The sequence below is a fragment of the Mustelus asterias genome, chromosome 11 (genome assembly GCF_964213995.1).
Source record: "Mustelus asterias chromosome 11, sMusAst1.hap1.1, whole genome shotgun sequence".
Taxonomy (NCBI): domain Eukaryota; kingdom Metazoa; phylum Chordata; class Chondrichthyes; order Carcharhiniformes; family Triakidae; genus Mustelus; species Mustelus asterias.
Genome location: NC_135811.1, coordinates 95767269 through 95889164, shown reverse-complemented (window position 1 = coordinate 95889164; position 121896 = coordinate 95767269). Strand labels below are relative to the sequence as shown.

Below are 121896 nucleotides of genomic sequence, written 5' to 3'. Positions count from 1 at the left end.
AGTGAACCAGATGGCTTTTTCCGACAGTCGACAATGATTTCATGGTCAGCAGTAGATTCTTAATTCCCAGATATTTTTGATTGAATTCAAATATCACCATCTGCCATGGCAAGATTCGAGCCCGGATCCACAGAATATTAGCTGAGTTTCTAGATTAATAGTCTAGTGATAATACCACTAGGCCATTGCCATCTTCTTGAGGTGCTGTGGTGTAGGTACACCCCTGGTGGTGTTATGAAAAGAATTCAAGGATTTTAACTCAGTAACAGTGATGGAGTGGTGATATAGTTCCAAGTCAGGATGATGTGTAACTTGGAGTCTTGATGATTTGTTGCAGTACATCTTGTAGATGGCACACATTGCTGGTGGAGGGATGAAATGTTTAAGGTACTGGATAGGATGCTGATTAAACGAGCTGTTTTATCCTGGATGGAATTGAGCTTATCATCGAATCATAGAATCCCTCCAGTGCAGAAGGAGGCCATTCAGCCCATCGCGTCTGCACCTACTCTCCAAAGGTACATCTTACAAAAGACCACTCCCCTGTCCCATCCCTGTAACCCCACGCATTTACCATGGCTGATCCACTTGACCTGCATATCTTTGGACACTAAGGGGCAATTTAGCATGGCCAATCCACCAAACCTGCACATCTTTGGACTGTGGGAAGAAACACACACACACACACATACAGGGAGAATGTGCAAACTCCCCACAGACAGTGACCCAAGGCCAGAATCAAACTCAGGTCACCGCACTGTGAAGCAGCAGTGCTAGCTTCTTGAACATTGTTGGAGCCATGGTTATCCAGGCAAGTGGAGAGTATGCATCACACTCTGACTTGTGCCTTGTAGGTGGTCGACAGTCTTTAGAGCGTCAGGAGCTAAGTTACTTACCACAAACTTCCCACCCTCTGACCTGCTGTTACAGCTACAAAATTTACATGGCTCGTCTATATAAGTTTCTGTAAACTCCAGGATATTGTCAGTGAGGGATTCAATGATGGTAGCTGAATGTCAAGGGGAAATGGTTAGATTCTCTTTTTCAAGATGGCCATGGTTTGGTACTTATGGTGTGAATGTTACTTCCCACTTACCAGTCCACCAGGAATATGTCCAGGTCTTGCTGCCTGCTGACATGGATGGCTTCAGTACATGAGGAGTTGCAAATGGTACTGAACACTGTTGAATCATCAGTGAACATTCCCACTTCTGACCTTATGTTGAAGAGAAAACGATTGATGAATAGTCCTTCAAATTCCTGTCTTCTGCCTTGTAGACATTGGAGAGGGGATGACATGTGCTAAAGATGCTGTCCAGGCAGATTCTTTCAGTGATGTTCAGGGGCTTTGACAATTGGGTGGGGGTTGTCTGGTCTCACATGCCCTGCTACTGCTGCCAGCAAGAGTGGAGAATTTAACACTCAGTCAAATCTCCATTCACAGAAGAGGGACTGGAGAATCCCAGCCGCAGGCGAGGTCAGAGAATTCTGGCCATGGTGTTGAAGTATCAGGGCATGTGTCTGTGTGTAAGGTATAATTGCAGCCAATGGAAAAACTTTCCAATTGGTCTCAGCTTTGCTGGGGATCCTTAATGCCTCTTTCTGAGAGGCTGATGCAGGGTAATGAGTGAATTCAGGGATGGGAAGGACTAAAACTATGGAACAAGAATATTGGAACAGCACAAAATGCAAAGCTTTCATGTTTGATGATAATGATGATTTTACAGACAAATGCTGCCAGGGGAAGTAAGTCTCATTTCTTCTCATGAGGGCGACATGGTGGCACAATGATTGCCTCACAGCTCCAGGGGCCCAGGTTCAATTCCAGCCTTGGGTGACTGTCTGTGTGGAGTTTGCATGTTCTCCCCGTGTCTGCTCTGGTTTCCTCCCACAGTCCAAAAGATGTGCAGGTTACATGGATTGGCCATGCTAAATTGCCTCTCGTGAGGTAAATGCATGGGGTTATGAGGAAGGGCGCTGTGTGTAAGATGTTCTATCGGAGAGTCGGTGCAGAATAAGTGGGACAAAGGGCCTCCTTCTGCACTGTAGGGATTCTATGATTCTCTGGCATTAGCATGAGAACCAACAGTACCAAGTAGTGAATCTGAATGGAAAAAAAAGTATTGCTTAATTAAACATAATGTGAATCCTCTAAATTAACTCCAAGAAAAGTTTGCATCTGGATCCACTCTTTGCAAATATTCCATGCATTTTGGACTTGATGTGCCTCTGTGCTCCAATTATGTTTGCTTCTGTGCATGGAGAGATTGCAGTAAGAGTTTTAACAACGCCAGGTTAAAGTCCAACAGGTTTATTTGGTAGCAAATACCATTAGCTTTTGGAGTGCTGCTCCTTCGTCAGATGGAGTGGAAATGTGCTCTCAAACAGGGCACAGAGACACTTGGAGAGATTCACAGTAACTCATCTCGCTGAAGGAATAAAAAGCACCTCTGTGCATTGAATGTATGACAGCTTACCGCAAGTATTTTTGCAATGGATACAGTTCTGTAACCGAATAATTTTTTTTTGTGTGGTTTAGTAATTTTAAGCCATGATGTGGAGATGCCGGCGTTGGACTGGGGTAAACACAGTAAGAAGTCTCACAACACCAGGTTAAAGTCCAACAGGTTTATTTGGTAGCAAACAAAGTTTGTGGCTTTTGCTACCAAATAAAACTGTTGGACTTTAACCTGGTGTTGTGAGACTTCTTACTTAGTAATTTTATACAGTCCCAAAATGAAAAAAAGACATGGGACTTTGGCCGATGACAAAGTCTCTCTTGACAATTTTTTCAGGAAGGCAAAAACATAAGGAAATATTCTAAGTGTGGAAAAATTGCTCCATTCCCAATAATGTGTAAAGTTAACCAATTGGCAGCGACCATTGAGCTGCATATTTGAAAGATGCATGAATAGGATTATCTAAACACCGGAAAATAAATAATTTAAAAATGCACAGGAAATATTGGCGGTCAAATGATAACAGCTGTCTGCCTTCTCGGTTTGAGTTACATGGCTGTCTGTCTCTCATGCTTCTCTGCTATTGTTTTGCCGTCTGTTGGTTGAAGATTAAATAAAGGGCTATTGCAGCAGATAGCTCCATTTTACATCACAGATGGCAAAATACTGACATTGTGCCTTAAACATGGATGGGACTGAAGGTAATTTCTGTAAACCAGGATGAACAATTGCCTCTCCAAAAGGTTGTTGCTTTTTAGTTTGTTACTGTGTAGATCTTGTAGAAAAGTATAGGAAAGAGATAAAGAATCTGGTGAAATGGTGCAATGACAATAATCTCTCCCTCGATGCCAGTAAAGCAAAGGAGATAGTCATCAACTTCAGGAAGCATAGTGGAGGACATGCCCCTGTCTACATCAACGATGATGAAGTGAAAATGGTCGAGAGCTTCAAGTTTCTAGGTGCCCAGATCACCAACAACCTGTCCTGGTCCCTCCACGCTGACGCTTTAGTTAACAAAGCTCACCAATGCCTCTACTTCCTCAGAAGGCTATGGAAATTCGGCATGTCCATTACGACTCTCACAGATTTTTACAGATGCACCATAGAAAGCATCCTTTCCAGATGTATCACAGCTTGGTATGGCTCCTGCTCTGATAAGACTGTAAGAAACTGCAAAGTGTCGTTAATGTAGCCCAGACCATCACACAAACCAGCCTCCCATCCATTGACTCCGTCTACACTTCCCACTGCCTTGGAAAAGCAGCCAGCATAATCAAGGACTCCACGCATACTCTCCTCCACCTTTTTTCATTGGGAAAGTCTGAGGTCACACACCATATTCCCCACTTAATCAGTCCATCAAGCCAGAAGATCAACCCTGGTTCAAGGGAGAGTGCAGGAGGGCATGCCAGGAGCAACACCAGGCATATCTAAAAATGAGGTGTCAAGCTAGTGAAGCTACCAAATAGGACTACTTGCATGCTAAATGGCAAAAACAGCAAGTGATAGATAGAGCTAAGCGATCCCACAACCAACGGATCAGATCGAAGTTCTGCAATCCTTCCACATCCAGTCAAGAATGGTGGTGAACAATTAAACAACTCTCTGGAGGAGGAGACTCCACTAATATCCCCATCCTCAATGATGGAGGAGCCCAGCACATCAGTGCAAAAGATAAGGCTGAAGTATTCGCAGCAATCTTCAGCAGAAGTGCTGAGTGGATGATCCATCTTGGCCTCTTCCATCTCAGATGCCAGTCTCCAGCCAATTCGATTCACTCCACGTGATATCAAGAAACGGTTGGAGGCACTGGATACTGCAATGGCAATGGGCCCTGATAACATTCTGGCAATAGTACTGAAGATTTGTGCTCCAGAACTTGCCGCTCCCCTAGCCAAGCTCTTCCAGGACGGTTACAACACTGGCATCTACTCAACAAAATGTGGAAAATTGCCCAGGTATGTCCTGTACACAAAAAGCAGGACAAATCCAATCCGGCCAATTACCGCCCAATCAGTCAACTCTCGATTATCAGTAAAGTGATGGAAGGGGTCATCAACAGTGCTATCACGCAGCACCTGTTCAGCAATAACCTGTTCAGTGATGCCCAGTTTGGGTTTTGCCAGGGTCACTCAGCTCCTGACCTCATTATAGCCTTGGTTCAAACATGGACAAAAGAGCTGAATTCCAGAGGTGAGGTGAGAGTGACAGCCCTTGACGTCAAGGGCCGAGTGTGGCATCAAGGAGCCCTAGCGAAACTGAAATCAATGGGTATCAGGGGGCAAATCCTTCGCTGGTTAGAGTCATACCTGGTACATGGGAAGATGGTTGTGGTTGTGGACGATCAGTCATCTCAGCTCCAGGACATCTCTGCAGGAGTCCCTCATGGTAGTGTCCTAGGCCCAACAATCTTCAGCTACTTCATCAATGACCTTCCCTCCGTCATAAGGTCAGAAGTGGGGATGTTCGCCGATGATTGCACACCATTCGCGACTCCTCAGATATTGAAGTGGTCCATGTTCAAATGCACAAGATCTGGACAATATCCAGGCTTGGGCTGACAAGTGGCGAGTAACATTCACGCCACACAAATGCCAGGCAATGACCATCACCAATAAGTGACACTCTAACCACCGCCCCATGACATTCAATGGTGTTACCATCACTGAATCCCCCACTGTCAACATCCTTGGGGTTACCATTGACCAGAAACTCAACTGGACTCACCACATAAAAACACAGTGGCTACAAGAGCAGGTCAGAGGCTAGGAATACTGTGGCAAGTAACTCACCTCCTGACTCCTCAAAGCCTGTCCACCATCTACAAGGCACAAGTCAGGAGTGTGATGGAATACTCCTCACTTGCCTGGATGGGTGCAGCTCCAACAACACTCAAGAAGCTTGACACCATCCAGGTCAAAGAAGCCTGCTTCATTGGCACCACATCTACAAACATCCACTCCCTCCATCACCGACGCTCAGTAACAGCAGTGTGTACAATCTACAAGATGCACTGCAGAAATTTACCAAAGATCCTTAGATAGCACCTTCCAAGCTCACAACCACTAGAAGGACAATGGCAGCAGATAAATGGGAACACCACCACTTGCAAGTTCCCCTCCAAGCCACTCACCATCCTGACTTGGAAATATATCGCCATTCCTTCGCAGTCGCTGGGTCAAAATCCTGGAATTTCCTCCCTAATGGCATTGTGGGTCAGGTCAACCCACAGAATATGGACTGCAGCGATTCAAGAAGGCAGCTCACCACCATCTTCTCAAGGGCAACTAGGGATGGGCAATAAATGCTGGCCAGCCAGCGATGCCCATGTCCCACAAATTAATTTTTAAAAAGGTACAAAGTCAGAATCCAGAGTGGCAGTAGCCCTGACACTCCGCATAATATATACAGGTAAGACAGGCAATCATTGCGTCAATTAGGGATTTTTTTGTTTGCTCATACTCCAAGAGGCCAACCTCAATGGCCTCGTTGAGGTAGTTACAACATCAAGAAGGCATGTAGAAGATATGTAGGGATCGGGGGCCTCTGTACAGTTTTTCCTTGTTAATAAATACCTTTACTGTTCCTGATGAAGTCTGAAATGTGCACCATTAACCGTGGCCTCATTAAAATTACGACCAGTGGCTACTGAGATGGTGCAATCGTTTCTGTAAAAGCTCCACCCAGGATTTTGCAGCAGGCGGAACGAGATAAGGCTGCACAGGCCATACATGCACATCTTGTGAAGTTACACAATTCAGAGAACAGCTTCACGTCCTGCAATTACTTCAACCTCTTCACCATTGACTTAGCAAGGGGGAGGTTTCGTTTCTGCCCCCAATTTTTATGGAGAAGATTGGATTCCAGATGGACATGAATCTCTTTGAATTTGAATAATTTCAGATCAGGAAAACAGTAGAATATCACATTGCAAATTACATTCGATTAACTTAGAACTTCCCCACAATAAAAGCCACAGCAAGCCTCGTGAGAACATTTGCAAAGAATGTGTTTGCGACAAAAGCAGAGCATTTCCTGGTTTATAAGTTAAGAAATGAAAAGGATCAAATTTCTACACATCCAAAAATGTATCAAGTTTGTTGATAATTAATGTAGATGTAATTTTTTTTTTTGCAAGTTTGGCCCATGTACAGAACTGAGTCAAGGTATCCATTTTTTTTCACACTTTTAATGGATAATTTAATGAAATGTTTTGGTGGATGTGCATTTAGTTGTAGTTTGGGCCAATGCAGAGATGAAAAATGATTGGGTTATTGAGGTGTACCTTTGCCTGTGTTTTTTTATTCTTTCATCGTTGCAGACAGACACTAGCAAGGTCAGCATTTGTTACCCTGCACTAATTGCCTTTGAAATGAGTGGCTATCTAGGACATTTCAGAAGGGAGTTAAGAGCTAACCATGTTACTGTGGATTTGGAGTCACACAAAGGCTAGACCATGCAGGTAAGGAGGCATGGATCCAAAACAGTAAATCCAATAAAATGTTTACTTATTCACTTGTCCTGAGGAAATGTCCTTGTCACCTTGATTATAGATCTATAGGTTGCACAGTGGCATAGTGGTTAGCACTGCTGCCTCAATTCCAGCCTTGGGTGATATCTGTGTGGAGCTTGCACATTCTCCCCGTGTCTGCTTGGGTTTCCTCTGGGTGCTCCAGTTTCCTCCCACACTCCAAAGATGTGTGTTTTAGGTTGATTGGCCATGCTAAATTGCTCCTTAGTGTCAGGGAGATGAAATACGTGGGGTTACGGGGATAGGGCCTGGGTGGGATTGTTGTCCATGCAGGCTCGATGGGCTGAATGGCCTCCTCCTGTGCTGTAGAGATTCTATGAATTTACGATTCTATGTTAAGGCTGTGTTTCAACTGCAGGCTGTTTATTAAACTAACTTTTTCTGGGAGGGTGCGGGCTTTCCTTAATTTTCTTTAGTTCCTTCCTGAATTTTGTGTAAGTTAGCTTGTGAGAAAAGCTTTTACATGCGACGTGTCTGGAAAGCTCTGCCTGGAAGTGTGGTGGAAGCAGGTTGAATCGAGGCGTTTAAGAGGGAATTGGATGATTACCTGAATGGGAACAATGTGCAGGGGGATGGGAAAAAGACAGGAGAATGGCACTAAGTCACAATGCTTGTTTGGAGAGCCGGTGCCGACATGATGGGCCAAATGTTTATTTATTCTTTATTTTATTTATTATTAGTCACAAATAGGCTTACATTAACACTGTGATCAAGTTACTGTGAAAATCCCCTAGTGGCCACACTCCGACGCCTGTTCAGGTACACTGAGGGAGAATTTAGCATGGCCAATGCACCTAACCAGCACGTCTTTCAGACTGTGGGAGGAAACTGCAGCACTCGGAGGAAACCCACGCAGACACGGGGAGAATGTGCAGACTCCGCACAGACAGTGACCCAAGGCTGGAATTGAACCCCGATCCCTGGCGCTGTGAGGCAGCAGTGCTAACCACTGTGTCACCGTGCCGCCCGACGACCTCCTTCTGCACCGTAACAGCTGTGATTCAGTTGAAATTTCTAACTGCTTGCTTGACCATTTTATTTCATTTCAACTGTTTTTGCAAAAATAACAAAAAGAAAAAAACATCAATGAATAAAATCCCAATGCATAATGATAAATCACTCCCCCAGTCATTGAGGGTGGGTTGGAGTGGGTGCAGGAAGAGGGGGGGGGGGTGGATTCCATTCTACAATGCCAGTGTGCCCTGGAGAGGAAGAATTGCAGGCGCACCACTCCCGAAGACCCATGGGGGGGGGGGGGGGGGGGGCGGCGGGGTGGTGAGGAAAGGGCACGCAGGCGCACCATTCTCACAGACCCAGTGTAGGGTGAGGGAAGGGCGCGCGGGCGTGAGTAAAGGACGCGCAGGCGCGCCACTCTCGCAGGCCCAGCCTGGGGTGAGGGGGGGGGGAAGGGCGCGCAGGCGCACCGCTGTGGAAGTCGGATTCAGGCTTGGGGGAGTGCGCACGCGCGCGTACCTCTCTCTCTCTCCCCGCAGGTGGGGGGGAACGAGAAGGTGTCACGTGACGGCGGCTCGGCGACGTCATCAGTCGGTCCCGGGGATCAGGTGATGCAGCAAAGACGGTGGTGAGCGGCAGAAACCGGCGGCAGAGGCGGTGAAGGATCTTTGTTTGTTTTAAAATGTCCGTCTCCTCGTCGGTCGAAGGAGACGCCGGGTGTTAAGAGATTGCGGCTGTTTGTGTCCTGCGACGGGATTTAAATTACCCCGGGGAGGGGGGCGCTCTACTGCAGTGGTGGGGGTGGGGGAGGGGAGTGACCATTTACCTGGACACTCTGTCCCCCCACCTCCCCACACTCGGGCTCTTGCTCGTTCCCTCTCCCCCTCCCTTGCAGATTGATGACAGTTAAAAAAAATGTTGTCTTTAGATCCTTCTTTCCTTTCATTAGGGTCGAGTTGTTTAAATGGACCGAGTGGCAGGGTCACCTGTTTAAATGGACCGAGTGGCAGGGTCACCTGTTTAAATGGACCGAAGGGGGAAGGTTTTATTTTTTTTGAAAATAGGCTTTTAAACCGAGAAGGGCCAAGGGTTCTATTTGAATCAAGACCTTCGTGTGTCATATGTGAATTATCTAGGTGTGCCGCTGATCTGGCTATTGTCATCATGGTTGATGTTAGACTGGTTCCATGTTCCTGTGGGTTTTTTTAAAATTAAAATTTCCACTGAGATGCGGATACACACCTGAAAGGAGCCACTTCTTAAATCTGCTACCTTTGTAAATGTTTTCTAAAGAAGTGTCAGATGTTGTTTGTAAATTAAATGGATAGGTTTTAGCTGAGCAATTAATAGTTAATCGTCTTGCAGCATTGCTGATGTATGTGGTGTTGGCTTCAGGATACTATAGTCATGTAATATGTTTAATGTATTGATTTAGAACATTTTAGTCTTTTGTTTTTGCAACTTTCTCATATAACCTCCCAGATGAGCTGTGACTGGCTATCTGCTCCATCATTAAGTCTGTCCACTTCCAGCTCTGTAACATAGCTCCAGTCTGTCCTGCCTCAGTTGAAAACCCTTATCCGTGCCTTTATTCTCCTTAGACTTGACTTCACCTGGCCTGCTTCCTGCTTTTCACCTGATAGAAACTTGAACTCGTCCAGAGCTCTACCGCTTGTCCCACAACTCTCTCCAAGTTCAATTTCACTCATCACCCCTGACCTCTGATTTGATTTATTGTTGTCACATGTATACAGTGAAAAGCACTGTTTCTTGTGCGCCATACTGACAAAGCATACCGTTCATAGGGAAGGAAAGGAGAGAGTGCAGAATGTGGTGTTATTGTCATAGCTAGGGTATAGAGAAAGATCAACTTAATGCAGGGTAGGTCCATTCAAAAGTCTGATGGCAGCAGGGAAGAAGCTGTTTTTGAGTCAGTTGGTATGTGTCCTCAGGCTTTTATATCTTTTTCCCGACGGTAGGAGGTGCAAGAGAGTATGTCCGGGGTGTGTGGTGTCCTTGATTATACTGGCTGCTTTTCCGAGGCAGTGGAAAATGTAGACAGCGTCACTGGATGGTTTGAGTGATGAACTGGGCTTCCTTTGCGGCCCTTTGTAGTTTCTTGCAGTCTTGGACAGAGCAGGAGCCATACCAAGCTGTGATACAACTGGAAAGAATGCTTTCTGTGGTGCATCTGTAGACATGGATGAGGGTTGGAGCAAACATGCCAAATTTCCTTAGTCTCCTGAGAAAGTAGAGGCGTTGGTGGGCTTTCTTAACTATAGTGTCCACATGGAGGGACCAGGACAAGTTGTTGGTGATCTGGACACCTAAAAACTTGAAGCTCTCGACCATTTCTACTTGCCCCCATTGATGTAGATCGTGGCATGCCCTCCACTACGCTTCCTGCAGACGATAACTATCATCTTTGTTTTGTTGACCGAGGGAGAGATTGTCATCGCACCAGTTCACCAGATTCTCTCTCTCTTTCCTCTACTGTGTCTCATCATTGTTTGAGATCCGACCCACAATGGTGGTGTCATCAGCAAACTTGAAAATAAAGTTGGAGGGAATTTGGCCACACAGCCAGAGGTGTATAAGGAGTATTGTATGGGCTGAGGACACAGCCTTGCAGAGCACAAGTGTTGAGGTTGATCGTGGAGGAGGTGTTGCCTATCTTTTCTAACTGTGGTCTGTGGGCTACGAAGTCTCGGATCAGTTGCAGAGGGAGGAGCCGAGCCCCAGACCATGAAGTCTACGAGACTCATCTCCAAAAATAATGGTGTTAAAAGCTGAGCTGTAGTCTATGCATAGGAGTCTGACATAGTTGTCTTTGTTATTTCGGTGTTCCAGGGTTGAATGTAGGGCCAGGAATGCTGTGGAGCTGTTGTGGCGATAGGTGAACTGTAGTGGATCTGGGCAGTCTGGGAGGCAGGAATTGATTTGTGCCATGACTAACCTTTTGATGCACTTTATAATGATGGATGTCAGAGCCACCAGACAATAGTCATTAAGGCACGCTGCCTGACTTTTCTTTGGTACTGGGATGATGGTCGTCGTCTTGAAGCAGGTAGGGACCTCCAGGTTGGTGTAAAGAGATGTTGAAGACGCTTGTGAATACCCCCGCCAGCTGGTCCATGCAGAACCTAAGTGCTTGTCTGGGTACCCCATCTGGGTCAGTCGCTGAGATCTTTTGCGCTCCTCCAGTTCTGACCCTTGATTTTAACTGCTCAACCATTAGAAGCTGTGTTTTCAACTGCCTGAGCTCCAGAATCACTCCCTTTTTCTTCCTTTAAGACACTCAAAGGGCACTCCTTAACTGATCCTTTTGACGAAGTTATTGGTCATCTGATATCTTTATGGCTCGGTGCTTTCTTAATAATGCTGTTCTGAGGTGCCTTGGAATGCTTTGCTCTGTTAAATATACTAATTATTGTAATGTATGAATGTGGTTGTGGTGGGGATGGTTTTAATTCATGTGAAACAGTTTCAGATTTAGATAATAGAACCATCTAATTGTTTTCATATCTGCAGTACAGATGTCACATATATTAATGGTTCTTTAGTTTGGAAGCATGGTTATTAATGAATAAGCTGTTCTGACGTCGGCAATGGTGACCTCGGATACAGGTTGGTCTGAGGCTTCTGAGATGGAGGGCATGCTCTCGCTGACCTCTTGCCCAAAACGGGCATAGAATGTGTTGAGCTCATCGAGGAGGGATGCATTGAAGCAGGCGATTTTACCTTCATTTTGTAGCCTGTTATATCTTGCCGACCTTGCCATAGTTGGCGGGGGTCAGGTGTGGCTAGCCTGGATTCTAGCTTGGTCCAGTACTGTCTTTTGGCATCTTTGATGGATCTCCTTAGATCATATCTGGCTTTCTTGTATAGGTCAGCGTCGTCTGACTTGAACACCTCAAACCTGGACTTCAGACAGTGGATATCCCTGTTCATGATGTGGAGATGCCGGCAAATGGTATTTGCTACCAAATAAACCTGTTGGACTTTAACCTGGTGTTGTGAGACTTCTTACTGTGCTTATCCCTGTTCATCCATGGTTTCCGGTTGGAAACGCATGGATTTGCTTTATTGGCACACAGTCTTCCACATACTTTCGAATGAAATCAATTACTGTAGTGGTATACATTGACCTACATTGACTTCTGGTCCATCAATGCCTTGATTTTTTAAAAAAATCTTCTCAATCCCTCCCTGTCCTTGCTCTTCCCTATCTCTATAGCCTCTTGAAAGTCTCTGAGATCTTTTGCGCTCCTCCAGTTCTGACCCTTGATTTTAACTGCTCAACCATTAGAAGCTGTGTTTTCAACTGCCTGAGCTCCAGAATCACTCCCTTTTTCTTCCTTTAAGACACTCAAAGGGCACTCCTTAACTGATCCTTTTGACGAAGTTATTGGTCATCTGATATCTTTATGGCTCGGTGCTTTCTTAATAATGCTGTTCTGAGGTGCCTTGGAATGCTTTGCTCTGTTAAATATACTAATTATTGTAATGTATGAACGTGGTTGTGGTGGGGATGGTTTTAATTCATGTGAAACAGTTTCAGATTTAGATAATAGAACCATCTAATTGTTTTCATATCTGCAGTACAGATGTCACATATATTAATGGTTCTTTAGTTTGGAAGCATGGTTATTAATGATTAATACTGTCGTCTTCGATGCTGTGGAGATGCCGGTGTTGGACTGGGGTAAAAACAGTAAGAGTTTTAACAACACCACTCCACTCACATTGTCTGTATCTTTAAGACCTAGTGATATTTTTATGTTCTGTAAACCGCAACTATGGAAATATTCATGTGCTACTGAACAGAATGACACGGTGACATTTTGAAGTCTGTTTCAGTTTGCTGTTTCACGATTTCAAAGCATTAAAAAAAAACTTGACACTAGGTCTAATCAGTATTCTGTAACTTGATTGTGTGTCTCTGTGTGCCCTGTTTGAGAGCAGATATCCACTCCATCTGATGAAGGAGTAGCGCTCCGAAAGCTAATGGCATTTGCTACCAAATAAACCTGTTGGACTTTAACCTGGTGTTGTTAAAATTCTTACTGTCTTAGATGCTTGTCAGAGCATGTTGATTGGAGCTGGGGAGGCTCCACCATTGTCACGCTTGAGAAAATAGTGATACTTTTATGTTCTATAAACCGCAACTATGGAAATATTCATTTGTTACTGAACAGAATGACACGGTGACATTTTGAAGTCTGTTTCAGTTTGCTGTTTCACTATTTCAAAGCATTAAAAAAAAACTTGACACTAGGTCTATGCACCTTGAAAATAATTGTGAACTTTACGAATAAATTAAACTTCTGAACGTTAGTGTTCTGAGTTGAGAAGAAGGTATTAAGTGATGTGAAGAAAAGGTGTAGAATTTTGTATTAAAATTATTACAACTATTGTGGCTAGCAAAATTGTGTGGAGGGCTCCACTCCAGGACAGCTAACTAACTTCTGTTTCCGTGCAAATAAGACAGCAAATACATATTTGTATCATATTTGTTCATCCATAGCGAGGCAAAAAGGAGTGATTTGTTGCAGGAGTCTGGGGTAAGAGATCGATTTTTAACATTACTTTTTTTTGCGGGCTTTATTTTTTAAAACTTTAAAGTACAAATGGGAAGTAGCTGTGGGGTCTTGTGGGAAGGGTGTAGGTTTTTTTTTTCAGCGCGGGAGGGTTAAGAGCAGGCCGCACTACCCAGCGGGCAGCGGAGTGAGCAGGTAGCAGAGTGAGGGCTGAAGGGCTTTGGCTCAACGGGCTTAGTCGGAAACGGGCGAGGCATGTTAGGTTCATCTCGTAGTTTTACCAGTGTACTTGAAGAAAGGGGAATTATGAGTGAAAATCCAGTTTGTTGTTCTCGGTGTCGAATGTGGGCGTTCCTGGAGTCAACTAGCCTCCCGGACATCCATATCTGCACCGGTTGCATTGAACTGCAGCTCCTAAGGGACCGCGTTACGGTACTGGAGCTGCGGCTCGATGACCTTCGTCTGGTCAGGGAAAATGAGGAGCTGATAAATAGGAGTTACAGGCAGGTGGTCACACCGGGGCCACAGGAGGAAGACACGTGGGTCACAGGAAGGGGAAAGGTCAAGTACTAGAGTGGCTGTGCCCCTTAAAAATAAGTACTCCTGTTTGAGTGCTGTTGGGGGGAGCAGCCTACCTGGGGGCAGCAACAGTGGCTGTGCCTCCGGCACAGAGTCCGACCCGGCAGCTCAAAAGGGTAGGGAAAGGGAGGATGAGCAAACTGACCACAGCACCATGGTACAGGGAGCCGTTCAAGTGGGGGGAGAAAAAATAAATGTAGTAGAAATTGGGGACAGTACACTTTTGGATGCTGTTTGGGGGGGGGGGGGGGGGGGGGGGACGACGACTTAGCAGGGGTAAGCCATGGTGTACAGGTCACTGGCTCAGAGTCTGTCCTTGTTGCTCAGAAGGGAAGGGGGGAGAGGAGTAGAGGATTAGTCATTGGGGACCCCGTAGTTAAAGGGACGGATAGGAGATTCTGCGGGAACGAGAGAGACTCGCGGTTGGTGTGTTGCCTCCCAGGAGCCAGAGTCCACGATGTCTCGGATCGTGTTTTCAAAATCCTTAAGGGGGAGGGGCGACCAGCTCCAAGTTGTGGTTCACATAGGCACTCAAGACATAGGTAGGAAAAGGGATGGGGATGTAAGGCAGAAATTCGGGGAGTTAGGGTGGAAGTTTAGGGCTAGAACAAACAAAGTTGTTATCTCTGGTTTGTTACCCGTGCCACGTGATAGTGAGGAGAGGAATAGGGAGAGAGAGCAGTTGAACACGTGGTTACAGGGATGGTGCAGGAGGGAGGGATTCAGATACCTGGACAATTGGGGCTCTTTCTGGGGTAGGTGGGACCTCTACAAACAGGATGATCTGCACCTGAACCAGAGGGGTACCAATATCTTTTGGGGGGGGGGGGGGGTGGAATTTGCTAATGCTCTTCGGGAGGGTTTAAACTAATTCAGCAGGGGGGTGGGTACCTGAATTGTAGCTCCGGTGTACTGGAGGTTGAGAGAACAGCCGTGTACTGGCAGGCAGGAAGGCAGTTTGAAGTGTGTATACTTCAACGCCAGGAGCATCCGGAATAAGGTGGGTGAGCTTGCAGCATGGGTTGGTACCTGGGATTTCGATGTTGTGGCCATCTCGGAGACATGGATAGAACAGGGACAGGAATGGTTGTTGCAGGTTCCAGGGTTTAGATGTTTCAGTAAGTGCAGGGAAGGTGGTAAAAGACGGGGAGGCGTGGCATTGTTAGTCAAGGACAGAATTACGGTGGCAGAAAGGACATTTGATGAGGACTCGTCTACTGAGGTAGTTTGGGCTGAGGTTAGAAACAGGAAAGGAGAGGTCACCCTGTAGGGAGTTTTTTATAGATCTCCGAAAAGTTCCAGAGATGTAGAGGAAAGGATTGCAAAGATGATTCTGGATAGGAGCGAAAGTAACAGGGTAGTTGTTATGGGGGACTTTAACTTTACAAATATTGACTGGAAAAGCTATAGTTCGAGTACTTTAGAGGGGTCAGTTTTTGTCCAATGTGTGCAGGAAGGCTTCCTGACTCACTATGTAGATTGAGCAACAAGAGGCGAGGCCACATTGGATTTGGTACTGGGTAATGAACCAGGCCAGGTGTTAGATTTGGAGGTAGGTGAGCACTTTGGTGATAGTGACCACAATTCGATTACGTTTACCTTAGCAATGGAAAGGAATAGGTATATACAGAAGGGCAAGAGTTATAGCTGGGGGAAAGGAAATTATGATGCAATTAGGCGAGATTTAGGTGGCATAGGTTGGGGAAGGAAACTGCAGGGGATGGGCACAATTGTAATGTGGAGCTTGTTCAAGGAACAGCTACTACGCGTCCTCGATAAATATGTACCTGTCAGGCAGGGAGGAAGCAGTCGTGTGAGGGAACCGTGGTTTACTAAAGAGGTTGAATCTCTTGTGAAGAGGAAGAAGGAGACTTGCGTTAAGATGAGACGTGAAGGCTCAGTTAGGGCGCTTGAGAGTTACAAGTTAGCCAGGAAGGACCTAAAGAAAGAGTTGAGAAGAGCCCGGAGGGGACATGAGAAGTCTTTGGCAGGTAGGATCAAGGTAAACCCTAAAGCATTCTATAGGTATGTCAGGAGTAAAAGAACGACGAGGGTAAGATTAGGGCCAGTCAAGGACAGTAGTGGGAAGTTGTGCGTGGAGTCTGAAGAGATAGGAGAGGCACTAAATGAATATTTTTCGTCGGTATTCACACTGGAGAGGGACAGTGTTGTCGAGGGGAGTACTGAGAGGCAGGCTGTTGGACTGGACGGGATTGAGGTTCATAAGGAGGAGGTGTTAGCAATTCTGGAAAGGGTAAAAATAGATAAGTTCCCTGGGCCAAATGGGATTTATCCTAGGATTCTCTGGGAGGCGAGAGAGGAGATTGCAGAGCCTTTGGCTTTGATCTTTGTGTCGTCATTGTCTACAGGAACAGTGCCAGAAGACTGGAGGATAGCAAATGTTGTCCCCTTGTTCAAGAAGGGGAGTAGGGACAACCCTGGTAATTATAGACCGGTGAGCCTTACTTCTGTTGTGGGAAAGGATTATAAGAGATAGGATTTATAATCATCTAGAAAAGAATAATTTGATTAGGGATAGTCAGCATGGTTTTGTGAAGGGTAGGTCGTGCCTCAAACCTTATTGAGTTCTTTTGAGAAGGTGACAAAAGAGGTGGATGAGGGTAAAGCGGTTGATGTGGTGTATATGGATTTCAGCAAAGCGTTTGATAAGGTTCCCCATGGTAAGCTATTGCAGAAAATACGGACATATGGGATTGAGGGTGATTTAGTGGTTTGGATCAGGAATTGGCTAGCTGTAAGAAAACAGAGGGTGGTGGTTGATGGGAAATATTCATCCTGGAGTTCAGTTACTAGTGGTGTACCGCAAGGATCTGTTTTGGGGCCACTGCTGTTTGTCATTTTTATAAATGACCTGGATGAGGGCACAGAAGGATGGATTAGTAAATTTGCGGATGACACTAAAGTCGGTGGAGTTGTAGACAGTGCGGAGGGAAGTGGCAGGCTACAAAGGGACATAGATAAGCTGCAGAGCTGGGCTGAGAGGTGGAAAATGGAGTTTAATGCGGAAAAGTGTGAGGTGATTCACTTTGGAAGGAGTAACAGGAATACAGAGTACTGGGCTAATGGTAAGATACTTGGTAGTGTGGATGAACAGAGGGATCTGGGTGTCCATGTGCATAGATCCCTGAAAGTTGGCACCCAGGTTGATACGGTTGTTAAGAAGGCGTACGGTGTGTTAGCTTTTATTGGTAGAGGTATTGAGTTTCGGAGCCATGAGGTCATGCTGCAACTGTACAAAACTCTGGTGTGGCCGCATTTGGAGTATTGCGTACAGTTCTGGTCGCTGCATTATAGGAAAGATGTGGAAGTGTTGGAAAGGGTGCAGAGGAGATTTACCAGGATGTTGCCTGGTATGGTGGGAAGATCGTATGAGGAAAGGCTGAGGGACTTGAGGTTGTTTTCGTTAGAGAGAAGAAGGTTAAGAGGTGACTTAATAGAGGCATACAAGATGATCAGAGGATTAGATAGGGTGGATAGTGAGAGCCTTTTTCCTCGGATGGTGATGGCTAACACGAGGGGACATAGCTTTAAATTGAGGGGTGATAGATATAGGACAGATGTTAGAGGTAGGTTCTTTACTCAGAGAGGAGTAAGGGCGTGGAATGCCCTGCCTGCAGCAGTAGTGGACTCGTCAACATTAAGAGCATTCAAATGGTTATTGGATAAACATATGGATGATATTGGAATAGTGTAGATTAGAGGGGCTTTAGATTGATTTCACTGGTCGGAGCAACATTGAGGGCTGAAGGGCCTGTACTGCGCTGTAATGTTCTATGTTCTATATTGTTGCTAATTATTTGTACGACTGAGTTTTGTATGAAAATTGAGTGTGATAATGGAGTCGATTGAAATGTACAAGTATCATAACTTTTAGTGTTTGACTGATTCTGAAAGTAAAATCACAGTACATGCATTGTACGGAAAACTTTAATCAATATATTGCATAAATTCTCATGTATCTGTACTGGACCTTGAAACCTTCAGTACAATTGACTTTTGCATCAGTTATGTCATAGCAGGATAGGTAAGTGGTACGGATTGGTGAAGATCTACTTATTTTGGTACTTGTTTCCAACTCAAGTCCATTATTTCCTCAGAATATGCTGCACGGTAGTATTTGCATTACTTAACACAAAAATAAAACCAAGTCAGGGACAGTCCTTTTCAAACATCTTTTGGTTGAAGGACCCCCTTTCAAATGGAATAGTAATTGAAGTCCCTCCATCTAAACTCCAATACTGTAAAATACCCATAATGTGAAGGTGCTGCAGGTTTAATGCTTTTAAGTTGAAACCCTCATTCCTGCCTTTGTTACCTCTAGATTGACTATTTTAATGTACTCTTGACTGTTCTCCCACATTCTACTCTCTAAGTGTGAGAAACCTTAATGCACACCCAGGTTCCAGTCACCTATTGAACCTGTTCTCACTGGCTTGCATTGGATCCTGATTAGGTGAAGTTTAGGTTTTAAAATGTTCATTCTTGTTTCCAAATGCCTCCATGGCCTCATCTCCTCTTCTCCTCCATTCTGGCCTCATCCCTTCTCCATTCTGGCCACTTCATTCCTGGTTTTAATCGCTTCATTATTGATAAGCTGCACCTTCACCTGCCAAGATTCCAAAACTCTGGAATGTCCTCCTTCTTTACCCCTCTTTCTTCCTTGAAGACCTTTTTAAAAACCTACATCTTGACCAAACCTTTGGTCATCTGGTCTAATATCTCCATACATCGCTTATTTTATACTGTTCCTGTGAAGCTCATTGGGATATTGTTACATCAAAGGTGCTATCTAAATATAAAGTGTTACAAAGACAGGCATTTACTTCCGGATATTAGTGAGACAAATGTGTTTGTTTCTTGGGTTAATTTCATCAATCTTGGGAGGGTGTCCAGAAAGGGCAGATGCCTGGAGAGAGAAAGTAAAAAAACAGGAACATTGGAGAAACAGAGCACGCTTTCAGCTGCTGCTCTCACACTTGCTGCTAACCATGATGCCCAGCTGTAAGCTGCTCCAGATCCTTCGGAAGTTCGCTGTGGTTTTCTGGTGGTCCGCAAATTTCAGTTTGAGTAATGCTGATCAAAGAAAGCTTGAAGTCCCATCTCTGCTGGGGTAAAGGGCAATTTTCTAATGCAACTAGTATGGTGTTGACAGTGCATCTGTATTTAATCTTGTTAGAGTTTTGGTGTTGACCTTATTAAGATGTGTAATAGGCATAAGCTAGACTGTCATAACATTTTGTTTTAAATACCAATGGGGGGAAATGTTCATTTTAATGCAATGTTGCATCCGTGATGCTATATGTTTGTTCATAGAGGTTGTGATACCTCCCCATTGTTCCTCCTGGCTTTTCACCTGCCTTTCCCAACTTCCTTCACCTTCAGTGCATACCAAATTTAAGAAGATCTTATTCCATTACAATTATGTAGACATCTAGTCAGTAAATGCATTAGTTTGTAATGGTCCCCATCTTTGTAAACAAATGTGTTTTGGAATTGAACATTTTCTTTTCTAACATTGAAACAACATACATTGTCATTCAATACTATATAGGTGGGTAACATTTCCTCCATTGTTTTTTTAGATCAATAGAGACATCATTTATTGAAAACAGTTTGGACTACTCCAGTGCTTCATCATGGGGGAGCTCTTCCGGAGTGAGGAGATGACACTGGCGCAGCTTTTCTTACAGTCAGAAGCTGCTTACTGTTGTGTCAGTGAGTTGGGAGAGCTTGGAATGGTCCAATTTCGAGATGTAAGTTGATGCATTTTACTGACTTGCCTAATTGTACAAAATTAATGTGTGACCTCCCTGTTTGTCTACAAGAAACTGTGTTTGCTTTCCTGCTAATTCATGGGGCTGTCCAGTTTGCTATGGGGCTGTGTATATGGGGAATGGGGGCCATGGTTTCATGAACCAAGCATGTTTTATGTTTTGGCAGGGGTGGGGGAGAGGAGGAGGGAAGTGGGAGAGAGTCTTATAATTCAGGTCAGAAACTCCAAAGTGTTTTATGAAGCCTGCCTAGATCTTAAGTTTTGCACTTTGAATTTGGCTAGGATAAGCATGATGCGTTTCAATTCAGGTATGATTCAAATGACCCACAAGGGAGTTTTTAACAGACCAAGTTCATTTTAAGAATATAGTTGACATGTACGGAAAGAAAATTAGCAGCTTTTATCAATTATAAACAAAACAAAACCACAATAATGCATAATCCTTTTTAAGTTTATTTATTCATGTCACAAGTAGGCTTACATTAACACTGCAATGAAGTTACTGTGAAAATCCCCCCGTCGCCACACTCCGGCGCCTGTTCAGGCACACTGAGGGAGAATTTAGCATGGCCAACGCATCTAACCAGCACATCTTTCGGACTGCAGGAGGAAACCGGAGCACCCGGAAGAAACCCATGCAGACATGGGGAGAACGTGTAGACTCCACACAGACAGTGACCCAAGCCGGGAATCGAACCCGGGTCCCTGGCGCTGTGAGGCAGCAGTGCTAACCACTGTTCCATCGTGCATTGTTATCTGTATTACAATTATACACTTTTCAAAACTCAATTGCCCGCCTCTTTGGCTCACGCCTGGCTAGGATGAGCAAATCATTTTAGTACCTTGACATTCTACGCTCTGGCAGCATGAGAATGCATGGGTCTGAAAAGTCAAAGTTCTTTCCTACTGTCTCGTGGCAACCGCAATACCCAAGTCCGTAGAGTTCAAAAGTTCTTTTCCCACTGTCTACTTAGCAACCCCTTATCGGGAAAATTGTATTGCTGTTCATTCTACCGTCTGGGAAGCCCCCCCGATAAGAGTTCTTTTTGCTTCACTCAATAGCTGTATTGTTTTCAAGGAATGTGTTCTTCTCGCTCAGCTGTATCCAATCATGTCCTCGAGTGACATTAGCCAATGTGTATGCTTTTAATACAAAATATAATATCCTTAAAAAAGATGCATGTTTAAATTCTATTTTTCTATGCAAACTGTACCCTTAACTCCAGATACTTTGTATTTTTTCTATTCTATATTTACTCTAAATTAGTCTAACTTGATCTATTAGTCTTTTTAGTTCCAGATTATCCAAAACCCCTCTAACAGATAACAAAGCCAAACTCACTTTTCCCATCACGATGATAACTTAGCTCTGATAATGTCCTCAAAGAACTACAGTAAGAAGTCTCACAACACCAGGTTAAAGTCCAACAGGTTTATTTGGTAGCAAATACCATAAGCTTTCGGAGCACAGCTCCTTCGTCAGATGGAGTGGAAATCTGACTCAAAGAACTAGGCAGGATCAGCAGGGTGACACATTACATGTGTGTAGTCAGGGCCATTCAGAAAAGTCAGTTTATCTCTGTTCATTGGCCTTACTCCTTTGTTTGCTCTTGATCTGCACCTTCACTTAGTACATTGGCATCTGTGGCTGTCGGGCTTAATTGCAAACTTGCATGGCTTTCCATAGTGCAGGCAAAGCTGAATTGTCTGATTTTTGTTGGGGCTCTTTCTAGCTTGTCCTTTGCCCCAAGGATTCAATGTCACTACTTGAAATTGCTCCCCAGGTAGTTTCCCCTGTACACTTTTTTTTTGTTGCTAGCCCATGGTTGACATATCACTTTTCCAGCGATTTTCCTTTGGCAAATCCTTGAACCTTAAATCTCAGTCTACCTCATAGGCAGTATCCAAATTTAAAACACACAGACATGACTGCTTTTGCAATTTTTATCATTTCTCATTTCCATTTCGATATTGAAGCATCAAAAAGCATGTATGCCTTCAACATCTAAATAGCACATTTCTTAAAGCATTTCTCAGCTGAGAGATTCTGGGTTCAGCAGTCGGTTGACTACAGGTCCGTTCCAACTGAGCAACAGTGGAGTTTGCACATTCTCCCCCATGTCTGCATGGGTTTCCTCAGTGCTCCGGTTGTGTGGATTAGGTTGATTGACCATGCTAAAATTGACCCTAGTGTCAGGAGATTAACAGGGTAAATATGTGGGATTACGGAATTAAGACCTGGGTGGGGTTGTGGTCGGCGTAGATTTGGTGGGCCGAATGGCCTCCTGCACTGTAGGGGTTCTATTATTTCTTGTATATTCATTTAGATGTTGAAGCGTCACAAAGCATTTCTCAGCTGTGAGGTTCTGGGTTCAGCGGTTGATTGCTGCCAGTTGCCTTTGCTAAGTATCTTGAGAGAAATTTGCAATCACAAACTTCATTTTTACCTTTGTGCAACTTTCTTTGAGAGTATGTGGAACCTTTGGTGTATTCGCCCTCATGACTGAATTTGGTAACTGGTGCCGTGGAGATAGAAGGACATGTTATTGAACTAATACACATTGTGTCAGTAAATGTGCCCCATTGTATTTCTCCAAGATGTACATCAATATGACAGAATTTCAAAATGTCAGTGCTTCAAGCTTTTGTCAGTCAGAAAAGCTGTAAATAACATTTTATTGTAACTCATGTTTTATTTAAGCATCACAAATTCTACTGCTTTTAGTTACATTTGTTCTTTCTCCCTCTGTACAGTTAAATCCAGATGTGAATGTATTTCAGCGCAAATTTGTAAATGAGGTTCGTCGTTGTGAAGAAATGGATCGTAAACTCCGTGAGTATCCGCATGTTTGTAGAAGGCGCTTGTCACAAAGTTAGAATACTGAGGAAGCTGCAGGATGCTTCCACTGTGTCAAGCAATTCCATCTGTTTGTTTTTCCTAATTGAAACGATAGCCTTTGGAAACAATAGTGAGAACAAAAACCGCACTGTCCTTTTTTTTAATGCTGTTAAAATTTTAGTTATCCAGCATGCTCCTTGAATGGGTGGTCCTGATTAATCATAAATGGGGTGTTAAAACAGTAAAGTCGCCAATGTCCCAGATGACCATAGGCTGCTCTCTCTTTTGAGGGGGAGAGCTGATTGGTGGTGATTTAACCTGAGGGTCGCCACACCTCGGGCGAGACGCAAGTTTGAGAAGTCAGGCCCTCGTGAATAACCTCAGCCAGTGCGGGAATTGAATTTGCGTTGTTGGCACCGCTCAGCATCGCAAAACCAGCTAACCAGCTGTCCAGCTCACTGAGCTAAACGTCTCTCTCCCATAAACCCCTCTCTCTCTCTCTCTCTCCTCCTCTCCCTCCCCCCCCCCCCCACACACACACACACACACACACACACACTGTAAAATGCACATTGTGCAATTGCTCAAATTTTAGGAGTATAGTGTTCTTCAACTTTGTGATTCAGAACTAGCTATTCTTTGGCAGTTGATCCTTTTGAACTGTGATAGTGTATATCATGAATGAGCCAACATTATATTCTTCCATCAAAACTTTCTGATTCACGCCTATTCAATACATCTACAAATGTCCATTTTCTGTTTTAATGCCAACGCTACCCTTGCTCTTTTCTTCTTTGCTTTTCTCTGGTTTATTGGATGCCATAATAGCAGGGTGGGGTTTATAATTAATGATGATGCACAGCGCAATGCCAAACACACACATTACAATGGTGGTTACCAATAAGAGAAGCTGTCAGCTTGGCTAGGTGACTCGACAGCACTGGGAAATCTTTGCTTTCCGGGTAACTTTTGAATTGTTTTAAGTTGAAGTGCATTGGGGATGTCAGGTCAGTTCTGGTTAATAGAGCTTTCCGGTTGCAGCAGTGCTGGATAACAGTTTACTATACTTCATAGAAACCCTACAGTGCAGAAAGAGGCCATTGACCCATTGAGTCTGCACCGACCACAATCCCACCCAGGCCCTACCCCCATATCCCTACATATTTACCCGCTAATCCCTTTACCCTACGCATCTTGACTTGATGTACTATTTAAATTGTCTTGCATTTAAACAATATTAATTGATGTGATACTAGAATCGTATTAAGGCTCAGGAATGAAAACTAAGTAACAGCATTTATCTTGAATAGAAAGTTATTTTTAAGCAGCCAGAAATGAGCATAGAAAGAAGAATAAATAAAGTATTTGTTTCTTGGCAGATAACTGTTTCTATGTTGAATATAAGTCTGACATTGCTTCAAATATCCTGACTGTATATTGTTTACAGGTTTTGTCGAAAAGGAAATCCGAAAAGCAAACCTTGCAATTTTGGATACTGGAGAAAATCCCGAGGTTCCTTTTCCTCGTGACATGATTGACTTGGAAGTAAGCAAGTTGGGCATTAGAAGTTAATTTTCTCATAAGGGCAATGATTCTGCGAAAGATGATTGTTACTGTTTCTCAGGCTCACAAGCATGAACTTCTCTTCAGGATTCGTGTGACCTTTGCTCAGTTAACTAATCTTAAGTAGTTTGTGAGTCGGATTACTGCAGGTTGATCCAATGCTTGCATGCTGGCAATTTTCTTTCCATGGTGACAAATGGAATAATATGAGCTACTGGAAGATAGCCTCTACTTCAAAGTGAATTGTTAACGTATATGTTTATGCAGAAAATTAGTCTGGTAATGGTTTTTACTTTTGTCAGCATTTTTTGTGACTCCCTTGGGTATATTGCTCCAGACAGTGTGCTTCAATAGGACAGGAAGGGATTCCTGTCTCCCAGTGTAGCACATAAGAGGAATTATGGAGATTAGGACTCACTGCACTTGTCTCCTTTATATGTATCTAATGGACCATGATGGGGAGGTTCCCCTTGGTTTACATGAAACAAAATGTATATATTTGCTTTATAAATGCCTCCTTCCCTTCTGATGTAGGGTGTTGGATACATTTTGGTAGGTCTTAATCAAATCTTTGTAGTCTTAAGAACAACACTCTGTACACAAATACATTAAAGGATTCAAGCTGGCAGCTGTCTCCATGCTTGTGCACACTGTTCTGTCCCAACACTTGACTGACTATGAGGTGTGGGTCATGTGTTCTCTTGCATCACTGTGGGAAGTACTGTACTCAGTCCAACATTAACCCTATATGTGCCAAAGATTTATATTGCAATGTTCGTGTGAGTTTATGAATTGGGATTCTTGTTCATGCAGCTAGTGATGCAGGAATAGTTATGTTGTCAATGTTTTTATACTTTAATAGCCAACTTAAAACAGGAAATTAAAATTTCCATACGATGCCAAAATCTGATCATTGTACACGATTTCTTCAATCCAGTTATTGGAAAGATCAGTCTACACGTGTTTGAGAGAGACAATTATTGATTATGATATTAGGTCCATGATGTATTTTTGAAGAGAGCTCTCTTGCTTAAGTTGAGAACTGGACTGAGTGCACTGAATAGATGAGAAGGGATTAGTTGCTTAATCACCAATTGTTAATAAAAGTTCCTATAGCAGTTCCACTGACATCAGTTTGCCTCCAATTGGGACATGGACTCTCAAACATGACACAGTTGCCTGCTGTACTTAAATATTTATTTGAACATACGGACAAAGAGCAGGAGAAGGTAATTCGGCCCCACAAGCCTGCTCTGCCGTTTGATAAGATCATGGCTGATCTGATAGTAACCTCAAGTCTGCAACCCCGCCCACCCTGATAACCGTTCCCTATTTGCCTACCAAAAAGCTATCCACTTCTGCCTTAAAAAATATTCAAAGACTCTGCTTCCACCACCTTTTGAGGAAGTGTTCCAAAGATTCACGACCCTCTGAGAAAATGTTTTGCCTCATCTCCATTTTAAATGGACGGCCTTTTATTTTTAGACAGCAACATCTAGTTCTTGATTCTGCCACAAGAGGAAACTTCCTGACCCCTCAGGATCTTGCATGTTTCAATCAAGTTGCCTCTTGCTCTTCTGAATGCCAGCGGATACAAGCCTAGCCTGTCTAACCTTTCCTGATATGCCAACCTGCCCACTCTGGATATTAGTCTGATAAATCTTTGAACTGTTTTTACATCTGCATTTTACATTCTTCCTTAAATAAGGTGACCAATATTCTACACAGTATTCCAGATGTGGTCTCACGAGTGCTCTGTATAACTGAAGAATAACCTCGGTACTTTTGTATTCCATTCCGCTTGCAATAAATGATAACATTCAGCTTTCCTAATTACTTGCTGTACCTGCATGGTAGCCTTTTGCAATTTATGCAGTAAGACACCCAGATGGAGCAAAATGGGAAAAGGTAATTAGAGAGGACACTTATGTGAAATATAAACATAGACACAGGCAAATAGAGTCAAATAGTCTCTTCCTGTGCTTCAAATTCTATTATGTTGGACTGTTCCAGTTGTACTAGAAACCCGGAGGTAAATGAGAAGCAGTAATCTACCATGTGCTTGGATCATAAGTTATCAGATGTGATCCTTCAACTCTAGCAGGTTTGCAAGTTGATGGACAACCATGTCACGAGTGTAATCTTGAGCCCTGTATTCTGTATATTCTCTGTCATATATTAGCATTATTTCTTTGCTCTATACTATTAACAGTCACAATGTTTTGGTGTTATTAGTAGTAAGTTTGAAAACCAATAGTTTAACTCTGAATTGTTTGACTCTGGAAAACCACCTGTACGTTTTTTTTTGCTGAAAGTTACTTTCTCCACCAGCATCGTTACACATGTGCAGTAAGTAAAGAATCAAATCTGTACTGTCCCTTGTTGCTTGCTGGTTTATTCCTTCACAATAAGTAGACAATGCTGTATAGCTGTTGATGTATATTGCAGAAAGAATAGCAGTGAATACAAGGCAGTGTTGCCATAAAGTTTTGAATTCAAATGATTTTGAGCCAGTTAAGCACCTCATTGCAGTTTAAAACCCTTCAATAAACTTCTCGAAACTACACTTTTTAGTGAATCAGGCTGGTTTTCAGCAAGATGCAGTGAATAAAATCCATTATTGCTTCAGGCTTTATCTTGCAGACAGTTGTGTACCGTTGATTGAGTCCCTCCATGAGAGAGCTCTCAAATGGAATAGGTTTGACTGTTAGCTATGCTCGTGTATTGAACAGCAGAAATATTTTTTGGGATTCAGAGGTTAACAGCAGCAACAGAGCCTGGCTTGGGCAGTTTATCACTTAACCCCCTCCAATGTATGAGACTAGCATTGTAATACACTGTGCAATTAATACTGGGAACTTCCAATTTTCAATCCACACTGAATTTTAACTAAAGGTGACATCTCTTTATTTTTTGTTTTTCAGGCAACCTTTGAGAAACTTGAGAATGAACTGAAAGAAATCAACACCAATCAGGAGGCATTAAAGCGTAACTTTTTAGAGTTGACTGAACTGAAATATATTCTACGAAGAACCCAGCAGTTCTTTGACGAGGTCAGATTATTGTAAATTTGTCATTTTAATTCATTCTACCATATCTCATCGAGGATTAATTGAAGCTCGCAATGTGCGTGCGCATCACTGGCAGCTCTCCATATTTTCTGGTTTGCCGGCTCACTTTGATCGCACACTGCAAAACAACGTAATATTTCATACCAACTACATCAGATATTTTCTAAAACTCATTTGTATGGTGATTAAGTTGCACTTAACGGCAAATCACATTATTTTAAATTTTGCTTATTTGCTTTTCCACCTAAATATTGATAATCAGGGATGCCTTGCAATTAATTCTGTTCTATGTAATCAATGTAATGTTTCTTGGAAAATTAGATGGGTTAAAAGTTGATGCTGTTGAAAAGCTCTTCAAATGTTAAATGTCTTTAAATTCGAACAAAACGTTACACTGATGCTGAATGGGCAAGTGTCTTCTGCTTGGTTTCTTTGGAAATGCGGTATAAACTTATTATGAAAACTCCCGTGCTGCACAAGAATAGTTCTTGAAACATTCACACTTGGGATCTCTCAGAAACCCAGATGGTGTGTTTTTAATGCTGTTCTCCTTTTTATTATCTTAAGAGTGGGCTAGATGTACTCACTTAACTGCTCTTTATGGTTAACCTTTTAGGTTGTCCAAGAGCTTTCTCTTCAATAGTTTTTAAACAATTAACACTGACTAGGGGAACAAGTTACAGAGCTTATTTCTGGTTGAGAGATTTTCTGCTGGATGGGGCTTGAAATGTTAAATAAGGAGATGGAATAAAGTAAATTAGTGGCACTATTGCTTGTAAATAGTATAGCTCTACTCATTGGTGCATGAATCTCCTGATTCTTCATGATCTATGCTGGAAGGAAATAACATTATCTCTAGTTTAGTACATCATCTCGGGTTATGTTCCTTCCGTTGATTAGCTTGAATGTTGCTTTGCAGATCTGGAAATAGATACTTTGGTAACTGAAAAGTGGAGTATAGCATTTCTTTGATCTCTGTGGGAAATGTACATTTCAGTTGCATCAAACATTCACATTTTGTAACTTGTAGTGTCCAAACTACTTGTTCATAAACTCATCGCACTGATTTGTTGACACCCCCCCCCCCCCTTCCCTCCTCCCTCCAAACCTTTGAAGCAGCTGGCTTTTTAGAAATGAAGTGTGACTGAAGATGCAGAATTTTCTGTTATTACACTGAATGTGTTAGATCTTGCATTCCACTTGTACGGGGAGATAAGATGGGTAAAATCATACTTTCGTAAAGGAGCATGTTTAATTTTCCACCCATTTAAATTAATGTTGAGGAAACTGTCATGCTCCTCTATTAACCTGTGATCCGACTTGCATGATTCTTTTTTTTTCCTTTGTAACCAAGTTACTCATTATGCTAGGTAAAGATGGAAATAATTGAAAAGCAAATGCTAACGTAACATGCTTAGTTTTCTTTAAATTCAAGAACCCAGGTATTTACTAAAATAATTAAGCCACAAGGTCCACTGTTGTAATCTAAAGAATTTTGCTTCACAAAAATCTAAGAAGATGGATAACTGCACTCTATCTTAAATAGTCACTTGCATGTAAGATATTGCAAATACAATGAATACTTTATGCTGAACTTCTTACCTCCACTTGCCTTCTCCACCCATTTGACTTGCGCACTCACTAAGCTCAGGTCAGTTACTTATCCAAAATTGGAAGATTATCCACTTGGTCTGAGAACGATCCAAGGGTTTGTATACCAGTTGAGATTTTTTTGGACCTTCTGTTTACTTGCAGCAAGGTTATCTCTTCAAATCTCCTCCAATCCTCCTATGGTTGTAAACTTCTGCTCAACACAGGCATTGCTAACATCTTTTTAAGTATAGCCAACTTTGCTCAGATCTTCCCTGGATCGAAAGTATTGCATCTAGAACTTTCTCTCTTCAGCTTGGCTATCACTGAAATTCAGCCATTAGAGTTCCTCAGTTAACAAGAGTTTGCACTTTAGCCAGCACAGAATTCCAGCTGAATTCTGTTGAAAGAGCTGTATCCTGTTACCAACCTATTCTAAACTCAAAATTAATCTGCTTGAACAGAGCACTACAAAATCTGCTCCCCCATAGTTAACACTTTATTCTATTGTTTATCCCTGTCAACTTGGTCACATCATTTACTGGAAGCAAACTGCTTTTCTTTTACCAGAAATCATCTGAGAGAGAGAGAGTTCTTAAAAGGATGATTACCATAATTTAAAGTATAGTTCTCTCCTGTACCACAGCCCTGCTCAAAGCAAATGGCCTGCCCACTCAGAATACTGAGGGTGCTGGAAACCTGAACTAAAAACCAAATAAGCTGGAAATACATTGAGTATTTACAGCATTTTCTGCGCAGATAGAAATACTTTCTCTGCTATATTTTAAATTCTATCTAATATATAATAATAATGGGTGGCACGATGGTTAGCACTGCTGCCTCTCAGTGCCAGGGACCTGTCAATTCTGGCCTCGGGTCACTGTCTGTGTGGAGTTTGCGCGTTCTCCCTGTGTCTGTGTGGGTTTCCTCCGGGGGCTCCTGTTTCCTCCCACAGTCCAAAGATGTGCGGGTTAGGTTGATTTGCCATGCTAAATTGTCCCTTGGTGCCAGGGGGATTATCAGGCTAAATATGTGGTGTTATGGGAATAGAGCTTGGGTGGGATTGTGATCGGTGCAGGCTCGATGGGCCAAATGGCGGCCTCCTGCACTGTAGGGATTCAATGAATATATTGACCATTAAATTGTAAGTGGTGGACATGTGAATAACTTTGCACCCAATTTGCATGATGCAGCAGACACCTTATGCATGTTTAATGTGGGAAATTGGGAGAAGATGTAAAGGGACCTGGACGTGCATAAAATTTGTAAGTAGTCCAAAGATAAGTTAAAAGCAGAGTTACACTTGGTCTCCCATTCAGCTTCGGTATTATGGCCCTTGCCATGGACATTGCTTTTGATCCTTGTCGTTTTTATTTGCTACGGTGAAATCCGTGAGAAGGTTGACATGCACATTTGAAGAGTTTAATATCTTTTTGTCACAGGAAGTCTGCCTAATACTATTGTAAATACTGACATAGATATGCACAGTGATTTACAGCTGCTGACTTGAAAATGGTTAAGATCATAAGTGAGCCAATATTGTTTTTGATTGGAAAATCTGAAAAATGGATTGGAAAGTTGTTAAATGACTGAATTGTAAACCATGAAATTGCCCCTAGAAAAGCTGGTATTTTTCCTCCGTGTTTGGGCCATCAGTTTAATTGCTATTTTGGAGATTATTTAATATTCATCAATAGGGAACTATTTGAACTGCAGTTTCCCCAATTTATATTTGATTGTTGATAGATTTGAGGAAACCTTCCACTATGAGAGCAGAAGAGTTGCTAAGAAGTTAATTTTCATTATGTTGCAATCACACCTAACATGCTTGATTACGAAGCAACTCTAAGACAGCTGAATCTATGCTAGGGTTGGTTTCGAACTGTCACATAGTAATTAATAGCTGTCAGCGATTTGAGTTGAGGGGGTAACCATCATAGTCTTCCTCTGTCCAAGAAGTGATGGACTCTGGTATTCCTCCAGTCACGGGACCCCAATTAAGTGAGCAGTGCTTGTTACTGTAGATCTGTTTATTTCTAGCCAACCATAGTTACAGTATATATTGCAGAATCCTGCTGCTTCCCTGCCACTGTTGGTGTTTAACTGCACACTCTGTGCTTTTCTGATGGCTATGTATTATAGAAATAGATCAACCTGCAAAAGAACTTGATTTTAACACAAGTGGGTAAAATCCTATCACCTCTTGGATTTAACACCATGAATTGATTTTATTCCTTCATAATTTAATGATACTTTTGTACATTTTGACATTTGCATCTTGGATTGCAGCGCATATTCTAATATATCCCCATAAACAGACCCACATGATTTGATGCAACATTGGCATTTGTCATGCCAGTTTCAAATCTCAGAGGTCTTGTAATGTGTTTTTGTTCTTGTAGTTTACTTGAGTTGGACAATCCACCTACCGAAAACTGTGCGGCAATAATGAACTGCCAAAGAGACGCGAGGAAAAATACCTGTTAAACGTGTTGTCACTGCCTTGTGGGCACCATAAAATCTAATTTATTCACTTCAGCTGTATGTGTCTCATTTGTTCTCTCAATCCTTCCTTCAGCAAAGCAGTGGTATTGTCTGCACTTGTAGCAAACTATAAAGCCATTTTAGCTGGCAGCTGAAGGATCAAGAATGTTAATCATATTTGTCCTTTTCCCAGTCTTCTGTTTTTTTTTAAACATAGGCAGGACAGTAACAACGGGAGAGCTAAGTTTTGAATCTTTCAGCGTAAACAGCCTTAAGTGCAGGAATCTAAGGAAGACTGGAAAAGTAACAGTTAATGGCATGCAGATCCCCATTCCTCCCCCCTCCCCTTCTACCTCCTCTGATTTATTGTGAATCTTTTATTTTGTTCTCTTGTTTGCTTATTATTTTGAGCGAATTGTTGCAAATCTGATTTGTTTTTCTGCTGGACTATCTTTGAAAAGTTCAGGACTGATTTTTATAGTTTGATCTCCAGTAAAGAGCCCACATTGAATTTTTTTCTTTCGCAAATTGAAACCCATTTTTCTCGCATTGAGCCATTTGTATTTAAAAATCTGTGGAGAGCACTTATTGGCTAATTTCATACATTTTGGTATAAATGTGGCTTCATATGGAGATCAATCTTGACTCAGGATGGGGCTTGTGAAGTACTCCCTGCAAAACTTTTCTTACACGGTAAATTATTCTACAACGTGTCTTTAAATTGTCTGTTTCTAGGAGCTGAACCCTTATACTAGCCGATGAAAATTTCTTAGCAACTGTTTTACATATCTTTTGCAAATGTTTTTAAAACCACCCGAATTCTCCAGTTGCAATATTTCACTAAATTTACATCTTCCTCCCCTTCTCTCAAAAAGGTTTGGATCCCAGATATTTTTCTGATGCATCTTGTGTAAAGGCCAAATAAGTATCTAAAAATCTTGCTGCGCAGGTCTAACTATCCCAGGTATACAAGCTATGTAAAAATGCTGCAGTTGTAATTTTGAGGGATTCAATAAAATACCCAATGGCATCTAGTTTTTAGACCCAAGGCTGATTAGATTAATCAAAGCCTGATATTTGGTTATGAAGTTGCAATCTAAACGAGTGCCTCTGGTAAGCTCACAGAGGAAATATTAAGTTTGGCTTTTGTGAAGCGCAAAAGCTTCAGGCTGAGTTTCAGCTTTGCATGTTGGAGATTTTAAAAACGATTTCTTGAGTTGTAGGACAGATGCACTTACAAAATTAAGTAATTAAATGTGAAAAACATTGTGTGCAGTGTGCAAAATTTGAGAGATCTTGGGTATACTGCACTTGGGTGTACTCCCATTTCTAGTATATAATGTTCACTATATATAAAAAGAAGTGTCTCTCCTTATTTTCATTTTTTTAAATTGGAAGTTTGCCTTTCCTTTAATACTAGAGTTCCTTTTAAATCTTTGCTACACAGCTTTGCAATGTGTAGTGAAGCATTTCAAGATTTTATTTGAGCTTGTGACTGAAGACCAGTGATGGGGAGGCGATGGCCTAGTGGTATTACCGCTATACTATTAATCCAGAAACTCAGCTAATGTTCTGGGGACGTGGGTTTGAATCCCCCACACCAGATGGTGGAATTTGAATTCAATAAAAATATCTAGATTGTATCTACTGATGACCATGAAACCATTGTTGATTGTCAGAAAAACCCATCTGGTTCACTAATGTCCCTTTAGGGAAGGAAATCTGCCGTCCTTACTCAGTCTGGCCTATATGTGACTCCAGAGCCACAGCAATGTGGTTGACTATCAACTGCCCTCTGAACAAGGAAAATGCGGGATGGACAATGAGTGCTGGCTAGCCAGCGACACCCACGTCCCACTAATGAAAGCAAATATTTTTTCACACTTGAAAGGGAAAAGAAACTGTCTTTTTCACAAATTATTTTACTGAGTTAATTGAAATCGATGCTCATGTAAATTTTGAAAGACTGTGTAGCCTCTGTCCACACAACCTTTGTTCCAGGTTAGGACATTTCAGTTGAGAATTGAACACATTGGCCTGGACTTTGTGGCTGTAATAATGGCAAAACTCTGTGTTCGCCCTTACTGCAGCTGTGAAACTGACCAAAACCTCTGGTATTTGCACATATGCATTTACATGTGAAATCAAAGTGTTATCAGTGATTCCCAGCCTCTCCAGAGGTTGTGTTTCTGCAGACACGGCAGAAGGAAGTTGTTCAAAATTCCTTGAAATGATGTGAATTTTGATTCTCACTCTTGACTCTCTTAAAAATAAAGCTTGGAAAGTAACTTGATGAATGTACTATAACTGGGTTTCCAACAGAACACCAAGTTCTTAATTACTGCCGAACAGCCTCTGACCCTGAAGAACTAATTTTAAATTTGTGGAATATCAAATTTCTCCATTATCGTTTTATTGGTTTATATGTTTTAAGTTTGATCAGCTTCTACCATAGTTCCATCTATGGTGTAATCTTTATTTTGTTCTCGTGGGGGGGAAAAAAAAGTTGAAAAGTAAAAGCTATTTTTCCGTGCATTTTATTTCCAGTATCCAGTGAGAATTTGTCACATTACTGCTTAGCCTCCTTGAATGACACCACCGTCTGGGCTGTTGGAGATCCTCTATAGTTGGCACTGAGATAAGTGAGACTGATGCCACAGAGATCACTATATCTTTGTATCCAACTTTTTTTGAGGTTGGGGGTGAGCATCATTATGTTGCCACTGGCACCAATATCCCTGATGTGGAAATGCCGGCGTTGGACTGGGGTAAACACAGTAAGGAGTCTAACAACACCAGGTTAAAGTCCAACAGGTTTATTTGATAGGAAACACCACTAGCTTTCGGAGCGCTGCTCCTTCGTCAGATGGAGTGGAAATCTGCAGATTTCCACTCCATCTGACGAAGGAGCAGCGCTCCGAAAGCTAGTGGCGTTTTCTACCAAATAAACCTTGTTGGACTTTAACCTGGTGTTGTTAGACTCCTTACCAATATCCCTCCCAGTGAAACACTGCGGCTGCAATTGGCTTTCCCTTCAAGTTTTTTAAAGTCTGTTTCTTCTTGCTTAGATGAATGAAGTCTTTATTCCAAACAAGATAAGAAGGTTGAGTCAATCAGATGATTTCAACACCAGTACACCAATATCAATTGCTCTAAGCTCTTGTGCATTCACAGCGTTCTGTCGGCAGTTGCATTCACAGCGTTCTGTCGGCAGTTTTATATTACTGCAGTGTTGCTCCTGATATCTGGTGTTCAAGCCTCTCAGTTGAAGTCCAGTAAAGGAAATGCAAGTCCTGCTTATTCATAAACTCACTTTGTTTTTTGATTCAACTTCACGTACACATCCAACACCCAGTGTCACCTGTAATCTCTTTTTATATCCCAGTGACTTCTATTAAATCATTAACATCCAATTTAGGATTTAAGTAGAAGGTAACTGTTAACCCATTCCTAACATCTGGGTGCTACTTAGTAAGCAGATGTGAAGTCCAGTGCATGCTTACAACACAAAAAAACATGCGCTTCACTGGGGCAGCTCAACATCTTTTACTGATCCCCCTGGATTTTATTTTAAAATATACATTTTTATAAGAATATCCTATCCAATGCTTCTGCTCTCCAGTAGACATATTGGAAATGCCAATTCAGGAAACCAAGACCTGGAATTGTGCAGATATAGTGAAAAATTGTGCCATAGCCACCAGTGGATATGTGGGATAGTATGTAAACCTGGGTGATTGACATTAACTGATGGATTTGGTATTGCTTCTTCAAAACCTGAGGTAAATATAAACTGGTTTATGTGCTGACCCTCTGGACTGACTGCAGGTAAGATTTGTTGATTGGTTCTCAATACGGATTCCAACCTGAACCATTTCATTTTACATTAGGTGTTTACTTTAGTGTCCACTTTTTGTTCATTTTTTAAAATGAAATAACTGGTTTTAGTGTACAAGACAAGCCCTCTTCTTGGTCATAACAGATTTGCTTTGAAGATTTTTAATTGTGAATTTAGAAGTTGCACGCCACAACTTTATTCTCCAGCCTTTTGCATACATTAAATGGTATGATGGTACATCTGGCATAATGTAACTTTTACCGTAGTTCTTTTTAATAATGAGTACACAAATTAATAAACATTGAATTCGGAATTTCCTATTTCATCTAAGTTTTCTCAAAGTCATAGCAACCTTTTCAGGACCTGGATTTTCATCCAGCCAGAATTCTTCATCTTCAGCTGGAAAAGTTCTATATGGCATGCCTTTGAACAGCCTGAACAAAGACGTGGTTGGTTAGACTCCACAAGAAAAGAAAATGTGAATTCGGCATTCAGTTAGCAATCTCGTTCTGGCTGCATGGGTGACTTGGCATCGGACCTGGAAAATTTTGGATTAAAGTAGTTGTGGGATGGCGGGGCTGTTCTTCTGAAGTTAGAACTAAAATTATTTGTGTTTGATATTGAACTTGTAGCCCAGATTTAAAATTGGCCTTGCCTCTTGGCTGCCTGTTACAGAAACCAGCTAGTTTTAAATCAGTTAATGTACTTTATGCCTAACATAGGATAATGTTTCTTTCTTCATTGTTTAGCAGTGGGAATTGAGTACCTTTTTCCCAATTAGATTAATTTAACAATTGTTAAGTGCATAACTTGACTAAGTATATATACTGTTGTGCTTTATAGGCTGCAGGCAATAAAATGTTCAAACTTCAACATTAAAAAAAATAAACTGTTAAAGTAACATGAATCAAATAATACTGTCACTCTACATTAAAGCTATAAAACACTGCCACATTCCTCCTCCTCAGTTTATGTTCATATAGGATAGATCGCATCTTTCTGGTTTTATGAGTTTGAGGCTAAAATGATTTGCCTACTGCTTGGATCAAGATGGTATCAAGATGAAAACCACTTGGACGATATGATTGGGCCTTACTCATTGCATAATTGGGAAGCAGTATTATGATATCAGTTCTAGCTTCTCATATTTTAAAATATCTAGGCCAGAATTTCATTGCTAATCCACAGCCATTTTGTGTTAAAATCTGTTCCAAAATGCTGAAGTGATAAAGCCACAACCTTTGTTATTACAATTCAGGAAGTCATGTACTGATCTAGTGCAGCAAGCTGATAGAATAGGCATCATAAGTTGCACTTTTAAGTGATCCTTTGTCTAAAATTAACATGTCCATGGCTTACGGTAAGAATGCTGCCTCCGTATTTGAACATAGAACATAGAAAAAAATAACAGCACAAACAGGCCCTTTGGCCCACAAGTTGCGTCGGTCATGTCCCTACCTACCTAGGCTTATATATAGGCTTACCTATAACCCTCAATCCTATTAAATCCCATGTACTCATCCAGAAGTCTCTTAAAAGACCCTATCGAGTTTGCCTCCACCACCACTGACGGCAGCTGATTCCACTCACCCACCACCCTCTGAGTGAAAATCTTACCCCGACATCTCCTCTGTACCTACTCCCCAGCACCTTAAACCTGTGTCCTCTCGTAGCAGCCATTTCAGCCCTGGGAAAAAGCCTCCGAGAATCCACCCGATCTATACCCCTCAACATCTATCGGGTGGGATGGCTTGTATTTTTTTTTCTCCTCTTGGATTTTCTCCACTGATAATCATGGGCACTACCCTAAGGCTGGCTATTGGGAGAACTGAGCAGGGGACTTTTTTTCTCATGTGTTCTACTTATATGGAGGCTCATAAGTGTGACCACTGTGGAAGACCGCCTTCACTTGAGACCCAATGCCCTAGCAAAATAGCCTGGCTGAGTTTAGAACCTCATCACATTCATAAATGCATCAGCTTCTTGTCAATTTTTTGAACTAGGATTTGTTAAAGGTTTCACATCCAATTATTCAGTGTTCATTATATTTCGGAAGTATTCATTAGTATTTCATAAAAAGAGCAACAACTTTTAAAGATTTGCATTTAATAGATATGGAGTGGCAGTCAACTTCTAAATTAAAATTTTCAGACGTAATTGTTATCCTCCTGTGTGTGAATTTTTCACTTTGTGATGTTTCTGCAGTGGTGGAAATTTAGAAAGACGCACTTCATCAATCCCTTAACAAATTGTATCTAGAGCTGCCGTCTTCAATGGGCTGAAGGTTCTGGCCAGAAGATTTCGGAGGAATGGGAAAATCCAAGTTAAACACCTTTAGTGCTATTTCCATGAACACCTTTTTTTGCAAGAATTCAAATTGGAAATCAGTTTCACAATTTGCAGTGTTATAGTTTGCCATTTTCTCATGCTTTACATCTGCCTTTGCTGACATTATATACCATCAGAAAATGCTTGCTATAACTTGTTAATATGATCAATTGCAGTTATGCTGAGGGTGCACAGTTTGCCCTGATCTTGAAGCATTTTCCTGGTGATGTTGCCGTAAATTTAAAAACTAGTCATCCCCTTCATTTAAGATACTTCAAACGCATGGGACATATCTCTCTTTAAGTGGTTACTAAATACTGATAAATCATTTTCACCTTGTTTCAGTTTGGAAATCTAGATATCCATTTGACAAGCTTTTCTAATGTTTCACTAATGTTTTGGTAGTGCATACTTCAAGTTGTGGCAAAGCATCAGCAAAGATGTAACGTTTATGCAAGTTACACTATTTCTCTGATCCAAAGGCATCTTGATGAATGAGGGTTTTGAAGATGGGCTTGATTGCAATTGAAATATGTTTTAATTACTGTAAAATGTAGCATTTAAAGTGCTCTTTGACTTTCATTTATACTAAAAATTTGGTACATTTAAACTCAGTATAACGTATACACCTAATTTAACAACCAGTGTTTTGGACCACCTGATTCAGTTGCCATTAGGTACAATTCGTGTGATTTAAAACATAAGGCATTCTTAAATTAGCATATTTAGCGATGAGTCAATGCATGTTATTTGAATACAGTAAAGAGACCTTTCCATTGCATTATCTGACTTGAATGCCAAATACATTGATCTTCCAGTACTTGAGTACAAAATGTATGTCTTTGGAATTTGAATATTACCGAAAAGAGACATATTGCTGAAATTTTTCATTTTGCACTCATCAGGACAAATGCAAGAGTGCTGAATTTTCAGCAATCAGAATTTATACCACAGGAGAAAATGGTACTAATTTTTTGACAGATCAGCACCCTTTTCTCTTGTAACAGACTGTTCTGATGGTTGGAAATTTGGCATTCTGGCGTTTGTCCTGATGAGTGCAAAGCAAAAACTTCATTGCCATTTCTCTCTCTTCAGCAATGTTCAAGTTCTGTTCTCCCAAGTGATTATTTCTATTTGGAATTCTTGTGAACATTGTTAATAGGATGTTTATCCTATTGGGGCTGACCAATTAAATTTGTCATTCCATGTCCCTACCCACTAAGTTATGGAGACATTTTGTTTTGCTGTAGAAGGATATGCAGAAATAGGACTCACTTTGAAAAGCATTCATTAATTTTTTTAGTATAGAATTTTAAAATTGCTATTGTGGACCATTTTGTGAACAAGCGTTAATTAAATATTGTAACATCTTTAGGTTTTCAGAAATAAGATTGTAGGGCATTCCTTAAGGTACAACCAACTGATTCAACAATACTAATTGACTAAGATCAAGTGTAGTATTGGTGGTCCTGCACTTGATTGAAGTCAATGAGGTTACACAGACTTAATTTGAAGCAATTTTTAAAAACGGCATCTAGGCCTTTTGACTAACATGCAAATCAAGAGATCAAGTACTGCAGGGGGTGCAGTGCCTGTTCCTATCAGCTTGGATCACGTAGATTGAGCCCAAGACAGGAAGAGGCTTGACTGTCTTGTCAGCTTGGATCTGTAATGTCTCACTAGTTGAAACTTTGGATATAGCTTTAAAAAATTGAGGGTGAATGGAAATTGCTAGTGAAAGGTGCAATAAATATATTCCCTCCTCACCTTAGTTTTTCATTAACAGACAACAGCTTTCTTTCTACAACCAATTTGCAGACACCAGTATTAATATAACTTTTTTTTAAAAAGCAGCAAAATTGTCAAAATAAATTGGCTAAGTAATTGTTAACTAGGTGATACTATGTCAGTATCCTATTGATTTTTAAAAAAAATTTCCACTTCTGTGACTCTATCATTGGCCTGTACATTTTTGTATCATATTGATTTCAGAGTCCTTCAGAAATATATTATAACCTGCTTGAATGAAGCTGCTACTCATCTCTACTTTTTTGGTTTCCTGTGCATCTTTGCTTTCATCCTTGTATTCAAAGTCCATTGTTTTCACTGTTCAGTGTGTTTTTATTTTTCTTTCTTCTTTTTGGTGACTTTGTAATTTTTGTTTTTCCTTTTCTCCTGGTTCCTGGTTCCCCTGCATGCCGCTAACTGATTTCATAGTGTGTTAATTGATTTGTGAATTCAGGCTGAATTGCATCATCAGCAGATGTCTGATCCAGACCTACTGGAGGAATCGTCTTCCTTGCTGGAGCCAAGCGAGCTGGGACGAGGTGCCCCTTTGAGACTTGGGTAACTTGATTTGTTAATTAAATTTGTTCTGTAATTTTAACTGGGGCTTCATTCCTCTGAAAGCTGACACCCCATTCCTCTGCCAAAATTGCTCAACTTAAGATGAGCAAAGATCAATTTATTGACGGATGGGTGCAGGCGCTTCAGGTACAGAAGTTGAGGTTCAAATGACAAGTCACACTTGAGGTCCATTCAAACCTTTTTGTAGGAGCTGGTTGTTTTTTTGCCCATTTAAATTGGTTGCTTTATTATCCAAGATTTAAAAAAAATGAAATTTGCTACATAACTTTTAATAACCAGTTTGCTTTGTCTAACTGGAACTTGTTACATAAATTAGATTAAAAAATATACAGCAGCAACAGGCATTTGTAAAGCCCCTTAAATGTAGAACAATTCCCAAGCTACTTATAATTCTGAGAGAAAGTCAAAGGAGGGGGGATGGTGACCTAACCTTTAGCCAAAGAATTTAGTATTAGGGAGAATATTTAAAAGAGGTGGAAAAGCAGAGGTTAGGGGACATCCTCTGTGATATCTTCACGTGAAATGTTCATCCTCTGTTTAAATTGTTTCATGGACATGCCAGCTCGTATCTCTAACTTTCCCCAGTTGTGCGACCTCCCCAGTTGTTGCCATTCCTTAGACTTGGCCACCTTACATCTCTCTCTTATTTCCCCAGCATACACAACTGTGGCTTCAGCCATCCAACCCCTCAGCATTTGAAGTTACTCCTTTCTAAACTTCTAACAGTATCTCTTTGATCAACCTTTTGGTTGCCTTTCTAATCTCCTGTACCTTGCTGTCCCTTTAGTATATTGCTGGGACGTGGCACATTTTTGTAGGTTCAGGGTGTCGTATAATTGCAAACTTTTGAGCAGGTCATTGGCAATGAGTAAGAAACTGAACTTTGCATTCCAGCATGATCCCAGTGAAGTGAACAGTTTTTTGACGGGTGAATGAGGCCCAATTGGAGCTTTTTGTAATTAGCCAAATTTTCTAATGGATAAATAAATGAGCAAAGTAAGCAAATAGTAAATGCCCATTGTTCTTGAGTGAAGGGGACCAAGGAGGTTAGTGGATCGAAGACAAGGACGTCAAATATGGAGGCGATGAAGTGGTTATCAGCAGTACAGTAATGAATGAGGGATTTTTCAGTTGGGAGTTGACACAGTTGTAGGTCATTGAGTTTTTTCTCCAGGTAGATACACAATGGAATTTGAAGTGGGTATTGAGGAATATAACAGTGTGGTTCAAGGTTCTTCTGTCAGTATTGGGACCATAGGAGTGGCTAAATCAAGGGAGACGATGAAGAAAGTGGGTTGCACTGACTATGTCCAGCAGAGTTTTTAAATATTGGACACGTACAGATGAGAAATTAATTAAGAAAGCGAACACGGAGAGCTGAGCTGGAGATTGAAATCATCGTGGGCATGGTGGTGGCTTCATGGAGTGGTGTGGGGTGGAGGCAGTAAAGTTAGCTTGCAGATAGTTGATTTAAAAGTAGGCTAATTTCTCATCCTATTTCCCCACATTTCTCAAGTTACTAATCTTTAGTTGCTTGGGAGACTTTGAATTGGGGAATTAGCGGCTTTTCTAATGCTTACAATGTCATAGAATGCCTACAGTGCTGAAAGAGGCCATTCAGCCCATCGAATCTGCACCGACCACAGTCCCACTCAGGCCCTTTCCCCGTAACCCCACACATTTACCAGGCTAATCCTGCGACTCTAAGGGCCAATTTAGCATGGCCAATCAATCTAACCCTACACATCTTTGGACTGAGAGGAAACCAAAGCACCCGGTGGAAACCCATGCAAATACGGGGAGAACATGTAAACTTGACAGAGGCAGTCGCCCAAGACCAGAATTGAACCTGGGTCCCTGATGCTGTGAAGCAGCAATGCTAACCACTGTGCCACCGTACCGCCCACTGTGTCAATAAATTGAGGCCTGAAATAGCTTGTTTTTTATCTGTTAAGTGTGGGTGAGTTGAGGATGCATGTATGTTTTGGGTGTGCATCACACATTCTTTTTGAAAACAGGGTGGCTGTTCTTTTTTTTAAGTATAATCAGTTTTTTTTAAATGGCATGTCTTTCCGGAAGACATAAGTACAGCGTGTTTAAAATTCACATCCTTGTTTTCCTTATTTAAGTACTTATACAGACTTTTTAAAATCAGATTTGTTCAAAATACAAACTAAACAATGCTAATTACATAAATTGGAAATATTGAAGTGTAATGGGAAAGTTTTCCCATCTCTATCCCTTTTTAAAAAAAAAACTTGATTTAAAAATTTTTTGTAACATAATACAAAGCAGTAGTTTGCTTGGCCAATCTTGCAATTTTTGACACACAATCCTGGACTGTATCTTGTATTTTGCCTATGTGTACATGCAGCTTTATAACAGTTCATGTACTTTTTACGTACAGCTTTGTGGCTGGAGTGATAAACCGAGAGAGGATCCCAACCTTTGAGCGGATGTTGTGGCGAGTGTGCAGAGGGAACGTCTTTCTACGGCAAGCTGAAATTGAAAATCCTCTGGAGGACCCTGTCGCTGTAAGTGCCCTTGGTGAAATTTTAATTTCCTAACTTAAGGTGCAAACCATTTTGCGGAAAAATGAGTAGCCCTGCTGTTCGTGACATTTAATTTTGTGGTAACACCCTTAATTGCATTAAATTGGAAATCAAGTCATTTGAGACTTTATGTATAATGAGCCAGTGTAAAACTATTGTAGGTACTTTCAGGAGTTGGAACTCTGGTGCTTGGTCTACAGAATGTTGGCAGCATCAACTGCTCTGGCAATTGCTGGTTCCAAGTAAGATTGGCACCTCTGTCCTGGGGATTGTAAATTACGATGCTATCATCTGACTGGGAGAGTACACCAATTGCACTATTCATAGCCAGCAATATAGCTGTGATGGTAATAAAATGGGCCATCCTCCTAGGTGCTACCCATGTCGTCTTGAGTTTAAGAGCAAAAAGTGACACTTGTATGGACTGTCAAGATTGTGGAATCTACAATCTGTTAGACTCAAGTGTTAGGTTGAATCAACCGATCCCATTTAATACACACCAAATGTGTAGTTGCTGCCATCTAACAGCAACCGCGCATTAAAGGACACCATGCTCAAGCTCTTGCCACAGGCTCCATGACGAGCATTCTTCTTGTTGGGGAGGACTGCTGGAGAGAAAACTGTCCGCAGGATATGACATTGACTCCCCCAAATCATGTGACTATCTGGATTTACGTTTGGGTGTTTTTGTCTTTTAAGTAAGCTAGTGAATCCCCAAGAAACATTAATCAAGCTGGAACCAAGGAGACTGTAGCAATGAATAAAGTTGTTGCTGATTATAATATTCTTTTAGATATTACAAACCATCAAGTTTTTGGCAGTGACTAAATGGTGGCACGCATGCTAAGGAATGAATGTAGCTTACTGTAAATGATACAACCCCATTGTATAAAATGAATTGGCTTTGATAGCCAGTATTTCTCTTGTTAATCACATTGTGATTTCTAGCAGTCCAGGATCGGTAAGAAACATGGCCTTGACAGCATTGTCCACACGTACAGGCTGCCGATATAAGTAATGCCTTAAAGTCTGAAAGACCAGAACTGGCGACTTTTCTGTTCACCCCTTCACGCTGCCAAGGGCTCAAAAAATGTAATTGCTTGCACATGGATCATAGCACAGTTTAAAAATTAAGTTTTTTTTTTGCATTCCTGGTAAAACAGATTCCACATTGTGTTCTCTCTTTAGGGAGGTCAGGTGGATAAGTCTGTCTTCATCATTTTCTTTCAAGGTGACCAGCTGAAAAACCGGGTGAAGAAAATTTGTGAAGGGTAAGATTTGATTATTTTTGATCAGTGTTTAGAATCCAATTCATTTCCATTGGCTGAACAGTAGACCCTTTATCCATCATAGTACGCTGAAATTGATGCCTGGAACTTAACTTTTTAAAACTGTTTTTTTGGGTACTTGTCTGAAGTTGTCCAATTTGAGATTTAAATCCCTTTATAGCTTTATTTCATTGCTTTTGGATTTTGAGTAAGAATGTAGTTCCCAAATGGGTATTCTAGTTTAGAAATAAAAAGAAACATTCAGCTGGAAGTCAGATCAAACCATAATTATGCAGAATATCCATTAGCAAAGAGAAGTTAGCATTTTGCTATTGTCGTTTCCAATACCTTGAACAATGCCAGGCGCTCTACTGGGTTGAATTCCTTTTTTGATTGTTCTGAGCTGTTTGGCACAACTGATTGGCTTGCTAGGCCATTTCAGAAGGTAGTTGAAAGTGAATCACATTTCACTGTGTCTGGAGTCACATCAGGAAAGAGGGGCAGATTTCCTTCCTTTTAAAAGGCATTAAGTGAACCAGATGGGCTTTTATGACACTCGTTGAGTTTTATGGTCACTATTATTGAGACTAACTTTGAACTATTTAATACATTTTAAATTAAATGTAAATTCCATCAGCTGCTGTGGTGGGATTTGATCATTTTAAAAGTTTATTTGTTAGTCACAAGTAAGGCTTACATTAACACTGCAATGAGCTTATTGTGAAATTCCCCTGGTCGCGTCACACTGGCGCTTGTTCGGGTCAATGCACCTAACCAGCACGTCTTTCAGACTGTGGGAGGAAACCGGAGCAGTGCTAACCTCTATCCCCAGAGCATTATCTTGGGCCTCCGGCTTACGAGTCCAGTGACACTATGGCTATGCCACCAACTCCCAGAAGAAACTGATCATGTACTTAGTAGATTTGATGGTATATTTCTGAAAATGGCAGATTTTTTAAGCTTTATTTTTGTTACTTTGAGTGACCTCGGAAGTAAAAATGTTTTTTTTGTAAATGCAGTTTGTGGTGTGTAAATGTTCCCTGATGTTAAATGTTTTGAGTTACCTCATTGAAAGTTTGGCTGTAGAGTTACAGTTACTCTCAGGTTTAGGACAAGCACTGGGAAAACATTGCAAATAATTTCACATTATTACAGTGGGATTTTAAACTCATGATAACCTTGTGCAAGTCTACTGAGACAGACAAAGAAACGTTTCTGATGTGATTTGCAGTTGTATGTCTTAATTTAATTAATAGCTTTGAACAAACTGCAAGGTAAATGTTGGGATTGTTTCGGTGGCTCAGCATTTCCAGAACTCTGTGCAGCCACTGTCAACTTGTTTTCAATGTGCACCAAATTGTTTTATCTTGGTGGCAGATTACTAACCTTCTACATTGGAGCTGTTCTCGATTATAGCTCGTACATCGTATAGTATTCAGTTTGCATGATGGAGTCCAGAGTGACAGGGCGTCTCCTTTTAGCGTTTACCTGATCGTCTGGAGCTGCGACTGGTCTGCAGTCTTTGTTGTAGTTGTAGTGATATCACTGACTAGTGCCTCTGTTTTTTTTAAATGAGATCATAAAACTGGATGTTTACATAATAGCAGGATCTACTTGAAATAAGATTGTTTACTCCGATTGTTCCTGCCAGCACTCTTAAAGAGAACCTTGTTCTTGCAGGTTCCGAGCCTCCCTGTATCCCTGCCCAGAAACTCCGAATGAGAGGAAGGAAATGTTAGCTGGTGTCAACACACGAATTGATGATCTTCAAATGGTATGGTGTTTGGCATGTCTTATTACTGTTTTTTTTATAAGTTTGTTTGTTTATTGGTGTCTGGCTGATTCCTGAGATGGCAGGTCTGTCATATAAGGAGAGACCAAGTCAGTTAGGATTATATTCACTGGACTTCAGAAGAGGGGATCCCATAGAAACATAAAATTCACACATGGTTAGACAGGGTAGATTCAGAAAGAATGTTCCCGATGGTGGGGGGAGTCCCAAACTAGGGGTCATAATTTGAGGATAAGGGGTAAACCTTTTAGAACTGAGGTGAGGAGAAATTTCTTCACCCAGAGGGTGATGAATGTGTGAAATTCACTGCCACAGAAAGTAGTTGAGGCCAAAACATTGTCTGATTTCAAGAAGAAATTGGATATAACCCTTGGGGCTAAAGGGATCTGGGGGGAAGGGGGATCAGGATACTGAATTCGATGATCAGCCATGATCAAAATGAGTGGCGGAGCAGGCTCAAAGGGCCGAATAGCCTACTCCTGCTTTTATTTTCTATGTTCCTATGTTACAAGTCAGCTTACATGAACACTGCAATGAGGTTACTGTGAAAATTCCCACACTGTTAAAGTACACTGGGGCTGAAGTTCGCATGGCCACTGCACCTAACCACGTCTTTTGGACAGTGGGAGGAAACTGGAGCATCCAGAGGAAACCCATGAAGACACGGGGAGAACGTGCAAACTCCACACAGAATCGAACCTGGGTCCCTGATGCTGTGAGGCAGCAGTGCTAACCACTGTGCCACCGTGCCGCCCTTCCTATTGAGCTATTTCTTGGAATGTTTAGAGGCATTTGAAGATATCAGTGCAAACATTATCTGGTTTACTTTTTAAGGTTAAATCTCCTCGGTTCTAAATTATGTATGAGCATAACTTTTCTACTGTGACATTTGCCATTTTGTGTTGTACAGGAACAGAATATTCGAACAAGGAGCAATGCTCATAACATTTCATCTTCCATTCATGCAATTCAAACTTCTGGCAACACTTTTGTGTGCTTTGGTATGATCACTCCATCAGCAGTTAATCTGTCGACCTTAGCTAATGTATTTCACAGATGATATTCCACCCTTACGACATAATCAACATTGCAATGTTTCCCAATTTAAAATGTTTCTTCAGTTTGCACAGCTGTGCATCCCCATCGTGCCACCTTACAACTCAGTCATATCATAGAATCCCACGGCGCAGAAGGATGCCATTCGGCCCATCGAGTCTGCACTGACGACTATCCCACCCAGGCCCTATCCTCGCAACCCCACATATTTACTCTGCTAATCCCCCTGACACTAAGGGACCATTTAGCATGGTTAATCAACCTAACCCGCACATCTTTGGACTGTGGGAAGAAATCGGAGCACCCAGGAGAAATCCACACAGACATGGGGAGAACGTGCAAACTCCACACAGACAGTCACCCAAGGCCGGAATCGAACTCGGGTCCCTGGTGCTGTGAGGCAGCAGTGCTAACCACTGTGCCACCGTACCTCGCCATTTAAATAATGAGTGTTGATTTAAAATCCAAGCTTCTTTTCGTTGGCCATGCAAATTATGATTTATTAGGGGGCTTGTGTCAACCAGTTAAAATTTTTAGCAGAACTGTGAGGCGAGCAAGAAAATTTTTGTCAAGTATGGGTCAGTATTTGTGGATGTGTTATTTTGCCTAGTCAGTAACACAGTAGTCTGTTTTCAAAAATCAGCTTGGAGTGGAGCATTAGAGATAATTGAGATGTAACTGCTGAGCTTTATTCCATTTTTCCTTCTCAGATGCATCTGGTTTAGGAACGTAGGAATTAGGAACAGGAGTAGGCAATTCATCCCTTTGAACCTGCTCTGCCACTTAACATGATCATGGCTGATCTTATCCTGGTCTCAACTCCACTTTCCTGCCTACTCCCCATAACCCTTTATCCTGCTTTTCATCAGAAACATATCCATCTCTCTCTTGAATCTGTTGATTATTCTGCCTCCACTGCAGTGAGTTGCACAGATTCACAACCCTCTAAGAGAAATAGTTTCTCCTCATCTCAGTTTTGAACCTACCTCCTCTCACGCTGTATTTATGACCTCTTGTTCTAGAATGTCTCACAAGGGAGAACATATGTTCAACCTTATCAATCCCCTTTAGGATTTTATCCCATCACCCCCCCCCCCCCCCCCCGATTCTTCTGAACTCCTTTATCTTTTGCTCCATTATCCTCATACCTACCATTTGGCTGAGCTGAGGTCTGCAACTCTGTGTGGGGCTAATTCGGGCCTATTATTCTGGTGCAAAGTATAAATTTGGTAAATGTAGAACTGTTTCATAAGATTGTCTTTTTTCTCTCCAGGTCTTAAATCAGACAGAGGATCATCGTCAGAGGGTTCTGCAGGCAGCTGCGAAGACGATTCGTGTATGGTTTATTAAAGTACGGAAAATGAAGGCCATCTATCATACTCTTAATCTCTGTAACATAGACGTCACACAGAAGTGTTTAATCGCTGAAGTCTGGTGTCCAGTTACTGACTTGGATTCAATTCAGTTTGCCCTCCGCAGGGGTACGGTAAGTCGCCATAATACTAATTCGAGTGAGCTCCTAAATTTGTAAGATATTTTAGATGAGGTGTCTGTGACTTGTACCTAGGCAGCACTCCTAGCGAGTGACCAAATGACAAATTATAATTGTAAATTCCATGAGAAAATAAACTCTGAACCATAAAAAGAAGCCATAGAAACCCTACAGTGCAGAAAGAGGCCATTTGGCCCATCGAGTCTGCACCGACCACAATCCCACCCAGGCCCTACCCCCACACCCCTCCATATTTACCCGCTAATCCCTCTAACCTACACATCTCAGGACACTAAGGGGCAACTTTAGCATGGCCAAACAACCTAACCCGCACATCTTTGGACTGTGGGAGGAAACCGGAGCACCCGGAGGAAACCCACGCAGATATGAGGAGAACGTGCAAACTCCATACAGACAGTGACCCAAGCTGGGAATCGAACCCAGGTCCCTGGAGCTGTGAAGCAGCAGTGCTAACCACTGTGCTACCGTGGCGCCCAAACTGTGGTTCTAAAAGAAGTGAAAAGATGAAAGAAGTTTAGAATTTTTTACCCTGATTATATTTCGAAGCTTGAGCATATTTGGAGTTCCATTTTCAGTAATGGACTTAATGGGCGTGAAGTGACATTTTCGGCTTCCTGCAAATATTTATGTTCAAACTTTTACGACTGAGTGCTGACAGCAACAATCCTGAAGGCAGTGAGCCACAATTCCCTGAGTAATTTAGTTTCACTTCATGTAAATGTATTTCGACAATTCCTTCTAAAGCCCATTACAAAGAAGTTTGTTTTGTTCAGGAACGCAGCGGATCCACAGTCCCATCCATCTTGAACAGGATGCAAACCAACCAGACTCCTCCAACTTACAACAAGACCAACAAATTTACTTACGGCTTTCAAAACATTGTGGATGCGTATGGAATTGGCACTTACAGGGAGATCAATCCCGGTAAGTAACTACAAGTACAGACATGATGCAACAGGTGATTTATTATGGAACATTATGTCTGAACTGAATGCATACTTTGGTTCTGTCTTCACGAGAGCATGTACAAATAACCTCCTAGAAATGTTCGGGAACCAAGGGTCTCATGGGAGGGTGGAATTAATGGAATCAGTATTAATAAGGAAATGGTGCTGGGGAGATTAATGGGGTTAAAGGCTGACAAATCACCAGGCCTGATGATCTACATCCAAGAGTATTGAAGAAAATGGCCCTGGAAATATTGGATGCATTGGTGGTTATCTTCCAAAATTCTATAGCTTCTAGAATGGTTCCTATAGATTGGAAGGTGGTAAATGTAACCTCACTATTTTAAAAAGGGCGACTTACAGACCAGTTAGCCTAACATCAATTGTGGGGAAGATGCTAGAGTCTATTCTAAAAGGTGTAATAGCAGAACAATTGGAAAGCATTAATGGGATTGGACAAAGCTAGCATGGGTTTATGAAAGCAAATCATGCTTAACAAATCTACAGGAGTTTTTTGAGTATATAATTAGTGAAATAGGTAAGGGAGAACCAGTGGATGGTGGTATATTTGGACTTTCAGAAGGCTTTTGATAAGGTACTTCATGAGAGGCATGTGGACAAAATTAAAGCACATGGGAAAGGGGGTAATGTATTGGCATGGATCAAGAATTGGTTAATGGGCGGGAAACAGAATGGGAATAAATGGGTCCAAGTGGCAGGCAGTGAATAGTGGGGTACCACGGATCAGTGCTTGGACCCCAACTGTTACGATATCTATACGTGACCTGGATGAGGGAACCAAATATAACATTTCTGAGCTTGGTAACGGCACAAAACTAGGCGGATTTGAGAGTTGAGGTGGATGCAAGGAGGCTTCAAGGTGATTTAGACGAGTGAGTGGAGAGAACACATGGCAAGTGCAATACAATGTGGCTAAATATGAAATTGTAGACTTTGGTGTGAAAAGCAGAAAGGAAGAGCATTATTTAAATGGTGATATGTTGGCAAGTGTGGATGTATAAGAAGGATCTGTGTGTCCTTGTACACCAGTCAATGAAAATGGAGAGGAAGCAAGCCATTAGGAAGGCAAATGGTATATTGGCCTTCATTGCAAGAGGGTTTGAGCTCAAGTAGGAATATCTTGAGTTATACAGGTCTTTGAGACCACACCTGGAGTGCAGTTTTGGTCTCCCAACCTAAGAAAGGATATATTTGCCATAGAGGGAGTGCAGCGGAGGTTCACTAGGCTGATACCAGGGCTGGTGGGACTGTCTAATGAGGAGAGATTAGTTCGACTGGCCCTGTATCCTCTTGAATTTAAAGGATGAGAGGAAATCTGATCGAAACGTATAAAATTCTAATGGGGCTGGACAGACTAGATGCAGGGTGGATGTTTTCCCTGGTTGGGGAATCGAGAAACAGGACACAGTCTCAGGAGGTGGGGTAGACCATTTAGGACTGAGATGAGAAGAAAATTCTTCAATCCAAGGGTAGTGGTCTTGTGGAATTCTCTACCACAGAAGGCTGTAGAGACCAAGCCACTGAATGTATTCAAGAAAGGATTTTTTTTTAGAATTTAATTGCATCATGGTGTATGGAAAGAAAACAAGGATATGACGTTGAGATGGAGGATCAGCCATGATCACATCGAATGGTGAAGCGGGCTGAATGGCCTACTGTGAGTTTCCAGGTTTGTCTTTCTGAAATTTTTAGCAAAACCTGTTCATTTTCTAAAGTGTTTTTTTTTCTTCCACAGCTCCATATACAATTATAACCTTCCCTTTCCTCTTCGCTGTTATGTTTGGGGATTTTGGCCATGGAGTCCTGATGACTGCACTTGCTATGTGGATGGTATTGAGAGAGAGCCGCATATTGTCCCAGAAAAGTGAAAACGAGGTGTGTTTTCTTTTATTAATGATGGCTAGTTCCAGATTTTAAAACTTTTGATTTGAGATTTTTTGTGTGGATTAGAAAATAACATTTTTTCATGTTAAATATTGCTTATAAGTACCCTGAGCTGTGTTTTCATATATTAGTTGAAGCTGTAAGCAGACCTTTTAAGGATTTCTATCATGTTAATCCCTAACATGTTTTGTTCAGCATCCTTTCTTCGGGAAGGGATTAAGAAAAAGCAGAACTGCTTAAAATAAATAACTTTTAAAGCAATTTTTTAGTATAATTTTAGTGAGGCTGATGTAAATAACCATTTGTCCAGAAGCTGATTTATTGGAGTGAAACAAGGAACTCAGACTCATTGAATTCATTTATTGAATTCATAATTCATCCTAAGTTCTGGAATTCTCCATAAAGGATTCTGATTCTTTGTTTAATTATCTTTAAAATACACTTCTTTTGATTCAGCTTTTTGTCATCTGTTCTAATATCTCCTTGCATTGAATTTTTTGATAACACTTCTGCGAAGCAGCTTAGTATGTCTTGTGTTAAAGGCACCATTAAAATCGAGATAATGTGCCTGCAAGCGTACTCTTTGGATTCTGTGATATTTAAATGGTTATTCTGGCTTTGTGCTGATTGCATATCTCTTCCTAACTTATTTATAGAATCCCTACATTGCAGAAGAAGGCCATTTGGCCCATCGAGTCTGCACCGACCACAATCCCACCCAGACCCTATCCCCACAACCCTGTGCATTTACCCTGCTAATCCCCCTGACGTTAAGGGGCAATTTTGCATGGCCAATCCACATAACCCGCACATCTTTGGACTGTGGGAGGAAACCGGAGCACCCGGAGGAAACCCGCGCAGACACAGGGAGAATGTGCAAACTCCACACAGTGACCCAAGCCGGGAATCGAACCTGGGTCCCTGGTGCTGTGAGGCAGCAATGCTAACCACTGTGCCACCGTGTCGCCCCAATCTATCTTGTTTGTCCATTTCTGGTTTCTAAATAGTCACAGAGACCTGGATTCTAATTGGTTGTTAAATTTTGCCATTTAAAGATCACAGCATTGCAGGACTGAAGGAGAGCAAAGCTGATAGGAATGCACAAGCAAGGTGTCACTGGGAGGAAAACCTGAGGCTGAATATGGCCTGCATAAAACATTACTTAATCATAGGCCCAGAAAGGAAAGCAAATGTTTAATCTTAGCGGTTACAGTATTCAACAATGTAGGGCAGGTGACATAGAACAGCTTTGGAACAGTTGTGTCGGACATGCCTTAAGTGCATGCCCCCTAGTATTGGCCATTTCAACTCTGGGGAAAAAGATTCTGACTGTCAACCCTACCTATGCCTCTCAGAACGCGAGTTTAGGAAGTCCACATTATGTAGAGGGCAGATAAGGTTTCATTTTGAGGATTTTAGTTTTAAAAACAGCTCAATCAAGTCCATTGAATCTTTAAGCCCAACAAGATTAAAGTTATTCAATGTTGTATATTGGGTACAGTTAGGTTATTGCAACTGTTTTTAACCCATTTTTAACTAGGCTTTGTTCTGATAGATTTTCAGCACGGTCTTCAGTGGCCGCTACATTATTTTGCTCATGGGCATTTTCTCTGTGTACACTGGACTTATATACAATGATTGCTTTGCAAAGACTCTCAACATGTTTGGCTCATCGTGGAGTGTTAGGCCAATGTTTCAACCAATGGGAAACTGGACGTGAGTATTGCAGAAGTATGATAACTTTGTGAATTTTTAAATCTTTGTAAGAATGCTTTGTGTTCCAAGATTGAGCATGTTCATGCTGGGAAATGTGACATAGGTTTCAAAAATCAATCTGCATTCAGGTCAGGTCTCACATGATTAGTTTATTATTTTCTAATGTCCTACGACACACGTGAAAAGAGTTGGTGCTGTAATTGTGCCAAATGAATGTGACACAACTAAGATGTGCTAAGCTTCAAATCTTTAGTTGTGAGATTAATAATATTTTTAATCATTTGATGGTTGTAAAGTCACCATTTTATTGTTCTTGGTGATCAATTCAAAAGTATCAGCTGAAGTCCCAGAGCAGATTACGTACCAGGGTGGCACAGTGGTTAGCACTGCTGCCTCACAGCGCCAGGGACCCGGGTTTAATTCCAGCCTCGGCTAACTGTGTGTAGTTTTTGCACATTGTCTGCGTAGGTTTCCTCCGGGTGCTCTGGTTTCCTCCCACAGTCCAAAGAAGTGCGGGTTAGATGGATTGGCCGTGCTAAATTGAACCTTAGTGTCAGGGGGATTAACAGGGTAAATACATGGGGTTACGGGGAGATGGCCTGGGTGGGATTGTGGTCGGTGCAGGCTCGATGGGCCAATTGGCCTCTTTCTGCACTGTAGAGATTCTATGATTCAGCTCACTTCATGTGTGACAGAAGTAAAGGAGTATTAAAATATCTTCAGAATGCAGAGCTTCTGCAGAAATTAAAGCAGCCCTGATCAGTGATTTTTTTTTAAAGAAGTAACACGTTGTGAGGAAGTCAATAATAATTAATTGACAGCCCTCATGACAAAACTGCAACAGTATTTCATTGACCCACAGCCCAGCATCCTGAGGTCTTAAAGTTTTTTTATTTTCCTTTTAGTTGTCATGAATACCCATTTCAGGAATTTTTAACACTCCCTAGGTTTAGCCTCGATTAAACCAGAAATTACAACAATGTTATTTTAGATTTAATAGTATTGTAATATTTTTGCAGAGATAAAATCCTTCAAGAAAATCTGAATCTTCAGCTAGACCCTGCTCATCCTAATGTCTTTAATGGACCCTATCCTTTTGGAATAGATCCTGTAAGTTAATTGTGTTTTCTTTTAAATTTCCATGGTTCGTAGAAAATTAAATTCAGCCTGGCATGTATTTTAACTGTTTACACTTTGAGTAACAGGGCTATAATCGTCAAATACCAACTTGCAATCTAAATTGTATCTTTTTAAATTTATTTTTTGATTTAACTGCCTAAATTTAAGTTTTATGTTTTTCATGTGAGCATAATAAATGGATGATGATTAGATTATAATCCCATTGACTAAGTTTTTCTCTTTCATCGTTCATGCTTTTTGAATGGAAGTACTGTCTTGATGGAGATCAGTTTGTGCACATCACTGTTTTGCAGTCTAAAGATCCTGAAAGCAAATGTTCCAGTAAATCGCAGTACATGTTTATGTAAACTTCAGTTCCAATCTGTAAATCACACAGAATACTTTAATGACTAAGAGCAGCTGGTTGATGTATAGCACCAAATGTATAGGGTGCCAAAACTAGATTAGAAGAAATATTTCCTGATGTTTGTTTCCACTCTTATTTCTGTAAATTATAGATTGATTGATGAGTGATAGTTTAAGGGGCTAGGTTAAAGAAAACTATTGGTTAATTATTTAGCTGTTAATATTCCATTACATTGTCTTGTCATCTCAATCAAAAGTTCCTTTACGATGTTTTTCTTCTTAGATATGGAATATTGCTACAAACAAACTTACGTTTCTCAACTCCTTCAAAATGAAGATGTCTGTGATATTGGGCGTCGTCCATATGGTCTTTGGAGTTTCTCTCAGCCTCCTGAACCATATGTGAGTTGTTGCCTTCAGCTGGGCTTGGATTCATAAAGTATGAAAAAGTCGCTGTGGTCGGCTGCCACGTGACGATCAACCCTGTTTGAGACCGATTTCCTGAAACTGAAATCTGGGGTGGAATTTTCTCCCAAAAAAAGGCAGTGTCAGGTTCTGACTGAGAACGGCCGTGTTTCCTTCCAGGAGCACAGCCGTGTTTTCTGACCAGGTCATCTGACATGGTCAAAAAAAAAAATTTGAGGGGCGTGGTTTGAGTTTCTGGCAGTGTAGCGTCTGATACAGCCGGCAAGGCTGGATCCACAGAGATGTGAAAATAAAAAACAACCTCTTGCCTTCCACGACGATCGAGGAACCCCCCCCGCTGCTCCCCACCCCACCAATGGAGGAGGATTACTCTAGACAGTGCACCATAGTGCATTCCCCTGGGAGTATAGTGCCAAGCAGCACTGCCGGGGGAAATGCCCAGCCTTGGCGCTCACCCTTTGGCCTCCAGGCACTTCTGCACCCCCAGTGTGGTCATTGTGACTGGTTTTCCTTTCTAAGAAGCAGTAGTGAATCTCGTTGGCGTGACGTCGCGCCGCTGTGGGGAGCATTCCACTGGGCCGGACACTACGGTGTAAAGTAATTAATTGTATTTAAAGTAATTTGAACCTTATGTCATCAGCGAGGAGCAGGGAGGATCTCAAAACCAGTTCTCGGTGGCGCAGTCCCACTGTGGCTCTCTTGTGAGATTTAGCAGCCATAATGGGATTTGCCGCCACAAGGAACATGCCTGCTAAACCTCACCCCGGTCTCTGTACAATGCTGCATTTTAAGCAATCTGAATGTTAAATAAATCTATATCTGCTGGTGAGTCACAATCTTTAGTAGTTACAACACTAATACTCCTGGGAGAGGGTCTTGGTGGGTGGGGGGGGCCCTTTACAAAATTTGAGATAGGGCTGGGAGAGGCACAGGTTCTTTAATTAAAACTCTTGTTGCCTCTGCTGTATTGTGCAACTAAGCTAGTTTAGGTCATCTGCAACAGAGAAGGCTAATTTTTTTCTTCAACTCTGGTCAAATCTGGACTTCAACTTCAGTCAAAGCCAAGACCTGACTTCAACTTTACCTTTACTGGTCATAAAATCTCTACAGTGTAGAAGGAGGACAGTCGGCCCATCAAGTTTGCACTGACCACAATCCCACCCAGGCCCTATTCCCATAACCCCACACATTTGCCCCGCTAATCCCCCTGACACTAGGGTCAATTTAGCATGGTCATTCCACTTAACCCGCACATCTTTGGACTGTGGGAGGAAACTGGAGCACCAGGAGGGAACCCGCACAGGAAGAATGTGCAAATTCCATACAGACAGTGACCCGAGGCTGGAATTAGTGTGAGGCAGCAGTGCTAACCACTGTACCATTGTGCCACCGTGCCATGCCCTAATATACTCAGGATGGTCTGTTCCTGTTGTCACATACACAAAAATTCTTTGTAACTCTATCAACGAGCACAGTGATAGCACTATTGCCTCACAGCAGGGACCCAGGTTCAATTCTGGCCCACGGTCACTGTCTGTGTGGAGTTTGCACGTTCTCCCCGTGTCTGCGAGGGTTTCCTCTGGGTGCACTGGTTTTCTCCCACACTCCAGGTTGGTTGATTGGCCATGTTAAATTGCCCTTTAGTGTCGGGGGATAGCAGGGTAAATAAGTGGCGTTATGGGAATAGGGTCTGAGTGGGATTGTGGTCGGTGCAGGCTTGATGGGTCAAAATGGCCTCCTTGTTAATTGGATTGAATCATAGAATCCCTACAGTGTTAATTTACCAGTGGTATTAAAGAAATTAATTTGTGGGTACATTGGGAGGGGCAAACAATTTATTGTGCACTTGATCTATTTTTGCAAGCAATTGGAAATCAATTGTGTGCTTAATTGTTGAATATTTCTAATGTCTCCTTTTCATCTTTATTTCTAGATATTTTAAAAAGCCACTGAACATCTATTTTAGCTTTATCCCCGAAATAATTTTTATGCTGTGTTTGTTCGGCTACCTTGTTATCCTCATCTTCTACAAGTGGTCCGCTTATGATGCTAGCACATCGAAAGATGCTCCCAGTCTTCTCATCCACTTCATCAATATGTTCCTATTCAGTTACAATGATAAAACCATGCAATATCTGTATAAGGGACAGGTACGTAATGGCTTGGAGATGTTGATTATAGATATAACTTGTATCTATAATCAATATAAGTTAAGAACATGTGCACTAAACAGTTATGTTTTGGCTACTTTTAAACTGCTCACTGCTATTCACTGAACACTTTGTAAATAATACTCAAGTGGTCTGTGGATGTCTCTGTTGTGTAGAACAGCAGATTGATATGTTTGCTCAAAGAGTTGAAAGAAAAATACAAATTTTATGTTCTGTTTCATCTCTCTCTCCTCTCCATTAAATCAACGCTAGTTCAAACTTTGCTGAACTTCAACATTTAGAAACATAGAAAAACTACAGCACAAAACAGGCCCTTCGGCCCCACAAGTTGTGCCGAACATATCCCTACCTTTTAGGCTGGCCTATAACCCTCCATCCTATTAAGTCCCATGTACTCATCCAGGAGTCTCTTAAAAGACCCTATTGAGTTTGCCTCCACCACCACTGACGGCAGCCGATTCCACTCGCCCCACCACCCTCTGTGTGAGAAACTTCCCCCTAACATTTCCCCTGTACCTACCCCCCCAGCACCCTAAACCTGTGTCCTCTCGTAGCAGCCATTTCCACCCTGGGAAAAAGCCTCAGAGTCCACCCGATCTATGCCTCTCAACATCTTATATACCTCTATTAGGTCTCCTCTCATCCTACGTCTCTCCAAGGAGAAAAGACTGAGCTCCCTCAGCCTATCCTCATAAGGCATGCCACTCAATCCAGGCAACATCCTTGTAAATCTCCTCTGCACCCTTTCAATCTTTTCCACATCCTTCCTGTAATGAGGCGACCAGAACTGAGCACAGTACTCCAAGTGGGGTCTGACGAGGGTCTTATATAGCTGCATCATTATCCCCAGACTCCTAAACTCAATCCCTCGATTGATAAAGACCAGCACACCATACGCCGCCTTAACCACCTCCTCCACCTGCGGGTCCGATTTTAGAGTCCTATGGACCCGGACCCCAAGGTCCTTCTGATCCTCTACAGTACTAAGAGTCTTTCCCTTTATATTGTACTCCTTCCTCCCATTTGACCTGCCAAAATGGACCACTACGCATTTTTCTGTGTTGAAGTCCATCTGTCACTTCTCCGTTCAGTCTTGCATCCTATCTATGTCCCTCTGTAACTTCTGACATCCCTCCAGACTATCCAAAACCCCACCAACCTTCGTGTCGTCGGCAAACTTACCAACCCATCCCTCCACTTCCTCATCCAGGTCATTTATGAAAATGACAAACAGCAAGGGTCCCAGAAGAGATCCCTGGGGCACACCACTGGTGACCGACCTCCATTTAGAAAAAGACCCATCTATAGCCACTCTCTGCCTCCTTTGGGCAAGCCAGTTCTGGATCCACAGGGCAGCAGTCCCTTGGATCCCATGCCCCCTCTCTTTTTCTAGAAGCCTTGCATGGGGGACCTTATTGAACGCCTTGCTAAAATCCATATAAACCACATCTACCACCTTCCCTTCGTCAATGTGTTTAGTCATATTTTCTAAGAACTCCACCAAGCTCGTAAGGCACGATCTGCCTTTGACAAAGCCATGCTGAGTATTCTTGAGCATACTAAACCTCTCTAAATGCTCATAAATCTTGTCCCTCAGGATCTTCTCCATCAGCTTACCAACCACTGAGGTTAGACTCACTGGTCGGTAATTTCCTGGGCTATCCCTATTCCCCTTCTTGAAAATAGGGACCACATCCGCAATCCTCCGGCACCTCCCCCATCTCCATTGACGACGCAAAGATCATCGCCAGAGGCTCTGCAATCTCTTCCCTCGCCTCCCACAGTAACCCGGGGTACATCCCATCCGGACCCAGCGACTTATCTATCTTGATGCCATTCAAAGATTCCAGCACAACCTCTTTGTTAAAGTCCACATACTCAATCTTTTCAGTCCACCGCAAGCCCACAGTACATCCACCCAGGTCCGTCTCCTCTGTGAAAACCGAGGCAAAATGCTCATTAAGCACCTCTGCCATTTCTACTGTTTCCGTACAGATTTTCCCGCCTTCACCTTTTATAGGCCCTATTCCTTCACGTCTCATCCTTTTACTCTTCACATATTTACTTTCACCAAACTGTAGTAATACATTAGGTTTTCTGTTTTCACAGCGAGGTCTGCAATCCTTCTTGGTGGTTGTGGCTCTGCTGTGTGTTCCATGTATGCTTGTGGTGAAACCACTGGTGCTGCGTCATCAGCATTTGAGGAGAAAGCATTTGGTAAGCACTTTCAAAATATATATTTGAATTCAAATATGAATCTTTACATGTAGCTTCCACGACTGGGGGTGGCAACTGTGTCATTCAGTGCAGTACTGCACCATCCATCCATCGCTAGGTAGCACATTTCCCTGGTCTTTATTGGTCCTTAATATTGCAGTTTATTTCCTGAGGGGGGGAAATATCTAACCGCTTCTTAAAATGTCAGCTTAGTCACAGTTAACACACTCTCCTCCGTTTTAAAGGTTTAAAGTTTATTTATTAGTGTCACAAGCAGGCTTACGTTAACACTGCAATGAAATTATTGTGAAAATCCCCTAGTCGCCGTACTCCGGCGCCTGTTCGGGTACTGAGGGAGAATTTAGCATGGCCAATGCACCTAACCAGCACGCCTTTCGGACTGTGGGAGAAAACCAGAGGAAACCCACCCAGATGGGGAGAACGTGCAGACTCTGCACGACAGTGACCCAAGCCGGGAATTGAACCTGGGTCCCTGGCACTGAGGCAGCAGTGCTAACCACTGTGCCACCATGTTGTTCTGAGTTTGAATTCAACCAGGGCTGATGAACGGAAGACTTTTTATTGTTGGCTGTAATTCTCCTTTAGTAAGTTACTGTGGTCCGCCACAAACCTGTTAATAGTCGGTATAGATGCACAGTCCAAAATGTCCTTAATTGAGCATTAATTGGCAATCTCTGTTTCAACGAGTAAAGTTGTAAAGGCACTTTTTGAAAAAATTGGTTGGATGCACTGGAGAAAGTATTACTTTGCCAAGTGGTTGAGTACTTATGGACAGATTTCAAGTGTTTTATTTTTAGTGCTAAAATCCCTCACCTTGAGCATAAAAACAATGTAGGATTATTGTGGATATTTTGTGAAGTTCTATTTGAGCACAGTCCTCTGCATTGAATTCTGCGATAATTCAGTTCTTTTTTGTTTTGTGTAACTTAAATGTTTTGCCAAATATTTTGTGCATTAAGGTTGAGGGAAGTTGATGCTTGATGGTGGAGCACTTTCCCAATAAGAGGAAGTTTGACAGTGGGATTGAAAAGTAAAAGTTAAAATTTATTTATTCGTCGCAAGTAAGGCTTATATTAACACTGCAATGAAGTTACTGTGAAATTCCCCTAGTCGCCACAGTCTGGCGCCTGTTCAGGTCAATGCACCTAAGCAGCGCGTCTTTCAAAACATGGGAGGAAACCGGAGCACCCGGAGGAAACCCACGCAGACACGGGGAGAACGTGCAGACTCCACGCAGACAGTGACCCAATCCGGGAATCGAACCCGGGTCCCTGGCACTGTGAAGCAGCAGTTCTAGCATCTGTGCTGCCCGGAGGTAGATATGAAGAAAATTGGTTGTGAACTGGCTATTTTAAATAAAAGAAAAATACATAGTGCATTGTAACCACAAAGCCTTATCTGTCTTTAACCTTTGCCACATTTCACACTGTGTTGTCTTGCCATTTCCTAGGGGACACACAACTTTGGTGGAATAAGAGTTGGGAATGGACCAACTGAGGAGGACGCTGAGATAATACAACATGACCAGCTTGATACCCATTCAGAAGATGGGGAAGAAGTAAGTGTGACACAATGCATTAACTATAACTTGCTTTGTTCATGGGTGTTTGGGTTTCTTTATTGAGCAGCAGCTATGAGGGTGTTGGTCTTTTTCCTTGTTATTCCTGTAGCTTGTAGTTTGAAGGAAGTGTGAAAAGGCATTCATACGGAATTATCCAAAAGTTGAAGATGGGCAGGAACATCAAGTTTTATCTTGCTGAATGCAATTTGTTATTTGAGGTTTTTTTAAAAACATTGTTATGGTGATCCTGTTCTCCATTTTGCCTCCTCTTGGTGAGTTTAATAATCCATGGGCTTCTGGGCAAAATAGCAGAATAGCAGTGGATATGGTATATTTAGATTTTCAGAAAGTGTTTGGTAAGGTCCCACACAAAGTTACAGTACATGGGATTGAGGGTAATGGACTGGTTACTGGACAGAAAACAGTAGGATTAAATGAGTCATTTTTGGTAGGTTGTGAGTCCTGGGGTACTGCAAGGCTCAGTGTTTGGTGTGCCAGTTATTCACAATCTCTAGCAATGATTTGGATGCGGCGATTAAATGTAATATTTCAAAGTTTGTAGGTGACACAAAAGTGGTGGAAGTAAAATGTGAGGAGGATGCAGATGCTTCAAGGAGAATTGGAGAGGCTAAGTGTGCAAAATTTGGAATACAATGTGGAAAAATGAGGGTTATCCACTTTGGTAGGAAAAACAATATTTCGTAAAAGACAAGAGGCTAAGAAGTGTCTAAAGGAACTTGATTATATAGCATGCAATTAGGAAGGCAAATGGTATGATGGACTTTATTACAAGAGAATTTGAGTAGAGGAATAAAGATGTTTTACTACAATTATGTGGAGTCTTGATGAAATTGCACCTGGAGTAGTTTTGTCGTTTTGGTCTCATCGAAGGAAAGCTATACTTGTAATAGAGGGAGTGCAGTGAAGGTTCACTAAATTAAATTCCTGGGACGGAGGGATTGTTCTATGAGAATAGATTAAATGGACTGGTCCTTTATGCTCTGGAGTTGAAAAGAATGAGGTGATTTCATTCAAACAAAACAATTCTTACAGGGCTCGACAGGGTAGGTGCAGGAGGATGTTTCCTTTGGCTGGGGAATTAAGAACCAAAGGGGACATCATCAGAATAAGGGGCAGGTCATTTAGGCTGAAAGGATGACTTCACTGATTTTGATTTGATTTGTTATTGTCATGTACAACATGTATTAGTATACAGTTGAAAGTATTGTTTCTTGTGCGCTATACAGACAAAGCACACCGTTCATAGATGTTAGTCATAGCTAGGGTATAGAGAAAGATCAACTTAATGCAAGGTAAGTCCATTCAAAAGTCTGATGGTAGCAGGGAAGAAGCTGGTCTTGACTTGGTTGGTACGTGACCTCAGACTTTTGTATCTTTTTCCCGACGGAAGAAGGTGGACGAGAGAATGTCCGGGCTGCGTGGGGTCCTTGATTATGCTGGCTGCTTTGCCGAGGCAGCGGGAAGTGTAGACAGAGTCAACGGATGAGAGGCTGGTTTGCGTGATGGACTGGGTTACATTCATGACCTTTTGTAGTTTCTTGCGGTCTTGGGCAGAGCAGGAGCCATACCAAGCTGTGATGCAGCTTGCCTATCCTTACTGTATGGTCTGTGGGTTGGGAAGTTCAGGATCCAGTCGCAGAGGGAGGAGCTAAGGCCCAGGCCATGGAGTTTGGAGATGGGTTTTGTAGGAATAATGGTGTTGAAGGGTGAGGATGGATAATCTTTAGAATTCATTGCCCCAGAAGCCTGTGGAGGGTCAGTTATTGAGTATGTTCCAGTTGAAATCGATAAATTTCTACAAATTAAAACCATCAAGCGATAATGGGGACAGTGCAGTGAAGTAGAAGATCAGCCATAAGGTGTGCAGGGTAGGTTGATTAACCATGATAGATTGCCCATTCATGTCAGGGATTAGCAGGGTAAATGCATAGGGTTACTCGGATAGGGCCTGGTGGGATTGTTGCAGGCTCGATGGGCCGAATGGCCTCCTTCCGCACTGTAGGGATTCTATGATCACATTGAACAACGGAGCAGGTTCAAAGGACTCAATGGCCTCCTCCTATATTTTATGTTCTCAGTGAGGAGTGGTATTGATCTGTCTCGCATGTTGAGTATTCCTTTAGTTAAAGCCTCACAAACCCCTGCAGAGTTGTTACCTGGAGCTAGGATGTTGCTGCATCTGTTCATGGCATGTTATGTGAATCGTAACTGTTATAAATCAAGATGCAGACTATTTAAGTGATGGCTGAAATACGTTGTGAACAATATGGATTGTTCTTGAATAACAATATTTATTTGTATATTTTCAAATTCTAGTGCTTTTTTTAGCATGCTTAATTAAGTAGGTTTCGAGAATACAAGATTTGTAACCTCACTCTGCTGTAAAAACCTACCTTTAGGCTTTATAACTAAATGTAACTACAATGAACCTCTTGCTCTTTTGGATTTTTTATCTATTCAAGGTCCGATATCACAAGTGGAATTTAGTAATTGAAAGAAAATCTTTAGGTTAACATTTTGTTTGTAATCGGTAAACCTCCCCTTTTAATTTCAGCATCAACTTTTTTGTTTGAAAAAGACCTGAAACTTTTGACCTGATACAGGCACTAAACAAATGTTTTTTTAGTAAATCCCTGAGTGCTGTGTGAGAGAATTATTTTTTGCTGATTTTCAATAAAGAGATGTGCTTTTTACATATATTTGCATGCATCTTAATATCTACTAACTATGCGTTCATGTTCTCATTGCATTTAACTACACTAAATATGTAACTTTTTTTGCAAGCCCACTGTGGAAGACTTGGTAAGGCTGTGCTTATTGCCTGTTTGTGTCTGCTAAGGCACTTTTTATTTCATTATCCATTTACATAGCATATGTTCATTAACTTTTTAATTAGACAAATTTGTTGGCATTTGATGTATATAGAATGTCACTCAAAAGGAATTCTGAATTTCAACACTAAGATTTCATGTTGTAAAGGTGATTTAGGAACTTGATCATACTTCACTGCTGGTATAATAGATACAAGATAAGCTAAGGTTGTAAGTTTTTATTTTACTTTCCCTGCGTCTCTTTAGGAATGTCACAATCCCGCCCCTTTGAATTTATAATTTGGGGTTTTTTTTCTCCAAGACAAGGCCATAGAGGTGGTTAAGTTGGTCATCATGCTTTCTTGCACTCCAGGATCATGTTTGAATCCAACCCACACCTTCTCGTGATTATAATAATCATGATCAAGTTGGCTTTGGGCAGTCTCAGCACACTTTCAAATGGGTGTGGGTCCACAGCACAAAATCCTGCATAAATGGTCAACTTGATACAGACGAGACGAAGATCGCTGATGTAAAAGCATATGGTATAAGTACGGTGGGGGTGTTTTTCTGAGGTTGGGGTTGAATCACGTTGGGCATTTTAGAAGTAATTTAACTTCCCTAAAATAGAAATTATCAAGGCATTTCATTTTCATCACTTATGTTCCAGTTTTTCAGGATTAAACTATAAATGTATCATTTTGGATATTTTATATGCTTTCCAAGTTCCAATAATACTTTTTTCTAGTAAATACAGTTTTATGTCCTATATTATTTTACATTGACACCTCCTTTCTTTAATCTCTTGCTTACAGTTTAATTTTGGTGATGTTGCTGTACATCAGGCCATCCATACTATTGAGTACTGCTTGGGATGTGTTTCTAACACGGCTTCCTACTTGCGATTGTGGGCGCTGAGTCTGGCCCATGCACGTAAGTACAGCATAGATGCACATTTATCATGAGTGCTTCCTATATGACTAATAATCTTGTCTTATTCATAGATAAGACAAATGGTGTTTATGTATGTCCCAAGCTCTTGGTACATGGCCCAAAACCATCGGTGCAAAGACTTCCAAGTTAAAACCTTAGTCATAGTTGAAATGTTTACCAAGTTTTTCAAGATCTGTTTTAATCCATTTTGTGGCACACCCAACAGTTCAGGGTTCTTTCTTACTGAGATGTTAATCAATGTTATCCACTTGTATCCTGGAGTGGCCTTGAACCGCTGACGTTCTGACTGAGGTGAGAGTGTTGACTGTGACTAAGTTGACATTTTAAGAAGCAGATGGATATTCCCCCCCTCAGGAAATAAACTGTAATATTAAGGATCAATTGTGGAAAATGTGCTACCTAGTGATGGAGCTGAATTTTCATATTAATTCAATTTTGCCATTGCCAGTACTGAATTTTGTAAATTAAATAAACATTATTTCCCAAGATCATGAAGAAAGTGATATTTGTGAGAAAAGTGAGTTGGAGATGATTTCAGATTAATGGATGTCAACAGTTGGTTTCAACAGAATAATTGCCACTTGCAAAGGTGTTCTTCCATTCAGAAGACAAACTGTTCTTGTAAGGGCAAATGCCCCTGCGAATGTGCAAAAGTAGCTCGGCTAGAATGGCGATATTTGCATTTTTTAAAAAAAGTAGTCACCTGTGCCAAACATATTGGCCAGGATTCTCCCAAAAAAATTCTAAGTGCCGAATTTGTGTAGAAGCTGGAATAACTCCTGCTGGTTTTTTTCAGCGGAATTTTCAAAATGAATCTCCCACACTCTGAACACTGCAGAATGCCCGAGCGAGATTCACGCTGAAAATCTGGAGGCGGCCTATCCCCGCTGGAGAGGCCGGCAGCATAGCGCTAAGCAGGCCACTGCGCCTACGCCGATCTGTCAGCGCAGAGATTGGCACATGCACAATAGCCCCACACTGCCGGCCTCCCAGTCACTGGCAAGCATAGCAACCCTCCATCGCTGGGCTCCCGCATGTCTCCCGGCAGCTCCAATCAGCCCCTTCCCTTCCTCTGCCACTGATCCCAGGTGTGGAGTGCCAGCGGGATATCTCTTCCCCACCCCTCCTCCCCCTCTGGCCCACCCCCTTGACACTACCTGATGCCTGCTGGACAGTGCCAAGGTGTCTGTTGGGCAGTGCCAATGTGCCAGGTGGGTACTGCCAGGCTGGCAATACCCAGGAGGCATCCCATACCCCTGACCTCCTGGGGGGCGGGGGGCCTCCATGGCCTTCCTTCACTCCAGCGGGGTCGGACTGCCAGCTCCCCAATAGTGGGGAGCTGTTGTAAATTCAGCCGGAGTGAACCACTCCTGGCGGGGGAGAGAGGCTAGCGGGCCCGGGAACTCCAAGTCCCCGGGCCCGCTAATGATATCGAAATCAGCATTATAATATTTAAATCAGCTCCGCGTGGAGCTGACAACACTGGAATCCTGGGGACCTGGAGACGCGCAAAGGCCATGGTGCCCAGGAGGAGCCCGCTAACCAGCCTCCACTGATGTCTCCCGGCCCGCTGCACTGCTAGAGCAGCACAGCGGGCTGGGAGGGTCATCCCCATTCTATCCTAACCATGAGCTTGTGCAATGCCACCAATTTGGATTTCAGACAGAATGGACTATGTTGTAGCTCAGTTTCCTGTTCAGATTGGCTTTTCCCAGGGAGGGAGAGAGTCCCAACATTCACTGGCCAATGTGCCATTCGGCTGAGTAGAATATCTGGTCTCCCCGTTTTGTGTACATTTCATTTGTCGAATGCTATATGAGAGAGATGCAATTGCCTGTGCCAACTCTCTTGACCTAACTTCAGACTAATGCTTTGCATTTTGTTCAGCCTGAATATTTGTACCAGTGAATAGATTGGAAAATGCAGTCAGCAGTAATTTAAGTCAGGTGCTATTTCAAGCAAAGCAGGTATAAGTATTGTCCTGACTTGAAACCCTAGATAAGTAGTGCATTTAATCTGTTTGTCCTCTGAATGTGAAGGACAAATGTGCCAGTAGGTAAATGACCCTGTTACTGTGCAAAAATAGGTGGGCTAAAATGTGAGCATTTGAATTTATTTTTAAGTAGTCACTCGTGCCAAACATACATCTTAATCATAGGAAAACATCCTAGGGGGTTACCATTGAACAGAAACTGAACTAGACTAACCACATAAATATTGTGGCTCCCAGAGCAGGTCAAAGGCTAGGGAGCGTGCAGCGAGTAACTTCCCTCCTGACTCCCCAAAGTCTGACCACCATCTACAAGGCACAAATCAGGAGTATAATTGAACACTGTCCACTTGCCTGGATCTGTGCAGCTCCAACAACACTGGAAGCTTTACACCATCCAGGACAAAGCAGCCTGCTTGATTGCTACCCCTTCCACAAACATTCAGCTGCTCCACCACAGTGACAGTGGTGTGTATCATCTGCAAGATGCACAGCAGGAACTCACCAAGGTTCCTTGGGTAGTACCTTCCAATCCCACGATCGCTACCATCTAGAAGACCAAGAGCAGCAGATATCTGGGAACACCACCACTTGGAGGTTCCCCTCCAAGCCGCACATCATCTTGACTTGGAAATGTATTGCTGTTCCTTCACTGTCAGTGGTTCAAAATCCTGGAATTCCCTCCCTAACAGTACTGTGGATGTACCTACAACTCGGGGACTGCAGCGGTTCAAGAAGGCAGCCCACCATTACCTTCAGAGCCACTAGGGATAGGAATCAATGCTGGTCTAGCCAGTGACGCCCACATCCCATAGATTAATTAAAAAAAACTTTTCTGCTTGTCTATTGAATGGTTTAAAGTTTAACTTTAAATTCAAATTTGAGATTTTAGCTAAAACCATGCAAAATAAATCTCCACATCTGTTTTTTCCAAGGTCCCCACTTTAAAAATGTTCAATAGTTTTGCAGCTGTTTGGCTAGCCTACTGATTTTTACCTCCTGTATCTCTATGAAATTGATGAATTTAAATAATGTCATTTCCCCCGTTTCAGAGCTCTCTGAAGTGCTGTGGACCATGGTTATGCACCTTGGACTATCAGTAAACAGCTTTGGTGGATCTTTTCTCCTCTTCTTCATATTTGCTGCCTTTGCAGTGCTGACGATTGCAATTCTACTCATCATGGAAGGCCTTTCTGCATTTCTGCATGCTCTTCGGTTGCACTGGTAAGAAAAGAGCTTAATTTCCAATATTTGCTCCATCTGATGGGAGTTGTTATATTTAATGAAGCTTTTTTAAAAAAAAAAGTTCTTCAACTCTGTTGCTGATTGTCCAGATGCATGACATGGTGTGACCTTGAAATGTGCACATCACACAGGTTCTGGGTTCAGCCCTTAGTTTGTGCTGTACAATATCTTGGGTGGGGCAGTTGGAGATGTTATTTTTGGGTCATTGTCCCGCGGCTAGAGAAGAAAACAAACCAGCTAGAAATGGCATTGCTCTCAACAAAGCAAGTTCCATTCATACAGTGCATTTTGATGTAAAAATGTGGGTGCACTTAACCCAAAATAGCTGATCTGTGATGCGTTATTCCAGGTAAAAATCCATATGTATTTTGAAGACTGAATCCTGCTTGGTTCAGTTGCCCCAAACTTAACCACGTTGGTGCTGACATTGTGGTTTCACTGGTAAATGTATTGGCTAGCTGCTGGAATTTGGGGACCCACACCCCCTCAAAAGAGAAACAGATGGAAATCGTCAAGGGAAAATAAATGAGAAGACACAAAAATGCAGATCAACGCATGGGTTTTGTGCTTTGGTTGGAGTTCAGAGGTGCCAATCTGACTGGAGATTTTGATTTTTCTTACAACTGTTTTGGTGGTTCAAAGGTTTGCACATGTAAACCTTTCAAAAAAAAAGGCTGAGGGAGCGATGTAATAGAAGTCTTTAAAATTATGAAGGGTTTTGATTGAGGGCCATTAGACTTTGGAATTTTCTGGGGAAGAGAGTAGTGGAGGCTAGGTTAATTATGTTCAAGGCTGAGATGTATGGACTTTTGATCAATAGTAGAATCGAGAGTTATGGGAATAGGAAAGTAGAGTTATGGCCATAATCAAATCATATTGAGTGGAGGAGCAGGGTTGTGGGGTCTTCTCCTTCGCCTATATTCTTAGGATCGTATTTTTATTCCCCCCTTCCATGTTTCTTCCCATTGTGATAACAGTAGGATCCATGGAACCACCTCGGTCAGATATATCATGTACGGGACTGTCTTTTCTGTGTGTTTAGCTAGTATCAGCTGAAGGATTCACCCAAGGAGGCATCAGCGCTGAGCCTCATTATATTAATGGATGCCCACAGATGTGTCATTAAGGTATAGAAGGCAGCTTCCGTGCTGTTTAATTCAATGATCTTTATAGTGATGAGAACTGTAGTAACTGTTAATTCTCAGATACTTTCGACCAGTTTGCTTTCTCTAAGGTTTTACCCTGGTGTCCTTATTTGCAAGATGGACAAAGGACAAACACAAGTAAAGGTTCAACAAGTTTATTAATAATATCACTATTAACCCTTAAATTACCCACATAAAACAAGAGGATACCCCAGATTCAAGTATACTACCCGTAAAGATGGTTTGGTTGAACTGCAGGCTCGATTCTTTGAGTCCCTCTGGTCCGCCATCACGAAGGTGAGTCTCGATGGCAGCTTCTTCCTTCCTTCCTTCCTTCGGTCAGTCTTCCGAATGGGCAAGGCCGTCTCCTTAATCGAGTCTTCTCTCCTGTGTGTCTCAGTGTGTCCCTTTATCCCCCAGCCTGCTTGCCTTTCCAGAAACTTCTCTGGCTTCCGGCCAATGAGGTTCCAGGAGGGGGTTCCAATACCCAATGGGTTTCTTGATGTCTGCCTGACAGGACACCAGGGTCCGCCCCCCAGGTGTCCCATCTCCATGTTGTTGCTTACGTATAACTTGTTATCAGATAAGGTATCTACAGGAACTCTTGGTGACAAAGTCTGGCCTGATCTGGGCTTCTAACAATAGGCTGGTGCATTTCAATGAGGTGCAATGATCTCCTGCTAAGTATCAGTAGATTGTAACAACCTTTGATGGGTGGTTGATGGGTCAGGCACAGACGTGTTTGTGTATTTGTACAATTGGCCTGCCTGAGGTTTGACTGTGTTTGATTTTAATATGCCCAATTCTTTAATTTAGGATATCCAATTTTATCAGCCTTAAAACTAGGCCCTGTTTATATCACCACAGAACAAAGTACATTATTGCTTATGAAGTGAAATTATATGTATTTAAAAAGATACTTTGAAATGAACATTGGACTAAGTGTAGAGCAAGTGAACAGGGTCAAATTATCATCTTTAAAATTCTGAACATTTTCTCGCAGGGACATGACTGGTTCATCGTCGCAAGTGAAAACTGATTTTTTTTTGCCATTACCACCTTCCTTTGCTTAGTTGTGCTGAAGCCGCTTCGAGCTAACCTCTTACAATCCAGGCAGAAATCAGGTAGTTCAGTGTGGGCCAGGATTTGAAATTGGGGGCATGTGTATTTCTGACTACTTGCTCACTAACCATTTAACTTGCAGAGTTGAAAAGGTGCTACCTTGGCTACGATCATTAGAGGAGTCTGGCCATCTATTAATATAAACATGAAAGCCAGCCCTAAAAAAATCACTGTGGATGCTGGAAATCTGATGTAAAAACAGGAAATGCTGGGAAAACTCAGGACTGGTAGCATCTGTGGAGAGAGAAACAGCCTTTACATTTCAAGCCCATATGACTTTTTTTTCTGAAGAAGAGTCATCTGGATTTGACGTTAACTGTGTTTCTCTCCACAGATGCTGCCAGACCGCCTGTTTTAATTTATGAAAGTAAACCACCTCGTGACCACCTTTCAGAGATTGTATTTTCAGCAATGGTCAACCTATTAGTATCTGTGACAAAATTAGCACAAAACTAATTTCAGTAACGTTTTACCTTGGACCTCGTTTTTCATGTTTTTAATCTAATTGTAAATATCCACCTTCAGTCACATTTCACTCAGAGTTCTTTGTAATCCCTGGTTTAACATTTAACAATTTAGCAATGTAGTTTTGTGAAGAATGCTTTGATATTCCTTATAGTTTTCCTTATAGGGCGGCACGGTAGCACAGTGGTTAGCACTGCTGCTTCACAGCTCCAGGGACCTGAGTTCGATTCCCGGCTTAGGTCACTGTCTGTGTGGAGTTTGCACATTCTCCTCGTGTCTGCGTGGGTTTCCTCCAGGTGCTCCAGTTTCCTCCCAAAGTCCAAACGTGTGCGGGTTAGGTTGATTGGCCATGCTAAAAATTGCCCCTTAGTGTCCTGAGATGCGTAGGTTAGAGGGATTAGCGGGTAAATATGTAGGGATATGGGGGTAGGGCCTGGGTGGGATTGTGGTCGATGCAGACTCGATGGGCCAAATGGCTTCTTTCTGCACTGTAGGGTTTCTATGATTCTAGTTTGTGTGAAGCTCATAGATATTCCAGAATGTAAGGTCCCATAAAATAAATTCTCATCAATTTAACTGATTTCTTCATCTGGAACTGATTATGCTTTGCTTGGCCAGTCCTTCTAACTTTGCCGTCAGTTAGCAGTTAACATTCTTTTTCAGCCACATGGGTAACTTTTAAAACCGTTCTTTATTTTGATGGGTTAATTTTTAAGCCTAGTTCTATTTGCTTATTGATAGTCTCCCTCACAAGTAATGAATCGTACAATTGGATACTTTAGGGTGTTTTCACGATGGAATTATGTTTCAGAAAATAATGAAATTAGTTTTTTGTTTGCTCCAATTGCTTCTAGGACCTGAACAACAGCTCACATTCATATAGCATCTTTAACCCAGTAAAATGTCAAAAAAAAAATGTTCAAGTAAAGCATAATGTTGGACCTGTGATTTTATCTGCTTGAATGTGGGAAAATAGTTGACAGCGTTTGCAGATTTTTTCCTCCCTCCAAAGTTCCATAATGTGAAAGAGTAATTTGTGCTTCACGACTTAAGGTGCAAACTAGTGGGTGTATTTTGAGGTCTTGATTTTCACACAACCATTGTGCTGAACATAATGCAACATTGACGTAAAAGTCATACATCTCAGGAAAAGATGAAAAGGCTTGGGCCTCTTTTCTCTGCCAGAAAGAAGGTTGTGGAGCGACCTTACAGAAAAGCTTTGCTGGAGTCAATACTGTTTTCACTTGTGGGGTAGAGTGAAATTGAAACTTGCCAATATAAGATGGTTACCAAGAAATTAAACAGGGAATTGAGAAGGAATTTTTTAACCCAGAGAGTGGTGAGAATGTGGAACTGACTGCCCACAGGGAGTAGTTGAGGTGAAAAGTCTGGATATGTTTAAGGGAAGTTAAATAAGCAGATGAGGGAGAAGGAAACAGAGGGTTATGTTGATAGCGAGATAAGGATGGGAGGAGGGTTGAGTGGTGTGTAAACACTGGCGTGGACTCTCTTGTAATTTCGATTGAAGTTAATTATTGGTCAGGGCATCGGGCTTAACATCCCTGCCCTCCTTCAAAATAGTACCATGGTTCTTTTATGTCTACCTTAAAAGGCAGACAGGACTGTTTAGCGTCTCTTCCGAAAGAGATTGCCTCTGACAGAAGTACTGCACTAGAATGTCAACTCTTTATTTTTATGCCCAAATCCTGGAGTGGGGAACCTGGTGACTCAGCCATGGATGTTAATAACTGAGTCATAGCTGAGTCATCTATGTAATTTTATGCAAGGGCAGTGATGGCCTGTAAAATGCTGGTACCAATTCTAAATTGAGATGTGGCTTAAAATGAGCCAAACTGACATTTTTTCCTGATGAGCCATTGGGGATGTTTTTTTCTACTCCTCCTGCAATAAAGCAAGGTTGGGTTTAAAGAGGGATATTTGGATAAGGAAAAAAAATCATGACCGGAAACTATTAACAAGGGAAGCTAAAATTGGTGAATTGGCACCTATGTTGTGCAGTTAACTTTCAGTGCTTGTTGTGAATGTTCTGTTTTTACTGCCCTGCAAATTATGAGCTGCAATCATTCAGTCTGTACATTGGTGATTGTCCAACTGCCGAGAAGTCTTTGGCCCAAATTGGGACGCACACTGGAAAAATAAATAAAATGAATTTGCAAATGAGCTTGGAAATGTCGAACTTTTAATGTTCCACCCTGAAACACTAGCCCAGAATTCACGGTGGGTGGTGAAGCAATGGCAGTCGCTGACCTAAGGAAGCAACAAAATATTTATCATCTTGAGGATTGTTCATAATTTAATGGAGGAATTTAACATTGCACCACAGGAAAATGAACTTCGAAGCCAATGAAGCTGTTGAGCAATTATGAACTCTTACGCTGGTAAACCCAGTTGAACCTCATTCAAAGGTGCAACTTTCTCAACAATTTTCTAGCAAGATTATCCACCTATAACTCTCTACTTGATTGCAGAGTAGAAGGGAATTTCACAGCGCGCACAGAGGAAGTGTGAAATCGCTCATTGACAACAACTTCTGGATTTCCATGTTTAACTGCACTTGTGCAGACTCCTAAAACTGACACCAACTTCTGAGTAATCACAGCTAACATGGACTGCTTTCATATCATCGCTACTGTAAAATCCAGGCCATTCTGTAACTTAGCATAAGATGTTTCCAGCAAAAGTATTTTTAGTCTTTTTTCAGTCGCACACTACAAGAACTGGTTATTTAAATAACCAGCGCAAATGCATTTTAAAACCTGGTGTGAATTAAATAATTCCATTTAAAGTTTTAAAGTAAAAGAAGCTGTAATTAGTATTACTTTATCAACATGAAGCCAGGTTCTGGCTGCTGCAACTTGAACTCCTGTAATTTCTATTTAGCGAATGCAAAGTCCCTAAGCCAAGCAGTTTCTCGAGTCCTGCTGTGATGAGTGTGGATAGGCCTCTGCTGGATTTGTGGATTGGGCACGCTTCTATGATGTGGTGCATAGCCTGCACATAGAGGGCTGGCACTAATGTCCCATCTGTATGGGTTGGCCAAGCAAGGACCTTGACTGGTCCTGAACCTGTTGCAGGTGGACCATTCTTTCCCTGGGAGGTTGAAACCAGTAAGGAGTCTCACAACACCAGGTTAAAGTCCAACAAGTTTATCTGGTAGCAAACGCCACGAGGAGCACTGCTCCTTCGTCAGGTGAGTGGAAGATCTGCTAACAAACAGCACAGATCTAACAAATCTCCACAGGTTGAAACTAGGCAGCTGTTGGGTTGGATTTGAGACCAGGTAATTGTTTGTCATCTCCAATGATTCCCATTCATTTGGCTTGAGCGGCCACACGTTGCAGCATTGTTTTAAGTTTTGGCAAGTCCTCATTTAGGGTCTGGCCAAAGGTGTCAAAATTGGGGACTTGAGCTGCGAGGCAGATGGTGTCAGCATGTATGAATTTTCGGGAGGTAGTTTTTGAAAGATTTGTGCACAAGTTGAACAGGATTGGAGCCAGTACTGAGCCTTGGGAGAGCCCATTCATTGTCTTTTCCATGTACTTTTTGCCTGTCCAAGGTGAACTCTGAACCTTCAATTCAACAGTGTTCTGATGTTTTTAGTGAGTGTGGGGTGGATAATAATACCAACTAGCCAGTGAAAAAATAATCGACAGAATGGAGAACTATTGAGATGTGACCAGCATTGATCCAAATGTTCTAGTTTCAAAGTAGTTTGTTTTTAGTGACAGGCATGATGCTCTAAGCTAAATTCAATTGTTTCAAATGTAGTTGATCACCTCTTGATGGCAGATACCTAGAATCCGTATTATCATAAACCTTGACAATCTTCTGTGGAGAATATTTCAACTGCACTGTTGCTTTGTATCAGTATTATCAGAGTAATACTTCACTGCAATGGGTTATAATAACCTGAAGCCTGCTTGAATGTTCCTAAATGCCTGGATCATGTCTTGGCAGATCAGCTCAGGATCTGTGGCAATGTTCTCTCTCTCATATCAACTATCAGCAAAATCCATTATTCGCAAGGAACAGAAAAATTATAATGTTTTGGTGGTGTGTGTCCCGAAACGTTTTAAGAACTATGGAGCACCATAAAGCTAAGTGACATGATCTGAATGCTGCCTGGTATCTCGTTCACATTTTCTTTGTAGTCAGTGAATGCTTATGCCCTGAGATGTTGGATATTATATTACTGCAGCCATCTATTTGGAGATTACTTTTTTTTACTGTCTGCTGATATATTATCTCATTGAATCCCTTAATTCTACGCTGTGGAGTAATCTTTGGTAGCAAGCTATTTGATTTGGCATTTTGTGGCAGTAGGCAGTGGAGTCTTTTTGATACTCCAGTTCTCTTTTGGCTTCTGCATTTAACATTAAGCTGCGGCCCATCTAGGTTTTGAGTGCGGCCCATGCAACATTTTGTTGACCATTGCCCACGCGCAGGTTGGCCCCATTCTGCTGTTTTCTGTCTGCGCATTTTTTTCCCCAACCAGTATGACTGAAGTGATTCGCACGTAAAGCAAGGGCAAGTGAAGTGAGGTGCGTGCTGATTGCTCACAACATTGACTGTGAGAGCCGTGCCCTCCCTCTGTGCCCCATCAAGCAAAAATATTTCTTTTGTTTTTGCCATTTGAAGTTGGCTGTTCTATTAATAAATGATTAAGCATTTTCTATAACTCATTATGAAATATTCAGTGTGTATTAAACGTATTCAATCTTATTCATGGGTTCATGGTTAGTGAACAAGCCTGATTTCAATCTTGCAGCCCATTGCGGTGCAGAAGGGCCACTCATGCTGCTCACTGAGTTACCCATCCCTGTTGTAGACTGATACAACTGAGGTCTGATCAAATGAGTCCTGCACTTCTGGCATGTGAAATTCAACTGAATCAAGAGTTTTTGATTTGTTTTTCTGCAATGTGATTTACATTGGTGACTGAAAAGACAGTATCCTGAAATTTTAATTTTCTGTTTAAACATTTACCTTATTACAATGAGCTGTTAATAGGTGTTTTTTTGCATTGGACACTGCTAAACCACCCTAATATACCATGGTCGGGATTTGGATTTATGTTTATAAAAGCTCACTACAAGTATTTCAAAATAATTCTACTGTGGCTATTTAGAAACATAGAAAAACTACAGCACAAACAGGCCTTTCGGCCCACAAGTTGTGCCGAACACATCCCTACCTTCTGGACCTACCTATAACCCTCCATCCTATTAAGCTCCATGTACTCATCCAGGAGTCTCTTAAATGACCCTATTGAGTTCGCCTTCACCACCACTGACAGTAGCCGATTCCACTCGCCCACCACCCTCTGTGTGAAAAACGTACCCCTAACATCTCCCCTGTACCTACCCCCCAGCACCCTAAACCTGTGTCCTCTCGTAGCAGACATTTCCACCCTGGGAAAAAGCCTCAGAGTCCACCCGATCTATGCCTCTCAACATCTTATACATCTCTATTAGGTCTCCTCTCATCCTTCGTCTCTCCAAGGAGAAAACACCGAGCTCCCTCAGCCTATCCTCATAAGGCATGCCACTCAATCCAGGCAACATCCTTGTAAATCTCCTCTGCACTCTTTCAATCTTTTCCACATCCTTCCTATAGTGAGGCGACCAGAACTGAGCACAGTACTCCAACTGGGGTCTGACGAGGGTCTTATATAGCTGCATCATTATCCCCGGACTCCTAAACTCAATCCCTCGATTGATAAAGGCCAGTACACCATACGCCTTCTTAACCCACCTCTTCCACCCGCGGGGCCGATTTTAGAGTCCTATGGACCCGGACCCCAAGGTCCTTCTGATCCTCTACAGTACTAAGAGTCTTTCCCTTAATATTGTACTCCATCGTCGCATTTGACCTACCAAAATGGACCACGACGCATTTATCTGGGTTGAGGTCTATCTGCCACTTGTCCGCCCAGTCTTGCATCCTATCTATGTCCCTTTGTAACTTCTGACATCCCTCCAGACGATCCACAACCCCACCAACCTTCGTGTCGTCGGCAAACTTACCATTTATTTTGAGTAAGAAATCTCACAATTCCAGGTTAAAGTCCAACAGGTTTATTTGGCAGCACTAGCTTTTGGAGTCTCCAGCTCCATCAGGTGAGTGAGGACTTGTGTTCGCAAACAGGGCATATAATGACACAAACTCAATTTACAAGATAATGGTTGGATTGAGTGTCTTTACAGGTAATCAAGTCTTAAAGGTACAGACAATGTGAGTGGAGAGAGGGCCAAACACAGGTTAAAGAGATGTGTATTGTCTCCAGCCAGGACAGTTAGTGAGATTTTGCAAGCCCAGGCAAGTCGTGGAGGTTACTGATAGTGTTACATGAACCCAAGATCCCGGTTGAGGCCGTCCTCATGTGCAGAACTTGGCTGTCAGTTTCTGCTCAGCGATTCTGCGTTGTCATGTGTCGTGAAGGCCACCTTGTAGAAAGCTTACCCGAAGATCAGAGGCTGAATGCCCGTGACTGCTGAAGTGTTCCCCGACTGGAAGGGAACACTCCTGCCTGGTGATTGTCGAGCGGTGTTCATTCATCCGTTGTCGTAGCGTCTGCATGGTCTCCCCAATATACCATGCCTCGGGACCATCTTTTCCTGCAGTGTATCAGGTAGACAACATTGGCCAAGTTGCAAGAGTATGTACCGTGTACCTGGTGGATGGTGTTCTCATGTGAGATGATGGCATCCGTGTCGATGATCCGGCACGTCTTGCAGAGGTTGCTGTGGCAAGGTTGTGTGGTGTCGTGGTCACTGTTCTCCTGAAGGCTGGGTAGTTTGCTGCGGACAATGGTCTGTTTGAGGTTGTACGGTTGTTGAAGGCAAGAAGTGGGGGTGTGGGGATGGCCTTGTCGAGATGTTCGTCTTCATTGATGACATGTTGAATATCCGGAGAAGATATCGTAGCTTCTCTGCTCCGGGGAAGTACTGGATGACGAAGGGTACTCTGTCTGCCGTGTCCCGTGTTCCTCTTCTGAGGAGGTTGGTGCGGTTTTTCGTTGTAGCACGTCGGAACTGTCAATCGATGAGTCGAGCGCCATATCCTGTTATGAGGGCGTCTTTCAGCGACTTTAGGTGTCTGTTGTGATCCTCCTCATCTGAGCTGATCCTGTGTATACGGAGGGCTTGTCCGTAGGGGATGGCTTCTTTAACATGTTTGGGGTGGAAGCTGGAGAAGTAGAGCATCGTGAGGTTATCCGTGGGCTTGCGGTATAGTGAAGTGCAGAGGTGACTGTCCTTGATGGAGATGCGTGTGTCCAAGAATGCAACCGATTCCGGAGAGTAGTCCATGGTGAGTCTGATGGTGGGATGGAACTTGTTGATGTCATCACATAGTTGTTTCAATGATTGTTCGCCATGAGTCCAAAGGAAGAAAATGTCATCGATGTATCTAGTGTATAGCATCGGTTGAAGGTCCTGTGCAGTGAAGAGGTCTTGTTTGAACCTGTGCATAAAGATGTTGGCATTTTGAGGTGCGAATTTGGTCCTCATGGCTGTTCTGTGCATCTGGATGAAGAACTGGTTGTTGAGGCCTTCACGACAATGCAGAATCGCTGAGCAGAGACTGATAGCCAAGTTCTGCGCACATGAGGACAGCCTCAACCAGGATCTTGGGTTCATGTTCTCTGGTAAGGATGTAAATGGAAAGTGGGAGGCCTTCAAAGGAGAAATTTTGAGAGTGCAGTGTTTGTATGTTCCTGTCAGGATTAAAGGCAAAGTAAGTAGGAATAAGGAACCTTGGTTCTCGAGGGAGATTGTAACACTGATTAAGAGGAAGAGAGAGTTGTATGAAATGTACAGGCAACAAGGAACAGATCAGACGCTCGAGGAGGATAAAAAGTGCAAGAAGCTACTTAAGAGGGAAATCAGGAGGGCTAAAAGAAGACATGAGGTTGCTTTGGCAGACAGAGTGAAGGAAAATCCAAAGAGCTTCTATAGGTATGTTAGGAGCAAAAGGATAGTGAGGGATAAAATTGGTCCTCTTGAAGACCAGAGTGGTAGACTGTGTATGGAACCAAAAGAGATGGGGGAGATACTAAATGGTTTTTTTGCATCCGTATTTACTGAGGAAACGGGCATGGAGTCTACGGAAATAGGGCAAACAGGTAGGGAGGTCATGGAACCTTTACAGATTAAAGGGGAGGAGGTGCTCGCTGTCTTGAGGCAAATCAGAGTGGATAAATCCCCAGTTCCAGACAGGGTATTCCCTCGGACCTTGAGGGAAGCTAGTGTTGAACTTGCAGGGGCCCTGGCAGACATATTTAAAATGTCAGTATTCACGGGGGAGGTGCCGGATGATTGGAGGGTGGCTCATGTTGTTCCGTTGTTTAAAAAAGGTTCCAAAAGAAATCCGGGAAATTATAGGCCAGTACGTTTGACGTCAGTGGTGGGCAAGTTATTGGAAGGTGTGATAAGGGAAAGGATCTACAAATATTTGGATAGACAGGGACTTATTAGGGAGAGTCAACATGGCTTTGTGCGTGGTAGGTCATGCTTGACCAATCTATTAGAGTTTTTCGAGGAGGTTACCAGGAAAGTGGATGAAGGGAAGGCGGTGGATGTTGTCTACCTGGATTTCAGCAAGGCCTTTGACAAGGTCCGTCATGGGAGGTTAGTTAGGAAGGTTCAGTCGCTAGGTATACATGGGGAGGTAGTAAATTGGATTAGACACTGGCTCAATGGAAGAAGCCAGAGAGTGGTTGTGGAGGATTGCTTCTCTGAGTGGAGGCCTGTGACTAGTGGTGTGCCGCAGGGATCGGTGTTGGGTCCATTGTTGTTTGTCATCTATATCAATGATCTGGATGATAATGTGGTAAATTGGATCAGCAAGTTTGCTGATGATACAAAGATTGGAGGTGTAGTGGACAGTGAGGAAGGTTTTCAAAGCTTGCAGAGGGATTTGGACCAACTAGAAAAATGGGCTGAAAAATGGCAAATGGAATTTAACACAGACAAGTGTGAGATATTGCACATTGGAAGGACAAACCAAAGTAGAACGTACAGGGTAAATGGTAGGACTCTGAAGAGTGCAGTTGAACAGAGGGATCTGGGAATACAGGTACAGAATTCCCTAAAAGTGACGTCACAGGTGGATAGGGTCGAAAAGAGTGCCTTTGGTACATTGGCCTTTATAAATCGGAGTATCGAGTATAAAAGTTGGAGTGTTATGGTAAGGTTATATAAGGCATTGGTGAGGCAGAATTTGGAGTATTGTGTACAGTTTTGGTCACCTAGTTACAGGAAGGATGTAAATAAGGTTGAAAGAGTGCAGAGAAGGTTCACAAGGATGTTGCCGGGACTTGAGAAGCTGAGTTACAGAGAGAGATTGAATGGGTTGGGACTTTATTCCCTGGAGCGTAGAAGATTGAGGGGAGATTTGATAGAGGTGTATAAGATTTTGATGGGTATAGATAGAGTGAATGCAAACAGCCTTTTTCCGCTGAGGCTAGGGGAGAAAAAAACCAGAGGGCATGGGTTAAGGGTGAAAGGAGAAAAGCTTAAAGGGAATATTAGGGGGGGCTTCTTCACGCAGAGAGTGGTGGGAGTGTGGAATGAGCTGCCGGATAAAGTGGTAAATGAGGGGTCACTTTTAACATTTAAGAAAAACTTGGACGGGTTCATGGATGAGAGGTGTGTGGAGGGATATGGTCCAAGTGCAGGTCAGTGGGACAAGGCAAAAAATGGTTCGGCACAGACAAGAAGGGCCAAAAGGCCTGTTTCTGAGCTGTAATTTTCTATGGTTCTATGTCACACTATCTTTAACCCCCACGACTTGCCTGGGCTTGCAGAATCTCACTGTCTTGGTTGGAGACAATACACGTCTCTTTAACCTGTGTTTGGCCCTCTCTCCACTCACATTGTCTGTACCTTTAAGACTTGATTACCTGTAAAGACTCTCATTCCAACCATTATCTTGTAAATTGAATTTGTGTATTTCTATGCCCTGTTTGTGGACACAACTCCTCACTCACCTGATGAAGGAGCTGGAGACTCCAAAAGCTAGTGCTGCCAAATAAACCTGTTGGACTTTAACCTGGTGTTGTGAGACTTCTTACTGTGCTTACCCCAGTCCAACGCCGGCATCTCCACATATTTATTTTGATAGTGGGATAGAAATCATGATGTCCGGGAGATGTATCCATGCTAAGTCCCATTATTTTCTGTCACCAATCTTTTTTTCTCCAAGTTCCTCTTACCTTAGATTCTCTTCTACTAGTGTTTTGTTTTCTTGCTCCACTGTGAAAACTGATATAGAGTATTCACTTTAATCTTAAAGTTCTTTACATTCCTTATGATGTTGGCTGCCTTTTTAATAGACTTGCGTTTATTTCCCCTTAACTGTCAATCAATAGTTTCTGGCAACTTGAACACAAAAATAGACTCGTATTTCCATGCAATGCCAAGCATCGTTAGATGTGCCAACATACAGCCTGCTAAGTCGAGGTGCAATGTGCCTACTCTGAGGCACTGTCCAAAGATGAAGTGGATATTCTGGCTAGCATTCTCAACCACTAATAGGAATACATTGGCTGGTCATCCATTAATTTCATATTCTATACAAATTGACTGCAATGTTTTCTAACACAACAGCTCCATTTAGAAAAAAGTAAGTTGTTGGCTGAGAGGTACTTTGCATAGAAAAATAGAAGAGGAGGCCATTTGGCCCTTTGAGCCTGCTCCGCCATTCATCACGATCATGGCTGATCGTTCAACACAATAGCCTAATCGTGCTTTCTCCCCATAACGTTTGATCCCATTTGCCCCAAGTGCTATATCTAGCCACCTCTTTAATACATTCAATGTTTTGGCATCAACTACTTCCTGTGGTAATGAATTCCACAGGCTCACCACTCTTTGGGTGAAGAAATGTCTTCTCACCTCCCTCCTAAATCTACCCTGCATTCTCAGACTGCGACCTCTGGTTCTGGACACCACCGCCATTGGGAACATCCTTACACATATAGTAATATAAAAGCAAAACACTGCAAATGCCGGAAATATGAAATAAAATCAGAAAATGCTGAAAAAAGCCAGCAGGTTTAGCAGTTTCTATGGAGAGAGAAACAGAGGAAGGTTTTGATTCCACATGGGCTCAGAATGTTAACTCTGTTTCCATCTCCACAGAAGCTGCCAGACCTGCTGTGTTTTGCCAGCATTTTTTGTTTTTTACTACAGGTGCTTTAAACTTACTTCTTTTAAGCGGTACTATTTCAGAATATTTTAATGTACATTTTGATTTATTGTCACGTATTAGCATACAGTGAAAAGTATTGTTTCTTGCGTGTGCTATACAGACAAAGCATCCCATTCATAGAGGAGAGAGTGCAGAATGTAGTGTTACAGTCATAGCTAGGGTGTAGAGAAAGATCAACTTAATGCAGGGTAGGTCCATTCAAAAGTCTGATGGCAGCAGGGAAGAAGCTGTTCTTGAGTCAGCTGGTACATGACATCAGACTTTTGTATCTTTTTCCTCTGGAAAAAGATGACTGCTTTGTTGAGGCAGCGGGAAGTGTAGACAGAGTCAATGGATGGGAGGCTGGTTTGCGTGATGGATTGGGCTACATTTATGACCTTTTGTAGTCTCTTGTCATCTTGGGCAGAGCAGGAGCCATACCAAGCTGTGATACAACCAGAAAGAATGCTTTCTATGGTGCAGCTGTAAAAGTTGGTGAGCGTCATAGCAGACATGCCAAAATTCCTTAGTCTTCTGAGAAAGTAGAAGCGTTGGTGGGCTTTCTTAACTATAGTGTTGGCGTGGGGAGACCAGGACAGGTTGCTGGTGATTTGGACACCTAAAATTTATTTTAAAGGGAGGAGCTGTTCAGTGGATTAAAGAATACATTTCAATCAAAACAGTCCTTTGAGTAAAGCTATGGTTCTGAACTTGTGGTCACGGGCAATTGGAAGGAATTGACCTCTATCTTGGAAGCAGACTTGTTTCATGGCCTGTATTGTGCTCTGCACCCACGTACATGTTTCAGCTGTCAAACAGGTTTAATCATATTCCGCTTATAGGAGTGTGTGGGATGTTATATGGAACAGTTGGCTGTCTATAAAGCTTCCAGTAATCCAAAGAGTGGCATACCTCATCTCCGTCTGGAGCAATACAGCTTCTATAAAAGAATGAATCTGATATCTGTAAACAGATTTTTTTGCTAAAATAGCACAAGCTTCTAATACTGACAAGTTGTTCTTTCTTGATATGTGTAATATTGTAATTTTGATTTTTGAAAAGGTCAAGGTGTGAAATTTTGGATACCTGATTTCAAAATACTTGTTTACAAGTAAAATCGGAAATTGAGAAATTAGATCTCAACAAATAGGCTAAATAGTATTGATTTAAAGTAAAAACATAAAGTTTATTTATTAGTCAAAAGTGAGGCTTACATTAACACTGCAATGAAGTTACTGTGCAATTCCCCTAGTCACTACAGTCTGCCTGTTCAGGTCAATGCACCGAACCAGTACATATTTCAGAATATGGGAGGAAACCGGAGCACCCGGAGGAAACCCACGCAGACACAGGGAGAACACGCAAACTCCACACAGACAATGACCCAAGCCGGGAATTGAACCCGGGTCCCTGGTGCTGTGAGGCAGCAGTGCTAACCACTGTGCTACCATGCCGCCCCCATTACAGGAGCCACACACACTTGATCGAGACAATTTTAAAAAAATAATCAAAATAGTTTGAACTATTCTGGAGGATGAAATTGCAGTAATCATTCTAACATTCCTCAAGCTAATGCCATCCCGGAGAGAAAAGCACATGCATATACCAACACACTTCTCTTGGCAAGTAGTCAAGTGTATGATAGTAGCCCATTGTGATATTTCACTCTGGTTACTCAGTGGGCAAGTATTTGATCTCCACTGAACTTTGTCATCTGGCAAACTGAAGTTGTCAACTTGTGTGGGTGTGTGTGTGTACTGATTACAGTAATGCATAAACATATGTCCACTTTTCCTCATGTTAAAATAGTCCTTAATTTGCCAAACTCCATTGTTTCTTTTCATGTGGCCACGGATGAGTAATTCAAAATAAATGCTTCTAAACTTACAAACCCATATTTATAAACTATTAATGCTGATCAATTTGAGGGATGTTTGTGAAGAGGAAACTTCTACCTTTAGCACCCAGTGTTTCATAGAATCCCTACAGTGCAGAAGGAGGCCATTCGGCCCATCGGGTCTGCACCGGCCACAATCCCACCCAGGCCCTATTACCCATAACCCCACGTATTTACCCTGCTAATCCCCCTGATAGTAGGGTCAATTTAGCATGCCAGTCAACCTGATCTGTGCATCTTTGGACTGTGGGAGGAAACCAGAGCACCCAGAGGAAACCCACGCAGACACGGGGAGAGTGTGCAAATTCCACATAGACAGTGACCCGAATTGCAATTGAACCCATGTCCCTGGCGCTGTGAGGCAGCAGTGCTAATCACTGTGTCACCGTGCAGCCCCGTTATTATCAAATTGGGATAGTACACGCTTGGAAACAGATTCCGGCTGCAATATTGTACTTCACTCTTGCCTTTAGAAGAAAAATATCTGCCGCCATCTCCACAGCTGTTGTGAGACTGATTAGTTGTTAAATTATGGACAACATTTTACTGTGGGTACAACCATTTGGGAACTGATTTGGGAGAGTTTCACAGATTATTCTCACAGTTGCCGGAAAAAACCCATTTCCAGTCCACCATTCTTTGCTGTACTCAAACCCAAGTCAAAGAACATTTTGCTATCCTATGGTGCCACCTACTGTTCCGAGTTGCAGGATTTCACTGTTGAGTTATCAGGCAATTTGCATATCTCCTCTTATGTATGCTGGCAATAGTTTCTTTGTAAGCAATGAATTATAAAGCATAATTAATGAACCATCTAAATTATTTTATTTTGGTCATGAAGTAAATTATTTTATAACGGGAGATTTCTTTTTAATCTGTGTGCCTGTTTGTCCTCCTGCAGAACATCTACTGTATTCAGGCTTTATCAGCATTAGGAAGAAAGCTTTCTATTTAATCTTTATGAAAATTTGGCACACTGTGATCGCCAAAGCACATCTTCCATTTGATAAGTCGAACCAGTGCCCTCAGCCCTTTCTTCGGAGTGGTTGTTTGTTAAGGAGCAAATGCTAGTGTGTTTGAGATTAAACCTGTTCCTAAAATCTTGCTTGATTGCATTGCAATTTTGTAGAAATTCCAGTGACTGGATGTTGCAGGTTTCTTGTTTGTATTTCAAATGGGCCCAAAGCATATCTTAGTGACAGCTCTGTCTTGCCAGAAAAGTCTGTAGGGATTTTTTTATCTTGTGGTGACTTAACGGAGACGTTAACTGATACATACTCATTCTTGCTGCATTGGTGTCTAGGAGGATGAGAAGATGAAGTTGATGTAGAGATTAATTTGTATGAAAATAGCCTGAACTGCATGATCAGGGAATGTAAAGCGGTTAGTCTACCTTTGTGCCAAAGGTGAGTTTTCCAGCTTGTCAGGTCACCTGAAGAAGCAATTTTCTTTGTGGCACTTATCACCAAGATGCAACGTCATTTCTTTCTACTTCCTTGACATCTTTTTGTACCTTGCCTACTATTCTGTCCCTCCTGCCTTGTAATATTCATGCCACACAAGTGCCAGGCAATGACCATCTCCAACAGGAGAGAATCTAACCATCACCCCTTAACATTCAGTGACATTGCCATTGCTGGATCTCCCACCAACAACATCCTGAGCGTTACTACTGACCAGAAACTGAACTGCACGAGCCATTTAAAAACAGTGGCTACAAGAGCAGATCAGAGGTTAGGAGTCCTGTGGTGAGTAACTCGCCTCCTGACTCCCCAAAGCCTGCCCACCATTTACGAAGTATAAGTCAGGAATGTGATAGAATACCCTCCAATTGCAAGGTTGAGCGCAACTCCAACAACACTCAAGAAACTTGACACCATCTAGGACAAAGCAGCTTGCTTGATTGGCATCCCAACCACAAATATTCACTCCCTCCACCACTGACACACAGTAGCAGTGTGTGTACCACCTGCAAAATGAATTGCAGCAACTCACCAAGTTTCCTTAGACAGCACCTTCCAAACTCTCAACTGCTACCATATAGAAGGACAAGGCCAACAGGTACATGGGATGTACCCCTCCAAGTCACTCATCACCTTGACTTGAATCTATATTGCATTATCAAACAAAATTCAACTGCAACGCATGAGATATTAGACCAGCTGTTCAAAACCTTGACTAAAGAGGTAGAATTAAAAGAGCATCTTAAAACAGGAAAAGAGAGGTAGAGATTTAGGGGCAAATTTCCAGAGCATAGAGTCATGGCAGCTGAAGGTATGGCCTCCAGTGGTGGAGCAGTTTAAAACGGTGAATCCCCAGGAAGCCAGAATTGCTGAGTGCAGAGATCTTGGGGCCTGCAAGGCTGGAGGAAATCTGCGATCAGAAGAGAAAAGGCAGAGGAATTGGGAAACTAGGATGAGTAGTGGGAACTTGTGTATGGAGTCAGTAGAGATAGGCGAGGTGATGAATGAATACTTTTCTTCAGTGTTCACCAAGGAGAGGGGCCATGTTTTTGAGGAAGAGAAGGTGTTACAGGCTAATAGGCTGGAGGAAATAGATGTTCGGAGGGAGGATGTCCTGGCAGTTTTGAATAAACTGAAGGTCGATAAGTCCCCTGGGCCTGATGAAATGTATCCTAGGATTCTTTGGGAGGCAAGGGATGAGATTGCAGAGCCTTTGGCTTTGATCTTTGGGTCCTCGCTGTCCACGGGGATGGTGCCAGAGGACTGGAGAATGGCGAATGTTGTTCCTCTGTTTAAGAAAGGGAATAGAAATGACCCTGGTAATTATAGATCGGTTAGTCTTACTTCGGTGGTTGGTAAATTGATGGAAAAGGTCCTTAGAGATGGGATTTACGACCATTTAGAAAGATGCGGATTAATCCGGGATAGTCAGCACGGATTTGTGAAGGGCAAGTCGTGCCTCACAAATTTGATAGAATTTTTTGAGGAGGTAACCAAGTGTGTTGATGAAGGTAGGGCAGTTGATGTCATATACATGGATTTTAGTAAGGCGTTTGATAAGGTCCCCCATGGTCGGCTTATGATGAAAGTGAGGAGGTGTGGGATAGAGGGAAAGTTGGCCGATTGGATAGGTAACTGGCTGTCTGATCGAAGACAGAGGGTGGTGGTGGATGGAAAATTTTCTGATTGGAGGCAGGTTGCTAGCGGAGTGCCGCAGGGATCAGTGCTTGGTCCTCTGCTCTTTGTGATTTTTATTAATGACTTAGAGGAGGGGGCTGAAGGGTGGATCAGTAAATTTGCTGATGACACCAAGATTGGTGGAGTAGTGGATGAGGTGGAGGGCTGTTGTAGGCTGCAAAGAGACATAGATAGGATGCAAAGCTGGGCTGAAAAATGGCAAATGGAGTTTAACCCTGATAAATGTGAGGTGATTCATTTTGGTAGGACTAATTTAAATGTGGATTACAGGGTCAAAGGTAGGGTTCTGAAGACTGTGGAGGAACAGAGAGGATCTTGGGGTCCATATCCACAGATCTCTAAAGGTTGCCACTCAAGTGGATAGAGCTGTGAAGGTGACCTATGGTGTGTTAGCTTTTATTAACAGGGGGTTGGAGTTTAAGAGCCGTGGGGTTATGCTGCAACTGTACAGGACCTTGGTGAGACCACATTTGGAATATTGTGTGCAGTTCTGGTCACCTCACTATAAGAAGGATGTGGAAGCGCTGGAAAGAGTGCAGAGGAGATTTACCAGGATGCTGCCTGGTTTGGAGGGTAGGTCTTATGAGGAAAGGTTGAGGGAGTTAGGGCTGTTCTCTCTGGAGCGGAGGAGGCTGAGGGGAGACTTGATAGAGGTTTATAAAATGATGAAGGGGATAGATAGAGTGAACGTTCAAAGACTATTTCCTCGGGTGGATGGAGCTATTACAAGAGGGCATAACTATAGGGTTCGTGGTGGGAGATATAGGAAGGATATCAGAGGTAGGTTCTTTACGCAGAGAGTGGTTGGGGTGTGGAATGGACTGCCTGCAGTGATAGTGGAGTCAGACACTTTAGGAACATTTAAGCGGTTATTGGATAGGCACATGGAGCACACCAGGATGATAGGGAGTGGGATAGCTTGATCTTGGTTTCAGATAAAGCTCGGCACAACATCGTGGGCCGAAGGGCCTGTTCTGTTCTATGTTCTATTTGAAGACAGAGGCATCGCTTAAGCGTGAGCTATTGTAGATTAGCACACAGGTTAGATTGATGAGTAGGATTTAATGTGTAGGAAGTCTGGACATAACAATGACATGGATGTGTTTCAGTTGGTTAACTGAACAGATATCATCCTGCCGGATTAAATATAAATTGCATTTAAATGTAGATGCTTGGCACACAAAGCTCTTAACAAGTCACACTAAAACTGGCATTGGATTGTGACATCTGTATCTTTTGCACTGATGTAGAAGTTGAGTCAGACTGCTGGGTAGAAGTGTCTTGTGAAATTCACAATGGCAAACCTGGCAGAGAAACACAGGTCTGATACGGCATGAGGTTATGACATGGCTTCTCATTTCAAATGAACACTATTACAGCTGAACCCCAGGTACAATGTTGAGAATCTCAAACTGCACAACTTGAAATTGTATTGTGATTTTTGCCATGAGTTTTTAAATAGTTTTGTCGTGTTGTATTAGCTTAGTAAAGGTTTACTGAGAAGTGGAAATTCTGGCTGGGTCAGATTTTCCCGGGGAAGAGCCAAGGGAGTAGTCTTTACTTCATTTGTGTTCATTGTTGTGTGGATATCAGCACAGTTACTACAGTTGATTTTTACTTCTGCACAGTAACTGAAATGTCAACAGAAATATATTTTCCAGTAATCGGTTTCTCAAACTGGCGATTGTATCAGTTGGACCTCTAAATCAATTGCACACCATTCGTAGGATGTGCAGCAGTCCCCATTCGACCGTTGCCAGCACTGTTTGGTGAGCTTGACCAATTGGTGGTCGAGGGTAGGATGTGAGAGCACTTGCATAATTTATTTTCCATCTCATTGGGTAATTGCGCAACACCCTTAATGCTGAGTCTGAATTCCGTGGCCTTTAAATTACACTGTGGCCAGTAACTTACTGCATTCACCTGAAAATCTACGGAATGGGCTATTTTCTGTGCTGGAAGTGCCTGTTGGAAGTTCAGATGAACCTCAAGTTTTCACACTCTGGTCCACAGCATTACTACATCTTGGTTGTATTTGAAATCACTATCATGAGTCTGTGACTTGCTACTTGCATAGTACAAAGTAGTGGAATACTAAAGCAGTGTTCTACTCTGGCCAAGTGCAATTATAAGTTGATATCAAAATGTTTTGCCTTCACAGCCATGACTCTACCATCTGTGACATATTTAACCAGTATCTTTTGTTTTCACAGGGTTGAGTTCCAAAACAAATTCTACTCTGGCTCTGGTTACAAGTTTGTCCCCTTCTCCTTTGAAAGCATCCTTGAAGGAAGGTTCGAAGAGTAAAACTGAAGATGTATTAATTTCCATGATCTGTCTGCCTGTGTTGTAACTGTGTGGTTTGTGATGTGCATATAGATCATGTAATTAATGCCCTCTGTATCCTAATACGATGTTGCAGTTGATTTTGATGTTACTTTTCTGCATGCACTGAAACCAGATGTTTTCCCTGTTAATCAATGCAGTTGTGAAGTGTGAATATTGCATTGTAACTGAACTCGTCTCACTCAATGTTCACTTAATTGTTTCTTGTAGTATAATTGTTCCTTTGATAAACACGTGTTGTGTTCATATAGATAAGCTGTTCACTTCTTGGGCCTTGGGAAGGCTAAGACTAATCTAACAGTATTATACCTCCTAGTAACTCTACACAACACAAGATGCAAATTTCCAAAACTAACTAGCTACCAACTTATTTATTTAATTTTATGTGGGAAGTGGAAGGGTAGGGGTAGGAAGTTGGACTTCAGGGAAAAGATGGGGTTAATTAGGCACTAGAATATACCATCTGAAAGGTATTCTTGGCCCTCAAACATTGAAAATACAGTATGATTTGTAAATATATATAATGTAGTGGTAGGAAGTTTCTGTGGTCACTCGGGTAGAGTGAATGTTCAGTGTACAGAATGTAGAAACTATTAAATTTGACTAAGTCTCTCTAAGGTCAATCCAGAAGAAGTTATTCTGGAACTGTTAAGAATACCCACCTTTTCCTGTTGCTTTGTAAGGAAATTCAAAATATTCAACTTGAATGCTTTTGCAGTGTTGCACCAAAAAGAAAATTGTTCTGGCAACTGTGCAATTTACGCTTGCTTGTTTTGCCTTTTTTGTTCCTCTGGTTCTCCTGAAAGCACTAGTCTATTTGCAATATTACTGAAAAACACTCAGTATCTCTCTCACTGAACAAAGTCCCCCATTTCTTCTCCTCTGCCTGAGTGACCATTTTTTAAAATTGCTGGCCATATCTACTGTATCCCCTGTCCAGTGTAATGAGGGCATCTCCTGTAGTTCAGGCTTCAACTTTTCATTTGGGTTTAAAGGGATCATCGTGGAGAGTCAAGGGAAATGTGAGATTTTCTGTTGACTTGGATGAAGTTTGCAGCAGTTCATTTTAGTAGCTATGATGACCTTGGAGTTGATCTAAATCATGAAGATCAATTAATGGAAAGCCTATCTGGTTCAGTTTTAAACTTCTGACAAAACACTCATAAATGTTGCAGCAAAATACCTTCTGGTTAGGGTCTAATACCTTCATACCATCAGTGAATGTTCACTGCTTTTGTTGGTATGATCCCCGAAGCCACCTTTTGTACCTTTTAGATTTCCGAAAAGCAGATGACATTATGAACATGAAGGCCTCACACTGATTTTTTTCATTGTATGTGTCAGACATTCCTGTCCAAGACTGTGCACATCACATGTCCTTGATTTCTGTTATGATTATCTCACTTGTGACAGCATTGAAATGGGACAGTGTTCATACTTCATGAATAATCTTTTTCATGACCATCAGAAAGCCTGTCTTTCAATGGACCGTGGATTATTGGTGTGAAATCCTGGCATCCGACCTTTGTAAAGCCTACATCAAGTTTCATTTTTTAGGATGACCAAATGAAAAGATGACTTTGGTAAGAGTCTTGCAGGATGAAGACTCGGATTCGAGTCTGGTATGTCTTGTACAGCATTTGTCATAAATGGAAATAACGGCTTTCTGCTTTTCTCGACCTGTTTTCTCTCCACCCACCCCAGACAACTGCACGCAGACACACTGCTATTTTTGGGATAATTTTAAAAATACAGTAGCCTCTGTTTTGTTCACAACAGATCATCTTGATCTAAGTCAATAAATTGTCATCAAAGACTGAAAATCAAACGACCCTTCTGTGGTGGGCTGGATCCTCGTTTGGCTTTCCATTTGGATGGTATCCTTATTCTGGATTACTGTAGTGACTGATAATTTTACATATTTACATGTTAATAATAGCTATTGGGAAGATACAGATATTGAGCCTTGGAAATCCTCTCATTAATTGTATTGCCATTGTAAATTGCTGAATATTTCTCTGGTGTACACTTATGGCCAAATTAAAGCTACATGTCCTCACTTTTTCCACCAGATTATTTGCACTCAAAAGATTTGCATATCCTGAAACATTTAGACCAATATAAATCAATTTTCCACCTTGGTTTGCAATATTTATTTTTAGGATTAAATGCTACCATATTTTGTGATGTGCTCATCAAGAAGCCCATTTTTTTAAAAAAAGGTAGCCTTTTGCCACCCACCTTTTTGACCTGTTGTACAATAATCATGCTACATGTCATTATGGTGTGGGTAAGGGGAAATAACTAGCATTAAGTAAAGTTGTAGTTCTGTTTGTATGTCATGATTTTTTTTGATTAGAAAGTCAACCTTTGTACCTTTCAATGTATTCCAATTTTGGCTAATAGTAATAGATATTCTAGAAAGTATCCTGCCCGTCAATCAACTGACCTGTACTACAATGTATCTGAATATTTGATTTGTGCTGGCTGATGTATGTTGTGGTATTAGCTGACTATGACCACCTCACATCAAACCATGAGTGTATCAAATTGTCGCACAGTTCTCCTGTGCGAGCATTAAATCCTGACTTTAAAATGTCACTTTATGTATTCCCAGAATGGCTGAGCCAGGTCTGATGAATCCTCCTTGTTTGATACCTGTTCGCTCTTGTGATTTTTATTTTTTTGTTTGTTTACATGTTTTGATTGTTTACAGCTTGTGAATGTGCACCCAGTTTGAAGCTGAAAGTTCTTTCATCACCTTATCGTCATTATTTAGGAAATATTTCAATCTGAAGCTTATGCATTATGTCTACGTGTATTCCAAAATAGAATAAAAATGTGGTGGAATGTAAAAAAAATACTCGTGGGCACTCTACTTTCTGACCTTTGGTAGATTCATACTTGCAACTTGTCCTTAAATTGCTTGTCTTCCAAGCATCCCATTGTTCAACACATTTGTTGTTTTTTTCAATGATATTTGAACTTGCTAGATGGCAGGCGGCACAGTGATTATCATTGCTGCCTTAGCTCCAGGGATCTGGATTCGATTCCCGGCTTGGGTCACTGTCTGTGCGAAGTTTGCATATTCTCCCCGTGTCTGCATGGGTTTCCTGCGAGTGCACCGGTTTCCTCCCACAGTCCAAAGATGTACGGGTCAGGTGGATTGACCATGCTAAATTGCCCCTTCGTGTCAGGGGGACTGGCTAGGGTAAATGTTTGTGGTTATGGGGATAGGGCCTGGATGGGATTGTGGTCGGTGCAGACTCGATGGACCAAATGGCCGCCTCCTGCACTGAGATCCTAGTATAATAATTGTATGTGGCGAGTTTAGTGCTAGATGCACGAAGTCTAATTATATACAAGACAGGTAAAGATGTTCACAATTGAGGTGTTCTATAACTTTTTTAGCTGTGTCACATCTGGGGAGATGGTGGTGTGGTGGTATTGTCACATAGCTACTAATCAGGAGACCCAGAGTAATGTTTGCTGGGGACTAGCGTTCAAATCCCACCAGTGCAGATGATGGAATTTGAAATCAATTTTAAAAATCTGGAATCAAAAGTTGAATGATCATTAAACCATTGTCACAAAACCTCATCTGGTTCACTAATGTCCCTTAGGACAGGGAATTTGCATTCCTCACCCGATCTGATCCCACAGCAACATGGTTGTCTCTTAAGTGTCCTCACAATTGATGGGCTTGCAGCACCATTTCTATCTGACTGCTCGCAGAAGTTGAAAGGTTTGAAACCGTAAATGACAGTGGCAAACCCAGCCCTGTTAACCCTGCCAAGTCCTTACTAACATCTGGGGGTTAGCACCAAAATTTGGAGAGCTGTTTCAGCCTGGTCCAGCAACAGCCTGACGTCGTCCCACTCACAGAATCATACCTTATAGATCATGTCCCAGACATCACCATCCCTGGGTATGTCCTGCAGAGGCAGCACAGTGGTATACAGCCAGGAAAGTGTTACCCTGGGCGGAGTCCTCAACATCAACTCTGGACCTAACGTTAGTCTCATGGATAAACATGGCAAGCAAACCTACTGATTTACCCAGGTACTGCCACCACCAGCTGATGATTTCATACTCCATGTTGGACACCACCTGGCAAGGGTGCAGAATGTACTCTAGGTGGGTGACTTATCCACCAAGTGGCTCAGTAGCACAACCACAGACAGGCTGACTGAAGGTCCTAAATGATCATAGCTGCGAGACTTGAGTCTGTGAACCAACAAGAGGGAAAAATCTATTTGTCCTAAAGGTGATGAACTTTGAACAGACCTAGCAACTCCAGACTGGGCATCCATGAAGTGCTGTGTGGGTTCTCAGCAGCAGTGGAGTTGTGTTAAACCAGAATCTGTAACCCGTGGCCTGTCTGTTATAAGCTTTCAATTTTGTTTCTGCTGAAATTATATTGAAGTTTTTCATGCTTGGTTTAATTGGCTAATTCACACTGCAGTACTACTTATTGACAGAAGTCCATAATGGCAATAACTTGACCTCGCCAGTCAGTGCAAAATGCCACATTGAATACTCAGTTATGCTTTACTCATAAGAGACCCACTGTTCAAGACCAGTCATAGAATCCCTCCAGTGCAGGAGGAGGCCATTCAGCCTCTCAAGCCTGCAGCAACAACAATCCTACCCAAGTCCTATCCCTATAGTCCCATGTATTTACCCTGCGAGTCCCCCTGACTCTTAAAGGGCAATTTAGCATGACCCCAATCAGCCTAACACACTCATCCTTGGACTGTGGGAGGAAGCCCGCGGAGACAGTATCGAACCCGGGTCCCTGGCACTGAGGCAGCAGTGCTAACCACTGTGTCACCCCACAAGCCTTGCCCAGAAATTTCTGCTTTAGGTATCTAGAGAGGAAGATGGTGAGGATGCCTCTCTCCAATCGTCTCCCTTGTTTTCATGTACCTCAGCACAACCTGTACAAACTTGGTACTCATCTTGGTGGGCATAGTCCATTTAAAACATTTTGTGATTTAAGACTTAGCCACCACTTTATTCGTGACATTATACATGTACTGGTGCCATACGGCCAACAGTACAGTTTCTGCTTTGAGCACAATTGGTGAACTGGGTGCAAATCACACCCCCAATTGTTAGTTTTCAGAAATGCTTTCTCCTCCTCCACCCCCCCCCCCCCCCCCTCAAGGTTTCACTCAAACGCTTTTGCACATAACATCAAGAAAATAATGAAGGGCATAGATAAGGTAGATAGTCAACATCTTTTCCCAAAGGTAGGGGAGTCTAAAACTTAGAGGGCATAGGTTTACGACGAGAGATACAAAAGGGTCCAGAGGGCAATTTTTCCACTGAGAGTGGTGTGTCTGGAACGAGCTGCCAGCGATGGTGGTAGAGGCGGGTACAATTTTGTCTTTTTAAAAAGCATTGAGACAGTTACATGGCTAAAATGGTTATGGAGGGACATGGGCCAAATGTAGGCAATTGGGACTAGCTTAGTGGTTAAAAACTGGGCAGCATAGACAAGTTGGGCTGAAGGGCCTGTTCCCATGCTGTAAACCTCTATGACTCTATATTGACATCTGAAATCCGGAAGCATTTTAAGAATATATATTTTTTTAAAGTTTGCTTTAAAATATTTACTTATATTTGAGTAGTAACTTGGTGTAGTTCAAATAATGCAACTGAAATGGGTTAAATCGCAAAAAGGCAACTTTTAAAATCTGTCTAATCTACCACCTGTGAGTAATCTGATTTTAAATAAGTGAAAGCAACCTTTTAGAAACCTTTGTACATAAGCAATCATCTGTGGGTTCTAGAAGTCTGATTCCACTGTGTCATGTTATTTTTTTGTGCATTATAAATGGACCTGGGCAGTATCTGAAGTTAAAACCACATACTTGTGCATTTAAATAGCTTCCGGTTGACTTTATTATAAAACGCACCCTATTTTTGTTCAGCTGAAACACTATAGTTGTAGCAACAGGCTGAGTGAGCTAAGTTGTGATTTTGGGAATCTGTGTACTGCATTTCTGCCAATGATTTATTTTGGTGTTGGTATCTCGTCCTTGGTTAGCCATTCTGATATGAAATCTCACTACCCACAAGTGATAATTACTTGCACGAAACGCAGAAGCCACTTAACTTCATCTGGATCACGGCGGATTTGGAAGGAGGGTGCGAAATGCACCTTGTGCAGTTTCAATCAAGCAATCACAGAATAAACTCCATTATTGGAAATAGCAATTGTGCCAGAATTTCCAACCAAGATAGCCTGGTGCAGTTTGCCTGTGTACATATTGTATAGGATATTAGTGCAAAGCCACAAAACTGAGACATGCAATGTAATTACAAACTTAAAAAAGAAGCACTTTCTGTTGCCACGGGAATGTTTTATTGAATTTGGGCACATGGAGCTAAATTAACATAGAAGCATGGAATCCCTACAGTGCAGAAAGAGGCCATTTGGCCCATTGAGTCTGCATCTAATCCAGGCCCTCCCCTCCAATTTATCTCCGTAACCCCACGCATTTACCATGGCTTATCCTCCTAACCTCACCAAGGGGCAATTTAGCATAGTCAATCCACCTAACCTACACATCCTTGCAGTGTGGGAGGAAACCGGAGCGCCCGGAGGAAACCCACACAGACACGGGGAGAATGTACAAACTCCACACAGTCACCCAAGGCCGGAATTGAACCTAGGTCCCTGGTGGTGTGAGGCAGCATTGTGCCACTGTGCCGCCCGAGATTAGGCTTGAATATTTAAAATGCTGCATTTTTTTGGTGGGTTCGGATGGTTTTCAGAAATTATTTGTGACTTCATGGAAACAAAATGGAGATGGGTGGGAATACCTAGATAATACTGAAATCTTGCATCCCCCGCCCTCCCAAAATGTTTCCAAAACAAGGGTGAAAGAAGGGGATTTGTGGACCCATGGTAAAAATCTATTCTGAATGTGGTGTCAGATTGTAAATCTCCCCCGCTGGTGCTAACAACCAAACATTAATAACATCCATGTAAGCTGACAACTACCAATTTTATTTGCTCCAAAATTGTTCTCTTTTCACTTGGGGAAATCAGAACTCCATTGCAACAGTTGTCTTTTATACAGTTGCTGAACAATGGTCCATATCAAATGCTGGAGTTCCATGCTTTTGTTGGACCTGTTAATTTGGAGTAAATTAACAGTTTACTGTTTACAGTGTGGCTGTGTGGCGTAATGGATAGTATGTTAGACTTCTAGTCATTGTCTGGCAAGATATTTGAATGTTGTGGATTCGAATGTTGTGGATTCGAATCCCACCACAATTGGCTTTTTGAGCGGCAGAGTGGTCAGCGTTGCTGCCTCACAGCTCCAGCGCCCCCGGGTTCAATTCCGGCCTTGGGTGACAGTCACATGTTCTCACCGTGTCTGCGTGGGTTTCCTCCGGGTGCTCCGGTTTCTTTCCAAACTCCAAAGATGCACAGGTTCGGTGGATTGACCATTCTAAATTGCCCATTGGTATCCCAAGATGTGTAGGTTAGATGGATTAGCCATGGTAAATGTGTGTGGGATTATAGGGTGGGGGAAAGGATCTGGCTAATAAACTGTCGAGAGTCCGTGTAGACCAGATGGGCTGAATGGCTGCACTGTAGTGATTCTATGAGTAACCTATTTTTCAAATATTGCTGCACAATAGCTCTCTCTTGTGGACAAATGCAATCATTCTGAAAGTTAAGTGGACAGAAAAGGAGTGTGATGTTCTTTAGTGTGTAATTAATAGATTTTTGAAATTATTTGATTTATCATTGTCACATGTATTAGTATACAGTGACCACATCGATCCCTTTCTTGCTATACAGACAAAGCATACCGTTCATAGAGAAGGAAACGAGACAGTGCAGAATGTAGTATTACAGTCATAGCTAGGGTGTAGAAAAAGATCAATTTAACACGAGGTAGGTCCATTCAAAAGTCTGACAGCAGCAGGGAAGAAGCTGTTCTTGAGTTGGTTGGTACGTGACCTCAGACTTTTGTATCTTTTTCCTGACAGAAGAAGGTGGAAGAGAGTATGTCTGGGGTGCGTGGGGTCCTTAATTATGCTGGCTGCTTTTCCGAGGCAGCGGAAAGTGTAGAGAGTGTCAATGTTTAGGAGGTTGGTTTGCGTGATGGATTGGGCTACATTCGCGGTCCTTTGTAGTTCCTTGCGGTCTTGGGCAGAGCAGGCGCCATACCAAGCTGTGATACAACCAGAAAGAATGTTTTCTATGGTGCATCTGTAAAAGTTGGTGAGAGTCGTAGCTGACATGCCAAATTTCCTTAGTCTTCTGGGAAAGTAGAGGCGTTGGTGGGCTTTCTTAACCATTGTGTCGGCACGGGGGGGGACCAGGACAGGTTGCTGGTGACCTGGGCACCTAAAAACTTGAAGTTCTCAACCATTTCTACTTTGTTCCCATTGATGTAGACAGGGGCATGTTCTCCACTATGCTTCCTGAAGTCGATGACTACCTCCTTTGTTTTGTTGACATTGAGGGAGAGATTATTGTTGCCGCACCAGTTCACCAGATCCTCTATCTCATTCGTGTACTCTGTCTCATCATTGTTTGAGATCTGACCCACTACGGTGGTGTCATCAGCAAACTTGAAAATCAAGTTGGAGGGGAATTTGGCCACACAGTCATTGGTGTATAAGGATATCTGGAATATGCCATTAAGCAGTGTATGCATATCACATTTTGCAACAGAAAGGAGAATTATTTACTTAGGAAAGCTTTATCATGGTATTTTGGGAACTGGTATTTCATTCTCGAAACATGTTCTCAGCCTGGAGGCTGAGTTGCAGTGTAACTTACATTGAAAAAATCTTCGATTACGTAACCCAGTTAAAAACATGTAACAATGATTTGATTGATTTATTATTGTCACATGTATTGGTATGCAGCGAAAAGTATTCTTTCTTGCGTGCTATACAAAGCATACCATTCATAGAATACATAGGGGAGAAGGAAAGGAGAGGGTGCAGAATGTAATGTTATAGTCATAGCTAAGGTGTAGAGAAAGATCAACTTAATATAAGGAAGATCCATTCATAAAAATGGACAAACGTACACAGCAGGTAATAGGGTAGTGGTGGGCAAGATATTAAAAGGATAATGTTGAATTAAAGATCATATTAAAATTGCACTTGCACACCATTCACACATTATAGACACTGAAGTACATATGCATTTAATTATTGAAGGACTTTATTAAGAACGCAAACGATGTCAGGAAGAGGGCCACATCGATCCCTTTCTGAATTGCATCGTCGAAGGTTGAACTGAGTCACACTGCTGAACTCCCTTGATTGCTCTGGGTGTGGTGGTTGTATTAGAATGCGAAGTCTCACAACACCAGGTTAAAGTCCAACAGGTTTATTTGGTAGCAAATACCATAAGCTTTCGGAGCGCTGCTCCTTCGTCAGATGGAGTGGAAATGTGCTAGAAACTTGATGTCTGTGTCGATATGCGCGCTCAAACAGTGCACAGAGGCACAGAAATCAAGTTACAGAATAGATCCTCTCCACTTGGAGCCGGCAGTTTGCGGTGTCGATGGTAGCCATGATGTGGAGATGCCGGCGTTGGACTGGGGTGACTAATTAGAATGCACTGGTTGTAACCAGTTCTGAAACTGGGTAGATCCCAAGCTTAGTACAAATATTGATTCTTGTTTGGAGTTTTGATCTTAAAGGCATTGGGCCTAAGATCAACCTCATTGCTAATATCTATACTCTTTCAATCTGGACAGTTCACGTGTGAGAGACCAGGGTACCACACGGGCTAAGCAGATTTGACGAAAGGACAGATACCTTCCAAACACTTCTAAATATCTGCTGATAGAACGTTTAAAATAATATAGAATTCAATGTTAGATTTACGCTGGCCAGGGATGCTGGATTGATCCTTTTACTGGAACAAATAGACTGGTTAGTATTTCATAGAAGCCTACAGTGCAGAAGGAGGCCATTTGGCCCATCGAGTCTGCGCTGACCACAATCCCACTCAGGGCCCATGGCCATAACCCCGTGCATTTACCCTAGCTAGTCTCCCTGACACTAAGGGGCAATTTAGCACGGCCAATCCACCTAACCCGCACACCTTCAGACTGTGGGAAGAAACCGGAGCACCCGGAGGAAACCCACGCAGACACGGGGAGAATGTGCAAACTCCACACAGACAGTGACCCGAGCCGGGAATCGAACCCGGGCCCCTGGCGCTGTGAGGCAACTGTGCCACTCCCAAAGGCAGAATTAAGAAATATTCGCAGTTCTACTTCTGTGTGTGTCTGTTTAACTGGATCACTACGTTTTGTTGTCGTGATCCCACATTTACAGCTTCAAGATTGTTTTGAGGCCATGGGACGTGACAGTGTGTGAAATGGTGCCATATCATTGAATGAGTTAAGGTGTAGGGAGATTTTACCTAAATTAACAGTAACTTAAACATTAGTTTGTTGGATTGGAGGGGTGGGTTAAATCAGCTTGCTTGCAATTATGATTTTCTGTTTCTCAACCCAATGAGGTTGTATTCACTTAGACCGTAGTCTGCTAGATGAATGACTCCCCTTTTACAGATCCCGCCTGATCTTCATTTCATTCTGTGAAATGAAGGGAATAAAATTCAGGTGGCTTCTAGAAAGCATTTGTAAACTGCTTGTCACATGAACTGAAGGTGAAAAATCTGCTCTTTGGAGCCTGTTCCATTTTTGACTGAACAATCACAACGATACTCCCCACATTTGAGCAACCTGCCACAACTTAGAGCTCAGGCTTGCTAATGAAGAATGGTCAAAGGAATTCTAACCGACATGGAGCTGGACCCGAGCACTCTCTCTGGCGGAGGAAACGAAAGAAAACTGAAAAATGAACACTATAAATGGTCAAACCTTCATCAGGAGAAGTGTCTTTGCCAATGCGTTGTTGGCGTAGCCTATATCAGTGCAGTCTGGTCTCATGCACATGTTCTCTGGCATAGAATGGGAGTATAGCATGCCAGTGACCTCTGCCAGAGCTTGGCATTCTTTATGAGGCTGTCTCTACCTTCATCATTGAGCAGATATGTATGTACAAGCAGCCCCTTGGGGGTCATTATCTACTAATCTATATACCCATTTTTGCTGTGTTTTCGTTCTCTTCCCTTCCCCCTATTTCTCCTTATTACATGAGCTCCAGTTGGGACATTTTATACGGATGTTAATGGAGCCTCTACTCCAGTAGAGATGATTATCGATCTTTATATGTGAGCCTTGGTGTTGAGCGTTGACTAGTAATTTGCCTGCGAGGGGAACACACAGTTGAAAAGTCTCCATATCTCCACAGGAGTGGCATCCCAGGGATGTTGCGATGAAATATGGTGACCCCCAACTATCACCACTCCACCCTCACACAAAGCAGGAATTGAAACCTCGATCTCCTACCCTCTGTGATTTGAGTGTAAAGTGTTTCACCAGCCCAACCATTGGGTGAAGTCTTTCATGTTGTCAAGAACAAAGAACAATACAGCACAGGAACAGGCCCTTCGGCCCTCCAAGCCTGCGCCGCTCATGTGCCCAACTAGACCATTTGTTTGTATCCCTCTATTCCCAGTCTGTTCATGTGGCTATCTCGATAAGTCTTGAACGATTCCAGCGTGTCCGCCTCAATCACCTTGCTTGGCAGTGCATTCCAGGCCCCCACCACCCTCTGTGTAAAATACGTCCCCCTGACATCTGTGTTGAACTTTGCCCCCCACACCTTGAACCCGTGACCCCTTGTGTTCGTCACCTCCGACCTGGGAAAAAGCTTCCCACTGTTCACCCTATCTATGCCCTTCATAATTTTATACACCTCTATTAGGTCGCCCCTCATCCTCCGTCTTTCCAGGGAGAACAAGCCCAGTTTACCCAATCTCTCCTCATAGCTAAGACCCTCCATACCAGGCAACATCCTGGTAAACCTTTTCTGTACTCTCTCCAAAGTCCTTCTGGCAGTGTGGTGACCAGAACTGGATGCAGTATTCCAAATGTGGCCTGCGCCATCATATGCCAACTTTTATATTCTATGCCCCGTCCAATAAAGGTAAGCATGCCATATGCCTTCTTGACCACCCTCTCCACCTGTGCTGCCACCTTTAAGGATCTGTGGACTTGTACTCCCAGGTCCCTCTGTGTGTCTATACTCCTAATGGTTCTGCCATTTATTGTATAGCTCCCCCTTACATTAGATCTACCGAAATGCATCACTTCGCATTTATCTGGATTAAATTCCATCTGCCATTTCTCCACCCAATGTTCCAGCCTATCTATATCCTGTTGTATTCTCTGACAATGCTCATCACTATCCGCAACTCCAGCAATCTTTGTGTCGTCTGCAAACTTACTGATCACACCAGCTACATCTTCCTCCAAATCATTTATATATATCACAAACAGCAGAGGTCCCAGTACAGAGCCCTGCGGAACACCACTAGTCACAGACCTCCAACCGGAAAAAGACCCCTCCACTGTTACCCTCTGTCTTCTGTGGCTAAGCCAGTTCTCTACCCATCTAGCTAGCTCACCTTTTATCCCGTGAGATTTAACCTTTTGCACCAGCCTGCCATGAGGGACCTTGTCAAACGCTTTACTAAAATCCATATAGACGACATCCACGGCCCTTCCCTCATCAATCGTTTTTGTCACCTCCTCAAAAATCTCAACCAAATTTGTGAGGCATGACCTCCCTTGTACAAAACCATGCTGTCTATCGCTAATGAGATTATTCAGTTCTAAATGCGCATATATCCTATCTCTAAGAATCTTCTCCAACAATTTCCCTACCACAGACGTCAAGCTCACCGGCCTATAATTACCCGAGTTATCCTTGCTACCCTTCTTAAATAACGGGACCACATTTGCTATCCTCCAATCCTCTGGGACCTCCCCTATGTCCAGTGAAGAGACAAAGATTTCAGCAATTTCATATCTTGCCTCCCTGAGGAGTCTAGGATAGATGCCATCTGGCCCTGGGGATTTGTCTGTCTTAATGTTTCCTAAAAAACCTAACACTTCCTCGCTTGTAATCGAGATTTTTTCTAACGGGTCAGCACATCTCTCTGAGACACTACCAGTCAATGAGTCCCTCTCCTTTGTGAATTCGTTTAGGATCTCTTCTACTTCCTTTGGTTCTAAGCATAATTCCCCCCCTTTGTCCCTGAGAGGTCCGATTCTTTCCCTAACAACCCTCTTGTTCCTAACGTATGTATAAAATGCCTTCGGATTCTCCTTAATCCTGTCTGCCAAGGACATTTCGTGATCCCTTTTTGCCCTTCTAACTCCCTGATTGAGTCCTTTTCTACTTTCTCTGTATTCCTCCAGTGCTCCATCTGTTTTGTCCTTAGTGACTGATTGATTGATTTATTATTGTCACACGTATTGGGATGCAGTGAAAGGTTTTGTTTCTTGCGCGCTATACAGACAAAACATACTGTTCATAGAGTACATAGGGGAGAAGGAAAGGAGGGAGTGCAGAATGTAGTGTTACAGTCATAGTTAGGGTGTAGAGAAAGATCAACTTAACATAAGGTAGGTCCATTCAAAAGTCTGATGGCAGCAGGGAAGAAGCTGTTCTTGAGTCTCCCTACACCTTAACTCATTCAATGGTCTGACACAATTTCACATATTGAATTGACCCGTGGCCTCAAAACAATCTTTTGGTCCGTGTTCTCAGACTTTTGTAAGCTTTTCCTGATGGAAGAAGATGAAAGAGAGACCAAAAGAGAAAATGCTGGAAAATCTCAGCAGATCTGGCAGCATCTGTAAGGAGAGAAAAGAGCTCGGAGAGAAGAGCAATACGTCTTCAGGGTACTGGTGGAAGAGAGAATGTCCGGGGTGTGTGGAGTCCTTGATTATGCTGGCTGCTTTTCCGAGGCAGCGGGAAGTGCGGACAGAGTCAATGGAGCACCTTATGAAACCTCCAGTTGTCTTCAAAACAGATATTGCAGGTAACTCTCTACCTGGGAAACCAACCTGATCTATGATTTTTTGATTTGATTTGATTTGATTTATTATTGCCACACGTATTAACATACAGTGAAAAGCACTATACAGACAAAGCTTACCGTTCATAGAGAAGGAAACGAGAGGGTGCAGAATATAGTGTTACAGTCATAGCTAGGGTGTAGAGAAAGATCAACTTAATGCCAGGTATGTTGAAAGTACATCTCTCAGTTCAGGATTAGCTAACTGGGGATGATTCTTTTGTGGGTCCGGATGGGGTTGGGGAAGAGAGCGGTCCAGGGGTGGGGATTGGAGGGGCGAGGGTGATGCTGGAAGGGATGGGGGGTCCGGATAATTTTCTCGTCTCTTCGGAATGCAAAACATCTCTGGGATGAATTCCCCATCCAGAGTAACTGGCGAAGCTGGCTTGTGATTATCAGGTGGCGGCTAAGACGAGGGTTTGAATACAAGTCTGCTGAATGGGAATCCAGGTCTGCAGCTGATTTGTTGAAGCTATTACTCTGGCCTTTTCAATGAGATTGAAGTGAAGGCAGGTGACAGCATTTACACCTGGTGATGGAATGCTTCCTGCAGTTTCTGCATTGTAAACTTTTGTGACACCTCCTGTCAACATTAGCCTGTTATTGATATTTGAGATGCATCATGTGCAGTGTTTAGGCACATTCTGGTACCAATAGTGTGTTGGCGATGCCAAAACTCCTGCATTAACCAAAAAGATATGACACTTTGCTTCCCTTTCAGTGAATCAAGTGGTGGCAAGGTGGCACGGTGGTTAGCACTGGTGCCTCACAGTGCCAGGGACCCGGGTTCGATTCCTGGCTCGGGTCCCTGTCTGTGCAGAGTCTGCACGTTCTCCCCGTGTCTGTATGGAGGTGCTCCAGTTTCCTCCCATAGTCTGAAAGACGTGCTGGTTAGGTGCATTGGCCATGCTAAATTCTTCCTCAGTGTACCCGAACAGGGGCTGGGTGGAGTGTGGCAACTAGGAGATTTTCACAGTAACCTCATTGCAGTGTACTTGTGACACTAATAAATAAATTTTAATTTTGAATACCACTGATTCTCTGTATTTGAGAGGTAGTGATAGCTCACAGAACACTGAAGAAATGGCAAAAATAATTGCATTTCGTACTGAAATGAATAGAAGATTCATGTTTTGTAGGATTAAAATATATAAATTGTAATGATCAGTGCTTGCATTTTCTAAAATTCCCACTAGATGGAGGGAGAGAACAAGGACTGAACAATGTGGGTAGGGGATGAATGATATTCTGTATAATGCAGCAATATCTTCAACTACATAGATAGGTCCAGATATTTTTGTCTCATGTGATTTGTATAAGGATATGCAAATATCCTTATTTGTGGGGCTGTGGAGATAGGGCCTGGGGAGGATTGTGGTCGGTGCAGACTCAATGGGCCAAATGGCCTCCTTCTGCACTGTAGTATCCTATGATTCTATGAAAGGTGGCGATAATACATTCAGTTCCCTCTTCCAAATCATTAATATATAATGTGAATAGTTGGGGTCCTAGCACAGAACCTGAGGAACCCCACTAGTCACTGACTGCCAATAAGAAAAGTACCCATTTCTGCTAATTCTTTGCTTCCTATCTGCTAACCAGCTTTTTATTCATCTCAAGACATTACCTGCAATTCCACGTGCTTTAACTTTACATAGTAATCTGTTATGTGAGACCTTGTCGAAAGCCTTCTGAAAGTCTAAATAAACCATATCCACTGGTTCTCCTTGGTCAATCTACTAGTTACATTTCAAAGAATTTGTCAATCATGATTTATTTTTTGTAAATCCATGCTGACTTTGTCTGATTATACCACTGCCTTCCAAATGCCAAGTTGTAAAATCCTTAATAATAGACTCTAGCAACTTCCCCAGTACCAATATTAGGCTCATTGATCTATCGTTCCCTGTTTTTCTCTACCTCCCTTTTTGAATAGCGGGCTTACATTCACTATCCTCCAATGTGTAGGAATCAGAATTTTGGAAAATAACAACCAATGGATCTACTATTTCCAGGGCCACTTCCTTAAGTACTCTGGGATGAAGATTATCAGGACCTGGAGATTTATCCACCTTCAATCCCATCCATTTTCCCAAAAGCATTTCTCTACCAATGCTGATTTCCTTCAACTCCTCACTAAAACTTGTTTCTCTCAGAACTTCTGGTACATTATTCATGTCTTCCTTTATGAAGACTGAAGCAAAGTTTGAATTTAATTCCTCAGCCATTTCTTTATTCCCCGTTATGAATTCTCCTGTTTCTGACTGTAAGAGGCCTACATTCTTTTTTGTCAATCTTTTTCTCTTTACATACCTATAGAAACTTATACAGTCAGTTTTTATGTTCCCTGTCATCTTACTTTCATACTCTATTTTTCCCTTCTTAATCAATCCCTTGGTCCTCCTTTGCTGAATTTTAAACTGCTCCCAATCCTCAGGTCTATTGCTTTTTCTTGCCAATTTGTTTGCTTCTTCCTTGAATCTGATTCTATCCCTAATTTCCCTTGTAAGCTAAGGTTTGGCCACAATTCCCTTCCAACTCTTGTGCCAAACAGGAATAAACAACTTCTGGAGTTCACCTATTCATTCTTTAAATGCCTGCCATTGCCTGTCCACTGCCTTTCCTTTCAGTAATGTTTCCCAGTCCATCATGGCCAGTTCATGCCTCATACCATCATAGTTACCTTTACTGAGATTCAGGACCCTGGTCTCAGAATCCACTACATCACTATCCACCTTGACAAAGAATTCCAGCACATTATGGCCACACGTCCCCAAGGGTTCTCTCACAACTAGATTTCCAACTAATCCTTTCTCATTGCGCAGCACCCAGTCCAAGGTGGCCTGCTCCCTTGTTGGTTTCTCAATGTATTGCTCCAGAAAACCATCCCATATGCACTCCAGAAATTCCTCCTCTATTGTTCTGTGACTAATTTGACTTTTCTAATCTATATGCAGATTAAAGTCACCCATAATCACAGATGTTTCTTTAACACATGAATCTCTGACTTCCTGTCTAATGCTTTTCCCAAAATTACCACGACAGTTTGGTGGTCTGTATACCACCCCCACCAATGTTTTTTGCCCCTTGTTGTTTCTTAGCTTGATCCATACAAATTCCACATAATCTATGCTAATATCTTTCCTCAATATTGCATCAATATCATCTTTAATCAACAATACAACTCCACCATCCTTTCCTTTCTGTCTGTCCTTCCTAAACACTGAATAGCCCTCAATGTTTAGTTCCCATCCTCGCTCACCTTGGAGCCATGTCTCCATAATGCCAACTATATCATACCCCTTTACATCTATCTCTGCAACTAATTCATCCATTTTGTTTTGAATGCTCTGAGCATTCAGGTACAAAACCTTAAGGTGAGCACTTTTAACATTTCTTTTCCCTTTTCTACTATTTTTTTACTCAGTCCTTATTGGACTCTGGCCCTTGATTTCTCTGCCTATCACATTCCTTATTCTCCTTGCTATCTTTTCCTCTTAATTCCCCCTGCTCTGAATCCTTGCAAAGGTTCCCAACCCCCTGCCATACTAGTTTAAACCCTCCCCAACCACTCTAGCAAGTAGCACCGCCCCCCCCCCCCCCCCCCTAAGGAGATCAGTCCCGATCCTACCCAGGGGTAACCCGTCCAGTTTGTACAAGTCCCACCTCCCTCAGAACTGATCCCAATGCCCTAGGAATCTGAAACCCTCTCCCTCACACCACCTCTTCAGCCAAGGTAAAAAGGATGGCTGAATTCAAGGGATACTGACTATTTGAAGGAAACCTGCATTATATTCTCTGTAGCTATTAGATTAGAAAAGGTACCTGGGTGCCCTTGAGTTGGCATGGACAAGATGGGATGGATGGCCTCATTCTGTGCTTTAAACTTTTCTATGGTTCTATGGTTATAGATAAGGTCTGACAGTTGACTGATACCAGACCAGATTATTGTAAATATGTTGCAATCAAGATGGTTTGGTGTCATTTGATTATGTCTGACTTTTGTCAATGTTATCAATAGAAATTCAGTTTTGGACAGGACATTGATAGGAGGATGGGATGAGGGTACTAACTTGCGACGAGTGCCTCGAATCGAGCAGCTTCTCACATCAGCGGGGAACTGCAATTGGACTGAATTCTGAGCAATTCTGTCCAGATAACCATGGAATCGGGACAGAAAGAATATCTTAAGATGACTGAAGCTACAAGCACAGCGACCAAATTATTGTTCAGAAGAATTCAAGAAAAAGTAAACAAAGTGTTCTGAGTTAAAGAGACAATTGCAGTAACCAGATTTAAAGTGGGACAGAAAACTTCAGAGGTAAATCAAAAGTTTGATGCCATTTTAATGCAGTCTGGGAATCGAGATTTAAAGCAATTGTGAATGGTTTGTACAGCCGTCAAGACAAGGAAATCCTACAGTGGGTGGTGTAAAAACTAGGACTGGATTTGCTGTAAAAGGTGGAGTGGAAACTTTGTTTAGATGAGTCATTTGGAAAATCTGGACTGGCTACGGGAAAATCATTATTGTGAGAAGATTTTAAAATGGGTTCTAGGGAGTACAGTTTGGAAACTCTCATGTGATAATCACCTGGGGGGATTCCGAGGAGAAACTCAGTTATTTGTTCTTTGTTCTTTTCAAACGCACAGACACTCATTTGGGTTCAGAGCAGAGTCATTGAGTGTATTTAAGACAGAGATGGATAGGTTCTTGATTGGTAAGAAAATCACAGGTTATGGGGAAAAAGTGGGAGAATGGGGTTGAGAAACTTATCAGCCATGATCGAATGGCGGAGCAGCCTCGATGGGCCGAATGGCCTAATTATGCTCCTATATCTTTTGGAGTGTGCGAAGTTGACCAGAGCCAATCAGTGTTAATGAGGCCACTGTAGCTTGAGATGTACTTTGTGTTAATTAAAATCCTTTTTTATTTGCTAAACTAAGGGGCGGAGTAAAGGGGTATCGTATTATAATCCAATATTTTCATGTTTAATAATTTTTTTTTTCTTGTTGTTAAAACTAATTAGTGGTCCTGTGAGTCTGCTCCTCCACATTTTATTAAAAACATGTAATAGCTACGGTCTTTTGAGCTAGGGTTCCATTCTGGGATCTTCCCGTCCAGTTATAGCATCAACTGGGATTGTAACATCACTAATATGGTGTTGGCTGAGATTTTCTACTTCTTGTAAACACATTGTGGTGGAGATATTAATTGAAAGAAAGACTTACACTTTCCGACATGAAGCACACTGCAATGAATTCCTATGGCGTGCAGTGATTGTTGCGTAGATTATTTTGCACACAGCAACTTTATGTAGAAAGATATGAGAAGTGGCTCTTTGTTGCTCTGCAGAGCAGCGATTCTTAAAAAATAATTTTGAAGGAAAGAATCTTTATTTGTTTCGCACCTTTCACAACATTAGGATAGTGTTTTTTAACAAATGAAACAAATTTTTTGAGGTCCAGTGAAGTTTTTTTATCCTTTCACGGGACATGTGCGTCACTGCTATGCCAGGATTTTTATCCCTCACCCTTGTTGCTCTTGAGAAGCTGGTGGTGAGCTCTCCTGCTGAATCACTGAAGTCCATGTAGGAATCCAACCAGTGGAGAATTTTCCCTTGATTCCCGTATGTTCCAGTTTTACTCAGGCTCCTTGATGCCACACTCGGTCAAATGCAGACAGGGGTGGCACGGTGGCACAGTGGTTGGCACTGCTGCCTCACAGCGCCAGGGATCCGGGTTCAATTCCAGCCTCAGGTCACTTGCCTGTGTGGAGTTTGCACATTCTTCACGTGTCTGCGTGGGTTTCCTCCGGGTGCTCCGGTTTCCTCCCACAGTCCAAAGATGTGCGGGTTAGGTGGATTGGCCATGTTAAATTGCCCCTTAGTGTCAGGACAGCAGCAGGGAAGAAGCTGTTCTCAAGTCGGTTGGTATGTGACCTTAGACTTCTGTATCTTTTTCCCGAAGGAAGAAGGTGGAAGAGAGAGTGTCCGGGTGTCATTAATTACAGTGGCTGCTTTGCTGAGGCAGCGGGAAGTGTAGACAGAGGCAATGGATGGGAGGCTGGTTTGCGTGATGGATTGGGTGAATGCTAGGGTAAATGCATGAGGTTATGGGGATCTTGATTTCAACTCTTTTGTCCGTGTTTGAACCAAGGCTGTATTGAGGTCAGGAGATGAGTGAGCCGGGTGGATTCCAAACTGAGCATCAGTGAGCAGGTTCTTGCGGAGTCAGTACCACTTGAAAACACTGTTGATGACCGCTTCCATCACTTTGCTGTTTATTGAGAGTAGACTGATGGGGCAGTGATTGGTTGGGTTGGATTTGTCCTGCGTTTTGTGTACAGGACGGAACAGGACAGTTTCCCACATTGCTCGGTAACTGTATTGGAATGGCTTGACTAAGGTGCAGTTAGTTCTGGAGAATAAACCTTCAGTACTATTGCCAAATTATTATTAGGGACCATAGCCTTTTCTGTATCCTGTGCCTTCAGTCATTTCACATGGAGTGAATCTAATTGGCTGAAGGCTGGCATCGGTGATGCTGGGGTCCTCCAGAGAAGGCTGAAATGGATCATTCACTCAGCACTTCTGGATGAAGGTGGTTGCAAATGCTTGTCTTTTACACTGATGTTTGCTCATCGTTGATGATGGGGGAACTTGTAGAGTCCCTTCCTCCAGTGAGTTGTTGGATTATCCACCACCATTCATGATTGGATGTGACAGGGCTGCAGAGTTTAGACCTGATCCGTTCGTTTGCATCATAGAATCATAGAATCCCTACAGTGCAGAAGGAGGCCTTTCGATCCATTGAGAGTGCACCGACCACAATCTCACCCAGTCCCTATCCCTGCAAACCCACATATTTACCCTGCTAGTCCCCCTGACACTACGTGGCAATTTAGCACGGCCAGTCAACCTAATCTGCTCATCTTTGGACCGTGGGAGGAAACCGGAGCACCTGGCGGAAACCCATGCAGACACGAGGAGAATGTGCAAACTCCACACAGGCAGTGACCCAAGCCAGGAATCGAACCCAGGTCCCTGGAGCTGTGAAGCAGCAGTGCTAACCACCGTGCCACCATGGCACCCTTGTGGGATCGCTCAGTGATGTCTATCACATACTGCTTCTGCTGTTGGGAAAAAGTGCCTAAGTGTTGTAGCATCACCAGGTTGACATCTCACTTTTAGCTATGCCTGGTGCTGCTCCTGATATGCCCTCCTGCACTCTTCATTGAACCATGGGGAAGCTATGGATCTGTTTGTCAAGTGATAACATTGTGAGCAGTCAGATGCCTGTTTAATCGTTATTAAGTTTGAGTCTGCTAGGTGGCTGTGCTATTTCCAAGCTGTGGTCTGATAGTCAAACAGCATTTATTTCTGAGGTTGAAATTACATTGCACTCAATTTGAATGGTATCTGACACTTACATTAATCTAAAAGGATAAGCTTTGACCAATACGGATTCAAAAGTGGAACTTACACCTAATTGTGCAATACATGTGTTGAACAGATGGTGGCAGTAGTGCCTGTATGTCAAGTGATGTATTTGCTCTGATAACCACTGAATCGTAAATACTCATTTAATTCAAACAATCAAAAACTTCAAAATAATATATAGTCAATGAAATGTTTTTATCAAGTTGCCCTCAGTAACATGAGGAAAATAGACTTGGCAGCTGTGGAGCTGGAAAGCTCTCCAAATGAATCTGTAACTTGTGAAGTTGAAGACATATTAACTACTGTCGAAGAGACATTTATGACCCCTTTATGAAGATGTCACAGTCTCTCCTCCACCTCTTTTACAGCCCAAATCCTAGCTTCTTCATTTCCATTGAGAGGGGAAAAAACAATAAAAAGTAAAGTTTACTTATTAATCACAAGTAGGCTTACATCAACACTGCAATGAAGTTACTGTGAAAATCCCCCAGTCACCACACTCTGGCACCTGTTCGGGGACACTGAGGGAGAATTTAGTATGGCCAATGCACCTAACCAGCACATCTTTCAGACTGTGGGAGGAAACCGGAGCACCCGGAGGAAACCCACGCAGACACAGGGAGAACATGCAGATTCCACACAGACAGTGACCCAAACCGCGAATCGAGCCCAGGTCCCCGGCACTGTGAGGCAGCAGTGCTGACCACTGTGCTGCGATGTGTATTTATATAGTGACTTTCACAACCACAGGATGTCCCAATTAAATTCCTTTGCAGCAAATGACATCCTTTGAAAGTAGGAAACGCGGCAGTCAATGTTTACAAAGCAAACTCACAATCAGCAGTGTGACAATGCCGGGGTCATCTATTATTTTGCGGTGATTGATGGATAAGTATTGGCCAAAACACCAGGGCAACTCCCTTGCTTTTCAACATAGTCATGATGTGGAGATGCCGGCGTTGGACTGGGGTAAACACAGTAAGAAGTTTAACAACACCAGGTTAAAGTCCAACAGGTTTATTTGGTAGCAAAAGCCACACAAGCTTTCGGAGCTGCAAGCCCCTTCTTCAGGTGAGTGGGAATTCTGTTCACAAACAGAACTCTGTGAACAGAATTCCCACTCACCTGAAGAAGGGGCTTGCAGCTCCGAAAGCTTGTGTGGCTTTTGCTACCAAATAAACCTGTTGGACTTTAACCTGGTGTTGTTAAACTTCTTACTGTTTCAACATAGTGCCAGAGGATGCTTTACATCCACCTGACTGCAGACAGGACCTCGGCTTAATATCTATCTGAAAGATGGCACTCTGACAGTGTAGCTCTCCCTCAGTTCAGCACCGGAGTGTCGACTTTGATTTATATGCTCAAGGCTTCCTGAGAGGCAGAGTTTGCTGTGTTCATGGTCTCCATATTGAATGGTTACTTGGGTTGAGGGTTGATTTCTATTTGTTGTACAGTAAGAAGTCTCACAACACCAGGTTAAAGCCCAACAAGTTTATTTGGAATCACGAGCTTTCAGAGCACTGCTCCTTCATCAGGTAAGTGGGGGAGAGCCCACTCACCTGAGGCAGGAGCAGTGCTCCGAAAGCTCGTGATTCCAAGTAAACCTGTTGGACTTTAACCTGGCGTTGCGAGACTTCTTACCGTGCCCACCCCAGTCCAACGCCGGCAACTCCACATTTTGTGTATCAGTAGGTCTTAATGAAGTCTTCAGAGTCTTAGGTCAGCTAATTGTTGGTATTTACTAACTATAATAACTATGTATAGATATACAGTAAGAGGTTCAAGTTAGGAGCTGTCTCCTTGCGTGCTTGTCCACACAGCTCTGTCCAATACTAGATTGAGGCCAAAATGCTGGTCATATGTTCCCTTGCATCACTGTGTGGTGATAATGTACTCAGTTCCATGTCAGACCCTTATGCTACAATAAGCTAAATTTTATTTTGAATTGATTTGATTTGTGTGGTGAACCACTGTTACTACATGTATGTGCCTGGATACACCCATGCTGCACCTGGCCCGAGACTCCTCCCTTTCCACCTGAGACTCCTCCCTTTCCACCCAGAGTGGGGTATAAAGGTGATGGTCCCTCCTCCTTGCCTCAGTCTAGACCAGGTCAGCTACAAGGGTGTGCTCCTGTTCTCTGTGAATAAAAGCCTATTAGTTTCCCTCACTCACAGGAGTCTTCAAGTCGTAATTGATAGTGCATCAATTTGATTTATTATTGTCACATGTATTAGCATACAGTGAAAAGTATTGTTTCTTGCGCGCTATACAGACAAAGCATACCGTTCATGCAGAAGGAAAGGAGAGAGTGCAGAATGTAGTGTTACAGTCATAGCTAGGGTGTAGAGAAAGATCAACTTAATGCAAGGTGGGTCCATTCAAAAGTCTGATGGCAGCAGGGAAGAAGCTGTTCTTGAGTCAGTTGGTATGTGACCTCAGATTTTTGTATCTTTTTCCCGATGGAAGAAGGTGGAAGGGAACATGTCCAGGGTGCGTGGGATTCTTAATTGTGCTGACTGCTTTGCCGAGGTAGCGGGAAATGGAGACAGAGTCAATGGATGGGAGGCTGGTTTGCGTGATGGATTGGGCTACATTCACGACCTCCTGTAGTTTCTTGCGGTCTTGGACAGAGCAGGAGCCATACCAAGTTGTGATACAACCAGAAAGAATGCTTTCTATGGTGCATCTGTAAAGGTTGGTGAGAGTCGTAGCTGACATGCCAAATTTCCTTAGTCTTCTGAGAAAGTAGAGGCATTGGTGGACTTTCTTAACCATGGTGTCGGCATGGGGGGACCAGGACAGGTTGTTGGTGATCTGGACACCTAAAAACTTGAAGCTCTCGATCATTTCCACTTCATCCCTGTTGATGTAGACAAGAGCATGTTCTCTTTTATGCTTCCTGAAGTCAATGAAAATAAAGTGCTGTTAAGGTCCTCTTGTTCCCTAAATTGCAACACTGACTACACTCAAAAGTATTTCTTTGACTGTAACGGTCTTTGCGACGTCCAGTGGTCATGAAGGGTGCTATATAAATGCAAGTCTTTCTTTTCCTTCTCTCTAATAGGGGACAACTTAGCATGTTTGCCAAACCTTTATCCAAGACCTTTGCTTCAATCCATGTTTTACAGAACAATTTCCCAGGGAAATATGACAATGACCCATCTACACGATACAAGCACAAGAATCATTGCTTGCGCACATGAAGATGTTGTGAGATGTACATCCCGATTTTGTCATGACCAGTTGGGCACTGCTGCAGTTGCGTATGAATGCTCATCAGAGGGGACTAGAACCACTATCATAGTCAACATTTAAATGTTATTTTTGCTGCCTATGCGCTATATGTTTGCATGTAAGGGGTGTGCATTTTCTTGCAATCAGATTGTTTGCCCCAATTAAATGATTCTAATGGCAAGAATTTTTGTGAGTTTTAAAATAAAGAAGCTCATTTATTATCACACACTCACCCCTGATGTTTAAAAACAGGATGTTTCACTCACACTATCACGTTAGATACAGATAATGGTAAAATAACATGGTTACAACTTATAATCATCTCAGTCTCTATTGTGGCAGGCCCGTATGTTCTTAGATGAGTTGATGCATTAGTTGAAAGGAAGGATTGTAAAGTGGTGATTTCTCAGCAAGTTGTGAGGCTTCTTGTAGTCATATTCCCAGAAGCTTGGTTCTCAGATGAATTTGAAGTTGGAACAGGTTGGATGGAGTCCTTTTTCCTCAGTATAACCGAACAGGTGCCGGAGTGTGGTGACTAGGGGGTTTTCACAGTAACTTCATAGCAGTGTTAATGCAAGCCTACTTATGACAATAATAAATAAAGTTTAAAACTTTAAACTTCAGTATTGAGGGAAATGGAGATGTAAAGAAGTAAAAAGCACTATTCCCTCAGGTTATCTATTATGTTGTGAGGATGTGTCAACTCGAACAGAAATTCTCGGAGTCATGCTGTGCTGGAGAATTTACCCTTCATCTTCCAATATTACCAACCCTCAGCCTCATGTCATGTAATGGGAGCTATCCCTTCCTCCGCAATCTGACTGTGCATCAAAATACCATTCCACAATCCCCAGGAGCACGATAAAAAAACAGAATGCTTTGCATTTTAATATTATCCCATTTCATTGATGTTGGAATCTAATTCTACACCTGCCTGAGGTTCAATTCTGGCCCCAGAGGTGGATTGACAATTTAAATACTTTTCCAGGTCTCTGGAAAATCAGCAGCTGGAGGGAAGCTACGATAATTTCAAGGAGAAGGTAGTTGCCTTTACATGTGTGCCGGGAGGAACAGAGTGCTTCTTCCCCACCAGTAGCCATCTCCAACTCATCAGACCCCCACCTCCCTCATTGTACAAAGACCATTTAGTTGGTGATCAGTAACCCTCCCATGTATCAGACCCCCAATCCATGCCAGCGATTGGAGCACCCCCCCCCCCCACCCAACCTCGGCTCCCCACCCCTACCCACTCTTCTGGGGTTACCTACCTGTGGCACATTCTGAAGTCCACCATGCCCAATTAAAAGCCAAGCCCACCAATCCGGCCTACATCCAGCCAAGAATCCCATCTCAGGAAAAAGACACAAACTTCACAGCATGTGGTGAAACATGGACTTCTGGGATTTCTGTCTAAACCTTCACTCACATCTCCCACATAAACCAACCTGTTAATATCCAGGCCAATAATGAATGTACTTCATTATGGGTGGTACAGTGGTTAGCAGTGGTTATGCTTCACAGTTCCAGGGACCTAGGTTCAATTCCAGCCTTCGGTGACTGCCTCTGTGGAATTTGCACATTCTCCCCGTGTCTACGTGGGTTTCCTCTGGATGCTCCAGATTCCTCCCACAGTCCAAAGATGTACAGGTTAGGTGGATTGGCCGTGCTAAATTGCCCCTCAGTGTTCCAAGATGTGTAGGTTAGATGGATTAGTTATGGTAAATGTGTGGGGTTACAGGGATAGGGCAGAGGAGAGGCTTAGGTAAGATACCCTGTTCAGGGAGTCAGTGCAGACTCGATGGACCGAATCGCCTCTTCTGCGCTGCAGAGGTTCTATGATATTTCACAATTTTAGCATTAATAGTTTGCAATTGGTTTAAAGGATAAGGGCAGCAGATACCTGGGAACACAACCACCTGCAAGTTCCCCTCCAAGCCACTCACCATCCTGACTTAAAAATATATCACCATTCTTACACTGCCGCTGGGTCAAAGTCCCAGCACTCCCTCCCAAGCTGCACTGTGGGTGTACCTACGCCACATCGACCCCAGTGGTTCAAGAACCACCACCACCTTCTCAAGGGCAATACCGGATAGGCATTAAATGCCAGCCAAGCAAGCAGCACCCACATCTCGTAGATGAATAAAAAAGAGAATCAGATATATTTGATAATGATTATTTTTTAGAATATTCCACAAAACTACAAGTTCCATCAGTTCACCTACATTAGGGTTTACACCATGAGGAAAATTTAAACCTGTGTGTGTCAACATTATCTGGTCACCTTTGAACGGGCTGCAGTCCACCTGAGATGGAAGAGAATAGCGGTCTCTCTTTAAAGGGAAATTAAATGACAAGATGTGTTAAGAGATCCTTGCACCTGGATCTGATGGGTTCCAACGTATCTGTGATTAGATTTTGATGTGGGGTAGGCATGATGGAATTTGCTGGGGAAATAAAATCTCCTCAGAAGGAATAAAACCCATAATTTAAACCAGTGTAAACTCAATGCCAAAACAGGCAGACACAATTAGAATTCAGATGCCTAATAGTTCAGATATAATTTGGGTTGCTTCTATTCCTCTTTATACCCTGTTCACGAGTTACTTTCCATAGATACTCTTCATCGTAAAAATCATAGAATTCCTACAGTGCAGAAGGAGGCCATTCGGCCCATCGAGTCTGTACCGACAACAATCCCATCCCTATCCCCGTAACCCCACATATTTACCCCGCTTATCCCTCTAACTTACACATCCTGAAACACTAAGGGGCAATTTAGCATGGCCAAAGCACCTGACCCACACATCTTTGGAGTGTGGGAGGAAATTGGAGCACCCGGAGGAAACCCACACAGACACGGGGAGAATGTCCACACAGACAGTGACCCAAGCCGGGAATCGAGACCAGGTCCCTTGAGCTGTGAGGCAGCAGTGCTAACCACTGTGCCACTGTGCCACCCGTATAAAAGTGATCTTGTGCTTTCTAATAACATCTTATGCACTTGGTGTCTGCCACAATGTAGGGTGAACATAGAACATAGAACAGTACAGCACAGAACAGGCCCTTCGGCCCACGATGTTGTGCCGAGCTTTATCTGAAACCAAGATCAAGCTATCCCACTCCCTATCATCCTGGTGTGCTCCATGTGCCTATCCAATAACCGCTTAAATGTTCCTAAAGTGTCTGACTCCACTATCACTGCAGGCAGTCCATTCCACACCCCAACCACTCTCTGCATAAAGACTCATTTAACTTCTCTTTAGATGGATATGTACCAGAAATCAACCAGCCTAACTCAACTGTGTCTCAGATATCTCCAAACCATTGGAAAACAGCAAGACAACCCCAAGTAACTCAGGCAAAAATCTACAAATTCATATTTATTTAAAAATAAGATCATTCAGAAGCAAGCATGACATAACAGATAAATGTCACAAAGTTTTATGCGATCTGTTCCAGCATAATTGATGATTGAAGTTCATTCCATAATGTTTAAGTATGATTCTCTGATGTGAATCTTTGCATGGGACAGGAACCCTTTCAGAATCCCTGAAATCTTTGATTTGTATGGCACCAGAGTGAAAATGGGATATACAGAACACAGCATACCAACTTGCTTTCTCAGTCATTCTTCCCTTTTGATGTCTTTGATTTGATTTATTATTGTCATATGTATTGGTATACAGTGAAAAGTATTGTTTCTTGCTATACAGACAAAGCATACTGTTCATAGAGGAGGAAAGGAGAAAGTATAGAATGTAGTGTTACAGTCATAGCTAGGGTGTAGAGAAAGATCAACTTAATGCAAGGTAAGTCCATTCAAAAGTCTGATGGCAGCAGGGAAGAAGCTGCTCTTGAGTCGGTTGGTACGTGACCTCAGACTTTTGTATCTTTTTCCCGATGGAAGAAGGTGGAAGAGAGAATGTCTGGGGTGCGTGGGGTTCCTAATTATGCTGGCTGCTTTGCTGAGGCAGCGGGAAGTGCAGACAGAGTCAATGGATGGGGGGCTGGTTTGCGTGATGGATTACAAAAGAAGAGGTGATGGCCTAGTGGTATTATTGCTAGACTATTAATCCAGAAACTCAGCTCATACTCTGGTGACCTGGGTTTGAATCCTGCCATGGCAGCTTTTGAAATTTGAATTCAATTTTAAAAATCTGTAAGTAAGAATCAACTGATGACCATGAAACCATTGTTGAAAAAACCCATCTGGTTCATTAATGTCCTTTAGGGAAGGAAATCTACCATCCTTACCTGGTCTGGCCTACATGTGATTCTAGAGCCATAGCAATGTGCTTGAATCAACTGCCCTCTGAAATGGCCGAGCAAGCCACTCAGTTGTATCGATCGCTCAAAAAGGCAGTTCACCACCACTACCATCTCAATGGCAACTTGGGGTGGGCAATAAATCATAGAATCTCTACAGTGCAGAAGGAGGTAATTCGGCCCATCGAGTCTGCACTGACCACAATCCCACCCAGGCCCTATTCCCATAACCCCACATATTTACCCTGCTAATCCCCCTGATACTAGAGTCAATTCAGCATGGCCAATCAACATAACACGCACATCTTTGGACTGTAGGAGGAAACCGGAGCACCCGGAGCAAACCCACGCAGACACGGGGAGAATGTGCAAACTCCACACAGACATTAACCCGAGGCCAGAATTGGACCCGGGTCCCTGGCACTGCGAGGGAGCAGTGCTAACCACTGTGCTGTTGGCCAGAATAAAATATAAATAAATAAAAAGGTATCTGAAATTAATCAATTTAAGCAGTGGTCTGCAAAATTGGGAAAGTTGACAGCCCGGTAACAACATTAATTAATTATTTCAGCTATGTGGCTTTGTGTCTTCCAACACTTGCTAGATGATACAAAGAGATCAGTCTTAAATATGCCTTTGGATCTCAGGAGTTCTCCATCCACATCATTTGGTGTCCTTGAGAGGTTAGACATCCTCTGCTGGTTCAAAGGACAACCTGGGCATGGGACTCTTCATTTCAAGCTACTCTGTGTGGAATTCCTAAGTGGCGTCGATTTTAAAAATTCCAGGGCATGGACCGAGTTAAAATGTCATTTTGATATCTTACGATACAGGGCAGCACGGTGGCACAGTGGCCAGCACTGCTGCCTCACAGTGCCAGGGACCCAGGTTCGATTCCTGCCTTGGGTCACTGTCTGTGTGGAGTCTGCACGTTCCCCCCGTGGGTTTCCTCCGGTTTCCTCCCACAGCCCAAAGATGCGCGGGTTAGGTAGATTGGCCATGCTAAATTGCCCCTTAGGGGACTAGCTAAGGTAAATGTATGGGATTATGGGGATAGGGCCTGGGTGGGGTTGTGGTCGGTGCAGACTCGATGGGCCGAATGGCCTCCTTCTGCACTGTGGGGATTCTCTGATTCTATCTGGAAAAAGAACAAGTCCCCAGGTTTGTCCTGTTCTGACATGTTTGCAATCCAGTCATCCAAAACTGATACATGCCTCAAGTTACAGATTTTTCTTTCATGATAATAATCAGCAGGAATTCATAATAAAATGGTTTGAACAGCCATTCAAGAAAAAAATATCATATACTTTGCTGCCAAAAAAGTAATTCAGGATCTCATTTTAAAAACAGACTTTCAGCTTTTATTGCAATTTAATTTACTTCAATAGTAACTTGAAAAGTATCCGGTTTTATGAAATATAAACACAACTTTCTTCCTTTCTGTACTTTTGCCACCGGAAAATTATGGCTGAAAATTGTCCAACAGAAATATGCCTTTAATCAGAAAACACGCTTGCATGTAACAATCTTCCAGTGATTTCAGGCCATTGATGTAATTAATTTTTTCACAAATGAAAATAGTAGCAGTTAAGTTTCAAATACTCAGACTGGACTTGGCTTCCACACAAATATTTTATGGGCAAGGGGTCAATCTCATCTACACTGTGTAAATTGGCATTCAATGCTTTAATTTGCATAGCCAAGTCGCTAACTCTAGTCAGAGACTTTTGGTGTCTTATTGAAGGTTGTGTTGTTCCACCGATGGAGAATAGCAATTTTTATTTTTTTCAGCCGTCTTGTCTAGTCTTACACCTATTTCTTTCTCGTACATTATCTTCACTCTCCTCTGACATAAAGTTGGCATCCTTCTCTCAAGACTTAACGTTGTTGTATTTGTAAGTCAGATGCTAGATGGTTCAAGGTGCTTTCTGTTAATTCTACATTAACTACATTGTTAAGATGCACAGGTGAAGGGCGTTGTTTAATTAAGTAACCAGAGCATTTATAAAGCAAGGCTGCCATGTGTCCTTGGAGAGGAAGTACAAGGTGTCCACTGGCAGGCTTGAGGCATTCCATGACCAACTGGCACTGTGAGGGCTGGGGGGCTTCCTCAGCATCCCCCCCGCCACTAAAAACACAACTCAATTTGATAGATTTCCTGTAAGTTTTTCATCTTTTGTGTTGGCCTTCCTTTGGGGGAGAATCACTTTCATTTCTTAGTTAATGAGTCAATTTGTTCAATCACTATACTCAGATGATTTGATTTTGATTTGATTTATTATTGTCCCATGTATTGGTATACAGTGGAAAGTATTGTTTCTTGCATGCCATACAGACAAAACATACTGTTCATAGAGTACATAGGGGAGAAGGAAAGGAGAGAATGCAGAATATGGTGTTACAGTCATAGCTAGGGTGTGGAGTAAGATCAACTTTAATGCAAGGTAGGTCCATTCAAAAATCTGATGGCAGCAGGGAAGAAGCTGTTCTTGAGTCGGTTGGTACGTGATCTAAAGAGAGACTGCCGGGTGTCCTGAGAGAGGAAGCATGTGGTTCCACTGGTATGCTAGAGGCCTTCCACACCCTTTGGGCATTGTGGGAGCTTGAGTGCATCATTAGGCCCCAAAATGTCATATTTATTTAATTATGTAAGGGTCCTTTAAAATTCTGTTTTTGCTAATGCTCTTTGAGGGACGATAGGTTTTTAAAAATTGGCTAATTTGTCAAAAGAGTATAAGGGGAGGTTCTGGGACATGGGGTAGTATGTAGATGGCAGGCAGGTAATATGTAACAATGCCCATTATCCAAATAAGCCTATTTTCAGAAAAAGTATTAGTGTCTAGTTTCATACTTTACCAACTAGCTTGGGATCGACCAAACAGTTTCTCCATTTGCCTTTTCTTTTCTCCTTGAGGAAGAAGTCCCTGTTTCTGTATTTCATTCTGTTCTTAGAATAGAATCATAGAATCCCTACAGTGCAGAAGAAGGCCATTCAGCCCATTGAGCCTGCACTAACAACAATCCTACCCAGGCCCTATCCCCATAAGACCACGTATTTAGCCTGCTCATCTCCCTGACATTAGGGAACAACTTAGCATGGCCAATCCACCTAACCTGCACATCTTTGGACTGTGGGAGGAAACTGGGGCACCCGGAGGAAACCCATGCAGACATGGGGAGAATGTGCAAAGTCCACACAGACAGTCACCCAAGCCAGGGAATTGAACCCAGGGCCCTGGTGCTGTGAGGCGACAGTGCTAACCACTGTGCCACCCTGCCACCCCTGACAGTGGGACTGAATATTTTGACTTGATTTAATTTATTTTTTGTGACATATAGAAAAGTATTGTTTCTTGCGTGCTATACAGACAAAGCATACCGTTCAGAGTACATGGGGGAGAAGAAAAGGAGAGGGTGCAGAATATAGTATTGCAGTCACAGATAGGGTGTAGAGAAAGATCAGCTTAATGTATGGTAGGTCCATTCAAAAGTCTGATGAAGAAACTGTTCATCAGTTGGTTGGCACGTGATCTCAGACTTTTGTATCTTCTTCCCGACGGAAGAAGGTGGATGAGAGAATGTCCGGGATGCATGGGAATTTGGAAGCTTGCTATACATCTTGAACTAGCACAGGACACCGGTGCACCAGAGCCTTATTCAACCTTGCCATTCAATCACTAAATTTTTATTGTCTGGAAAAGGGTTTGAATCAATGCACCAATTGTGTGGCCAAGTCCAGTGGTCTTGAGCCAAGCCATTGAAGAAGGGTCGAAACTGAGAAGAGTATATTGGTCAATGTAGACAAACATGATGGGGAAAAGTAATTAAAGGAGTAATTATATTATTTAGCCAAGGAAAACAAGAATAACAAATATATATTGGAAACAGGTTCCTCACAAATTTGTTGATATCACAAAACCTTACCGATTAAGTAGACATTTGAAACTTTTCTCAACAACCTTCATTCTAAGCGTTAATTTGCTTCTGCCAAGGTTGCGGTACGGTGTCAAGTTCCGCG

General features: G+C 42.4%; 1 protein-coding gene across 6 annotated transcripts; it reads left to right on the top strand.

The window, feature by feature from the left end:
- Positions 1–8432: 8432 nt before the first annotated feature.
- On the top strand, positions 8433–91791 carry LOC144500696 (V-type proton ATPase 116 kDa subunit a 1). 6 transcript variants are annotated; one of them, XM_078224023.1, is made up of 21 exons: positions 8433–8572; positions 19667–19837; positions 22612–22690; positions 24144–24241; positions 27184–27312; positions 39834–39916; positions 42345–42471; positions 43678–43760; positions 45438–45531; positions 47879–48091; positions 48892–49042; positions 50822–50961; positions 52526–52686; positions 53706–53796; positions 54455–54573; positions 56531–56747; positions 58878–58985; positions 60457–60564; positions 64214–64331; positions 67395–67566; positions 88805–91791. In XM_078224023.1, exons 2-21 carry the CDS (start codon positions 19721–19723, stop codon positions 88896–88898), a joined length of 2502 nt encoding a protein of 833 aa, XP_078080149.1. In that variant the 5' UTR covers positions 8433–8572; positions 19667–19720; the 3' UTR covers positions 88899–91791. The 6 variants fall into 6 exon arrangements, with proteins under 6 accessions (XP_078080149.1, XP_078080145.1, XP_078080150.1 ...); XM_078224019.1 differs by having other exon boundaries at positions 39813–39916; XM_078224024.1 differs by having other exon boundaries at positions 8450–8601.
- Positions 91792–121896: the final 30105 nt, after the last annotated feature.

What these genes read in the sequence shown, in the direction of transcription:
- LOC144500696 (XM_078224019.1), top strand. Translation starts at nt 19,721, where the DNA reads ATGGGGGAGCTCTTCCGGAGTGAGGAGATGACACTGGCGCAGCTTTTC. An exon ending in TTACAGGGAGATCAATCCCG is followed by an intron (nt 49,043 to 50,821) that starts GTAAGTAACTAC and finishes TTTCTTCCACAG; the next exon opens with CTCCATATACAATTATAACC. An exon ending in CATGCTCTTCGGTTGCACTG is followed by an intron (nt 67,567 to 88,804) that starts GTAAGAAAAGAG and finishes TTGTTTTCACAG; the next exon opens with GGTTGAGTTCCAAAACAAAT.